The 120,913-nt window shown below is 39.8% G+C and overlaps 8 protein-coding genes, 1 long non-coding RNA gene and 2 pseudogenes across 15 annotated transcripts in view; 10 read left to right on the plus strand and 1 right to left on the minus strand.

Annotated features, from left to right (window-relative positions):
- Nucleotides 1-1,449, plus strand: part of LOC125316716 — a 5,267-nt gene extending 3,818 nt beyond the window's left edge. The window contains exon 2 of the long non-coding RNA XR_007199805.1: nt 1,333-1,449. This is a non-coding gene — a long non-coding RNA (uncharacterized LOC125316716). The remainder of the gene's footprint in view (nt 1-1,332) is intronic.
- Nucleotides 1,450-5,100: 3,651 nt separating this feature from the next.
- On the plus strand, nt 5,101-7,752 carry LOC115729687 (annotated as a pseudogene).
- Nucleotides 7,753-15,323: 7,571 nt separating this feature from the next.
- LOC115730154 lies at nt 15,324-17,410 on the plus strand (annotated as a pseudogene).
- LOC115729238 (oligopeptide transporter 1-like) lies at nt 15,884-42,508 on the plus strand. 6 transcript variants are annotated; one of them, XM_048285825.1, is made up of 10 exons: nt 15,884-15,895; nt 19,860-19,864; nt 34,343-34,447; nt 34,509-34,725; nt 34,872-35,311; nt 35,433-35,530; nt 40,045-40,617; nt 40,864-41,122; nt 41,205-41,387; nt 41,540-42,508. In XM_048285825.1, exons 3-10 carry the CDS (start codon nt 34,433-34,435, stop codon nt 42,161-42,163), a joined length of 2,409 nt encoding a protein of 802 aa, XP_048141782.1. In that variant the 5' UTR covers nt 15,884-15,895; nt 19,860-19,864; nt 34,343-34,432; the 3' UTR covers nt 42,164-42,508. The 6 variants fall into 6 exon arrangements, with proteins under 6 accessions (XP_048141782.1, XP_048141781.1, XP_048141783.1 ...); XM_048285824.1 differs by lacking the exons at nt 34,872-35,311; nt 35,433-35,530 and adding exons at nt 39,290-39,729; nt 39,859-39,956; XM_048285826.1 differs by lacking the exons at nt 15,884-15,895; nt 19,860-19,864; nt 34,343-34,447; ... (1 more) ...; nt 34,872-35,311; nt 35,433-35,530 and adding exons at nt 19,983-20,145; nt 39,290-39,729; nt 39,859-39,956.
- Nucleotides 42,509-43,752: 1,244 nt separating this feature from the next.
- Nucleotides 43,753-46,503, minus strand: LOC115729236. The gene is made up of 4 exons (XM_030659738.2): nt 46,213-46,503; nt 45,551-45,697; nt 45,303-45,377; nt 43,753-44,471 (listed from the first exon to the last, which is right to left on the minus strand). Exons 1-4 carry the CDS (start codon nt 46,489-46,491, stop codon nt 44,403-44,405), a joined length of 570 nt encoding a protein of 189 aa, XP_030515598.1. The 5' UTR covers nt 46,492-46,503; the 3' UTR covers nt 43,753-44,402.
- A 13,046-nt stretch (nt 46,504-59,549) lies between these two features.
- Nucleotides 59,550-62,905, plus strand: LOC115729234 (BTB/POZ domain-containing protein At5g47800). Of its 2 annotated transcripts, none has more exons than XM_030659727.2 (5): nt 59,550-60,341; nt 60,438-60,507; nt 60,769-61,167; nt 61,256-61,996; nt 62,135-62,905. In XM_030659727.2, the coding sequence occupies exons 1-5, from the start codon at nt 60,283-60,285 to the stop codon at nt 62,675-62,677; spliced, it is 1,812 nt and encodes a 603-aa protein (XP_030515587.2). In that variant the 5' UTR covers nt 59,550-60,282; the 3' UTR covers nt 62,678-62,905. The 2 variants fall into 2 exon arrangements, with proteins under 2 accessions (XP_030515587.2, XP_030515588.2); XM_030659728.2 differs by having other exon boundaries at nt 59,551-60,341; nt 60,775-61,167.
- On the plus strand, nt 60,127-66,834 carry LOC115729235 (DNA-directed RNA polymerases IV and V subunit 4-like). The gene is given in 11 exon segments (XM_030659737.2): nt 60,127-60,131; nt 64,001-64,088; nt 64,217-64,288; nt 64,441-64,503; nt 64,649-64,747; nt 65,178-65,289; nt 65,363-65,440; nt 65,555-65,588; nt 65,660-65,692; nt 65,694-65,729; nt 66,380-66,834. Coding segments are annotated over 10 exon segments (684 nt in total). The 5' UTR covers nt 60,127-60,131; nt 64,001-64,006; the 3' UTR covers nt 66,455-66,834.
- A 16,620-nt stretch (nt 66,835-83,454) lies between these two features.
- LOC125316493 (ankyrin repeat-containing protein BDA1-like) lies at nt 83,455-85,881 on the plus strand. The gene is made up of 2 exons (XM_048284846.1): nt 83,455-84,084; nt 85,075-85,881. The coding sequence occupies exons 1-2, from the start codon at nt 83,488-83,490 to the stop codon at nt 85,879-85,881; spliced, it is 1,404 nt and encodes a 467-aa protein (XP_048140803.1). The 5' UTR covers nt 83,455-83,487.
- Nucleotides 85,882-89,900: 4,019 nt separating this feature from the next.
- LOC125316494 (E3 ubiquitin-protein ligase RGLG2-like) lies at nt 89,901-91,335 on the plus strand. Its single transcript, XM_048284847.1, has 4 exons — nt 89,901-89,954; nt 90,445-90,720; nt 90,902-91,127; nt 91,217-91,335. The coding sequence occupies exons 2-4, from the start codon at nt 90,535-90,537 to the stop codon at nt 91,333-91,335; spliced, it is 531 nt and encodes a 176-aa protein (XP_048140804.1). The 5' UTR covers nt 89,901-89,954; nt 90,445-90,534.
- A 3,562-nt stretch (nt 91,336-94,897) lies between these two features.
- On the plus strand, nt 94,898-97,150 carry LOC115733654 (ankyrin repeat-containing protein BDA1-like). The gene is made up of 2 exons (XM_048284848.1): nt 94,898-95,494; nt 96,344-97,150. The coding sequence occupies exons 1-2, from the start codon at nt 94,898-94,900 to the stop codon at nt 97,148-97,150; spliced, it is 1,404 nt and encodes a 467-aa protein (XP_048140805.1).
- A 17,363-nt stretch (nt 97,151-114,513) lies between these two features.
- On the plus strand, nt 114,514-117,836 carry LOC115732286 (ankyrin repeat-containing protein BDA1-like). Its single transcript, XM_048284849.1, has 3 exons — nt 114,514-115,110; nt 116,113-116,870; nt 117,743-117,836. The coding sequence occupies exons 1-3, from the start codon at nt 114,514-114,516 to the stop codon at nt 117,834-117,836; spliced, it is 1,449 nt and encodes a 482-aa protein (XP_048140806.1).
- Nucleotides 117,837-120,913: the final 3,077 nt, after the last annotated feature.

Below are 120,913 nucleotides of genomic sequence, written 5' to 3' on the forward strand. Positions count from 1 at the left end.
TGCATCATGTGAAGCGGGTGAAGAAGAAGTGTCTCGAAGGAGGTACATTCTTGGTTCATGAGCATGTCGGTTTTATGCGGTGTCTCTTATTGTTGCTGGTGTGATTGGTCACTTAATGATAATGGCATTTGAACATCATTGTTTCTTACATCTTTGGAATTGTGTAGTTGCTTAACTGGGTCTTTCTATTGCCTTTTGTTCCTGGTTACCCTATAAAAGTTCAATCAAATCATTGAAATATTGTTTTCCTCATGCGAAGGTCGTTTACCAGAAAAGAGGATTTAGAATCTTCTGACCCCATGCATGTCAATTGTCATCAGATCGAAGAAATTTTATCTGTTTTTAAGCCCCAAAGCTATGAGAAAGCTAATCAAGTAACGGAAAACAGGAATATTGAGAGTATGACAAAAGGTTAGCTAAACCTTAAAAAAGAAACTAGCTCCAATGGTGTCTTCCAATAGAAATTAAGATGTCTTGACGCACTTAGAAAATTAACATAATGAAGAAAATAAATTGAGATATGCATACTAAGTGAATATCCTTAAACTAACTTAATTAAAGAAGGATATATCAAACTCCAAAATCCTACATTCCCCAATTAAAAAAACGTAAATCCAAACTTCAGGAGCCCCACATCATTCTTCCTCCATTAGGAAAAAAAAAACAACCCCAAGTTTAAAAGGGGGGGGTTTAAAAAAAAAAAAAAAAAAAAAAAACTTTAAAAAAAAAAAAAAAAAAAAAAAAAAAAAAAAAAAAAAAATTTAAAAAAAAAAAAAAAAAAAAAAAATTTTCCTTCTTCTTTTTTTTTTTTTTTTTTTTTTTTAATATAAAAAATATTTAAAATTTATTAAAAAAAAAAAAAAAAAAAAATGATCTTTTTGCACATTATGGGTCAATGTCATATTTTATTGAAGCTACAGTGTATCATTGGATTTAGTCTACTTTTGTTTTATTAATCACAATCTAACATATTTATTTTTAAATTCATGTATTTTGAGTTTTATGTTAGCTTTTGTTTCTTTTTAAAAATCCTTTTTGTCACAATTCTCTTTTTCTCATCTTAATAATTACGACCACATCCTACCTTGAAAAGATATGCTTTAGTTTTGTTTATATCTCGAAAGTTAATCGCTAGTTAGACACTAGGCGTGCCTCAACCTTATCAATGAACGGAGACTAAACCCATCCCCATGTGAACTTGCTAGGAAGGATTCGGATAAGACTTGTTCTGGCCAATTTCTGAGTTAAATAGGCTCGGTTCTAGATTCGATTATCTTGGGTTGTTGTTCGGAACAGACGTTTAAAATTCCGGTCATGCGTAATGTTGTGTAGCTGAGTAAGTCATCGAAGCATGTTCACGGGATTGAAGTTTGTGTTCGCTGGTCGTGGAAGGAGTTGAGGAAGGTCTTGAGTGAAATTTACCTGTAAAAAGTTTGTATGTTGATTTTTTCTGTGAGGAAGGTCTTGACTAACGATGACCATGCAAAAGGGAGGTCATGGAGACCACAATGGTGTAGGCGACGGTGTATTTCTTCAGACGCAGCTTTGCCAGAGGACCGAAGTCCTCGATCATTATCTATCTAGCAGTGAAAAAATAATAAAGATCGAATGGCACTGTCACTTGTCTAGCAGTAACAAATGCATATGTTCAAATAACTTTAGTAAAATAGTTGTGCACTTGAATAAACTAAGTGAATTTCAACTTGAATAGTTCTTTGTGAAAACGTACTTGATGTGATGATCACCATTGATCTCATCTCGATTCCCCTGTCTACCCTAAGAATGGTCACTTCCACTAGCCCCAAGTCCACTCGAAACTCGCTCTCTTCATCACTCGGTTCTTCTTCTATTACGTTGACTTGAGAAGGAGCCAACACATCTTCGCCGTCCTCTTTTTTTTCTCCTCATTCTTCATATAGTTGTAATAGGAACACTCGGTAACTTTCATCTTACCAAACGGAACTTCTGAGACATTTTTTTCTGTCTTCTTCTTCTCCTCCCCCTCCTCCTTCGAATAGAAACAGCAAGAACACACTGTAACTTTCATCTTCGCCAAACGGCTCTTCACATTGGTCATCTTTGATTCCGTTGTCATTGTCGTACTCTTCTTCTCTTCCTTCTTCATTACTATGGAGGTTATTCATCACTCCACCTCGTATTCATGAAGTTTTTGGTTGGCAAATTAAGATGTTCTCCCACATTTTTTTGGATTTTTAATCGACTCACAATATATTAGTGGTGACTCCAAACTAAATTGATTGTATGTTTAATTAATTGAGTAAAAAAAACCTCAAAGTTGCGATTGATATATGCTGGAGAGAGTCAGCACTAAATATTTGCTTTAGCAATCCATTAATTTTTCTTTGGTGGTTCATCTATGGAAAAGTTGAGTTTCCACATTGGAAAAGGAAAAGTGCAAAAAATAAAATAAAAATAAAAACAAAAAACGGAAGGAAAGGATCAAATGGAAAAGAATAGAAAAAGGACAACAAATTTGAACAGCCAATAGCAAATGTAGTAAAGTATTAAACATAGGTTGTGACTTTATGTCATAATTTTGATGGATTGATCGATTAAATAACAATTCATAAAACGTTTTTCGAAGATAAAAGAATAATTGCTTCCACTTTTGAGAACATGCTCTCTCCAAATTGGGTGTGGACTAGTGATTAATTTATTCTCTGCCAACGTCACCATAAGAAACAAAGAAGCACTTTTAATGATGCAGGAGCCTAACACGTTACATTGAAGACATGTTTATACCAACATATATTATATGATTATCTTTGCCCATGACCTTTATGTTGTCTTTCGTTAGCTATCAGCTATAATAAATCTTTTATATTGCCAGTAATCAAGATTGAAGAGGCTATTAACTAGTTAAGTATGCAAAGTACTTTTTGTCTCCAAGAATTCTCCTTTTTCTCCATTTTTTTTCCCGACAAAGAACGGAATAAAGACATGATAGTACAAACGTTTTACATGGGATGGCAAATTTAGCACTTTGCTCTTTTTGATCTTCCCAGTAATTATCACAATTTCGACTTTTAGAAAACAAAGTGAGACGCTATTCTTCTTTTCACAAATGGCGTTTTTTCTTCAAATATATATTTATCTTGACTTTTTCAAAAGCTTAACAAACTTATTTGGGAAGCTTGAAACCAGCTCTTATTTGAGTTACCTTACCAAAAAAAAAAAAAAAACACTTATTTGAGTTATACCAACATACATTTGGTTATTTTGAAATTATTAACTGCTACAATAATTTACCCGGATTCATTTTGCATTGCTAAGAGACGTGTTAAGGTCATGAACTCTTATACGAAATTACCAATTCTTATTTGAGTCCACTTACCAGTGTTCTTTTGATTGTTTCAAGGTATCAACTATTCGTATAATTTACAGACATGTTTTTTCTGGGAGCTTGTCAATTATTCATAGATAGCAAACACTTATTAAAATGATCGACGCTTCAAATAATTTATCACTATATTTGTGAAGCTCGTGTAGCCAACTTCAGAACAAAGTCATGGTCTTATTTGAGTCAGTTATCATCATTTATTTAGTTGTTTCGAAATTCCAACTAAAGGTCGGCTTTTGATAGTCATAGGATATGAGACATTTGAGTTTAAATAATTAACTCCTCCTCAAAGTAAGCGAGTAGCTATGTAAACTAACTTCGCATTAGGGTTTTTGCAATACGTAGTTATGATTCACGAAAGCATTCCTAAATCTTTTGGGTTAAATGCTTTGGAGTTCAAAGCAAGTGAACTATTATAGCGGCCATCTGATATACGATTATGGAGAGCTCGACTGCCAATTACATTAAAGAGGAGCAAGTGATGAAGAACCCACCAATTATTCACCAGTTTATACATCAATTGTCAAATTTGGCGTGCACCCACGATTTGAAGTTTCCCGAGCAAATTCGATATTAAACTCGAAATTTTCGTCTGATTAATTGAATGGTAACGAATATAGAACTTGCCTCCATTTATTGAATTGAATCCAAGAACCAATGCGAGGTCTTGAGCTTGAGGATTGTGCTTAGGTTTATACGTCGGCTCGTTTCAAAATAAAGGAGGAAAAAAGTCTCATGCTATTAACTCCTCAACGTATGATTAAGTTCTGCAAATTATCTTTTTTAGTTTGCGATTAGCAATAACAAGTAAGTTGTGACTGATTTTCTATTACCTTGGAAAGATTCGATGGGTTGATGGGATGGAAGCGGCACTTTTATTTATTTTTCCCCTTATTTTTTTTTTCTTTTCAACTTTATTCGCACTTTACTTACATGGAGAAATAAAAAGAGGGAAAAAAAAAGGAAATTGACAGGGGAGAGAGAACTCCCCTTTGAGCAAAATCACCGTTCCTATGAGATCAAGCAAAGAATAATGCTACTTTAGAAACGAGTACGCGTTGTGTTCACTCATTTCACAGGCGTTGCATATACTCCAGCAAATGTAATATAGTATAGCCAGCATATGTCAAACTCATCCTATGCTCATGTCAAGAGGACCTTACGGTCACGCTTTGCCAGGCAATGAGGCTTACGAAGATCATATAGGCTATTTTTAAGCCTCGAAAATCACTTAGATCTGATTAAGTCTCGAAAAAGAAGTTAGTGGCGATTAAGCCCCGAAACAGAATCGATCTATACACAGATACATTGTGTCATGTCTCAATATGTAGGTTGACTACGAGCATTAAATCGAAACCATGGCACAACATGCCGCCATATAATCAATTTAAATAACATTCCTTCCGAAATATTTCCAGACAAGATCCATCTGAGGCTCTAGAGTATTAAATGCTCGATCCAGTTTTTAGAACGAGCAACCCATGAATCATGTCGTGCAATTCTTGCAAAACATAACAAGAAGTGAAAGAGCAAAAATGGGAAAGCGCGATAGGAGCGTAAATTTACAAGCCCGACGATTTCCTTACCGGTGGAAGAATATGTTGGGCCCCACTCACCCCAACCTGTCGTTGGGCCCACCAGTACACTTGTTGACTCCCCTAATTAAATTTTCTTTGACCGGGGCACTATATATGATTTTGCAAGTTCGCTACTTCCATCGACCATCAGCGAGCAAAGCCCCCCTCTGCTCCTACATTTCCCTAGTGACACGATGAGCAGGAGCCTGGACGAAAAAGAAGAAGAAGAGGCTAGGGAGACTCGGCTTCGAGATGCAATAGAAAAGGATGATGTTGCTGAGGTACATAAACTAATTCGGGAGGAGCGAGAGCTCTTAGATCGCGTATCTAAGCACCCCTTCCCAGATACTCCTCTACATCTTGCAGCGGAAGCCGGAAAAACCCACGTAGCCATGGAGATAGCCATCTTGAAGAAGTCATTCACTCGGGAGCTGAATCCGGAGGGTTACAGCCCTATGCACTTGGCTTTGCAACACAAGCATTATCAAACCGTGAGGGCACTGATGACCCTCGACCCCGAGTTGATCCGAGTCCGAGGACGAGGTGGGATCACCCCTTTGCATTTTTTAGCCGGGGAAAAAGGAGACAATGAAAGGGAGAACGTGGAGCTCCTGGCCGAATTCCTAATTGCTTGCAAATCATCCATCGAAAACTTAACGAGCCGATGCGAGATCGCGGTTCATGTTGCAGTCAAGAACCGACAATCTCAAAGCATTTAAAGTTTTGTTTGGATGGCTTAGGCGAGTCAAGTTGACAGAAATCTTGGATTGGAAAGACCAAGATGGTAACACCGTCTTACATATTGTTGTTTTAAAAAAACAGCCTGAGGTATGGTTCTTTGATTTCATGATTGTGCTTGCTTTTGTTATTTTGATCCCTGAATTTGACATAATCTAATCCAATTATGATAATGAAATACCGGGGGTTGAATGTACATGGATTTAGAAACATTGATAGAGAGGAGATTTGAGCTACGCTTTGTGTAAGGGTATATCATATAGTATTATCATTCTACTATTGACATTTGTCGATAAGTTTCTACTTGACGATTGACACTTGATGTTGTACATCATGGTGTTGTAAACTGTAGAAATGTCCATAAATTTGCTTGGTAGGAGTGATCCAGTGGAAAAACAAGAAAACGATCAACAAAAATGATTTATCAAGTGATGTGATATATTATAGGTGAATATTGTGATAATTGAACCGTATCGAAGCCTCCACAATAAAAAAATCTAACACCTATTTTTATAAATCAGTTGAATCTTATCGTAAAGGATTAAGTATACCGGTCTAAGGTAGTCTTTATCTGCATAGGAAAAGAACTCACGTACATAATCTAATCGAATCCTAAGTATTTGAGTTGAATGTGATCAAATCCTAAACTTCTATGAATAGTCATAATCATTAGCACTTTTGCGAATTCGCCTATGTCACAGTTCGCATGCGCACTTCCTTGCTGCCCGTGGTTGCATCCTTAGTGTCATTCAAACTTGAATGGCATGAGCTCACTTGGTGCACCACGGTAAAGCCAGCGACGAAGCAGTGATTGCAATTGAGGGGATCCATGCTTCATTTTGTTCCCCTTGGCCTGTTTTTCAGATCATCAACCTGTTGATCGGGTATACAAATGTCTATGCGAAGAACTTCCAGGGTGAGACGGCTCAGGAAATCTTCGAAGCGAATCCTAGTGGCGATCGACATCTCGCGAAGAATTTCCTCATGGAAAGACCTCTATTAATACCTTTTCGTCGCAACCTCCCTCTAATACAATTTTTAAGCATGGGACCAGGCGTCTCTGAGAAGCTCACACTTTTGTTCGACTTCCACGATGAATCCGCTCGCACCATAATCGTTGGAGTGGCTACCTTAATTGCGACCACCACATACCAAGCCGCGCTCACTCCACCAGGAGGATACTGGGGGGAAACTCTTCAAACCCCCTAGCCAATTCCGCCGTCATCTCCGCCAATTCCAGCAGCATTGCCGTTGACACGCCACATCAGGCCGGAAACGTTATCCTGAGCGGCTCGAAACTACACACGTTCACGGCCCTCAACAGTTTGGTTTTCTTGACCTCTCTCATCACAATCTGGATCACCGCTGTTTCCCTATTGCCCCGCACTCTCCCGGTTTACTTGTTAATTGGATTAGTCGGTCTTTCCTTCTTTGCTACCGCTACAATCGAATTCCCAGAATCCGGCAAAGGCACAGCAATTATCATGGCGACTTATTATCCGATCCTGCTGGTTATCGGGACGGCTGTCCTCTTGCCCTTGCATATGACGTACATCCTGTCAGAATTTCGAATCGATGCCACAAGGAGACGCGTCGGCAAACTCTTAGAACTGGGAGGTCAGAAATAGTCAAGAAGTATTACTCACTTTTATATTTCTACCGTATGTAATATAACCCATGTCTGTCAGTCTCTAGTCTTGAGGTATTCAAGTACTAGACTCTTTCTATTGGTTGCGTGTACTGGACTCATCTATCAATTCCTTAATCCTAGAACAACTTTAATCTTGCTTAAGGCATGGCCGCCGCGATGCTTGCTTCTCTTGGGGACAGTTTTCAAGCTTCCTCATGTCTTTCTTTCGCAGAATCAAGCTGAACCAGGTCCTCATGATGAAGCCGTTCAAGAAGATGACGACTAGTGCATCTCAAGTCTTGCTAGTTCAAGACTTTCCTGGGGAGGAGATGGTTTCCCCGTTGGACTTGCCTGAACTGACCTTGGACTGCATACTGGAGAGGCTCTCACCGGCTGGCGGTGTTGTATGGTTGAAGTTTGTGTTCGCTGGTTGTGGAAGAAGTTGAGAAAGGTCTTGATTGGATTTACCTGTAAAATGTTTGTATTTTGATCTTTTGTAGTAAGATGTATGAGCGTGAGGTCCGAAACACTCTGCATTGCTCATTTCGCAACTACAGGTTGAGTTTGAAGTCGATGTCGATATTCGCTTGAAAAAGTGATCGGGATTGAAACTATTCTTCACTGATACGAACTAAACCTTTTCCTAGAAGCCTCTGGATTCGAATGTTGCATTAATAACGCATGTAGAATCAGTTTCAGAGATGCTCACCATTCGTTCGACGAAATGCATGAGTCAGATTCGTGATTGTTAGCTTGTGTTAGGGATGGTTTGCAAAGCAATCTGTCATGTCTCAGATGGTTTTTGTTTAAAAAAAAATAACTACTCGTGGTGTCTGCTAGTCCATTTCCTGTCAACCGAGATTTTTCTTCACTTATTGATGATCTCAATTTTTTTTTTTTTAGTGCTTTACCGAATACCCCTTTCTATTATTGTTATGTGACTCAATGGTGATTAGCTGTGGTTCATGGCGAGAAATATGGTTTCAAATAACTATTGACACCTAAATTTTGACTAACTTTTTAAATAATTTTGCAAAAAAAAAAAAGGAGTTAAAATTTAATTCCTACAAAAAAATAATTCATCGTTTGTATTTAATTTTTTTTTTTTTTGGTAAGGCAGTTTGTATTTAATTTTTGGTTATCATGCATTACATTTTTTTAAAAAAATTGCACCACCGGCAGGGACTTGAGCTTAAATTGACGAGCGACTGGACTCGACCCCAATTGAAAATTTTCGGCAATAACAGGAAGGGCATGTCGAATTTCTAAGGCAGTTAGGGTCTATTTTGGATTTAAATCAGTCCATTCTTGTTCATTTAACGTATTCGAGGCTTTTAATTTAATGTTAATTCGTCAGACTAAAGCCTAAATTAAGCCCAACAATGCGCGAGATAGCCCACTAGGAGCTCAAAAATTCGGCTAGCCCATTCACAAACCTTTTGTACCGAAAATTTCAGTCAAATTGATACAATTGGACCCTTTTGGGCCCACCAACTCTGTAAACTCGACGACACAGTCCTTCGGTCGAGAATTCAACTTGTCGCTGAGTTCAGGTGTTTGCGAACGGAGTCCCACTAACGTGGTCCGGTCCCGAAGCTCTGTTGTGCCGCCGTAGCTGTGGTGGTTGTGCCCGAGGAGTCCCGGGCGTGCGTTAACCCCCCCCCCCGACATCCAAGCCAGTCCAAGTTTCCACGCCTAATCCGCAAAGCTTGATCGGCAATTTTTTGTGAAGTTCAAATTAGGAAAGTGCAATTTTTGCAAGATAAGGTAAATATTTCCCATCTTAAAACTAAAATATTGTATTTCCTATTCGAGATTATTGAATGTTCCGCATATGTCGCTTGCATCAAAGTGGATATCCTTTAAAAAATACATATTGATTAGAAAAATGTTTTTCCTAATCCACAACTTGCCACACGATCGAAAATAAATAAAAAATAAAAAAAACCATCTTGCCACGTCATCTATGCCATGTCATCTTTGTCACGTCATCTGTGCCATGTCATCTTTTCCCCGTCATCTATGCCATGTCTTCATTCTCGCCATGTCATGTCAGGTTGCATTTTAGTTTAAATTGCATATTAGATTGCATGCCTAGGTTTTAATTAATTTACATGTCACGTAGTTAATTTAATTAAACCATGGTCTCACTTACACATTCATTTAATTTAATTTGCATGTCATCTAGCTTAGTTTTGCATTTAATTCATGACGTTGCATCATTTAGAATAGACTTCATGCATCATATGCACTCACCTAAAAAAATTGAAAATTAAAAAAAAAAAAAACAATTCTTTGTGTGGTGCATGCTCCCTTTATTATATTGATTTTTGGATTTTCAATTAATTGATTGTGCACTCACATGATAAACCTTTATTAGTGACTTAGGTTAAAATCAATTAATGATGCCTTCTCAAATGATTTTTTTTTTCATGAAATAAAATGGTACCGAAAGGGCGTTAGAGTAATCTAGCTTAATCAAGTCTAATCAAATCCCCGGACTCTTAATCCCAACTTCATATAAGTAATTTAGTTTTCCTGCTAATTTACTTATTTAGGTTTATAATCAACTTACCAAAAAACGATTCATGGCGACTCCAATTCATGATAATTATTTTGAATCATAAGTTGCGATTTGGTATGGACATAGGAGAGTCCGAGTTAGGTTAGTTAAATAATTAACCTGATAATCTATTAACCTAGGATTTTCGAATTTTAGGTCGCGACAATTATTGATCCGCATGATGATTTTCCCCTAAATCTCATCAGCCGAATTCCAGTTTTACGTTATCTTCCTGTGCATGTTGGTACTGCTTGGTTCGTATTTGTGAAACGTTTAGTGGTTAATGGCGGTGGAAGTGAGGGTTAACGCAGTGGCCGAAGATGATAGCTCGCTGGGGTTATCCGGTGACACTACTATGGTCGGTTCATGATAAATTCGGACATAATGCTCCAAATTGACGAGTCCAAAAGTCGCTGAAAATAAGCCTGACGTTTCTCATCGTGATTTGAGGATCTCTATGTTACATAAATTTCATGCCACTTTGATATGTTCGCATATAGTTTTGTATGCTGAGTCGAAAGAGGAAATTCATGTTAAAAATGCTATAACATGTTAGGAATTTGTTGGCATCATGGCTGTCAGAGCTGCGTAGTTCCTGAATTCGCTTTCTTCATAGTTAAAAGTGCCATACATTATCAAGATTTGTTGGATTCCTGACTGTAAAAGTTATCCTTGACTGGAATTTGCGGGAACTGCATTGTAATTTGCCGGCAGTGACTTTCGAGCTTCAATTTAACCTCAATTTAATCCTAATTTGAGACTACACTGATCATAAGAGCTTACTTACATACACACGTGAGAAGATATTGCATCAATCCTGAGTTGATTTATTGCAAAATGCTTGTATTTCGGGTCTTGTGTACTCTGTTTCAGTACTGATCCTAAGAGCTTCCAACACACGAAGTTACGATTACCCTCTGCTTTCGTGCTTGATCACCTCCTGTAGGGCTGGCCATCGAAGCTAGCTGCAAAGAAAAATGAGCAGTAACAGCGATGCATGGCGAATCATCCACATTCCTGGCAGGCCGCCGGTTCCTCCTGATCAGCAACACACAGGTTTCTTCTTAAAAGATGACTGACAAATCCTAAGTGTAAGATCTGAACTTTACTTTCGGTGATGTATTTTGCGCTTCGGAATTGACATTTTGTTGTGTTTTTTTTTTAGAAGCAGTGAACATGGTTGGCTTCTCAGTCTCACTGTTTTCCGTTGGACTTTGGGTATTACGTACGTTCTGCACTTCTCAAACTTTGCTGTTTCGTATCCGGTTTGATTTTCCGCTCAAATTTGGGTGTGGATTGTGTGGTTATTGGTTGGGCGTTTGAGTCAAATTGCACCACTGGAGGACCTCCATCATGTGAAGCCGGTGAAGAAGAAGCGTCTCAAAGGAGGTACATTATTGGCTCGTGAGCATATCGGTGTTATGTGGCATCTCTTTCCGTTGCTGGTGTGATTGGCTCACTTAACGAGAATATTTGAAAATCGTTGTTTATTGCATCTCTGAAATTGAGGAACATTTTTCGCTGTGCATGTCATCTTGCAATATTAAGATGAAAATCATTAGTGGCGCTTCACTCATCAGGATTGGAGCTTAACAAGGTCTTTCTATTGCCCTTTGTTCCTCGGTTACCCTTTAAAAGTTCAACAAAGTATTGTCTTCCTCCTGCGAAGGTCGTTTAACGGGAACAATTTCATGCAGCGTATTAAATGTCTGTTGTTTATACTCGCGCATGTAGTTCTTGACCAGACATCAGTCCTATGTATTTACTGCTCTTTAAGTAACAGAAAAGAGGGATTTGAATCTTCTGACCCCATGCATGTCAATTGTCATCAGATCCAAGATATTATATCTGAACTTTTACGGCCCAAAGCAATAAAGAAGCTTTTTCTGCAGTGGAACCACCGTAAGTCATTAACTTGAGAGTAGCAAGTTAATCAGCATTAGATATTCAAAGTCACATTTACACTCACCGATGTAATTCCTGTACAACACACTTTCTCCTAAGCCACACTGTAGAGCGATGAAGCTGTGGTTGGTGGATGGTTTGCTTGTGTTGTGGGGTGAATGAGGGGTGCTCCTTACCTCCTCCAATCTGCATGCATATCCTAAATTTTCTCCTATGTTGTCGGAAATTCTTTTGAGGGACTATTGTGAAAAACAAAATGAATGATTCAGGATGAATGCTTTCTGCTGAAAGTCAAATGCTACCATTGGCTTCTGGTCTTGGAAATTTTTTTTATGAAGATGCTTTTAATTAAGGTTAATGCCACGGAAAATTCCAAGTTGGTATACTCATGACAAATTTATCTCAAACTTTTTTTTACCACAAAAAACCTTAAACTGAAACACTTGTGATAACTTTATTCTAAATTGGTATATCTGTGACAAATTTACTCTATATTATTTTTCATTAAATCTATTCATCAAATTGCTGAATTAGATGGCAGATGACAGTTTATGGATGTGCCAATTTGGGGTTTTTACCATCTATTTGTTATAGGTGTATCAATTTGAGAATTTTCGTAAGATTAATCCAATTTAATGAAGGGTAAATTTATCACAAGTTTACCAATTTGTGATTTTTTGTGGTAAAAAAATTATTTTAAGTTAAATTTGTCACAAATGTATCGGTTTAGAGTTTTTGATGGTCCAAAAAATAGTTTAGTTTGAGGTTTTTGGTGATATTAACCCATTAATTAATCAAGGTACTTTTCAGCTCTATTTGTCTCGCAAAAAAAAAAAAAAGACTTAACATTTTTCTAAAGACAATTGTTTGTATCGCTTATAAAAATGAACCAATCAAAAACATTCTAATCATGTTTAGAAGTAAAATTGCCGCTAGTAATAGAAGAATTCTCTATTGACTAAGTATTTAAAGGAATATAAGAAATCACTTTTAAGAAAATATTTTTCAAATTATTATTTTTCATGAAACAAATAGAGCCTCCATCTCCAAGAATTCTCCTTTTTTTCCCGACAAAGACATGAGAGTACAAACGTTATACATGCGATAGCTAATTTAGCACTTTGCTTTTTTGATCTTCCGAGAGTAGTCATCATGATTTTGACTTTGGGCTTTTGAAAGCACGAATATTTATTTGTACTTCCAGGATTACCGATTGTTTTCATAGTTAACCAATATTAATTTGTATAGTTTGCCCACATGATAAGGTGCTAACTTTTATTCAAAAGTACCAACCTTAATTAAAATGACTTGCCCAATCTGAATAATTTTAGCGTACTAACTACTGTTTGAGTCACTTTTTCACTTTTATTTGATTGTTTTGAAATTACTAGTTTTTGCAATAATTTACCAACAGATTGTTCTACTAATTATCAGATGTAGTTACATCCGATAAAAAAAAAAATCATATGAAGTTGCCAACCGATTGTTCTAATAGTTCGCAACATTTATTTCAGGACTTCTTATTGGGTTAAAGTTACCAATCTTACATGAAATTACCAACTTATTTCAAATTACTGGTTCTCTTAATAACTTACTCACATTTATTTGTGAAGCTTAAATTATAAACGCTTACATGAAATTACCGACTTTAGTTCAATCAGTTATCCATTCATATTTTTTTTGTTTTTCAAAGATCACTGACTATTCCTATAATTTAAGGACTTGTTTTTTTGTATCAATGTGTTAAAACCCCTCATACAAAAGTAGCAACTCTTAGTTGGGTTCACTCACCAAATTTTATTTTCGAAGCTTGAGTTACCAAATTTTATATGAGTTATCCCAACGTACATTTGATTATTTCGAAATTATTAAATGTCCCAATAATTTAGTGTTAAGGTCATCAACTCTTTGAGGAAACTTCATATGATTTTTAGTATGAAAGTATCAACTATACCTATAATTTATAGACATGTTTTGTTAAGGAGCTTATCAGTTAGTTATAGTTACGAAACGCTTTTCCAAAAATAATTGACACTTCATATAATTTATCAATATTCATTTGAAGCTGAAGCTCGAGTAACCAACTCTAGAACAAATTTACAATCTTATTTGAGTCAGTTATGATCATTTATATGGTTGTTTTGAAATTTCAACTAAAGGTCGACTTCTGATAGTCGTGGGTTATGAGAAACTTAAGTTTAAACAACAAACTCCTCCCAAAAGTAAGCTAGTAACAATATAGAAACTTTTGTATAAACTAATTTTGCATTACGGTTTTGCAGTGTATAGTTATAATTGACGAGAGCTACCTAGAAACTTTTGGGTAAACGCTTATAGCAGCCATCTGATATACGATTATGGAAAGCTAAACTGCCAATTTCATTAAAGAGGAGCAAGTGATGAAGAACCCACCAATTATTCACCAATTTATAAATAAATTGTCAAATTTGTCGGGCACCTGTGATTTGAAGAGCTTTATTTCCCGAGCTAATTCAATATTAAACATGAAACTCGAAATCTTCATTTCATTAATCGATATAGTGACGAGTATAGAAACTGCCTCCACCTATTGAATTGAATCTAAGAACCGATGTGAGGTCTTGAGCTTAAGAAGTGTGCTCAGGTTTATAAGTTCACTCGTTTTAAATAAAGGAGGAAGCAAGTGTCGTGCTATTAACTCCCTCAAACGTTTGACTAAGTCCTGCAAATTATCTTTTTTAGTTTGCGATTAGCAATAACAAGTAAGTTGTGAACAATTTTCTTTTATCTTGGAAAGATTCGATGGGTTGATCGGAAGGAATTGGCACTTTTTTTTCCTCCCTTATTTAGTCTTCTTTCAACTTTATTCGCTCTTTAATAACATGGAGAAATAAAAAGTGGAAAAAAACAAAAAGATGGAATTGACTGGGGTGAGAGAACTCCCCTTCGAGCAAAATCACCGTACCTGTGATGTCAAGCAAAGAATAATGCTGCTTTAGAAACAAGTATGCATCGCATTCACTCATTTCACAAGCATTGCATATATTCCAGCAAATGTAATATAGGATAGCCAGCATATGTCGAAGTCATCCTATGCTCATGTCAAGAGAATTTTACGTTCATGCTTCGCCAGGCGTCAAGGCTTACGAAAACCATACCCACTATTGTTAAGTCCCGAAAATCACTTCGGTCTAATTAAGTCTCCAAAAACCCCTTAACCGAGATTAAGCTCAGAAACAGAATCCGTCCGTACACATGTACGTTATGTCATGTCTCACTATGTACGTTGACGACGAGCATCAAATCAAGACCACAATACAACATACCGCTATATACGTCTCGACAAATCAGGTCATGCGGTTCTTCCAAAACATAAAAGTGGCAAAAGTCACTTACCTAGACAAATCGCTCTAAGATATATATATTGGGCCCCACTCACCCCTAACCTGCCATTGGGCCCACCTGGACACTTGTTGACTCCCCTAATTGAACTTTCGCTGACCGTGGCACTACATATGACTTTGCAAGTTCGCCGCACCAACTTCCATCGATCATCAGCGAATTAAAACCCCTCTGCTCCTACATTTCCCTAGTAACACGATGAGCAAGACTCTGGCCGAAAAAGAAGAAGAAGAAAAGGCCAGGGAGTCTCGGCTTCGTCTAGCAATACAAAATGATGATGTTGCTGAGGTACATAACTTAATTGTGGAGGAGCGAGAGCTCTTAGATCGCGTATCTAAGCACCCATTCCCAAATACTCCACTACACATTGCTGCGGCCGCCGGAAAAACCTACGTGGCCATGGAAATGGTCATCTTGAAGCAGTCATTCGCTCGGGAGCTGAATCCGGAGGGTTATAGCCCTATGCACTTGGCTTTGCAACACGAGCATTATCAAATCGCGAGGGCACCGATGACCCTCGACCCCGAGTTTATTCGAGTCCGAGGACGAGGTGGGATCACCCCTTTGCATTTTGTAGCCGGGAAAAAAGGAGACAGTGGAAAGGAGAACATGGAGCTCTTGGAGCTCCTGGCTGAATTCCTATTTGCTTGCAAGTCGTCCATCGAAGACATGACAAGTTGATGCGAGACTGCGGTTCACATTGCCGTCAAGAGCCACAACCTCCAAGCATTCAAGGTTTTGTTTGGATGGCTTAAGCGAGTCTTTTTGATAGAAATCTTGGACTGGAAAGACCAAGATGGTAACACCGTCTTACATATTGCTGTTTTAGAAAAGCAGCCCGAGGTATGATTCTTTGATTTCATGGATGTGCTTGCTTTTATCATTTGGTCCTTGAATTTGACATAATCTAATCCAGGAACAAATGTTAGATAGTGATATACCAGGGGTTGAAAGTGCATGGATGTAGAAACATCGATAGAGAGGAGATTTGAACTACGCTTTGTTTTGTGTAACAGTATATCATATAGTATTATCATTCAGTGGTTGACATTTGTCGATAAGTGTCTACTTGACGATTGACACTTGATGTTGTTCATCATGGTGTTGTAAGCCGTAGAAGTGTCTATAAATTTGCTTGCTAGAAGTGGTCCCGTGGAAAAAAAACAAGAAAATCATTAAAAAAAATGATTTATCAAGTGATATGATATATTATAGGTGATTATTGTGACGATTGGACAGCATTGAAGCCTCCCCAATAAAAAAATCTAACACCCTTTCATAAATCAGTTGTGATCACTAATAATCACTTTGTGAGTGGGAGAATTTAATCCCCAATTAGATTGAATCTTATGCATAAAGAATATAAATATGCCTGTCTAAGACGGTCTTTCTTTTCATAGCAAAGATCTAATGTGAAACATGTAATTGAATCCTAAACCTTTCAGCCGACTTGATCAAATCCCAAACTTTTATGAAAAATCATAGTCAATCCAGTTAGTAGTTTTGTGAATTCACCAATGTCACAACTCACACACCTAGCTATCATTCATATAATTTCAGGTAAGATGAGAAAATCGCACTTTTTGAAAACATGTGGGACTTCATTACATGGGTTGAAATGATTGCCATGGTACATAGGTCGTTGCATCACTAGAATCACCCAAACTTATAGGGCACGAGCTCACTTTGTGCACAAAATTAAAAGCAGAGTGATAAAGCAGTGATTGGAATTGAAGGGATACATACTTCATTTTGGTTTCTTTTGCATTTCTCCCAGATCATCAACCTATTGATTGGGCATGTCAAATTAAAAGCGAGGAACTTCCAGGACGAGACGGCTCTGGAAATCTTCCTAGCGAATCCTACTGGCGATCAAGATCTTGCGAAGAAGTTACGAGCTCCTACTCTCAACCTCTCTTTATCAGAGTTTTTAAGAATACAGCTAACTGGGTACGAGGAGTTCATATTTAACTACGGCCTCCAAGATGAATCCGTTCGCGACATAATCCTTGTAGTGGCTGCCTTAATTACGACTGCCACTTACCAAGCCATGCTCACTCCTCCAGGAGGATACTGGCAGGATCACTCTTCAAATCTCCCGGCCAATTCCACCGTCGTAACTGCCAATTCCAGCAACATCGCCGCTGGAAAACCACATCGAGCTGGAAATATTATTCTGAGCGGCGCATATCTGTACGCGTTCACTACCCTCAACAGTTTTGTTTTCTTGGCCTCCATTGGCACAATCTGTATGATCGCCGTTCCCCTACTGCCCCACGCTACCCCGGTTTACTCGTTAGCGGTTTATGTTGGTTTTGCCTACTTTTCCACCCTTATGATCGAATTCACGAGATTCGATGCGATCGTGGGAATCATCATAACGGCATGTTTTTTTAGCTTGCTGCTGGTCTCGTTGGCGGCCCAGTGGAAGTCGTGGTCAAACCACAACCGGCTCCTATGCGGAATCGATGTGACAGGGAGACGCGTCGGCCATTTCCCAAAACTGAAGCATGGAAAATAGTTTGCAAGTATTCTTCTCGCGTGTGCAATATGATACCTATGTTTCTAGTCCCCAGGTTTGTAAAAGCTAAGACTCTTCTTATTCCTTGCACGTAATGGACTCATCTATTAATTCCTTAATACTGAGAGGCCTTTAAGTCTTTTTCTTATTTTCAAATGGCTTTTTTCCGGTTTCAACTTCGATGCGGTGGAAACTAAAAGCACTGAATTGCAACTCGCACAGACGAAAATCTCTTCAGGTTTTTCAAAAGATATAGACTACATGATCCTATGGAAACATAACAAATTAATACAGTTGAAATCCTTTCTCTAAAGTGAATTCATTATGTAACAGATTATGAGTGACTATTACGCTAACAGGCTATTTTTTTGCCACAAAATATAAATAGTAATTTACCTTGGTACTTTCGAAACTATTGATTGCTTTATCTACTGGGTTAGAAACTTCAATAAGATAGGCCTAACGTATGTGCAGAATTCAAATATTATCGACCCTAGCTACTGGGAATCGAAAAATGTATATTGGCAAGTTTAATGTTTGAAAACGGGTTACAATATATTTTAATGTGTTTAAATATATCTAAAATCATGTTGACGGCAGCGACGTGTTAACTTGTTCAACTAAATGTGTGTACGCATGTCATAAATGGGATGAAAGGCTTAATCAGCGCCACGTTTGCTCTTTGTGTACATAATTAGGTGAGACCCGTTCATGACATGAGCATAATTAAGCTCAAAACCCTGCACCCTTAATTAACTACATGACGTGTAAATAAGTCACGTCGAAAATCGCTAATCATAGGTGTTGCAGTGAATTATGTGTGATCAAGTACACAAATTTCAACACTTTCACAATAGAACTATACATGGTTACAAGACAACTAACACACTATACCAAACCGACATTTACCTCCAAAGTTGTGTTGTTTCGTTGGATTCAGTTTCCTAACTTTTTCTCGATGCAATGAAGCCCCCTTAACTCGCACATTTTTGCAGTCGAACTTCTCCGTTACTATCATCGTTATTGTGCGGTCATCTTAATTTCTATTATTAGAAAAAGAAATACAGAAAAGGAATGCTAACCCTGTTCGTTTCCTGGTAATTTTACTCCTTGTCGGTTCAATTAGAACATAAGTGGCAACGTGGAGTGCCGTCCATCCCAAACATTTCATAGTGAGGGAAGGAACTTGCCAAGAGCAAAAATGGGTCACTAACCCACTATCTTTGTTCTTGGACTTTCGTAAAACCATTCACATTCAATTAACTACATCAGGTTTGACAAAAAAAAAAACATAATAATAACTACATCAGGAAAATAGAAGGTCTGAAAAAGCCAAAGAAAGGTTCATCTAAGAATGGAAACATTGACAGACACTGAAACATAGAATATCACAGAGTTCATGATTGAGATTGTAAAGGGAAATTATTGAACGTATTGAGTCAGTCGACAGTATAACCAATCAAATGGGATAATTATCCAAAAAGTCCTAAACTTATTATACGACAACCAATTAAATCCTATGTGCCAATATAGTCCTCAACATTTTGACAATTTGCCAATTCTATTCTTAACTTTTTAATTGTGTCAATTCAGTCCTAAACCTTTTGACAATTTGTCAATGTAGTCCATTCTACCAATATAGGTTTAGGACTAAATTGGAAGAACTTCAGAAGGTTTACGATTAAATTGATACAATTGTAAGGTTTAGGACAAAATTGGTAAATCATCAAAAAATTTAGGACTTAATTAGCACAATTGACAAATTTAAAACTAAATTGATCACCGTACAATGAGTTTAGGATTTTTGGGATAATTTTCTCCCGTTCAAATTATACCTGTATCCAGGGCCCGACCTCTTCAGAGTAAACACTAGAGATTACATGTGAATCTGTGCCCTTGAAGGGAAGGACAGGGATGGGGATATCCGTGAACACAGGGAAGAAGACAAAGCTTGTGATGCAAAAACTAAAATAACCCCATCAAAGCTAGTGGATTGGTCCTTTCAGGATTTCTTGTCTTATATCTTCTCAAGACTAGTTGACTTCCAAGGGAGGGATCTTTGCACATTCTTCTCAATTCCCCCATTCAACAGCAACTTAGAGAAGTCCCTAAAGAATCAGATCACCAACATTCTCTCCTTGGACTTTGCTCTTGAGTCTGAGAGAGTTGTCCATCATGACCAGCTGTACAGTACAGTCAACTGAAAATGAAAGGAAAACTCAACCCCACGTACCAGTTGAACCCATGCGAAGATGACAAATTTAAAGGCGCCTTAACCCATATTTCTCTTCCTGGCAGTAGCTATAAGAGACTAGGATTTCTATGGCGTGTTAAGCCCTTCTTCAATAGAAAGTGTAAACCAGGATTGTCACTGATCAAGAATGGAGCAACCGGGTGATGACTCTGGAGTTTCACTCTCTCATCAGCCCAAGAAGCTTGAACCTGATAGTCTGAACATCGAAAATTCTGGTGAATGAATCTTTCTTTAGTGAACTTTTGATGTTGGGTTTCGAGATAGAGCAACTTCTTTTGCAATTCAGCTACGAACTTGGTAATTAGTATAATTTTTGCCGCGAGTCGGTCGTGGGAGTTTAAATTTCAGAGAAATTGCCCTTCTTTGAACTCAACTTACTATTTTCTTCTGCATCTGTTGAAACATGACCAAACCTAACATAATGACCTTTAATTACTGAGCAAAAGCATGTCTCAGAACCGGTTTTAACAAGCAGTTTCAAAGGTGAGTGGCATGAGCGTTGAGCAGTATTACATAGACCATCTTTCATTGAAACTTTTATAAATTGGTGCCTAGTTGCTTTCAACATTTATTCACTTGTGGATGATGAATTTTCTGCAGATGAACTAAATGATTCTCCAATCGAGGAAGTGAGGTTGACCGTTTCGATTAGGGATGATCCGACTTTGCCCTGCTTGACATTTCGAACATGGTTTCTCGGAATCACCTCATGCGCAACTCTGGCCTTTTTAAATCAGTTCTTTGGCTTCCGCAATAACTCAATCTCTTTGACATCCGTTTCTGTTCAGATTGTGGTACTTCCTCTGGGAAAATTTATGGCAGCAGTTCTCCCAAATAAAGCGGTTTGTGTCCGGGGAACAAATTGGTCCTTCTCATTGAATCCAGGACCCTTCAACTTGAAGGAACATGTCCTGATAACCATATTTGCCAATGCGGGCTCGAGCGGCGTGTACGCTATTAACATCATCACCATTGTCATGGCCTTTTATCACCGTCATATTCACCCTCTAGCAGCTATGTTGCTGACACTGACTACACAAGTATATTCTTTAGTAATCACTTTTGGCTTCGGGCTTGACAGTCATTAATTGTTCATGTTTTCTTGCTCTGTCTACAAGCTACTGTGATTATTGATCTTACATGACGCAACGAAATGCACGAAAATTTGCAGATGCTTGGATATGGATGGGCAGGGATTTTCCGGAAGTTCCTTGTTGATTCGCCATACATGTGGTGGCCGGCAAACCTGGTTCAGGTCTCTCTCTTCAGGTATGCCTCTAAGACTGCTACTTTATTTTCTTCTTCTTTTACCGTTACTTCTTTCATTTTCAAGAGTCCACTTCCTTTGACCTTTCAGGGCATTACATGAGGAGGAGGTCAGGCCCAAAAGAGGATTGACGAGGCTGCAGTTCTTCCTCGTAGTCCTCGTATCGAGTTTCGCCTACTATGTCGTCCCAAACTATCTGTTTCCATCCATAACTGCCCTATCCTTTGTATGTTGGATATGGAAGCACTCAGTCACAGCGCAGATAATAGGGTCCGGGCATAGTGGTCTTGGTGTTGGCTCCTTTGCCTTGGATTGGGCTACTGTTGCTGCCTGGAATGGATCTCCGTTAGCCTACCCAGGGTTTGCAATTATAAACATAAGCGTCGGTTTCTTCCTCACCCTCTACGTGCTGATCCCTATCGCCTACTGGATCAACGCATTTGAAGCCAAGAAGTTCCCTATTATCTCGCCGCACGTATTTACTGCTGATGGACAATTATATAACATCAGCTTAGTCCTGAACGCAACAAACTTCAAATTCAATCAGCATGGATATGATGATTACAGTAAAGTTCACCTGAGTATCTTCTTCGCCTTTGCTTATGGATTGAGCTTTGCGACCTTGGCAGCTACAGTATCTCATGTCGCTCTCTTCCATGGCAGGTGAATGCTATTTACTCTTGTGCTGATCATGAGTATCATTAGATGGACAGAGAACAACCTCTATTCTTTCTTTTGCAGTAAAACAGAATAGCATTTAGTAATTGAATGATAAAAACCATGAGGATTACAATGTTGGTGGCGCACAACAAAATCGCAGAGCCCCGGGGGATGAATTGTCTCAAAAACAGATTCTAACATTCCATTTACAGGACTATGTGGCAACAAACAAAGGCGACTTTTCGTGATAAGTTCGATGACGTGCATACTAGACTGATGAAGAAGAACTATGATGCTGTCCCACAATGGTGGTTCTATTCGCTGATGCTGATAATGACCGGACTCGCCATGCTTGCTTGTGAAGGATTTGGTAGACAACTTCAACTTCCATACTGGGGAGTCCTCCTAGCGCTCTGTCTAGCTGTATTCTTCCTATTGCCAATTGGAGTAATCACGGCCACCACAAACCAGGTATAGTTGATATGAATTGCTCTCGATCTTCTAACGAAAATCTCCTCTTGTTATTGATGAGACATCTAACTTTCGTGTTCAGCAACCCGGATTGAATGTCATCACGGAGCTGATAATCGGTTTCATATATCCTGGAAGGCCTCTGGCAAATGTGGCATTCAAGACATATGGTTATATAAGCATGGTGCAGGCGATTACTTTTCTCTCAGACTTTAAGTTGGGCCACTACATGAAAATCCCTCCTAAGTCCATGTTCGTTGTTCAGGTAATTTCTGAGTTTCGACATTTGAAATTACAATGTTTCACATTATGCTTAGTACTGTTTTCGGATAATTATGCACATTCAAATAGTAGGAACTAATATCGACTTATTTCTCCGGAATGAAGCTGGCGGGGACCGTAGTTGCATCTTCAGTCTACTTTGGCACGGCCTGGTGGCTCCTCACATCTGTGGATCACATGTGTGACCCGTCCAAATTGCCCAAGGGAAGCCCGTGGACGTGCCCTGGGTACGACGTGTTTTACAATGCCTCCATCATTTGGGGCGTGGTCGGACCACTCAGGATGTTCGGCCGCCTTGGGCTATACAACAAGATGAACTATTTCTTTCTCATCGGGATTCTCGCTCCGGTCCCGGTCTGGATCCTCTCTCGAGTGTTTCCCGAGAAGAAATGGATAAGGCTCATCAACATGCCCATCATCATAAGTGGCGCTGGGAATATGCTACCGGCAACATCTGTGAATTACGTAAGTTGGATAACTGTCGGAGTTTTCTTCAACATATACGTGTACAGGAGGTACAAAAGTTGGTGGGCAAGGCACAACTACATTCTGTCGGCTGGGCTCGACGCCGGCGTCGCCTTCATGGCCGTACTTTGCTATTTCACATTGCAGATTAGGAACATCAATGGGATGAATTGGTGGGGCCTGGAATTGGATGACCACTGCCCTCTCGCTAGTTGTCCTACCGCTCCAGGCATTCAGGCCGATGAAATGTGTACTACTCACAACATGCTCGCGGTCTAGGGATACTTATGCTGTCAAATCTTCCAGTGTAAAAGAAGAAAACGAAATAGATCTTGCAGTATGGATACATCTTTTGGTCTTATTTTTCACTACAACCATAAATTTAATGAACCGATCAGCATCATAAGTTAATGTCCATGGTTCAGACAAATCGAAAAGAGAACAAACACTTGCTTCTGCTGAGACTGTCCTAACATCAATGACCTGAACAATCTACATCATGCCAATCTTGCTATAAATTTTGTCTAGTAACTAAACGTTAGTCTCTCTTGGCAAGAACACAATATCGAGAGGGTCTTTTTGAAGCTACGCAAGGGCAGGAGCAAGCGAAAATTAAGAACAGAATCGCTGCTGCCCATGCTTTGGAGAAGCAGAAGGTGATAGTTTGAGTCGGACACCCCAAAATGCTGAAGCAGAAATGGGAAACATGTCTTTCTTGTTCTTCCCTGGAGGCTTTGTTTTAGGAAGAAATTTCCATTTTGCCTTCTTTTGGTCAAAGGACTTTGAACCGGAAATCTATGAAATGCCTCATCTTTTTTCCGGGCCACACACAAGAAGGATCCTCTCGAGAATATGCAATTTGTAGGCAAAACGTGATTTCTGCTGTTACGTTGGTCCTGCTCTCCTTTTGGTTTTTATTCGCACTTGTGAAAAGTCAAAAGTAACTTTTTCCTTTTCTGGTCAAAATCAAAATTATTATTCCAATTTTAAAATAAATTATGGAAAAAATACTTGAAAATTGTGTTTCAATAATTAAGATTGTCATGGCAAAGTATTAAAAAAGTCTTAAACCTATTGCATTGATACCAATTCAATCTTAAACGTTTTAATTTGACCAATTTAATCTTAAACATTTTTTGCATTGGTACCAATTCGATCTATCCTACCAATTAAAGTAAAAAATCATTAGACTGGATGCCAACCGTTCTACGTGGCATCGCCAAGATTGGCATAGAATTTTTTAATGTATTTTTTAAAAAAATTTCTCTTTCTTCCTTTCTTTTTTTCTTTTCCATTTTTGTTTATTGATGTCTGGCGAGGGTCGGCCACCTCGGGCCACACCAGGGCAAGGTTCGGCCTCCCTAACGCAAGGCGGACCCTCGCCCGCACCAAGGCCCTCGTCTAGGCAAGGTCCGACAAGGCCAATCCCCGCCTAGGTGAGGCCTTGCGAGGGAGGCCTCGTCGATGCTCACTTGTTGCCGATGAGGGTGACCCTCACCCAAGCAAGGCCGGCTCTCACCAATGGCCGGTCTAGTGGCTAGCTAGTCACGGGAAAATAAAAATGGGAAAGAAAAAATGAAAGGAAAAAATCAAAAATTTAAAAATTACATAAAAATGTCTACATCAACATTGGCAGTGTTAGTAGAACGGTTGGCATCAATGTCAATGATTTCCTATCTAAATTGGCCTAATGGACTAAATTAATATCAATTCAAAAGGTTTGGGGCTAAATTGGTCCAATTAAAACATTTAAGACTGAATTGATATCAATACAATAAATTTATAACTTTTTTAATACTTTTTTCAAATTATTAAGAAAGTCAAAACACATGCACCGCTAAGTTAAAATAATAATACAAAAAACAAAAAGTCAAAATTACAATTCCTCCATCTAGATCTGCCCACTCTTTTTCGGTTCCTTTTGGACAAAATCTTCGACTTGCACCACGTGCCTCCCTCTCAACCTTTTTTTTTTTTTTTTCGGGGATAAATTACCAAAAAAGTCTTAAACTTATTACAATTGTGCCCAATTCAATTTTGAACATATTTTTTTTATTCGATTCAATCCTAAATTTTTTACAATTGTGACATTTGAATCCATCTTACGAATTTTGATTAGTCAAGGCCGATGTGAATGTTGACCGGGCAACATAATATTTTGATTTTTTTTTTTTTCTTTTTTTTTCTTTTTTCTTCCTTCCCTCTCCTTCTTTCACCTCTAGCCGGTCCGAGGGGAGGCGAGGCGAGGCTCAACCTCGCGGTCGCTTCCTCGCCTGGGACACTGCGGACCTTAGGAGAGGGAAGGAGATTCATGGACAGCTGATGGCCAATGGGTTCGCCTCCAATGTGTTTGCCATGACTTGGGTTGTGAATATGTATGCGAAGTGTAGGCAGGTTGGGGAAGCGTACAAGAAGTTCGATAGATTGCCGCATAGAGACCTGGTCTCTTGGAATACGATAATTTCTGGTTATGCTCGGAATTGCTGGGCGGCTCCTACGCTTCAGTTGGTTTTGCACATGCCGGAGGAAGGACAGAGGCTTGACTCCATCACCTTGGTCACGATTTTGCCTACTGTTGCTAATGATGAGTCCTTGAGGATCGGCAAGTCGATGCACAATTATGCCGTGAGAGCTGGATTTAAATGTCCGGTGAATGTTTCCACCGCTTTGTTGGACATGTACTCCAGGTTTGGGCTTGCGAGGTGGCGAGGCTCGACCTCGCCATCGCTTTCTCCCAGGCCGTTGGTCGCCGAGGTCCTACAACTAGCTGGAGGTAGAAGAAGGGAGGAGAGAGGAAGAAAAAAGAAAGAAAGATATATTAAAAATATTAAAATATATTAAAATATTATGTTGGGGATCAACTAGCGTTCACATCGGTGCTAGCGGATCGATATTCGTTGGATGGACTGAAATAGCATAATTGTAAAAGGTCTAGGACTAAAATGATAAAAAAAAAATTAGAACCGAATTGCCACAATTGTAATAAATTTACGACTTCTTGTCACGCCCCGACTCTCGAACCCGCGACATCCCTACCCAATCGCCACGAGGTCACGAAGGATAACGTCCCGGGCGCGTTATCGACCTATCAACTATATACGCATGCGGAAACGATTTACTCCCGGACAACATATAAACAAACAGAGATAGCATAGCAGGAGATACATACCAAGGCAGATAATCAAAAGGTAACATATACAGTCACCAGACAGCAGATGAGTCTTAACCCCACCGAGCTACAGAAATATATACAACCCCATACTTCGGGGCAGCTCACTAAGACCTCAAAAGGTTACCGTGTCAATAAGGTTAACTTCTCATCTACTCCAAAAGACTACTCTCATAACTTGGCCTTGGTATCCATAAAGCTCCATCACTTGGAACCTGAAAGTGGTTCCCACAACGGGGTGAGATATAAATCTCAGTGAATCAAACATAAGCTCGATTAGGACACCGATTCACCTGTAACCTCCTAAACACGAGGATTATGAAAATCACGATATAGACATATATCCAGCGATCATATCACATGGCAATAATCACCCACATGCATACTTACCAGCCTTCAGCCACACATAATGCAATGCTTGACTCCACTCAACAACCACATCAGACAACCAACCGAACACGCATCACACTCACAAGTATGCCTTGGACACCACACAAGTCCATTTATTAACGATGATCGCGCTCATGGCGCCACAATGATGAAGATCCACGCGATCGGCGTGATCGACTCTCACAATTAATGCGATCCCGCATTCTTCCGGGCAGACCGGGCCACGTTCCTTTTCCCTCTCGGCAACGGCTACTACAAGCAGTGTATCCAGTGCACCCCGCACGGCACGGCAAGTAGGCATCCCTATACGGGGCTTCGGTCCATCACAAGCTGCGACCGGCATCCGATAATCCCTTAAAACCGTACGTACCATACGGGGCATGAATTACCGTGCTTCTAGCAAGTCATGTGGTCCCATAAATATGGTACGGTGTGTACTATGTGTACAGATTGAACTTGCCAGGAAAACCCATCATCGTTCCTTCATATGACCATACAGCACACTCGACACATCAATCAATTTATTCTCTTTGATTTAGGCCGAATGTTCACACAACGTGCTCAAAGACTCGGCCCAAGGCCATTTTCATGCTAAAATATGTCTTTGATTTTGCACACGGTCATATGCATATGCAGATTACCAAATAGACGTTGCAAAGACACACGGAACAATTAATTCCCAAACAAACACCAATTCACTCAACGAGCATTTAGGGTACTCAAATCAACATTTCAACGAGGCGATCCGCCCAAACAAAGTCATCAATTCAACACGAATAAACCAATTCGATTAGGCCACATAAAGGCTCAATTTCGTGCCAAAGTCATTGATTAGCCAATTCGATTTATAATCGCCAATCGATCGCTCGTCCTTAACCTATCGCTCACTCGCGATCAAATCACAACATACAGTCAAATTCATTTAACAACAATTAGCCACAGACAATTCTAATTTAATCGATTATGGTCATTTACCCTAACCGGGTTTCTAACTAATCCGACCATAATCAAATCTACCTAAATGCCCTACCGACTAGCTAACTAATTCTAGGCGCAATTAGCGCCCTAACTAAGGATTATGGTCAACTCACCAAAAACGGTGGTCGAGGTCGGGTCGGACACGATTTTCAAGGCCGGGGGCCGAAAATCACTATTTACGCCGGGAAACACCGTTCACGCCGGAAACACTGTTCTTTCGGCGGCGGCCTTGTTCGGCGACATCGTTCACGGCCGAAAAACAGGTGACGAGTTCGGCGGTGAAATTGCTGCAAACCGTGGCGGCTCGGCGATTGGAGGTCCGGCGAGCAACGGAAGCTGAAAAACAAAACCGACAGAGGTAAAAACAGGGAAAACCTGGCTGAATTTGGGGGAAAAACGATCTCGCGGGCCGAGGCGAGGCTGCGGAAGGCCGGGGGACTCACCTACAGGTCGAGGACGACCTTCGGGACCAGCTGGGGGCGGTGGACGGCGGCCGGAGGCGGTCGAACAGCAGCGGTGCAGAAACCGGTGCAGAAACAGAGGAAAACGAGCGGAACAGGGGAGGCTGTCCGGGGATCAAATCGAGCTCTACGGGCGGCGATCGGCTTCCGGCGACTTCGTGGGACAACTAGAGGTGGAGGACGATGGTTTGGGGTGGTCGGCGGCCGGTGGGTATGACCGAATCGCGGCAGAGGATGGCGAAATCGAGGCCCGACGAAAATAGAGCAGGAAGGGCTTCGCTTCGCTTTCGGGGCTGATCGGCGGCTTCGCGGCAGTGCGCGGTGGTGGGATGGTGTCCGAAGGTCGAGGGGAAGATGGTGTGGTGGTGGGTGGTGGTCGGAAGGGGCTCGGGACGGCCGGAGCAGCTCGGGTGGCCCGCGAACGCGAAACAGGGCGGGATTTCGCCGGGTCGTTACGGGCTTTCCGGCGGCGAACGGCGGCCGGGATGACGGTGGTGGTGGCGAGGAGTGGTGGATTGAGGAGTAGGGTGGTGGATGAAGGTGGTCGTTTGGCAAAAATCGCCAAGGAAGAGGAGTTGTGCACGGTGGGAGCTGTTCTCGCGCAAAAACAGAGGAGGAAGAGAGAGCAACGGGAGAGAGAGAGAGAGAGAGAGAGAGCGAGAGAGAGAGAGAGAGAGAAAGTCACGTGGGTTTTGACTGGGGTGGCTGAGGATTGACTGAAGGTGGGGTCCACAAGATATTTTAAATATCTTGTCTTATATGCATTATTGGAGGGCAATTCGGTAATTTGACAAATCGGGATTGATCGGATTTTTGGCTCAACCGCTTGGGAATAAAATGTGAATTTCTACAAGCTAGGTTCGGTCGGGGAAAAGTTTAGGCGCGACGAATAAAAATCCTAAGTCGCGATGACCACGATTTCGAGACCCAATCGAAATCGAACGACATTTCGCAACTCGTCCAAAAATCGTCACTTATGTCCTTGCGATCCAAAAATTTGCGCCGACTAAAATTCAATTTCTTCCTTTTTATTGAATTCAGGCAAATTTACAAAGTCGGAATTTCCCGGGCGTCACACTTGTTTAGTAATTTCCTCATTTTTGTTCATGCAACTTTTTAATCAAAAGTCAAAAGAATAATAGAGTCGAGAAGTTGCGGCTGTCAAACCATATATTTAACTCTGACAAAAAGTAAACCATATATTTAACATTGCATACGATAAAATGACACATGGAAGAAGACAAAGCTTGTGATACAAAAATCAGATAATGATGCCTCACAAGACATGAGAAAATCATCAAAAAGTACTAAATCTATTCTTGTTTGACTAATTCGGTCATAAGTATTTTAATTTTGTCAATTGAATCTTATACCTTTATACATTTTATCAATTAAGTCCATCCGGCCAATTTTAACTGAAAATCCCTAACTTGGACACTAGTGTTGACATGGAGATGGTCGGCGCCGACCCCAACAACTTTTATTTATAGATTTTTGAAAAAATTTGAATTTTCTTAAGAAACTTTGAATTTTTTTTATGATCTTTTTCTTTATTTTTTCTTTCTTCCTTTTCCCTTTTTCATCAAGTCTAGAAAGGGTTTTCAATTGACCCTAGCTAGTCACAAGCGAGGGCTAGGTACCCTCGTTGGACATTGCGCAAGGGCTGTGAAGCCCTCACCGATCACATGCTAGGACAGTTGGCAAGGACTTTGCGACTCTAGCAAGATCCGGCAAGGGTTGTGACCCTCGCCCCGAGACCAATGAGGGTTTCGTAGGCGGAGGTCACGGCCCTCACTTGCAGCCGGTGAGGGTCACAAGGCCCTCGCCTGTAATCAAAGGGATTGGCCAGCGATTCTTGCCAACAAAAAATGAAAAAGAAAAGAAATTATAAATTTTTTATTGAAATTGCCCACGTAAGTCTTGGTCGTGTTACATAGGCGATTTTCAAGTAAAATTAACTAGACGGACTTATTTGGCATAGTATCAAAAGGCTTAGAACTGAATTAGCAAAAATATAGTTGGTTTATGATATTTTGGATATTTTTCCCTATAAGAGATCGAATGACTCGTCCGTAAAAGCGCTTGATAGGAGAAGGAATCCATCCCATTATAAACTCTGAGACATCTACTTAGTTGCCCGACGTGGGACTTTTGCCTGCAGGTTGCATGATGTGGGACATTTGCCCGCATCATCCTCCCTCTATTTAGGGCTTTACAACCTCGCAAAACCGCCCTAGGATGCAACCTCGGGCCACCACCAAGGGACCGCAGCCCCGAGGATAAAGTGCCGGAAGATGGATGCCCGAGGAGTGGCTTTGAATCCCTCGTTACTACTCGGACCAACTTGATGTGTGGTGAGAGTGGGTGAGAATGTGGAATGAAATAGACAAAAAGAAACGGGTTTGATGTGTTTGCGAAGAAAGAATTTTGGGACAGAATTGTTCGCCAACAAGACATAAATGATTACTCCACTAGCCAGGTATAAAAATTTGAAAGTTGGCCACCAAGACATAAAGGGTTACTGTTGTGTGTGCGTAGCAGAAGCCTAATATCTTCACGTGGAGAGAACGCCAAGAGGGAGCTCAAATCCTAGCCCATCAATATATCCAGTTGTACCCACCTTCATTTAAAAGCTTAAGCCAATGAGTTATGGGTTAACTAGATTATATTAACTACTTAACACCATACCAACACAACTCACATGTACATCTAGCAATGTCACACCCCGACTCTCGAGTTCACGACATCCCTACCAATTCGCCACAGGTCATAGATGATAGCGTCCCGGGTAGGCTATCGACCTACGTACTTAAAACGCATGCGGAACGTGCTATACTCCCAAATAATTACAAACAGCGGGGATAGTATATTAGGAAAGCTTAACAATCGTTCATTCAAAAGACTTCTTCATACTTTAACCAAAAGTAGATGAACTCTAACCCTACAAAGCTACAGTAGTCACAAACAACCCCACACTTCGGGGCGGCTCTCGAGAATCTCAAAATAAAGGTACTAAAGTTAAACCTTAATATACTTCAAAAGACTAATCCATGAGCCAAATCTTGGCATCCATGGGGTTCCATCACTCGAGACCCGAAAATGTTAGCCCACGACGGGGTGAGAAATAAATCTCGGCGAAGTCAACGCCTAAGCCTGGCTAGGATGTTGATTCACTCAGAATTCCTAATAAACAATCGTATCATCCAAGAGCAGATATTTCCAACCACATGCAAACTTACCGGTCTTCAGCCACGCATAATGCAATGCTTGACTCCAATCAACAATCACGATGACGAGATAACTAGCAAGGCATCACATCAACTTACACACATGGGACACCACACGAAGTCCAATTATTAACAGATGAGGCCACATGGCCCTAAGGCACACTAAACGGTTGGTGCCTAGCACACTAGACAGTTGGTGCTCTACCGGCGAGACCGTGCATCGTCCCATTACTTCGGCGACGGCGATCGCTATGCCAGTGTAATTCCGATCGACACGGCACGACATAGCAGGCATTCCAAAAGGAGCGTCGGTCCATCACAAGCCGCGACCGGCATCCGCTCAATCCGACGACACGGAAAGGCGTGCGTCTAACTAGTCGTGTAATTCCGGTCGACACGGCACGATCATGTCGGGAACAACCATTAAGTGACCACTCAATCGCATCCGACAACAATCAATCAAATTCTTATCTTTAGACTTAGTCGGATGCTCATGCATTCATGATCAAAGACTCGGCACCATGCCGTTTTCATGCTAAAAATATGCGGTTTGCTTTCACTCGGTTCGCATGGATGCACAAATTGTCCACCAGACTTTGCATATGAAAACATGGGACCGACACCCACAATTTTCATTCGGAACATCCAACACGCAAAACTAAGCATCCAGACACGCAATCGGGACAATCAGCCGATATCTTCAATATTCTGACGATAAAAGTCAATCCAAATTTATAATTCAACTATCGAAATTCCAAACCAACCACCAATCAAGCGTCCACTCGGCTCTGTCCTATCGCTCGCTCGCGATCACACACCGGCAATCATTGCCCAAACAATCAGTCCGATCTACTACCAAATAACCGCAGACATCTTAACCAGCAAACTAACTTAATTAATCGTGGTCATTTAACTTAAACCCAGTCTCTATTTAACCGACCACGGTTAGGCTACCTAAACACCTTATTAGGCTAATTACTATAATTACACTAACTAATTATCGCTAATTACACTAACTGAGCGCAATTAGCGCCCTAATCGGGGTTTAGAGGTCGACTCACTACAACGGCGGTTGATGTCGGGTCGGGCACGAACTTCGAGGCCATTGTCGAAAAATACTGTTCACCGCCGGAATTACTGTTCACGATCGGCCGGCGCACTGTTCACGCGCGGTACTGTTCACGGCCGGCGAGGCACTATTCACGAGGTACTGTTCACCGAACACTATTCACCGGTACTGTTCACCCCGCACTGTTCACTGCACTGTTCACCGAACAGTAATTTCGGTGAAACGGCTCGGATCTGAGTCGGATAGGCGTCGAGGACCCGGGCTCGCGACTGAGAAGGTTGAGGGTGGCGTAGGGACGCAACTGAGGTGCCGGATTTGGGGGTTTCGGCGGCTCACGGTGGCGAAGCGTCACGCCGGAGGGCAAGCGGCTCCGGTTAGCTCGCGGCCGGCGACAAGGTGAGCTCGGGACGACGCGGCTGAGGCGGAAAGTAGGAGGTCGCGGGTCAGCAGGGCTTCGGGTCCACAGATCTGGGGGTCGTGAGGTCTCGCGGACGAGTTAGCCTCGCGGGCGACGACTGGCGCAGGTCGGCTCGGGACAGAGGTCGGGGTCGACGGGCCTGGTCGCTGATGGCGCGCGGAGGACCGATGACTGGTGGAGGAGCTGGTGGACGGTGGTGGTGACGGGATGGCGTGGGGGTTGGGCAAGGTGAGGGCGGAGGGGCTGGTCTCGTGAGTTGCAGGGGGAAGAAGAAGAAGAAGAAGATGAACAGGAGGGGTGGGGGGGGGGGGACTGTCGTGTGGCAGAGGAGAAAAGAGAGAGAGAGAGAGAGAGGGAGAAAGCACGTGGGGGAGGGGGCCGGCAAAGAGAGAAAGAGAGGAGAGAGAGTGAGATGATGTGAGGGGGTTTGGTGGTGATGGGACATCACTTGTCTCGTCACCCTTTAAGATTTTTGTCCTATTTGTATAAATACCTGCAGGCCTTTTTGAATAACAGGTAATATAGGACTGGTTGGATATTTGGCTCAATCGATGGAAAGTAATTTTAATCTTTTCACAGATTGGCTTTGTCGGAAATAGGCTCAGACGCGATGGTTAAAAATCCTAAATCACGGCGACCGAGATTTCAGGACCTAAACGAAATCGAACGGCAAAGCGGGACTCGTCCAAAATCCGTCACTTAATTCCTTATGATCTAAATTTTGCACCGGCTAAAATCCAATAATAATCCTTTTTATTGAACTTGATCTCTGCACGGAGGGTCTAATTTCCAGGGCGTCACAAGCAATCTCTCTCTCACGTGTGAGCTTCGGTGTTAGGTTTGCTCCCCTTAATCCAAGTCTCTTCTCGCCAAGACTCGCGTTACCAAACTAACTGTCCATAGTCTCTTCTCGCCGATTTCACCCGGACTAATTGTCCGTAAGTCCAATACCTTCATTTGGAGAGAGGCCAAGAGGGAGTCCAAATTTGAGCCCGGCAACATATTCAACCGAACCTATCTTCATTCAAAAGCTTAAGCCAATGAGTTATATGTCAACTAAGATACATTAACGGCTTAACACCATACCAATTATTCGACGTGAGACTTCTCTAATACAACTCAAACGTGTATCCTAATAGTTATGCCTCCAACCAAGAATAAAGAACTTGAAGGTTCACCACCAACGAATTGAAAAAAAATAAAATTGAAAGCCACTTAATTGAGAGAAATTCTCATATATCATCAAGTCAAAAATCCCCTCCATAAAGGTCATCTCTTATTTATATAGGGACGGACTCTATGCTAGAAAATATTAAACAAGGAAACATAAAATTAGGAAACCTTAAACAGGGAAATATCAAATTAGGAAACGTTGAAATAGGAATTACTAAGACGGAAATCGAGTTGAATTAGGAAACTTACTCCAAATAGGACATTAACTTGAAATAGGAAGCGCTTGATTGCCTTTCTTTATTAGACCTCACCTTCTGCTGCCGCATCAAATGACCCCATCAAAACCAGTGGTGGTGGCCGTTCAGATTCTTTGCCTTTTTATCATCTCATAAATTGACTTCCAAAAGAGGAATCTGCAGATTCTGTTCGATTCTATCCCTGGACTGAACTCTTGAGTCAAGAGTGATCCGTCATGACCAGCTGTATAGTAGAGACTACTGAAAATGAAGTCATGAATCAACCCGACATATCAGTTGAATCCATGCGAAGTTGACAACCCTAAACGTACCTTAACCCGTGTTTCTCTTGCCGGCAGATGCTATAAGAGACTATCATTTCCATGGTGTGTTAAGCCCTTCTTCTTAGAAAGTGAAAAACAAGATTGTCGCCGATCAAGAATGGAGCAACAGGATGACGACTCTGGAATTTCACTCTCTCATCAGCCCAAGAAGCTTGACCCTGACAGTCAGAACATCGAAAATTCTGGTGAATGAATGTTTCTTTAGTGAACTTCTGATGTTGGGTTTCTGACATCGAAAATATCACATAACCCATCTTCCATTGGAACTTCTATAACCATTGCCAAGTTGCTTTCGACACTTATTCACTAGTGGATGATGAATTATCTGCAGATGAAGTGAATGATTCTCCAATCGAGGAAGTGAGATTGACTGTTTCGATTGAGGACAATCCGACCTTGCCCTGCTTGACATTCCGAACATGGGTTCTGGGAATAACCGCGTGCGCAACTCTGGCTTTTTTAAATCAGTTCTTCTCCTACCGCCAAAACTCGCTCAGTTTGTCATCGACTTCTGCTCAGATTGTGGTACTTCCTCTGGGAAAAATTATGGCAGCAGTTCTACCGAAGAAAGCAGTTCGCGTCCCAGGAACAAAATGGTCGTTCTCGTTGAATCCAGGACCCTTCAACTTGAAAGAACATGTCCTGATAACCATATTTGCGAACTCGGGCTCGGGCGGCGTGTACGCCGTCAACATCATTACCATTGTCATGGCCTTCTATCGCCGTCATATTCATCCTCTAGCTGCTATATTGCTGACACTGACTACACAGGTATATTCGATAGTAATCACTGTTGGCCTGGGGTTTGACAATCATTAATATTGATGTCTTCTTGCTACTGTCTGTGATTATCCACCTTCTATGATAAAACAAAATGTACCAAAAATTGCAGATGCTTGGATATGGATGGGCAGGGATTTTCCGGAAGTTCCTTGTTGATTCGCCATACATGTGGTGGCCAGCGAACCTGGTCCAGGTCTCTCTCTTCAGGTATGCCTCTAAGACTGCTACTTCATTTTCTTCTTTCTTTAAGGTAACTTCTTTAGTTGTCAGGAGTCCATCTCTTTTGCAATTTCAGGGCATTGCATGAGGAAGAGGTCAGGCCCAAAAGAGGATTGACGAGGCTGCAGTTCTTCCTTGTAGTCCTCGTATCAAGTTTCGCCTACTATGTCGTTCCAAACTATCTGTTTCCATCCATAACTGCCCTATCCCTTGTATGTTGGATATGGAAGCACTCAGTCACAGCACAACAAATCGGGTCTGGACGTAGAGGTCTTGGTATTGGCTCCTTTGCCCTGGACTGGGCTACTGTTGCTGCCTTCAATGGATCTCCTTTGGCCTACCCGGGGTTTGCAATTATAAACATAAGCATCGGTTTCTTTCTCGTCCTCTATGTGTTGATCCCGATTGCCTACTGGACAAACGCGTTTGAAGCCAAGCGGTTCCCTATTATCTCATCGAGCGTGTTTGATGCTAGCGGACTCAAATACGACGTCGAATTAGTCCTGAACAAGACAAACTTCAAATTCAATCAGCAAGGATATGATGATTACAGTAAAATTCACCTGAGTATCTTCTTTGCTTTTACTTATGGATTGAGCTTTGCGACCTTGGCAGCTACGGTATCTCATGTCGCTCTCTTCCATGGCAGGTGAATGCTATTTGCTCTTGTGCTGATCATGAGTATCATTAGATGGATAGAGAGAACTACATCTATTCTTTCTTTTGAACACCAGCAAAATATATCAAGACATCCCACAAAACTTTTGCAGTAAAACAGAATAACATTTAGTAATTGAATGATAAAAACCATGAGGATTACAAAGTTTGTGGCGCACAACAAAATCGCAGAGCCCCGGAGGATGAATTGTCTCAAAAACGGATTCTAACATTCCATTTACAGGGCTATGTGGCAACAAACAAAGGCGACGTTTCAGGATAAGTTCGATGACGTGCATACTAGACTGATGAAGAAGAACTATGATGCTGTCCCACAATGGTGGTTCTACTCACTGATGCTGATAATGATCGGACTCGCCTTGGTTGCTTGTGAAGGATTTGGCAGACAGCTTCAACTTCCATACTGGGGAGTCATCCTTGCCTTCAGTATAGCTCTCTTCTTCACGTTGCCAATTGGAGTAATCACGGCCACCACAAACCAGGTATAGTCGATATGAATCACACCCGGTCTTCTAATGAAAATCTCCTCTTGTTATTGATGAGACATTTGACTTTCGTGTTCAGCAACCCGGATTGAATGTCATCACGGAGCTGATAATCGGTTACATATATCCTGGAAGGCCTCTGGCAAACGTGGCATTCAAGACATATGGTTATATAAGCATGGTGCAGGCGATTACTTTTCTCTCAGACTTTAAGTTGGGCCATTACATGAAAATCCCACCAAAGTCTATGTTCATTGTTCAGGTAATGTCTGAGTTTCGATATTTACCATTGCCATGTCTCATATTATGCTTAGTACTATTTTCGGATAATCTTACAGATACAAATCGTAGGAACTAACATTGACTTATTTTTCCCAAATAAAGCTGGTGGGAACGGTAGTTGCATCTTTAGTTTACTTTGGTACGGCCTGGTGGCTCCTCACATCTGTGGATTACATCTGTGACCTGTCCAAATTGCCTGTGGGAAGCCCGTGGACTTGCCCCGGGTATGACGTTTTTTACTCTGCCTCCATCATTTGGGGAGTGGTCGGACCACTCAGGATGTTCGGCCGCCTTGGGCTATATGCCAAGATGAACTATTTCTTTCTCATCGGAATTCTTGCTCCGGTCCCGCTCTGGATCCTCTCTCGAATGTTTCCCGAGAAGAAATGGATAAGGCTCATCAACATTCCCATCATCATAAATGGGGCAGGGAATATGCTACCAGCAGGGTCAGTGAACTACATAAGTTGGATCATCGTCGGAGTTTTCTTCAACATATTTGTTTACAGGAGGTACAAAAGTTGGTGGGCGAGGCACAACTACATTTTGTCTGCTGGGCTCGATGCTGGCGTCGCCTTCATGGCCATACTTTGCTATTTCTCGTTGCAGATTAGGGACATTAATGGGGAGAGTTGGTGGGGCCTGGAATTGGATGATCACTGCCCTCTCGCTCATTGTCCAACCGCTCCGGGCATTCAGGTTGGAGATTGCCCCGCCTTTGGTTGATCGGAAGACATCCTGAGTTCTTTGCCGATATGCAATGTCAAGGGGAATAAAATCTGTAAAATTCACTACATGCTCACTTTCTAGGGGTACTTTTACTGCCAAATCTTCAAGTAGAAAAGAAGAAAACGAAACAGATCTTGCAGTGTGGATATATCTTTTGGCCTTATTTTTCACTACAACCATTACTTTGATGTACCAATCATCATCATAAGGTAATAAATATGGTGAAGAGAATGAGACTATAGAAGCCGAACCAACACACATGCTTCATGCCAATCTTGCTCTAATATTTTGCTAGTCATTGAACTTAATAGTTAGAGATCTGCAAGAGTGACCATCAAATGCAAATAACTGAGTAAAGCTCACACGTGTGTGTGCCAGGTAATTCAACCTCGCGCGAGTTCTATCACAGCTCAGAGTACAGACTGGAGAATTACATGTGAATGTGTGCCTTGAAGGGAAGGATAGGGATGGGGAAACTAATGAATCCATGGAAGAAGACAAAGCATGTGATGCAAAACTTCACAAGTGAAACAACCCCATCACAACTTGTGGATATGGCCGTTCAGACATTTTGTCTTTTTAACACCACATGACTTGCTTACATCCAAAGAGGGAATCTTTTACAGGTTCTTCTCAATTCCATCCAACAGCAACTTGAGAAGTCCCGAAAGAATCAAACACCAACCTTCTCTCCTTGCACTGTACCTTCGTCTCGTACTCTGTGTCAAAGAGTGATCCGTCATGAGCAGCCGTAATGTAGTAGAAAGAGACAAATGAAAATGACAGCATAACTCAACCAGATATGGCAGTTGAATCCATGCGGAGATGACAAGTTTAAACGTACCTTAACCAATATTCTTAATGCCAGCAGATGCTATAAGAGACTGTCATTTTAATGGCGTGATAAGCCCTGGTTCTTTAGAAAGTGAAAAACAAAATTTACACTGACCAAGAATGGAGCAGCCGGGTGACGACCATGAAGTTTCACTCTCTTCTCAGCCCAAGAAGCTTGAATCCGATGGTCTCACCCTCGAAAATTATGGTGAATGAATCTTTCTTAAGTGAAATTTTGAACTCCTTTTCATTGTATGATGTTTGTGTTGAATTATGTTCCTGGATTTTTATTTGCACTCTGCTGAAAAAAATGGTGTCTGATCTGCATATGATTACCACAGCGAGTTTCAGCCACAATACCAAATGAAGTAGAACTTCATATTCAACTGTGAACTTGGATATTATTATAATTTTCCCAGCAAGATAGTCATGGAAGTTTGGATTTTTGAGAAAGTACCCTGGTTAGGACTCTACTTACTAGTTGCTTCTGAATCTATTGAAACACGATCAAGCCTCTGAGTCAGTGTGCATGTTAACACAATGGCCTTTGGATGATTGAGCAAAAGCACGTCTCAGAACCGGTTGTAACAAGCAGTTTCAAATGTGATGGGGTTCATCCGTTCAGTTTGATCAATGGCATGATCAATAATATACTACCCATCTTTCATTGGAACTTTCATAAACTATTGCTTAGTTGCTTTCCACAATCACTCACTAGAGGATGGTGAATTGTCTGCAGATGAAGTGAATGATTCTCCAATTGAGGAAGTGAGACTGACTGTTTCGATTAAGGACAATCCGACCTTGCCCTGTTTGACATTTCGAACATGGGTTCTGGGAATCACCGCATGCGCAACTCTGGCTTTTCTAAATCAGTTCTTCGGCTACCGCCAAAATGCGCTCTCTTTGACGTCAGTTTCTGCTCAGATTGTGGTACTTCCTCTGGGAAAATTTATGGCGGCAGTTCTCCCGAAGAAAGCAGTTCACGTCCCAGGAACACAATGGTCGTTCTCATTGAATCCAGGACCCTTCAACTTGAAGGAACATGTCCTGATAACAATATTTGCCAACGCAGGCTCGTACGGAGTGTATGCCATGAACATCATCACCATAGTCATGGCCTTTTATCACCGTCAAATACATCCCCTAGCAGCTATGTTGCTTACACTAACAACACAGGTATATTCATTAGTAATCACTATTGGCCTGGGGTTTGACAATCATTTAGTCTTCATGTTTTCATGCCCTGTCTACGCATTACTGTGATTGTGGACTCTCCCTGATGGAAGAAACGCATAAAAATTGCAGATGCTTGGATACGGATGGGCGGGGATTTTCCGGAAGTTCCTTGTTGATTCGCCATACATGTGGTGGCCAGCAAACTTGGTTCAGGTATCTCTCTTCAGGTATGCCTCTGGGACTGCTACTTCATTTCCTTCTTTCGTTTCCGTTACTTCATTCCTTGTCATGAGTCCACTTTAATTGGACTTTCAGGGCACTGCACGAGGAGGAGGTCAGGCCCAAAAGAGGATTGACGAGGCTGCAGTTCTTCCTCGTAGTCCTCATATCGAGTTTTGCGTACTATGTTGTTCCAAACTATATGTTTCCATCCATAACTGCCCTATCCTTTGTATGTTGGATATGGAAGCACTCAGTCACAGCGCAACAAATTGGGTCTGGACGTCATGGTCTTGGTATTGGCTCCTTTGCCCTGGATTGGGCTACTGTTGCTTCCTTCAATGGATCTCCTTTAGCCACCCCCGGGTTTGCAATTATAAACATAAGCATCGGTTTCTTCCTCGTGATTTATGTGCTAATCCCGATTGCATACTGGACCAATGCATTTGAAGCCAAGCGGTTCCCCATTATCTCGTCACACGTGTTTGATGCCAACGGAGGCAAATACAACGTCGGATTAGTCCTGAATGAGACGAACTTCCAGTTCAATCAGCAGGGATATGATGACTACAGTAAAATTCACCTGAGTATATTCTTCGCTTTTGCTTATGGATTGAGCTTTGCAACTTTGGCAGCTACGGTATCTCATGTTGCTCTCTTCCATGGCAGGTAAATGCTTTTTGTGCTTTGTACTTATCAATGAATAATCGCTACATGGGCAGGGAACTGCCTCTAATCTTTCTTTAGTTCACCTGCAAATGTATCAGGAAATCCTACAAACTTTTGCAGTAAAACAGATTAACATTCAGTAAATGAATGATGAAACCATGTGGGTAACAAAGTTTGTGGCACACAAAGTTGCAGGGCCGGAAGGATGAATCATCTCAAAAATGGATTCTAACATTCCATTTACAGGAATATTTGGCAACAAACAAAGGCAGCTTTTCAAGATAAGTTCGATGATGTCCATACCAGACTGATGAAGAAGAACTATGATGCTGTCCCACAATGGTGGTTCTACTCACTGATGCTGATAATGATCGGACTCGCCATGCTTGCTTGTGAAGGATTTGGCGGACAGCTTCAACTTCCATACTGGGGAGTCCTCCTAGCAATCGGTATAGCTCTCTTCTTCACATTGCCAATTGGAGTAATCACGGCCACCACAAACCAGGTACAGTCAATATAAATTTTTCCTGATCGTCTATGGAAAATCTCCTCTCGCTATCGATGAGACATCTAACTTTTGTGTTCAGCAACCCGGATTGAATGTCATCACGGAGCTGATAATCGGTTACATATATCCTGGAAAGCCTCTGGCGAATGTGGCATTCAAGACATATGGTTATATAAGCATGGTGCAGGCGATAACTTTTCTCTCAGACTTTAAGTTGGGCCATTACATGAAAATCCCACCAAAGTCCATGTTCCTTGTTCAGGTAATTTCCGATTTTCAATATCTAATTTTACCATGTCTCATCTTAATTTTAGTACTGTTGTAGAATAATTATACATTTTTTTTTTGGTCGGAAAATAATTATAGACATTCAAATAGTGGGAAATAACAGTGACTTATTTATCCTGAATGAAGCTGGTGTCAACAGTAGTTGCATCTTCAGTCTACTTTGGCACAGCCTGGTGGCTCCTCACATCAGTGGAAAACATCTGTGATCCAGCCAACTTGCCTGTGGGAAGCCCGTGGACGTGCCCTGGGGATGACGTATTTTACAATGCTTCCATCATTTGGGGTGTGGTCGGACCACTCAGGATGTTCAGCAGCCTAGGAGTATATGCAAAGATGAACTATTTCTTTCTCATCGGAATTCTCGCTCCAGTCCCAGTCTGGATCCTCTCTCGAATGTTTCCCGAGAAGAAATGGATAAGGCTCATCAACATGCCTATCATCATAAGTGGCGCGGGGAGTATTCTACCGGGATCGACGGTGAACTACATGTGTTGGATAACTGTCGGAGTTTTCTTCAACATATATGTGTATAGGAGGTACAAAAGTTGGTGGGCAAGGCACAACTACATATTGTCTGCAGGGCTCGATGCCGGTGTCGCCTTCATGGCCATTCTTTGCTATTACACATTGCAGATTAGGGACATTAATGGGGTGAGGTGGTGGGGACTGGCTTTGGATGATCACTGCCCTCTCGCTAGTTGTCCTACCGCTCCGGGCATTAAGGTTGGAGATTGCCCTGTTTTTCATTGATCGAAGGACATCTTAAGTTCTTCCCAGATATGCAATGTCAAGGAAAAACAGATCTGTACTACTCACTACTTGCTCACTTTATAGCGATAGATGTAGTGTCATATCTAAAAGTGGAAAAGAAGAAAACGAAGTAGAACTTGTAGCGAGGATAGAGCTTTCGCCATTAGTTTTACTACAGCCATTAATTTAATGAACCAATCAGCATTGTAATAACAAGTTAACAACCATGGTGAAAAGAAGACACATGCTTCTGCTGACATTATCATAATATCAGTGAGCTACATCGTAGAACCTTTACACCTTGCCAATCTTGCAGTAATCTTAGCTGCTAATTCAACATTGGTCGGTTTTGACAGACTTCCCTTTCTAATTTTGAATCTTCATTCAGTTAAAATGCTGTTCTGATCATTTAAATGGAGCGAAACCGTGCTAAACGAGAGTTGTGTATTTATGCACTATATTTAATGACTGGATTTGCGAATGGGATGCAGACAAATATGGAGAGGCCTAATGTTCCTAGATCTTCGCATTCTAAATCGTTAGATCGTTGCAACTTGCAATTAAAAGTCTTAACTGTGTAATGTACTTTATTTGCATTGACTCATTTCTCAACAAAAACTTTGGGTTACAGTTTAGCCCATATGGCAATTTTTTTCCAACAGAAAAAAACATCGTCCCAGGTCGGTATCATGCATATGTTGGTGTTCAAAGGCTAACTTTGTCTTAGATGCCTGAGAATGAACCTTTTCTCTATTGGCACTCGAGAGAGAATCAGCTTTTAAGTGTGTAAAGTAGTACATCATTTGGCAACTGACTGCAGTCCTGTACTATAAGGCCAACTAATCTTCATGCTGTTTTCTTCATTGGCCGGCAAATATCTTATGTGTCTAGTGCATGTAATAAGTGTGACAGTGATTCTTTAATAAGGTTGTTCTTTAGAAATAAGAATCTCAACGTACAACTTATAGTAAATATGGACCAACTGAAACTGTGTTGATATCAATATTGAATTGAGCCTTCAGAGCAGACAAGAGTTCTACATGATTTTGAACTCCTTGAAATCCAATTCTTCCCTCTTTCTATTGTGGATCCAACAATTGTGTAGGAATTCACCAACTGGAACTACTTTATAGAAATCCTTTAGCAAGATGTGGTAGAGAAGGAACAAGTAATTGACAAAAGAACAGCGAGTAGAGGAAGAAGATGTATTCAAGTATGATGGGTATGCAAAACTGACCAGTGACGATGCCAAGAAAATGGGAGCAAGGGGAAGGGAAAGAAAGAGTAGAATTTTTTGGAAAATAGCGGTTCTGCAGTAGGTGGCACCGGAATATGCAGTCAGACCCGAAGTGGTCCTAACGTTAAGCGTTGGATCACAAGAAAAAGGATATCAAAAGGGTTTTTTTGTAGATGTGGAAAGGCAGGAGTTAACGAAAATTAAGCACAGAATTGCTGCTGCTCGTGCTTTCGACAAACAGAAGACTTGATGCAAACAATTGCAACATGGCTAGAATTTGAGTCATCCAAGATATTAACAGCAGTTCGTTCCAGCCACTAAATGTGACATGTTTCCTCAAAAAAGTACGGAACCAGAAAAAGTTGAAAAAAACATCCTTTTTTTATTTTTCGAGCAATTGAGATAAATTATTTAATTAACCCAACTAACTGTACAATAAAGCAGATGAAGAGAACAACAGCACAACAGACCATATCCCAAGTTCATTGTGATTTTCCATAGAAAATCTTAACGTTTTAACTCAGACAAGAGCTATCTAGCTCCAGCGCGAATGTAGAACTGTGTGATGATTGTGTTATGAAATTGATATCAGTACATGTTGGTAATTACTTGTGAATAAGGATTAGTTGAAATTAGCTGGTGGACTTGTGGAAAATCACCAGGGCTCCTTTCCTGATCCTAAGGAAACTTATTCATAGACATTCTCCAGCCTTTTTTATTACGTCTTTGATTGAATAACATCTTTATTCTCAAAGCTCCTCAACAATGCATAATTTCATTGCAAGCACGACTTGATTAGTCGACAAAGCATATTACTCACTGCCAGCATTAGTTGAACCAAAAAGTATTTGAATCATATCTAATGCTTGCATCTCGGAGAAGATTACTTAGAAAATAACTCCTGCGAGTTTTGATGATTTTCATGTTCATGATAAACTTCCAACATTGATCAAAGAGTTCAGGGCATTAAAGGATGACATCTGAAAATATGCAGGCCCAAAATCAAAGTGGTCCAGAAAAGGTCCTTGTCAGGGGTCTAAAGCCACCAAATGCATTTGGTCCTGCCCAGTGCTGTAAGAAAAAACAAGATGAACAGGCTATTGTCAGTTCTCCTGTATGTGATGGCATTATGGAGAGGGAGAATATGAGCTAACGAAACTACTCACCCTAATCAAGAATATATGAAGCATCCAATCATTGAAAAAACGAGTTCTTGCATATGAGTTTCTTCATTGTGTCTGTTCCTTTCTCTTTCACCTAACCGAAAGTCTCTCAAGAATATCTTTATGGGCAAGGGTTTCTGTTCCCCATACTGGCCCGAACCGTCCCTGTCCGACTATGCGAGCCACATTTAAAAGACAGGCCAAACCAAGATCCATCCAAATCTGCCTTGTGATGATCGGGTTTAGCTACAAGGTAGGCAAATCATGTTGATAAGTGGTGCTTCTTGGATCCGAGAATGACTCGACTCGTTGCTTTGAATGCCTCGCTTACCCATCCTTGGTTCTAGACTTGGACTTTAATGGTCGTATTAGGACAATCCAACAAACTGGTCATTTCAATTACTTATGATATTGGCTGAAGAAAATGCCAGCGAGGGGTGTTGGATTGATGATAAGTATGTGAATTCCATTAATTACCATCTCTTCACTTCTTGAAGTGCAGACGTGTTACTAATCCAGCATTATTTGTGAATTCTTTCCAACACCAAGGACAAGTACCTAATAACTTTCTTGAAACTCTATCATTGCTTCAGAGAAAAGGGTGGTCCAAGCATGAGTCCTAATTCGTTCTATATTAAAGACAGAGCGGATCAGATTCTGCAAAACAATGAGAGAGAGAGAGAGAGAGAGAGAGAGAGAGAGAGAGAGAGAGAATTAGAGAGAATTTAAACATGATTACCGCCAACAGCTCTCTGCGATTGTCATTTCGCCTGCGCAGCCTTACGGCCTTCTGCTCTAATTCGAGGATGTGATTCTGGCCAATTAGTGGCATCAACACATTCAGAATCTCATTAGGAGAAGTATTTTGAACAAAATTCTAGTCTACCACACAAAGTTTGGAGCGAGTACTAGTGATCCGGCCTTGTCGACTGAGATGACGACAACTGTTATATGACTAAATTGATTCTACATGTAGGGAGCTTTTACCTGAACTTTCTCGAAAGTACGAGCAGCAGCGATTCTGTTCTTGATTTTGTTGAGCTCTCGTCTTTGAGCATATTCCAAAGAGCCCTTTTTGAATCTTTTCCTTCTGGGCCATTTGTTTTCACTTTCGGTTGCATCTTCATGAAGGATCTGCATAGATAGGTCATATTCAGTGCCATACTAAAATCTTGGGAATGAGACACAAAGTTTTCCTTTCAAGACACAAAGCATTCGCATGAAACAATGAAAAGCATTCGCATGAAACAATGAAAACCATTCTCTTGAACAACAAAGTAAAGACATATGAAGATATCACTATGAAACTGTATTCTCTTTGTATCGAGCAGTCACTAGCGATGTGTTTGGAACAGATGACCCTGTCCAAATTCAATCTCATCAAAGCATGTCTAGCTATTTCAAACTCGACCCGTGTGTACACTTCAAAACAAATGCGTATCTTGCTCGATTGGATTCATGGTTTAGTGTAATTTACAAGCATCAAAAGCTAGGACTCCTCTTTCATTTGCCTAAAGAAAAAAATCTCACTCAAAATGGATCATGTCAAATTGATCATTTTGACTCAAATCCTAGTTCACAGTGCACATTCTCTTTGCTGCAAGTTCATTCAGGATGATTTATCAGGGGTTAGAAACCGGAGTTATTACCTCCCTTTTCTCGACAGCACCGTCTACAGCAATTTCATTCTTCATTTTGTTTGGTTCGAGCTGCCCAGCATATTTCAGAGAACCCTTCTCCCACCTTCTTGTGACACCTTTCTTTGCACTTTCAGGTACATTGTGTTCCTCTAGGATTTGCATGAAAAGGTCAAATTCAATGCAGGCATTATTGTCATCCAGGGGATGATGATCAACAGTGGGATCATATGAACCCAAGTAGTGGTTCCCGGAAAGTTCAAATTCACGGAGAAAGTTCAGTGAATCCATTATCTTATTTGCAAGGCTAAAATGCTCATAAAATTCACTCGAGCTGTGTTTCACTTGCTGCTTAATACCGAAGAAGGATGAAAGCTTTTGTATGACCCCACCGTACACTATCACACTTGTTGCATGCATTAGGCGCATTACTCATGACGGCTGCTAAATCAACAAACGAAATGGCATGGAGAATGGTCGTACCAGTCCTTGAGAGCACCTTTTCTTTTTGGGTTTTTCTAGAGGTGCCAAAATTCGTTTTGGAATTAAGAAAATGTAATTTCGACTCCTTTGTGAAACAAAGAGAATCATTCTCGGGCAGGTCACGCTAAGTTTGCCATCAAGACATCAACGCATACATTAACTTGTCGGGAAAATGGCATAAATAGTCATTGAACTTTGATCAAATGTGCAATGTGGCTATTGAACTTTTAATTTGCGCAATACAGTCCTTGAACTTTAGCCAAATGTGCAATGTGATCTCTGAACTTTTAATTTGTCTAATGTAACTCCTGAACTTTTAATACATGTTCAATTTAATCCCTAATATAGTCATTCCATTTCAAATTAGGGACAACATATAATTCATGGATTATATTGACATTTACAAAAAACAAAAAATAAAAAAATTCAGGAACTACATCGAACAAATTAAAAGTTCATGGACCATATTGCATATTAGACTAAAATTCAGGGACCACATTGATTAAATTAAAAATTTAGAAATCATATTACACATTTAACCAAAGTTCATAGACTATTTATATTATTATCCCAACATATCATTAGTCACTGCTCTCTTCGAACTAAGGATGGCAATGGGACGAGGTGGGTGTGGGGATATTCTATCCCCACCTGCCCCCACTATTATTAGAGAGGCCCAGCTCGGGCCATATTTATGTACTCGATCCCCGACCCTAGTGCTAGTGGTTATGCTGGTTTCTCCGACCCACTTGCCTCCTCTACAATATTTTTCACGCTTAACAATTTGAGTGTTAGTTTCTTCAACAGACATTCTTTCACTCTTGTAACAATCTTCGGAACAAATTGCAAGCTGAATGAATGTTTTATAGACAAAAAATTGTGGATTTGGAATAGTTAGGTCTATTAGCATAATGTTTAGTTTTGAAAATTTTCATGATAAATTGATGAGAAAATGGAATAAATTATTAGAAGTACTTTTGTTTATATACACAACTAATATAAAGGAACTGAATTGGCATACATAGGCCCTTGGCGAGGTTGAGCCTTGCCGACATTGCGCGAGGTGAGTCTTGCCAGCGGCGGGTGAGGCTCGCACTTGCTAGTGGCCGGCGGGGTCAACCTCTCCGGCCATCGCCTCTAGCCAGTTGCCAAGGTCCGGCAATCGGCTGGAGGAAGAAGAGTGAAGGGAAGAAAAGACAAAAAATAATCAAAAAAATATTAGAACATTATGACGGACAGCTGATCAAAATTAGTCGGATGGATTGAATTGGAATAATTGCAAAAATTTTAGGACTAAATCTGGAAAAAAAAAACTTGAGGACTGAATTACCACAATTGCAATAGGTTTCTAGGACCTTTCCGGCAATTTTCTTTTATGTATATGTAACTCAAGATAATCAACTAAAGTATTTTTGAACAAGTTTCTGCATAATAAGGTAATCGTGAACCCTTGACCAATGTATCGAATCTAACTAGGGTTCGCGGTGGTGGAGGACAATTGCAGGTTTTATTCATCCCATTTGGGCTGAGTTAGCATGGATATTCGGTGAGGTCGGTAAAATTGATATCCCTACTCCAAGCCCAAACCACATTATTTTAAACAGGCCGGAGCATATGATAAGAAAATTTAAGTATTTCATTCCTATTTCAATATCTACTTGTTTTCAACGTACGCAGCGGCTATTGTGAAAACACTTGCAAAGAACTTTAGTTGAACTTTTGTGTACAGGGATTTATGAACACTTTCATTAGTGTTAGAAAAAAATATTAGTCTACGTAGTTTCATTAATAGTTCGAGTAAGTTTAAGCTCAACTCGAGCTAATTAGACTAAATTTTTGCCTGTAAAACAAGTCAAATCACACTCAATAGCTCGACAAATTAAGATCCATCGAGCCTCTAGCTATGCATAATCAAGCCGACTCGACTTCAAGTATTAAGTTGTGTACACTGGACTTGATCACACTCGTACGACTAGAACTCGATTGGGATGTGGACCCGATTATTTTCTAGAAAAGTTTGTCATCCTTTGATTATATATGGTTGAAATCTTCTGGTATCTTGTCAAATTCCTGATGAAAGTACTTTATAGTCCACATATGAAAGTACTATAGTCTACATAACTCCCAATTAATACACAATCATGATCAACATTTCATGCTAGGCTTTGTGTGGTTATGGCAATGGTAACTCTTTTATAGAATAAGTGCACTGGAACTCCTAAAACTTATCATGAAAATATAAATGAGTCCTAAAACTTTCAAAAAGTGCAATCAAATCTTAAAACTTATCAAGAAAGTATAACCGAGCCCTAAAACTTTCAATAGGAGCAATCAAGTCCTAAAACTTGTCATAAAAGTGTAATAAAGTTCCAAAATTTTCAAAAAGTGCAATCAACGAAAGAATTTGAAAATTTTGAAAAGTCATAGAATTTTATTATACTTTTTGAAAGTTTTGGGACTTCATTGCATTTTCTGATAAATTTTAGAACTTAATTGTATTTTTTTAAAAGTTTTAATACACAATCGCATTTTCGTGACAAGTTTTAAGACTTTTAGCACAATTGTCCCTTCTTTTATTGGTGATGTGACAAGTGTGAGGTTGAAAACTCAGTCTGCAAGTGAAGTGAGTGATGATTTCCATTGGAAGCTAAAGTTTCCATTTGGTCCAAAGATTCCTTGGAAAGTGGGGTGAACAATGTACAGGAGAAAGAATATTTTGCTTTCATATGCATAGACATGATCTGGGATCCATTCAGCTTGCTTCCTAATGGGACTGGGTAACAAATTGGGTACTGAGGCTGACCAAGGCGGTGGTACCAACTAGGCCTGACTGCCCCATAAACGGAAGAGACAGCTTCTCTTTTGGACTATCTTAGACCAGTTGGCCCATGCCATAGAGTAGAGATTGACTATGCGCAGTTGCAAAAGGCTAGGGTTACTTTCAAGAATGATTTTTTTTCTGGAATCGTGTAAAATGTTATGTGTGTAGGGGATTTTCCATTGCTAGTCCCATAAACAAAACCCTACCAACACATTCTCTCTCTCTCCAACCAACCACAACATCCCCACCTCAGCCACTTGGCCACAACCAACTTCAAGCTTCATCACGGCAGCGTCGACCCCATCATCGTCGTTGGACCACGCGCCGCCTAACTTGACGATCTCCCTTGATCTAGACGAAGACTCTCGCCGATTGAGGGTGGCATCTGTCGATCGACGATGTTCATGACACACGGAGCACTTGAACGCTCACGTGGCCACTCACGCATGTGCGTAGAGAGAGAGAGGAGAGGAGGGGAGGGGAGGGGAGGGGAGGGGAATCGGGAGTATTTTGAGGTGTGGTTCATGCTCCCCATTGATAAGAATTTTCTGCTGGATGTTGCATTAGTTTAAGACTAAACCAAGATAAACCTCTGTGTCTTGATTTCTATTTTTCACATTTATTCTCTATTTTATTGTGATTGTGCATATAATCCCAGCAGTGGTCTGGACTTTTTTTTCTTCATACCGTTTAGAAGGCCCCAAAGCTCCTTTTTAGTGATCTGGAATCCTAGCACTCCTTGTCTTCTACAGGCTAATAACTTTATGTTGCCCTAGCAGCCATGCCCCCATATTGGCATATGCTATAATTACTTCCATGAAACATCTATTCGATCTCTCGATAGCTGCAATAATGCCCTTTTTCTTTCTAACCAGAAGTCTGCACGACACGATATCTTGCTGGAGTTGCTTTTGAGGACTTCATGCTCGCATCGAAGTGTGTTGTGGTCTAAAGAGAAGCGCTAACTTGCTCTAGCTTCAATCATGCCCACTAGTGAGCAAATGGTGCCAAATCAATCAAAACCAAGAAAAGAGAGAGAGAGAGAGAGAGAGAGAGAGAGAGAGAGAGAGAGAGAGAGAAGAAGAAGAAGAAGAAGAAGAAGAAGAAGAATAAAAAAGATCCCGCCCTATGAAAAAGGAGAGGCTAAGTGCAGCAAGATTAGTTGCTCTCTCGACAATTGCAACTAAATCATTCTGACTGAAATTGTGGAGGGATAATTGTATAGAAACTCCTACACCTATTTTATGACGGCCACTTTAATTTTAAACTTTTTAATTATGTTAATGTAATTTTAATTTTTTGATGATTTACTAATTTATTCTTAAACTTTTCAATTGTGTCAATATAATCTTAAACCTTTTTAAAAACTTACCTATTTAGTCTTAAACTTTTTAATAATTTGTTAATTCAATTCTTTTTTCCAGCATAGGTCTAGGACTAACATAGCAAAACTTCAACACATTTAGGACTAAATCGGCAAAACTTTTAAAGGCTTGGGACTAAATTGACACGAGTGGAAGGTTTTATGACTAAATTGGCAAATCGTTAAAATAATTAAAACTATATTGGCAGAATTGAAAGGTTTATGACTAAATTGACAAATTGTTAAAAGATTTAGGACTATATTGATACAATCAAAAGGTTTAGGACAAAATTAGTCACTGTACAATAGTTTTAGGACAATTTTTCCAATTGTAGAAGGTCATTGAACAAATGTTCGAAGTTCATCGGACAAATTAAACTCTTAGATCCGTCGACTCTAATTTCACAAAAATCCTACCACAATAAAGATTGCGGATGAATAAAGCGTACATTCAACAATTTTGCAAACGTAATTCGTGGTATCGAGAGCATGGACTCTTATCGGTTTGACCAAAACAATGTCGTTCTATGTTTAGCCTCGGGGACTTATCCAACCCACATGATGCCTCCCTTCTTTTCCCCTATAAACAACTATATAACAAAGTTAGTTGATAAAGAATGTTGATGCGCACAAAAGGGGGCAACCGCTAACCGACTATCCCTTTTAATAAGCGACATCTAGATATCGACATCGGCTTATTTATTTAAATTATCCACATGCAACGACCACGGCATGATTTGCCCTGAATTACTCGAACTCTTGATCAAATCGAATAAAGAAATTTATGGATACTTACATAATTTTGGGGTGATCAGGTAGTACTCATTAGTCATGTCTTGGGCGCAAAATCCAACATTGATTAGGAATCTCACGCAGCATACGAACGAAGAGGCCAGGCGATGCTATGTTTATTAGACTGGTCCATTAGGGACCATTTCACTAAATTATAGTTTGGACATCTGCTTTATCGGATGGTCCGCATTTGGACCATGAAATTTATAGTGATGTATAGTTGTTGTCTTTATTAGCTCCCAGCTAGTAAAATGTACTTTGGTTGTTTGAACTTGTAAACCCTAATGTTATAAAAGCGTGCAAGAGTCTACACGAAAATTACGGAGAGTTGTGATATTTCTGTGCACCCAATTTCTTTGAAGTTACGATTAAGAGGCATTTAATGTCCGTCTATTCTTATTAAGCGCCTCTTCCATGTTCAATCGAAGATAAGCGGGTCACGTCAAGATTAGGGGCTTTGCATCCTAAGGAGGTCCGGCGATTAAGAATAAAACCCGTAGACTAATTTCACAACTTCTCAAAGCGCAAAACCCTAGTTTCCATCTAGTTGAATATGGAAAAAGTACCAAAAAAGTCATAAACTTATTGTATTAGTACCAATTCAGTTCTAAACCTTTTAACTGGACCAATTTAGTCATAATCACATTGGTATTGATTCAGTCTATTCGGCCAATTTAGGCCGGAAATCACCGATCAAAACGTCGGTCGTGTCGATCGTTTTACATGACATGACTAGCGCTAAAGTGGACATTTTTTTCATAATTCTTTAATAAATTGTGTTTTTTTCTTTTCACTTTTCTTTTTGCATATGGCAGGCGAGGCTCGACGAGGCTAGGCTTGGCGAGGCCACCCCGACCTAGGCAAGGGTTGGCCTCGTCAACCATGGCCTATGGTTGGTGGTAGGCAAGCTACCGGAAAAACATAAAAGATAGAGAAGAAAAAAGAAAGGAAAAAATCAAAAAGAAAAAAAAAAATTCACGTCAGTAATTTTCTATCTAAATTTACCGGATGGATTGAATTGGTAGCAATGTAAAAATTTTATAACTAAATTTATCTAATTAAAAAGCTTATAATTGAACTGTTATCAATGCGATATGCTTAGAATTTGTTTAGCACTTTTCCTGTTGAATATGTAGCAACTTTGGCCTGTCTTTTCTTGACTTTAATTTCCACTTAGGATGCTATTATTATTACTAGTAATCAACATGTTGTAGGGTTTTTTTTTTTTTTTTTTCCGCTAAAAACCTGTCACTTGGCAACAATGAGGATACATGATATGCAATTAAAGCATGAAGTGGCAGTTCTCGAAACTTTTCTAAGGCACATGGCCGGCATTCGTACAACAGATGGCAATATTAACATGCAATTTCTAAGAATTAAAGGTTCCTCTGCATTAAAAGGTGAGGCATGACGTTGATCAGTGCAATTCATCATGATAGTCATCATCATTCTCCTAATCACATCACTTTATACGAAATGGGGCCAATTTGATAGGAAAAAAGAAAGAAAGAAAAGAGGATACAGATTTTAGCTTTTGAGTGGGGAATAAAGTCCATAAGCAGTAAATGAAAGTCGACCCTTCTTTGGTTACGAGGTACCCATTGAAATTCCCTTATAAAATCTGTGTGTATCACGTGATATCAAATGATTGTCGAATTAATGTTAACCTTGGACGAACCTAACATGAATTTTTTGCATGACATAAGATCATGCTATTCCCTCTCCGACCAAAACATCAAAATAGGTTCGTCTTTACGGATGAGATATTCAGCCATGGACAAAAGATGAAGACATGAGCATCTACTAGCCATTAGACAAATCCCTTAGCACATCAAGACATGAAGGTCTCGAAATATCTAAAGATGGAGATCTCTAGGATATGGATATATCATCATTAAAATCAACCTTGAGCCAGCATCCACATCTGTCAATTCAAATATACTAAGGAAAAAGTAAGAAATATCCCTTTAGAACATGAAAAACAATTATGTGACTGTCCTTAATCCCCCACATGAGGTATATGAATAAGTGATTATCTAATAAGGAGCAACGAATATCCGTCTTTTTTTAGATGGGACAAGACTGTCTATTTGGATATATTACGCCCGACAATATTAATATTAGGCTCATTGAAACTTCCTATTAAAAATTAAACATTTTAGCATCTCCTCTCACTTGCGAATTAGATTGGTATCATTTAGAGAATGCATGTAGAACTGAAGAATCGAGGACAACACACGAAACAAATGGAGGGCAGCCTTGATTATAACGATTGGTTGAGCTGAGGGTCAACTGGAGGTGACGGGACATTTGAGGTGGCGCACATTGAATCGAAAGCTCTCTTTAAACCTATCGAGAGATCAATTGCATTAAGAGTTTACATCTTTGATGGTGTAACCTAACCGTATATTTTTGCGTACTTTTACTTTTAAGAGATTAAATTTTCGATTCAACTAAACATATACGATCAGTATAGTGAACTACGACATGTATCCATAGATTGTGTTGTAGGTCGGCTATAGAGTCCAAAGCGTGATATATTTGTGATATCAAGTATTTTGTGATGTATTTATATTGATTTTGCTCCGATATATGCCGGATAAACATTATATATATGAAACATTTTTTGCTTTTAGGTGAATGACTCCTCTCTCTCTCTCTCTCTCTCTCTCTCTCTCTCTCTCTCTCTCTCTCTCTCTCTCTCTCTCTCGAGAAGAACACCATGCTTGTGTCGGCCGACCCTTAAGCCATTAGTATGCGGTAGTTAACGTCGTCAACCGTTGGCACTAGCGATCGTTTGGTGAAAAATTGATAGCTCACATCATAATATTACTTTTACGATCGCCAAAAAACTGTTATCCTAGCAAAGCCCTTCAAAAATATCAACTTTTAGATGGGACGAGACTAACTATTTGGATATATTAGGCCCAACAAGATTAATATTAGGCTCATGAAAACTTCATATTAAAATACAAACATTTTAACACATCCTCTCACTGGCAAACTGGATTTATATCATTTAGAGAATGCATGGACTACTGAAGAATTGAGGACAACACACGAAACAAACGGAGGGCAACCTTGATTGTAATGATTGGTTGAGCTGAGGGTCAATGGAGGTGATGGTGGTTGGCAAGGCCCGGCAAGGTTAGCCCTAGCCCAAGCAAGGTCGGCGAGGCCAGCCCTGGCCTAAGAAGAAATTAAAGAAGGAAGAAGGGAAAAAGGGAGAAAAAAAATTAAAGAGAATTTATCAAAAATTAAGTAAAGAAGGACGAAGAAAAAGAAGAGAAAAAAAAATTAAGAAAGTAATTACAATAATAAAATAATTAAAAATAAAGATTAAATTTTATTAGAAAAATAAAAAATAATTAAAAATCAAATTATTTTTTTTTTTAGGAAAATCAATTCCTTGACAAATGACGGAAATCGTTTTTTAATCCATTTTTAACTCTTAGCCAAAGATTGAAAAATATGGTCATTTTTCTGAAAATAACTTTTCGAAAAATATTTTCGGAAGACATCACATTTTTTGCTAAATAAATGGAGCCTAAGAGTTTTCATCTTTAATGGTGCAACCTAACCGCCATATTTTTGCCTACTTTTACTTTTAAGTGATTGAATTTTCAGTTCAACTAAACATATACGATTGTATAGTGAACTACGGCATTTACCCCTAGATTGTGTTGGTAGGTCGGCTATAGAGTCCAAAGTGTGACATACTTGTGATATTAAGTATTTTGTGATGTATTTATATTGAATTTGCTCCAATATATGACGGATAAATATTGTATATGAAACGTTTTCGCTTACAGGTGAATGACCTCGATCTCTCTTTTATTCTCTCAATCCCAAAAAATATTGTATTAGGAAAACTCGACACCATCCTCCCATCAGTAGACTCTCAAGCGATTAGTATGAGGCAGTCGAGGTCGTCAACCGTTGGCATTGGCGATCGCTTGGTGAAAAGCAATCATGATCCACGAACACTAAACACGTAGTTGGACAGAATGTCTACACTCGACGCCATACCCGGCTACGACCCAATAAAATACAGTAACACATACGAGAAATCCTATTCGAGTCTTTCCATGTTTTATTATCACGTTCACGTTCACGTTCAGTTCGGTTTATCTTAACGACAAAACACGGATTGTTACTCCCAGGGGCCCTGCTCTTTTCCTACATGTGGATCCCGAGACGATCGCATCGAATCACCAAAGCAATTATGCTTCATCAATACTTAGCGCACGCACGGGCACATTACAACCTGCTCCGATGCTACAACCAAGCACACGACGACACCGGACCGAATCCTTTGTCTGCGTCCGGCCTCCGAAACCACCAACAAAGCAAAGCGATTCCATTAAAATCCAAGCCAAGAAGGCCAGGCCCTCAAGAGAAAGAAAGCGAGAGAGGGAGAGGACCGAAGTCCCATCAAAGTCAAGGAGATGATAACTTCTCAGACAGCTGAACCGACCGACGGTACACACACGCGACACGTGGCCGACATGCAAATCAAAGAACGAAACCCTTTTCCCCCAGATGGGGCCATTGAGAAGAAGAATATACTCCGTGGTTAGTGGGGGGATGCATGATGATGATCACGAAGATGGAAGAACAGAAACGTTTTGACGCAGTACAGGGATCGATCCTAGGATGGGTTTTGCAAGATTTGCTTACGAAGTGATCTAATGAAACACTTAGAACGAATCCGAAACATCACTCTGTGAACCGGTTTTGTATGCTAACGTTTGGCGTAGTTTCAGAGTGTTTTTTCTGGTGGATGGGTCCCGTTTGGAGCCCACTGTTTCACGAGAAGCGCTTAAGCAGGAGAGAAGGGTCAGTCCACTTGCAGTTGCATGCTTTTTTGGTGAATTCAATCATGGAGTGCCCCCAGTGTTTTCTCAATATGTGGGGGAGAGGGAGAGAGAGATAGGAGTTGCTTTTTTGCTTTCTTCTGCTACCTGTTTAATTATTACATCTCTCTCTCTCTCTCTTCCTGGTTCAGTCTCGGTTTTATGCATTGACATGTGTTGACTAATCCTAACGAACCACCTCTTCTCTTTTTCTTGATAAAAAGAAGAAAATCTCCTCCCAATTTTCTTAGTGAAACATCAAAGGAAACCACCCATCTTTCTGTTTCTCAGATAATTGCTTCACATCCTCCAAACTTCTGTGTCTTTGTTCTTGCACAACCGTTCAGCTCTTCTAGAGATGACTAGCTTGCATGAAGAAGAAGAAAAAATCATCTCTTTTGCCTCGCTGCTGACATAGGTCTTCTTGATGTTCCTTGGATTCATGTCCAAACTGGAGCCTGCAAATAGAACACAGGCATCGATCTTCTGGAGTCACTCTAGAAGGTGGAAAGCTGAATCTGTCGAAGTTTTACAGCTGTCTAGTTAGTCCTTTGTGATCTAGCGGGATCAAAGGAATACCCAGGTATGTTTTCTCATACCTCTTTCAAGTAATCCTCATGAATCCCGCCGGAAGCTTACTTGCTGGTTTTGTGATTCAGTAATTAGTGTTATCCACATGAACATTATCTTGGAAAATCTGCTTATCTGTGAAAAGATGGATGTGCTTAGAGAAATTCTCCTGTTGGGTCATTAATTAGGAAAGTCCAAATAGGATGTGGACAAGAGACAACTATTTCTGGCTTTTCCTCAATGACATTAAGCAACAAATAGAACTTTTTTCTAGGGCGCACACTTCAGCAGTGTCTTTCCCAACTCTTAAAAGAGAATTTAACTCAACAGGCTAGATGACACATAGAGAAGATCAAGATTTTCCCAGAAATGAGAGCCTGAGAATCTGCAGTTTTTGCACCTGAAAAGGTGACTGAAGCAAAAACCCAATTTTTCTGATTCTTCACATAAGCATTGGTCCTGACCTGAGGCTGAGGGTGAAGTATAAAGCTAACTTTCTGAAAGGTGGGTTCTGAGGTTTCTGCAATTTTTTTATGCCTTCATTGGTTTAACCATTTGAAAGAAGAACCTCAAGGGCTTTTGTTTTTTCCTTTTTAGTTTTGTGTTACATGGCAAGTACTTGCTGTGAATGAGCCTAGCCTACATGTGCATTGTCACTCAGCAGCTTTCTTTTATCTCCATTACTCTCTTTTCTGGAAAAAAGAGAAAAAGAAAGAGAAAACTTGGCCCTAGCCAAGATTTTAGAAGATCATAGGAGATAAAGGCAATCCCAAGAGATATAATTGTACTATAGGACCACCAGCACACAACACACAGTTGGCGGTGGGGGCAATTCTTATTGACTTTTTTGGGATTGAAAGACATGTCTGTGTCCTGACAGAGGTTTGAGCAACATATATATCATGCAATTTTAGCACTCATCAAACATGGCATGTACAGCTAGTTTCAGATAGCTAAAAGCACATAAAATAATTGTTAAGAAAGAAGAGTCTCAGTTAAGAGAAGCCTTACCTTCTGATGTCTGAATCCAACATCAAGATACTGCAGAGAAACTTCAAAGGGTGTTTGTTATAAGGTACATTAGTTGCTTTTATTGTATGCATCCGCATTACATATGAGTGGCTAGAAATTGCAAAATTAGTTGCTCAGCATTCTTAAATTAAATTCCTATTGTGACTGGCCCAAAAAATGTTGTTATTAGTGCGTCATATAACATAGTAGAAGCGGAGCAGCTAAGTGGTTTTGGATTTTGAGTCAGGCTCAATATTTCTCAAATTTTGGAAAGAAATTCTATAAATCAAGATTCAGCATTGTTAGCACCAGATAGCTACAATGCATCTGCTTCGCCAATTCGAATATTTATTGGTGATACACACAGATCTTGTTTAAAAAGAAGGAAACAAATGCCAAAAATATGCTGGAATGTTTATGCCCTTTTCATGACTACTCTTGGCAGAGTTTGTTTCAAACCTGAATTAATAGATTTTTCTTTCCTGCTAGACATGTTATTAAAGAAGGATTTAAAACCGATTCCCATTCTTAGCCTGCATATATATGATGAAAAATGGGCTAGTTTATATCCATGGAATAAAATATTTATCGGCTTGTTTTAATATTACCTTAGCTTTTTCCGAAATGTATTAGCTTTGGCTCTTTGGGAACCCAACTACAATGCAAATTACACAGAAAAAAGTTGAAGCATCAGTATATCGAATTACGATATATTTCTCGAGATTCAAAACAATAACATTTTTCAGCAAATAAGGAAACTAAAATCTGATGCTGCAAAACTAGATAAAACTTGAACCGTTACATATGACTTCCTAAATTGCTCTCCATAATTCTTACCTCTTTAAATTTAGCGAAAGCAGTACTGCCTTCTCCAGTTGGGTCAGATTCTATCGTTTCCAAAATCAGATTTGCCATTACTCCACAATAATTGAGGTACCAATATTGTTCATGAGTGAAAGGTTGGTCGATGCTGATGCTGTAATGTATTACTAATGTTTACGAAATTAACAATAAATGATGCAATAAAGGTGGTATTTATATGGTCAAGAGCCAGATAGCTACCTATTCAGTCCATACACGCAAGTGCCGACCTCATCTTTTTCAAAATCAGAAGTCTCCCCATTTCAAGTGTTCTTTTGCTACAACTGTCAGGATTCGGCTAAAAATGGTTGAAAGTCCCAAGATTTTTCTTGAATGGAATCCCATTTCTCATCGTCGTACTTTAACAGACCAGTTGGTTTATTAAAGTTTTCTGTCACTGTCCGCAAACAGCAGAGACAAATCTGCATGACTTTAGGCAGAGTGTTGTCCTGGGAGTTGGAGCATATTTCATTTCTTGGGTATTTCTTCAGGAAAATGTTTATGGGGTTCATGTCTATAGGGAATTTTACCTATAAATGAGCCGATTTCTATTGGAAGAATTGATGAAAAGGTGAAGCTGCTTGGATTCTGTTCTGTTCTTTGTTTTATTGTTCTCCTCCTTTCTGAGTTCCCAATCGAATTTGAACTGCATTCATTCTGCTTTTTCTGAATGAGGATTTGTGATCTTTCCTTCTCTTTCTCTTCCTTTCTCTTTTTCAATTTGTTCCTCAATGGTTCAATAGCAGATAGTTTTTGGGTTTAGGTGTTTCTCTTCCATTTTGTGGTTCAATAATGTTGGCCATCCCTTTCTGCCATTTGCTTTTCGGTTTTTACTCGATCGACCTCAGTCTCTATTGATGTCTATCTTTCAATATTGAATTCGAAATTTCTCATGATCCTCAATTTGTGTTTGGATTTGTGGATCAGTTTCTTCACTGGAATCTGCCGGTACTGACTGAAATTTGTGCTTCAACTAATTGATGTATTGGCTTTATGAGGAATAGAATTTGGGTATCTCAAATCATCCTTTTTTGAATTTTTTTTTTTTTTATTTTGGGCATACAGAATCATGCGGTGGCTTTGCTTTTGATGACTTCCTTCTTACATTTGTGCAGGAAGCTCCGTTTGTTGTTGATCCATTTTTAGCTACACTTTGCTTGGAAGCTCTTCCGAAGTTTCTTGATTGGTCACCTTAAAATGGATAGACCATATCTTTCTGAATTCTCTGTAATTCAAAGCACACTCGCTGAAAGGTGAGGCTATCGGGACTCAGAATCTGGTCATGAGCCCTGGAATTTGGATAACAAGAAGAAGGAACCACAAAGATGAAGTATATGAAACTTGGGACAAGGCCAGACACGTTTTACACAGAAGAAGCAACAAGGTACAGAGAGTGAACAAAGATGGAGATCCCTTTTTTTTTATGCAAATACTGATGATGCTTGTGATTGACATCTTAGTTTTGGACAAACATTTGCAGAACGGTGACTTCAGATGCACCGACAGACCTAATTTTACGAATCAACAACATCAATTATCATCTCCACAAGGTACAGGTTCAGAAAGCCCTACTCAACCTAAATATTGGGACAACTCAATCCTGCTGATATTAGTTTGAATTGTGGAGAGGAAATACATCTACGTGTGTGTAAATCAAATAGCAGATGATAAAACTTCTTGAAATTCTGAAATACAATCTCATCTTCAGATAGGAAAAGGACTAGATTGAAAGCTCATGAGCGTACAAAACTTTTTATGTTACTTGAATTGTTTATGTTGATTTATTTCAGCTCTGTTAACATAGTCTTTAGTCGCAGTTCTCTCTGCTACCGAAATGCGGTCTCTTACAACAGCTTTGCCCGACCGATGATGGTGAAACCACCATAGATCTCCATGACATTCCCGGAGGAGAAGAGGCTTTTGAGTTGTGCGCTAAATATTGCTACGGAATTACCATCAACTTCAGCGCATATAACTTTCTACCTGCATTTTGCGCTGCCAAGTTCCTCCGCATGACTGAAGCAGTGGAAAAGGGAAATTTCGTGCTGAAGCTCGAGGCTTTCTTCCATTCGTGCATTCTTGAGGGGTGGAAGGACTCCATCATCACGCTTCAGACTACAAACAAACTACCTGAATGGTCTGAATCTCTCGGAATTACTAGGGTGTGCATTGACTCAATTGTGCAGAAAATTCTCACCCCTCCGCCAAAGGTTAAGGCATTTCTTGTTTTCCAACTTTTGCTTCATTTATACAGATTTTCAGTGACTAAATGTGGCAAAAATTGCTACATATATGCAGGTCACATGGTCTTATACTTATACAAGACCAGGATATGACAAGAAAAATCGCCAGTCAGTACCTCGTGATTGGTGGACAGAAGATATTTCTGATCTAGACATAGATCTCTTCTGTTTTATTATCATTGCTGTACGATCAACGAATATGCTTCCTTCACAGCTTATTGGTGAAGCTTTGCATGTCTATGCCTCTCGCTGGCTACCAGACCCGACTAAGACTAGGACTATCGGAAGTACCGCATCACAACCAGAAGAAATCACGGTGAAGAACCAGCGGATCCTAGAGGCTATCGTAAGCATGATCCCAGCGGAACGGGGTTCTCTTTCAATTAATTTCCTGCTAAGGCTGCTGAGTCTTGCAAACTGTCTAGGATCATCTCCATTAACTAAGACTGAACTCGTCCGGAGGTCCAGTCAACAGTTGGATGAGGCGAAAGTGGGTGATCTGCTGTTTCCTTCTTATTCCACATCAGACCAACACTTTTACGACATGGAATTGGTACGGTCCGTGTTGGAAAGTTTTTGGGTACTGTGGAGAAGACAACCTCCCGGATCTTCAGAGAAGGGCGAGTCTACGAGATCAGTTAGGAAGGTTGGGAAGCTCATTGATTCTTATCTTCAAGTGATTTCCAAGGACGTCAAAATGCCCGTGTCCAAGGTAGTATCTCTTGCCGAATGCTTGCCCGATATTGCCAGGCCACTGCATGATGACCTCTACAAAGCTATTAACATCTACCTGAAGGTAATAAATTTGAAGCATTGACACATGGATAGAAACATCGGCAGAATAGAGTAGATGTTCTTATCTTGACTTTCAAGGTACTCGTCTGTTTATTGGATGGCTTAACAATCGGCTTCATGCTACTTCATGTGCTAGCAGGAGCATCCTGATTTGTCCAAGACCGACAAGAAGTTCCTCTGTCGGATTTTAGATTGCCAGAAGCTGTCTCCAGATGTACGAGCGCATGCCGTGAAGAACGAGCGCCTGCCCTTACGTACTGTGGTTCAAGTCCTCTTCTTCGACCAAGAGAAATCCACCAGGGGAGCAACCACACCTCATAGCTTGGCTTCACACAACACCACAACTAGGGGAAAGGAGACACACGCTGCAAGAGAAGATCAAGGCAAGCCAAAGCTAAGCCCGGAAGTTCGACTTCCAAGAGCAGATGACCCGACAATCTCCGTAGCTGAAGCCAGCACGAAAGATCATCCTAGGACAATGCAACCGGACATGAAGCTACCGAAAGAACTGGAGAGGAAGTTGGCGATGAGGGAGATAGAGGAAGGGGTGGAGTCATCAGAGAAGGCAAAGGATGTCGCCACAGAGGAAAGATCGCGAAGCAGAAGCATGTTGGACCCCCATAAGATCGGGAAAAGAACCGGTAAATCGGATTGTGGCCATAATAAAGGGCGAGAGAGATAGCAAATCGGCTGATGGTCATTTTCATATATCAGAAAGAAGCATTTCAGGATCTGTAACTTTTCCTATGCCCATCAAATAGTTTGGTTCTGAGTGATGATTTACAATGTAATCTGCAATTTGTGAGTAGACATAGCTTCTATAAGATGAGAACCTCCATAAACCAAAGAAGAAATTCTTCAGGAACTAATCCTAAACCATTCATTACCAATATACCAGCAACATACACTGTTAGATGTACCTCTCATACTCCTTTCCTCTAAAGACATTATTTTTTTTTTTTTTTTGTCAGACTTCTTACTGATGATGTTTGATGTGGACCTAGAGTCAAGTAAATAAGATCTACGCAGAAACCTCGTAAATCAATTCAGTTTTGAACTGTAAAAAATACGTTGTTTAAGGTTAATTTTATTGTAAAACCATACTTTCCGTAAATTATAAAACTCTTGTCATGAAGTAATCCTTTTTTTTTCTGGCAGGTCATAAAGTAATCCTTTACACACTTAAAAATTCTAACAATTGGTATCTTACTTCACTTGGGTACCACAAAATTAGAGAGAAAATCTGACAGGTGGTATCTTTTTTATTTTTTAAGGACCCACCCAACGATTTATAAAGTGCTTTAAATTAGGGGTGATTGGTTTTCGATCAAAGTTGATCCCACCCCGGAGCAGGGAACTGGACCCGAGGTGCTTGGAATTGGACCGGACCAGACCCGTCCGGTTTCCAACCTAGTGAAACCTATATATTCATATTTTAAATAGTAATTAAGAGGTTAAATAGTTTGTTTAAAGATTTTTTAAGAATTAAATCATAAAATAAAAAATAATCAGTCCGATTCGAACAGTTTGAGTGGGTGGACAGTTCTATTTGGAAATTGAGAACGGAACCGATGCTTTCAATTTATGGAATCGGAATTCGGATCGACATCTCTGTTGAACCGGCTAGTTCGATCTGATCAAGGCAATTTCCAACCCTGTCAATTATTTTTGCTCACTTTACTTTTTTTTATTTTTCTGCTACTTTTTTGTTTTTTGGTCTTTTTTTTCTACTTATTTTTTTTGGTCCTTTTTTTTTTTTTTTTTCTAGTTCTACTTCACATACCTAAAGAAAAAGCTCTCGCTCTTCACTTTCAAGACTCAAAATTCTGTAAAACCCAGCTGAGCAAAGACGAATTCGAGCTCTGATTCTGCTTCCCTCAGGTTCGTTCGGCTCGTGCACTATCCCTTCACTCCTTCAGTCTACTAATTCCGATTCACCCATTTCAGGATTCAACGTGATCGTGCTATAAATTCCGTTGATTTCTCGTGCCGGGAGTTGCAGAAGCTGGTTATGGCGGAGAAGGGAGGAAAAGGGTTTTCGCTGCCCAGTAAAGCGGTCAAGTCCTCTCTCAAATCCGCCACTCCTAACGGAGGTAAAAGTAATGTGACCCATTCTTGCCCGGTGTCTTGCCCAATCACATTTTGTTTTTGTAGCGATCAGCCTCTTGCTGTTCTTAGTTTTTGCTAAGAATTCCATCGTTTGTGTGTTTTTAACGTGTAGCATCTGCGAAAGGCAAGGACGATAGCTCTGCGAAGTCCAAGAAGGGAAGGAAGGTTCAGTTTAATTCCGAAGGTTTGCATCTTTTTATTTCGTTTAGCTTTTGGGAGTTTTATTCTTCATCATGCTTGTAAATTGGAAGTGGTTGGAGATGTGGTTTCTGTGACTTTCCGTGATGGGCCCCATTTTCTTGCAATGATGTTTCTTGGTGGTGCTACTTTGCATAGGTCTGGAGGATGGAATTTTTAGCTTCTCATCTGGTGGCAAAGGGGACGGTTTGTTGAATAAATGTCCGGCTTCGAATCATCACTTTCAGGCTATTTCAGTGGATTTATTGTTTGGCAGCTCCATGTGATTTCAGTTGTTTGCGATGTGTTATTTACTACTTATTGCATGCTGATTATTTTTGTCCTGGCAATCTGTGTATTTTCTTAGTAAATTTGGGCAAAGGAGGGAAAGGAGATAAGACTGGCAATGCTGCAAAAAGTTCTGCTCCCAAAGAACCGGTTCCTCTAGAGCTCAGAGTTGAGCAAGGTACGTGTTTAGCCATACCCCACCTTTTTTCTCAATGGCGCTGATTGAATTTCTTACTTATGGGTTACTTCAACCTCTTACTGTTGGGCATACCTTCACTGTGGAGCTTCACTTGAATTGGTTTGTTTTAGGTCTGAAAATCCACAATGAAATGAGATCAACAGTAGACCTAAAAAAAATTTTATTTGAAATAGTTAGGTTCAAGCAAGACAGTCTTGGCAAAAAGGCATTCTAGTTAATACAGTGTAGAGACGGATGCCTCACAAATGACCTCTACCTCTATGAGTTAATGAACATACCTAATCATTGGCTTATGATTGTATGCTTACTTGTGAACAATACTTTATGTTTTCGCCAATTTTTTGGTTTGGTTTAGACTATTACCATGTTGGGTATTCTCCCTGATCTTGTGATATTATTGAATTTATAGAACTTCCAAAACATGCCAAATGTCTGATGGACTGTGAAGCTACTGAAATCTTACAAGGAATCCAGGAGCAAATGGTCATATTGTCTGAGGATCCAACGATCAAAATTCCTGTGTAAGGAGTACATTCTTATGGGCATTCTTTTGATCCTCCTCTTTCAAGATACCTGAGTGAAATGCTGTTTCAGATCCTTTGACCGTGGATTGCAGTATGCCAAAAATGGAATTCACTATGCAGATCCGGCATCAGTGAGAAGAGCTCTAGAGTATCCTTGTTCTTTTAAGTTTCTTTAGAGTGCTTTAATTATGTGATTATTTCTTCTCCTAATGGGGTCCCATGCAATTGATTAAATGTTGTTAACCATTAACTCAACTTGAAGGCCTCTTACACAATATGGTGTCACTGAGGGCGAGGTACTAATCTCAACTTTTTGGGTGCCATTTCTTAAGAAGAGGCAGTGCCATTAATCTCAGATTTGGTGCAGATATGTGTCATTGGGAATGTCTGTCCAGAAACCTCCGGATGAAGTTTTTGCTCTTGTTCCATCCTTGAAGGTACTCTATGACCATGCTTTAAGATCTTTAGCTTGCCATGGACAATTTTCGATGTGGATGGTAACCTTCATTAGTAGAGATAATTTGAGCACCCCTGTTCAAAGCCCTTTTCATCCGCTGAAAGGCTTTTCTTTTGTATACTCCATCAGTGGAAAATTTGGCTTGTGTTGGATAATTGTGAGAATCAAGCATGGTGAAACATGCTAATATCATTTTGAACTGAAGAATTGAATGCAACTTCCGAGATTTGAGTCAACATTTCATGTTTTGGATTCATAGGGTTCTTTTCACAACAGAGCTTTTGATTTGGATTCACCAGTTAAAAGAACTTTAGATGTTATCCAGCTAGAGTTATTGGATTTTTCGCTTTTTGTTTACAACTCATGTAGGGGTAATACGTGTATAATATTCCTGCATGCTAAAAACTAGAGACATCGTAAAAGTCTCTGTATATGTCATTCTATCTCCTTATGGCCATGTTTGCTATTCGGCTTTGCAAGCCTTGTTTAAGTGTTTAGAAAAGGAAACTCGTCCAGACAACTACTCTACCATTTCAAACTGATTCTGGATGTATGATCCTTCCAGTTGCCTCCTTGTGATCATTACCACTACCTTGTCTTAGACAGGTTTTGACCCCAAGCTTTGTGCAGGCTAAGAAAAGCAAGCTTGCTGAGCCTCTCAAAGATGTTCTGGCTGAACTAGTTAAGCTCAAAAAGGCAATGTGACAACATGACAGCCCTGCAGAGATCTGCACTCTGCAGTAAGATACCGCAGTTGCTGATTGACTGACATGGCTTCTTCTCCCTTCTTGCTTTTCCTTGATGCTGATTACCGCCTGGTCTTTAATGTTGACTGCAGGTTTTTTTGGTTTATAACGTTTACTGTTTTGCTGCTCTCGGAACTCAGGGTAGAGTAGTTTGGTGGGTTAGATTGTTTGTACAGCTTCACCTAGCAGAACAAGAAGCAGTATCCTCAGGACTTTCCTGCATCATTTTGTCACTTGTCTGATTCATTTATTTACTTGAATTTAGAGATGCAAGGTTTGCCCGTGGAACAGTGTTGCTGATAATTTAGAAGTGTATTGTGCATGTGTTGACTCCCTGAACATGATAATGGCCTTTTTATGATATTCATGACAATCATCTCCGGTACTAGCCTCGTCTTCTCATTGTTTTGAGCCTGTGAAGTTGGTACCATAAGCATTTCATTCTCCACCATCTTGATGGAGGAGTTTACCAAGTGAGGTTTGTGCAGTTCATTTCCTACCGGTTGGCGCTCTCTCTGTCTCCCCACCTGAACATAAAAGTCCATCCTTTTACTATCATTTTCCAATCATGGGTCTTTTATGACTAAAGGTTGAGTTTTAATAGTCTTAGCACATTAGATATTCAAATCTAAATATCTAGTTGCTAACTTAGTTTCCATTACGGTTCTGTTCTTTTGTCCAAAAAAGCATGTGCGTATGATGCACAATATTATTCCCAAGACTTTTGGATTCTGAGCTTTGAGATTAATAGCAAGTGAATAATTCTGGCAGCCGTGTGACTTATGATTCTGGAAAGCTCAACTGCTGATTACGTTAACGAGGAACATGCGATGAAGACCCCGCTGATGACTCAATTTCGATTTAGTCTCCTTTGATCGTAACAGGAATTAGGCGTAGAAACAGGGCTTTTGGACATGTCAATTGAGGACTTCAAAGGTTTTTGGTTTGGTCACTTGATGACTTAATTGTTTATTTGAGAAAAGGTTCCAATTAGATGTCTGACTTTGTGGACGGTGAAATTTAATCATTTTCAGTTGTTGCCGTCGTTGCACACCAGGGTGGCTGGAGTTGTGGTGAAATTTAATCATTCTCCGCTGGAAGGCTTTTCTTTTTATACTCCTTAAGTTGCGATTTAGTAAAATTTGAAAGTGCTTGAACTAGGTTAGTTAATTTGGTTAACTTGTTAATTTTTTTTTGTCGAAGATTAACTTGTTAACTCATTAGCCTAGAAACCTAATTTTTAGGTCGCAACACACCATCATCAATCCAAGTCACCATTGCTCTTATTTGGTAATCCCCTTCTCTCCTCTCTCAGATTTGGAGATTTCCTCGTTTAGTGTTTCTACTCCTTTAGTGGGGGCGTTCAGGGTTTCTCCTCTTCTCCTATTCGCCTGACTTCGCATGATGCTAAATAGGGGGAAATGAGTTTCCTTTTCTGTCCCACTCGTACACTAAAAAAAAAAAATAAAAAAAAGAGCCGAACTGAATCAAACCGAATCAATCAAACCGAATCAAACAAGATTTTCAGTTCGGTTCATCTGCAGTTCAAGGCGAGAATGGTTCAATTCGAATGCAAATCCTAATGGTTTGGTTCGCAATCGAACGGAACTATTGACACCCTTACACCAAACATCGAACTCCTCTTTGAAATCGAATGCAGAGTTGAAGTCTTTGGCAAAGTTCATTACATAGCTGAAGGATAATAAAAAGGAAAAGAAAAAGATAACTAGAAAGCGAATGACTAAATTGGCCAGCTCGAACTTAAATCTGACCATTTCCAGCTGCCAAATTATAAAAAAGATAACCTACTTGCCTGGAAAGCGGATGACTAAATTGGCCACTTCGACTGCAAATCTGATCTTCGTCATCTGGTCAACTATCTTCTTTGATTCAGTCTTGCTAACGGTGGCAGCGATTTCTAGGCAATCAATATTGCCACGATCAAGTTAGTGTGGATTCATCAAGAACATAAAGTGTCTTTGCCTGTTCGATGGCTGCCAATACCAACACTTGTTGCTGCTTAATTTAAGCGAAGAGCTCATTAAGCTCATTTTTTACTGTGGTTTTTGCAAGGAAATACTGGTCACGTTGTTCTGTAGGTTTTTTGCCATTGAATAGCGCTACACTCCTCAGGTGAGTGCATTGCGATTTTTTTTAGTTGGTTTTTTTGCTGGGCTCTCATTCTTTTTTGCCTTCAGGGAGGAACGACGTGACCAGTATCTTCTTGCAAAAACCGCGGCCGGAAATGAGCTCATCGCTTTAATTAAGCGATAACAAGTGTTGGTATTGACAACCATCGCAACGGGGCAAACACACTCACATTCTCGATGAATCCACGCTTTCTTGATCGCGGCAATGTTGACGACCTGGAAATTGCTGCCACTGTTAGCAAGACTGAATCGAAGAAGATAGTTGACCAGCTGACGAAGATCAGATTTACAGCCGAAGAGGCCAATTTAGTCATCCTCAGTTGATAAAACTCTTGACTCCGCTCCGCAGAAGCGTATGACCTGGTGGAATTCATGATCGCTGGTGCAACAGCACTTGACAATTCGAACCCATAAGAAGGTGCCTGCTTCCTCACAGGAGACGGCGATGCGTTTGTCATTCTCCAAATGAATTCTTGTTCGTACTTCTTCGGTGTTGTCCTCATCGTCCTCCTCTTCGCCTACGTGGTCTGCTTCTTCTCCTTGCCTGAGAACATCAACCTTGTCATCGCCATAACTGGCTCGCGCATTCCACCTCCGCCGCCGTCCCCCATTAATGCGGCCCTTGCTTGAGGCCGTCCACATCTGCAGAAGGAAAAAGGAAAAGAAAAAGGAAAAAAAAAAAACTAACAAAAAGATTCGAGAACGTGATTGGCACGATGCTCAAGTGTAGTGGCACATCACATGCGCATGCCCGAAGGCCCCAGCCATAACTGAAGTTGGAATCATCTTCCTGGTCACCTCGGGCGCTTCCGCCTCCGCCGCCTTCCTCAATAAGGTCGCCCGAAGCCCGCGAGAGCAGCCCTCTAATTATAAATGGATTATTCTTGCTAGTTTTCTCCGTAGATATATGTACCGATTTAAATTATAACAGAGTACATGCTTATGGTAGTAGAGACAACGAGTCTATATTAGATCATATAAAGTTTGTTCAATACTACAATTTGTTTAGTACTACAATGCACTTAAAAAATCTTTATCATTCGATGCTGAAAGCTGGACTTTGAAGTAGCTTTCATCACATTAATATGAAACTGGGGAGAATTGACGTTCTCCATCATCTTTGAAAACGCCATCCATAAAGATGGTCCATGTGTAATCCGTTCGTACGACAATGCTCATATGGGACAAAAGACATATCCGGGACTGGGATATTATGGCTGTAGGATAGAATACATTTAGATTATGTTAGATAAATTATGATATTCTAAGGACTTATAATAGTCTGAATATTATTCTAATTGATTGTAATTGATTCTGTAATATTTGGTTTCTGTCATAGAGTGTCTCACTAGTAAAGAGACCACCATAAGAATTGTTCTCCCTTTCTTGTAGAACACCTCCGACATCATCTCTTCTTCACAATGTCTTCTCCATTGAGCAACGCTGCGCTCCTCCGTCAAAGATACAATACCTGCATAACCGCGGAGCAGGATCGGCAGAAATATCGATCTAGAGCAAATTTCAGGTGAGTGTAAGGAACAACGCGACGAGTATCTCCTTACACGAGATATGGTCCTAAATGAACTCATCGAGATCACCAATCTGATCAAGTATGGTCAAGTATTGCTGCCGTCTTCGCTGGAGCAAGCGAGGACATTGGCAGCGTTGATGAATCCACACTTCCTCGATCGCGGCAATCTGGATTGCTTGAAAGTCGAACCGCTCGTTAGCAAGTGTACCGCCAAGAAGATAATTTCCTATCTGGAATCGGTCGGATTTAGGTTCGACAAGGCCAATTTAGTCGTCTGCTTTCCTGGCCAGCGGGTATTTTTTTTCTTTTTATTCTCTTTTTTATTATCCTTGAGCAATGTAATGAACTTTGGCAACGGCAACGGTCGAATTTAGGTTCGAGCCGGCCCTTTCCTGGCCAGCAGTCATCTTTTTCTTTTGTGCCTTTTTTATTATCCTTCAGCTATGTAATGAACTTTGCAATGCAGAGACTTTTAACTCTGCGTTTAGTTTCAAAGACAAGTTTGATGTTTGGTGACGTCGTGGCAACCGTCGTCGGAGCCAACCACACCTCTGGTCGCTTCTGCTCTCGATAATCCCGACATCTTTCTCTCAGCATTCGTCTCGCTCTCGGATCTAACTCTAAGATCGCAATCTCTTCGATGATGGAGCCATCTCGGGCCAAATCGAACTTCCTCAGGAACATCCTTGTGCGGGCGCTCCTCTTCTACGTCGTTCTCATCGTCCTCCGCTTCGCCTATGTTGCTGCTTCTTCTCCTTGCCTGAGAACATCAACCTCGTCATCGCCATCGCCATCGCCATTGCCGGCTTCCTCAACATGGTCGCCCGAGGCCGGCGAGGGCAGCCCTCGCTTGAGGTGGTCGATCTCTGTTGATGAGACGAAGGGAAAAAGAAGAAAAAGAAAAGGAAAGGAAAGAATTGATAAAAAAAATTTGGAAAATATGGCTTCGGCCATACTATCCCCAGCACCAGTTACCAGAGAGTGACATAATGAGCAATATAAATATGTCCATGTTTATCCGGTCAAAAGAATGGAGAATCGACCACGTTAAAGTGTAGTGGGCAAATATACAGCACCTGACCTTTTCCATATGGCGCTCTGATACAGTCGATCTTCTTTGTTTTGATCTTAGACTTGTCTCATTGGCTTACTCTAAGTTGGAATCAACTTACCCTTTGGCTCGGGCCGCTTCCACCTCCGCCTCCGCCGCCGTCCTCAACGAGGTCGCTTGAGGTGGTTGACCTTGTCGAGTTGGCGATGGGCGAAGGAAAAAAAAAAGTAAAATAGAAAAAGATATAAAATTGAAAAGTATGACTTCAACCATACTACCCCCAACACTTACGAGGTCCGTCACTCTCTAGTTTAAAGCTGCGTTCGCTTCACTGAAAATAATTTTTCCAAAAAACATTTTTCTGACGAGTCAAAGAAAATATTTTTAGTCAATTAAAAAACTCCTTCAAAACCGTGGCAAATGTGGTTTCCTCTTCCAAAGAGGAAAATATTTTCCCTCCACTCATCCACATCCATTTTCTTTTTTAATTATTCTTCATCATTTTTTATTTCTTTGTTTTAATTTATGAATTTTCTGTTCTTTTATAATATTTTTATTTTTTATTTTCTTTTTCCCTCCGCCAATCGCCGGCCACGGGCAAGGGGAGGTGAGGCCTCTCTCGGTGCCGTTGAGGCGATCCTCGCCCTTGCTTGAGACCGGCGAGGCTTGCTTGGCTCGGCTCGCCGGAATATGGCCAGCTCGTGCCTCTTCAGCTTGTGGCGACGCTCGACCTTGCCTATGGCCGGCAGCCGTCAGCCGTCGGAAAATACTTTTCAGTTCATTTCCAAGTTTCAACTTAACATCGAAAAATATTATCATTTTCTTGAAAAGTAACTAACATCACATATTTTGTGAAAACGTAAATCTATGCTATACCAATGAGGTGAAGTAAGTCGGGTCTGGGTTTGCTGTTCGCTTGCTGAGGTCCTCCTTGACCTTCATGTTGGACGACATGATAGTCGGTAGAACCATTAATATCACATTGACCAGGTAACAGATGCAACTCTCATTTCAGAGTACATTTGATTAGAGGAGTTGAATGAAAATCATTTTTGTAGTCTTCCTGTTCCTAGCAAAAAACCACAAATACAAAATGTGATTAAATCCTAAACCTTTTAGTTGACGTGATTAAATCCTAACTTTTACGAAAAATCATAGTTATTTGGGTCATCAATTTTGTGAATTCCCTTATGTTACAACTCATATTGGCAAGTTCTAGCTATCACGTTAAATAATTTCCAGGTGAAAGGACTAAATCGCGATTGCTCTTGGAAAATCACATCGCGCCGGAAACATTATCCTGAGCGGATTGCCACAATGTGGCCCACATTGTATTTTTGTACTTTTAACTATTCTTATCGTGGCTGCACCTGATCGATGTTTCTTGCAAGAACCATACTCATTTTTATTAGTTGCATTTATCCATTAATTCCTTCGCCACTGAAGAAGAACTTTAATCTTGCTTGAATTCGGGACTTTGAATAGCCTTTTTTCCAAATTCAACTTTATGAAATGGAGCGGTGGAAATTTAAAGCCCTGAGTCGCAACTCGTACACTACAAAATAAGCAAGGTTGCAACCTAATGATATCTAAAAGAAATACTGAGAATATAAGAAAAGCACATCTAAACGTAAAAGAACAACTACATCTTATGACATCTTCCAATCAAAGATAACATATCTTAACACATTTAATTAAATTAAAATAACATGAACGAATGTCCTAAATTTTATTGAAGAAGGGAATATCGAATTTTAAAATCCTAAATTCATCAACAACAAAAAATGTAAATCCAAACTTGAGGTGCCACGCATCATTCTCATGTCATCTAATAAAGAAAAAACTCAGCCTCGAGTTTTTAGAATGTCGGGTTATGTGATAAAGAATACGTGTTACAATCCTCTTTGGAATTTGGAACCATATCTGCAAAATCAATCAATTTCTTGCATCAAGAAAATATTCCAACCAAGCTTCAAGATCGATCTATCGATTGATAGTTTAAGTTTCTTGGTGTATTAAATCTATTTTCAATTACCCGTTGTTCTTTCCCTTTACCATCGCTTCAAATGTCTCCAACCGACTCTCATATGTATCTAAATCAGGAAAATTGTAAAAAAAAAATGTATTAAAATTTGTGTACTTTTGCTAATTCAATCTTAAACCTTTTAAATTTGCCGATTCAATCCTAAATATTTTCACGTTTTTGCTGATTCTTTCCTATTGGTTGGAAATCGATGACATGGATGCTAGTCACCCTACATGGCACCGCTGGCCTGACGTGGATAATTTGTAGTGTTTTTTTTAATGATTTGTTTCTAACTTATTATTTAATATTTTTTCTTTCCTCTTTTATTTATGGGTGCAAAGGCTGACGATCCCGCCGATAGGGGTCGCCGGCGAGCCCCACCGGACACCGGGCAAGGGTCGGGAAGCCCTCGCTGGCGGCAAGGTTGACCTCACCCCATGACATCAAGGTCAAGCCTCACCGGCCACAATTAAAAAAAATAAAATAAAAGTAAAAAAGAGATAAATCATAAAAATTAAAAAAATTGTCAAAGTCAATGTCGGTGGCACCACATAGAACAGTGACAAATCACGTCAACGATTTTCGGCCAAAATTAATCAATTTGACTGACTTCATAAATTGTCAAAAGGTTAATGATCAAATTGACAAAACTAAAGGGCTTAGGAACTTAATTGGCATAATTTCACTAGGTATAGAACATTATGGGAATTTCCCCTAATATGTAAGAGGGCAGAAATTTACTATGGGGTAAATTAATAGTTTCGCCTTTTGTTTGTACATAATGCATCTTTCACTGTTCTTGGCAACCCTATCTTTTGTAACTTTTGTACTAAATGATATTTAGGCTCCGTTTGTTTCGCAAAAATGAGTAATTTGAAAAATAATTCTCAAAATATTCATATGTATTATTTGAAATAATTAATCAATGAAAAATATTATCATTACCAACAACATTTTGTATCTACACAATTGCGTCGACAATAAGTATGTTTTTCAATTATTAATTTTTGTAAGCTTTATAAGCAATAATGTTTCAAAAAAAATTCTTCAAGTCATTTATTTTCTACGAAATGAACGGAGCCTTAGTAAAATCTTAGTAAAACTAGGTACGTTATATTTAACTTTTAATTTTTCCTCCTCAATTAAAGATGAGAAGCAGAATGTTCCTCTATAAGTCTGGAAATTAGTCTTCTTCTTCCCGCGTTATTTGTCAACGGCATGCTTGTCAAAGATTATGAATGACAGGTACAATGACATATTGCCTCCGTCGTCATGGCGACTATTGACCCTGCCAAACTTCGATTAGAAAAACAAGAAATATGTGACTTCTTCAAATCAAAATTGGTGGGCGATCGCCAACTCTTTCTTCAGTAATGAGCACACTATGAGATTTTCATCCGTTGCTACGACTTTACCTTTTGGTTGTGCCTGCCTAAGTTCGGCATCTCCAATGCCAGCGCCATCCAAAATAAAAAGGTTGAAAGAGATCTCACAGTGAAAGCAAAATCTTCACCAAATTCCCTCAATCTCCTTCGAAACTGGATGCCACTAGGAGACTCATTGGCGATGGGATAATTGTCCAAAAAGTCCTGAATCTATTATACGGCGGCCAATTAAGTCATACATCTTTCATTATGCTAATTTAATCCTAAACTTTTTGATTTTTTCAATATATTCTTAAATATTTTTGACCATCTGTCAACGTGGTCCTTCTGTAATTATCCAAATAATAGGTTCATGACTAAATTGATAAAGCTTCAAAAGGTTTTAGAATAAATTGACACAATTGAAAGGTTTAGGACTAAATTGAAAATCGTCAAATGTTTTATGGCCAAGTCGGCAAAATTGAAAGATCCGAAACTGAATTAGTCGCCGTACGGTAGGTTGAGGACTTTTGAGACAATTATTCCCGTCAGCAACTTCCTAGGATGAAAGGATCGGAAATAATTCACAAGTATAGTATACTTTTACTATTCATGTGCGTGCATATAGTCTACCGTTTGCCAAAAAGTGAAAATAGGCTCTTTATATTAGTGGGATGTACTGGACTCATCTATTAATTGCTTTTATCCCTAAAAACTTCTAATCTTGCTTGAAGTCGGGCTTTCGATTGGCTTTTTTTTCTAATTCAACTTCATAAAATGACATAGTGCCAAAGAATGCTCGAAGCTTGCATCCACAAAACGCACAGAGAGTAAGCTCTCGATTTTCTGTATTTCTAGAAAAAGGCAAACTAGAGCATAACAAGTAAACACGGTGGCTGTCCTTTCTCTAGAAATTGCTACTCAACAAGGCAACAGGGAAAAGATATACTGAAAATATAATGGAAGCCCAGTAAACCTTAAAAAACAACTATATCATGTGTTTTCTTCCAATCAAAGATGAGACAACCTAGCACATTTTTAAAAACAACTAGATCCTATAAATAGCAGAATTTCAACTCGAAATAACTCGAAATAACGTTTTACTTTTTCTGTTGTAAAAATCATAAGCTAAAATCTGCTTGAACGGAACTATCTCAATATTTACAAAGATAAAAAAAAAAGGGTAATAAAGAAAAAAAAGATTGCATATTTTTTTCATTTAGGAAATATGTTGAAATTAATATATATCAAAAAATATGGCCAATAGTATAAGTACAAAAACTTGTGAATAGTACTCGAGAACTTATTCAAGTTTGTTATAGAAAGTTGAGAGACTAAATTTAAACAAATTGAAAGCTGATAGACTAGATTGAATATTTAAAAGAATTTTAAAAATTATATCAAACATATCAAAATCACGTTACACATTGGATCAAAATTTCAGAGGAAAAATGTAAAAAAAAAAAAAAGGCCTGAAGTGCTTTTATTTTCTCAAATAAGAGTCTGAAATTAACCTTGTTTAAAAAAAAAAAAAAGGCCTCAAGTTCCCTGATTGTCTCAAATAACGGCCTAAAATAGATATTGTTTCAAATAAAAGCCTAAAGTAACCATAGAATCTCAAAAAAGGGCTCGAGCTCACCAGTTGGTAGGGGCATTTTCATAATTTAATTCTTTTTTAAAAAAAATTTTCCTTATTGCCGTTTCGAAAAATTAAAAAAAAACTAAAAGTTAAAAAAGAAATGACAGAAACCCAACTCTCCCGCTTGGGACCGCCACCCCAACGTCGGTGAAGCGGAGGCGATGGCTATCGGGGTCGCCGGCGCCTCGACGAGCTCGCCGACCGGAGGCGAGGGTTGGGCGGCCCTCGCTAGAGCAGGGAGAGGGCTGCGACCCTCTCCCGGATCTAAGCGAGGGTTGCCGGCTCTTGCCCAAGTATGGGGGGTGGGCTACGGCCCTTTGTTGGACCGGGGTGACGGTCGCTACTAAGGTGCCAGCAACCTAGTCGGCCATTCTTGCCGCCCCATCAATAATGGGGCGACAACCACAGGTGGGAGGTACCCCTCCCACCTGCATATGCTTTTGTTTTTTCTTTTTCACTTTGAATTTTTTATTTTAAATTTAATTTAATTAAAAATTAGGTTAAATTTGCAAATTGACAAAAAAAGCCCTTGATCGCCCGAAGTATTTAGTCGGTCGGTCGCCTAGCCGGCGAGGTCAACCCCTTATCTAAAACAGTCATGACCACTTCATATCCTTATTTGAGACAATGGGAGCACTTCATGTCCTTATTTGAGAAATTAAGAGCACTTGAGGCTCTTATTTGAAATTTTGCCAATTTAGGAATTATTGGCATCGTTTTAGCAAAAAGGAAATTCAAATTCTTTGAATTCTTGCTCTTGAGGCACAGCAACTATCTTATGAAAGGAAAATATTAAAGCGTCAATCTTCTTTTGAGTGTTGCTACCAAGGATAATAAGAAACTTGGTTTTTGGCACCTTAGCTCGATCATCAATCCACAAAAATCTCAGCCTTAATAGATTTGGCATTTTATGCTTATGATACGGGCCGAGGTTTTCGTGCCCCAGCCGGTCCGGTCGACCCTCAACTCTAGGCCTGTGACAATTACCTGCTCTTTTCTGCTCAACTTGCACTTGATCCCACAAAAAAACATAGCATCTCCCTTCAATTAACCATCAATAAATCTAGGAACCCCCCTCTCTCTCTCTCTCTCTCTCTCTCTCTCTCTCTCTCTCTCTCTCTCGTGCTTAGCTTGTGGAAGACAATATACTATGAGAATCATCTTGGAGTTCTTCACCATTAACCCTCAATTGGTTAATAATGGTTTGCACACCATCAAAGTACGACGAGATAAATTCAGAGTCGTTCATGCGTAAAGACTCAAAATCACCACGAAGTGTTTGAAGTTGAACTCGCTTCACGCGATCATCGCCCTTGTAGGATTTTTGCAAAATATCCCACGCTACTTTTGCGGTCTCCGCTCACGATATTTTTTCAAACATCGTCTCCTCCACCGCTTGAAAGATGGCTGTTGACACCTGAATTTTAATTAGTTTTTCTTTTGAAAAAATCTTTAAAAATCCATAAAAATTCATAAAATCACAAAATCAATTTTGGAAGCCTTGGCCAAGCTTAAGGATCCATTTTTGAACAAAAAATATTTTTGCTACCCTTATGATCGAATTCACGAGATCTGATGCGGTCGTGGGAATCGTCGTAACGGCATGTGTTTGCAAGTATTCTTCTCGCGTGTGCAATATGATACCTATGTTTCTAGTCCCCAGGTTTGTAAAAGCTAAGACTCTTCTTACTACTGCCATGTAATGGACTCATCTATTAATTCCTTAATACTGAGAGGCCTTTAAGTCTTCTTCGTATTTTCGAATGGCTTTTTTCCCGATTCAACTTCGATGCAGTGGAGATGAAAAGCACTGAATTGCAACTCGCACGGACAAAAATCTCTTTAGGTTTTTCAGAAGGTAGCAAACATGATCCTTATGAAACATAACAAACTAATACAGTTGCAACCCTTTTCTCCAGAGGAAATTGATTATATAATAATCTTTGGGTGATTGTTACCCAACGATCTCCTTTTCGTCACTAAAAAATGGAGAGTAATAAATTAAAAATTATTACGGTCCACTCTTTTAAGAATTTGTGGTTTACAATATAATGTTATTCTCACAGTCACCTAAAAACTGTTACGCTAATAAAGTCCTTCTCTAAAATATTATGACTGTGAAAAGTAGAGGGAGTGAAAAATCTTCTTATTCTCTTTTCCTATTTCTATATTGTTAAAGATCTCTTCCATTTCACTCCCTCCACTTTTCTCTTCCATCTATTTATTTCTATTGTACTACGTAGTTGTCCTTCTCAAATCCTTTTCCGTCCAAAGGTACCAGTTGTGTTCCTTCCATCTAGTTATTTCTATTGTACTATGCACTTTAAGGGTTAGTGTCATATTTCATTGAAGCTACAGTGTATCGTTAGATTTAGTCTACTTTTATTTTATTCATCGCAATCTAACATGCTTATTTGTAAATTCGTATATATAAAATTTCTTTTTTTTAATTTCTTCATTAAAAATTCTTTTTTGTATTGATTCTCTTTTTCTCATCATAATAATTTCGATTACATCCTACCTTGAAGCGATATGCATCAATTTATTTATAAACTTACCGACTTATGATGAAGTAATGCCATTTCTTCTCTTAGATATATTCTATATCATATAAAGTTAATCGCTAGTTAGATGCTAAGCGCGTCTCAACTTGATTGATCGGCGGGCACCAAACCTGTCCCAATGTGAACTTGCTTGGAATGAGACAGGTAAGACTTGTTCGAACCGATTTTCGAGTTAAATGGGCTCGGTTGCTCACCTCTAAATTTGATTAGATAAATTGAAAACAAGGGGACCTAACTAGAAAAGCGATGAAAGGGGTTGAAAAGTAAAACTCAACCTACTTTTTATGCGGGGATTACATTGGGGTTTTTATATTTGTTTTGAGTGGGGAGTTTAAAATGTGCACTACTAATTAAGAATCGGACTGCAAATAAAGAACTTTGGTTTTAGCTTTTTTCAGAAGCGAATTAGTTATAATCTATGCAACTTTAGCAGAGATGCGAAGATCAATCGTATAAGCTCATTGAGAAAAAGCTTCTAAAAGGACATCATTAGTCAGCCTGAAGATATGTGGACTGGCATTACAATTATGTTACTTAACAACATACTTAACAACTAGCCTTCACGATCTTCCTCCAGGCACAGGCAGAATTACTGTTGGGTGTTGCAGACCACGATCATTTGATTTGCTTGATTTAAGATGATGCCATCCCTGTGACGTAGTGGGATTAATTCGTAGGCCAGTCAATCTGGACTCAATCGAGACAGATTTCTAAAGTACATGATGTTTATGGAGAAAATGAAAAGGAGAAAGGCTCGATTGACAACAAATTCCGAAAGCATGCGACGTCTACTCAAAAAATCAAAAGTGTAAGGGCTTGGCTAACCCAAAACCAAAGTTCGGTGGCCATATTGGACTTTTTCCCCCAATAATATCCACGCGTAAGAAAATTACTGTTCCAATTTGGACCCAGGCGCGCTAACATCTGAATTTTTGTCAACAATTCAAAGTCTTATTTTCAATAACAAAGCACGATATATAATTAAGGACACACTCTCATCCCTCAATACGGATCTAACACCGTAAATATTCGATGGCCAATCACCACTAGATTCGGTGATTAGCATAGCCGAGATTTCCCTCTCTATTTGCAATGACTTGCGGTGCGCGTCTAGGTTCAATGTCCTAATTACCATCGCCATGCAGAATCACCAATATTAAAATGTTGAAAAAACACGGATCAAATACGTGTAAGGAACTACTAAATATATATCTAAATCTAGTTTGAGAGAGTAAAACCCTCAAATTTGACCTAAATCTAAATCGAAGGGGGAGAGGGGACTAATCTTGGAAGCATTGTAGAGCCACATCATGAGCATCCTCCTCGGTAACTGCTGGCTGAACGAATGACCGAACTAGTCTCCACGTACATTCAAGATCACCTGCATAAATTTCTTAATAAAAAGGCCGGTCCAGATTGTGCAGCCCAATTTGGCCAACTCCCCATTTTTTTTTATTGATTTGGGCCTGGTTTGATGATATTGCGGACGTCTGGTTTTAAATCGCTGCTTCGCTCTCTCGATCACTAAACTGAGTTGCTTGTCATGTGTTCGTCGAAATGCCTGAGTGAAACTCGTGTGCAAATCTGAGGAGTGTTATCATGCTTAGCATCTGGATTGGTTGTTGTTCGGTACAGACGTTTAAAACTCCCGTCATGTGTAATGTTGTTTAACTGAGTATGTCATCGAAGCATGTTCCTGGGATTGAAGTTTGTTTCTGCTGGTTGTCGAAGAAGTTGAGAGAGGTCTTGAGTGAATTTACCTGTAAAATGTTTTTGTGATGATTTTTTTTGTAGTAAGATGGATGAGCGTGAGGGCCCAAAACATTCTGCATTGCTTATTTCGCAACTTAAGGTTGAATTTGAAGTCGATTTCGATATTCGCTTGAAAAAGTGATCGGGATTGAAAACTATTTTTCACTGATAGGAATTAAACCTTTTCTAGAAGCCTCTGGATTAACGTGTTGCATTATAGAGTCATTTTCCTAGATGCTCACCACTTGTTCGACGAAATGCATAAGTCAGATTCGTGATTGTTAGCTTGTGTTATGGATGGTTTGCAAAGCAATCCGTTATGTCTCAGATGGTTTTGTTCAAAAAAACTAACTAATTGTGGTGTCTGCTAGTCCATTTCCTGTCAACTGAGATTTTCCTTCACTTATTGATGGTCTGATTTTATTGTCTCTGAGTACTTTACTGACCGCCCCTTTCTGCTATCTTATGCATTCTATGTGACTCAATGGTGATTAGCAGAGGTTCCCGGTGAAAAATATGATTTCAAATCACTGACGCACATGATGATTTTCCGATAAATTTCGCTAGCCGAATTCCAGTTTTACGTTATCTTCCTATGCATATTGGTACTGTTTGATTCGTATTTGTGAAACCTTTAGTGGTTAGTGGTGGTGGAAGTGAGGGTTAATGGCAGTGGCCGAAGATGATAGTTCGCTGGGGTTATCCGGTGACACAGGAACGTGCTATGGTCGGTTCACTATAAATATTAATTCGGACATAATGTTCCACATTGATGGGCCCAAAAGTTGCTGAAAATAAGCCTGACTTTTCTCGTCGTGATTTGAGGATCTCTGTGTGACACAAACTTCATGCAAATATGATGCCACTTTGATATGTTTGCATATACTTTTGTATGCTGAGTCGAAAGACGAAATTCATGTTAATAATGCTGTACTTGTTAGGAATTTGTTGGGATCATGGCTGTCAGAGCGGCGTATGTCATGAATTCGCTTGTTTCATAGTTTAAAGTGCCATACATGATCAAGATCTGTTGGATACCTGACAGTAAACGTTACCATTGACTGAAATTTGCAGGAACTCCATTGGAATTTGATGGCTGTGACCCTCAAGCTTCAATTTAACCTCAATTTGATCCTAATTTGAGACTATACTCATCATAAGAGCTTACACACACGTGAGAAGATATTGCATCATTGCTGATTTGATTTTTGCCAAATGCTTGTATTTCGGGTCTCGTGTACTCTGTTTCAGTACTGATCGAAACTCGTAAGAGCTTACAACACGACGTTACGACTACCCTCTGCTTTCGTGCTTGATCACCTCCTGTTGGGCTGGCAATCGAAGCTAGCAGGCCACCGGTTCCTCCTGATCAGCAACTCACATGTTTCTTCTTAAAAAGACAACTGACAAATCCTAAGGGAAATATCTGAACTGACTTTTGCTGATGTATTTTGCGTTTTGGAATTGCCGTTTTGTTGTGCTTTTCTTTGGCAAGCAGTGAACATGGTCGCCGCTCAGATTGAGCAGCCGAAGCTCACGAACACAATCATAAGGTCAATCTCAATGTTCTCCATCGGACTTCATGTATTAAGCTCGTTCTGCACTTTTCAGACTTTGCTGGTTTGTATCTGGTTTGATTTTCCGCTCGAATTTGGGAGTCCTATTTTCTTGGCCTTGAAGTGAAGCAAGCATATGATGGCATATTTATTTCACATCAAAAATATGGGAATGATATTTTGGAGCGATTGAAAATGGAATCGCTCAAACCAATTCATACTCTCGTAGTAGAACGGTTGATGCTACGGAATGAAGGCACAGGTGAACTGATAAATCCCATTTATTTCAAAAGCACTATTGGGAGTTTCATATATTTGGCTTCTACTAGGCCGGATATTGCCCATGGAGTGAGAATTATTAGCAGGTTTATGGTAAAACCCTATCAATCACATTTGCATGCAGTAAAAAGAATTTTACGCTATGTTGATGGAACTTGTGACCACGAAATTCTACATTCTTGTACTGAAGATTTCAGTTTATCGGGGTACACAGACAATGATTGGTACCGAGAATCGGAAGAGTACTTTTTGATATGCTTTTTTCCTCGGATCAGGAGTGATTTCTTGGTCCTCGAAAAAACAGCAGGTTGTTGCACTCTTCACAGCCAAAGCAAAATACATTACGTTAGCTTCAGCAGCTTATCAGGCGATATGGCTTCATAAGATGCTGAATGAACTAATGCATGAACAAAAAGGTCCCCAAAAGCCATTGAATTTTTCATGGAAAGATATGCATGTTTTCTGATGCCTTGGATAGTGTTTTGGCTTTTTGTTACTTTTATTGTGAGAAGGCTACGGATGGTTCAAGAGCATTAATTGTGTGGATTTTTTGTTGCTTTATGATTGTAAGAAGGTATGGGCGATTGTTCAGCACTGTAATCAAGCCATAGAACTCCAAGTGAGCTTCGAGTTGTAGTACGTAGTACGAGTATTTTGCATTCCGATGAAGAATTTCTCTCTCCGATTTGTATTTGTTTCCTTGTTTTAAATTTCCGAAGTCACAATTAACGTTTTGGTTCCAACAGTTTTGAGCAGATACCATCTTTGCGAGCTGGTTGGGTGGGACATCCTCCGCTGCTAGTCAGTACTACCCACAACTTGCAAGTAGCGGCTGAGAAATGGCACCCAACAATTAATTAAAAAAAGGGGGGGGTGGGGGAAGGAGAAATCAGACCACAATTAATTACGAAACTTCGCATGTAAGTTCTCTAAAGAGAAAAATCCCCCGACCGATTGAATCATGAACAATGACTGCGTTGACTATGGCCCTATTTATGACTTCGCATGTCCGCCACTCCTGCTTCCATCCATCATCAACGAGCCAAAGCCCCTCTTCTCCTACATTTCCCTTCTCAAACAATGAGCCTTCAAGAAGCAATAGCAGCTGATAGTGTTAATGAGCTCTACAGCTTAATTGAGCAGGACGAAAACATCTTAGATCATGGATCCCAGGGCCCCTTCCCAAATACTCCACTACACGTCGCCGCTGAGCAGGGGAAAACTAAAGTGGCCATGGAGATAGCCACCTTGAAGCCGCCGCTCGCTCGAAAGCTGAATCGAGGGGGTTACAGCCCCATGCACTTGGCTTCGCAAAAGAAGCATTATCGCACCGTGAGGGCACTGATGACCCTCGACCCTGAATTGGTTCGAGTCCGAGGAAGAGGCGGGATCACCCCTTTGCATTTTGTAGCCGGGGAAAGAGGAGACAATGGGTGGGACAACGTGGAGCTCCTGGAACTCCTGGCCGAGTTTCTATCTGCTTGCAAATCATCCATTGAAGACTTGACGAACCAATGCGAGACTGCGGTTCACGTCGCCGTTAGGACGGGCAACAGCGAAGCATTCAAGGTTTTGTTTGGATGGCTTAAGCGAGTCCATCTGACGCGAATCTTGGACTGGAAAGACCAAAACGGTGACACTGTCTTACACATTGCTGCAGCCGAAAAGCAACCTGAGGTATAGTTCATTAGTTTTTCAGTTATTCGCGCTTTTGTTTTTGGATCCTTCAATTCAAGACAATCTTATTCTGGAACAATGTTTTGGTTGGAGGACACAGAGAAAAAGGAAGGAAAGAAAAGTAGTGCTGTAGAGAGATCCACCCTGTTCTAAGTCGAGAAAAAAGTTATGATCAAAATTGTTTCCCTTAGAATTCCTATAAAACTCAGTTTTTAGTGAGCTCTAAATCTTTCTATGTTGGATTATTTCGGATAAATAATTTCTTTTCGACTCTTGACATCACAATCGCTTCCACATAACACAACAATAACTTAGTTTATTCTTTTCTATTCTTTCATTTTTGCCTATTGATTAGCAAAATCTCTTTCCTTCTTTTGATATCAGTCCGTCCGAACATACTGTACGAGATAGAAGCTAGTCAAATGGATGCTAACAAAGGACAATCCCACAAAAGCCATAAAATAATCAGTTTGTTGAAGGGAGAATTGCTCCATGATCAGTTGAATACTATGCATAGAGTATATATATACAGCTGTCTAAAGGTAGACTTTCTCTTCAAGTAAAACACCGTAAATACAAAATGTAATCTTTTAGTTAATGTGATTAAGTCTTAAACTTTTTTATAAAAAGTTATGGTCATTTGAGTCATCACTTCGGTGGATTCGCCTATGTTATTTACTACTCTCGCATGATCATTTCTCAGCTATCACCTAAATCATTTCAAGTGAAAGGACTAAATTGCACTTTTTGAAATTGACTTAGGACTTCATTAAATCGGGTAGAATGATTGTATTCAATAAGTAAGGTTAAATAAACCTCTTACCTCTGTACATCGGCTGTTGCATCACTACACTAGCATCATCAAACTCCAATAGACGTATGGCCATGAACTCATTTTGTGTACGATAGTAAAGCTTGTGACAAAGCAGTGATTGAAATTGAAGGGAACCGTGTACTTTAATTTCTTTTCCTTTGCAATTTTTTTTCCAGATCATCAAGCTGTTGATTGGGTACACCGCTGTAAAAGCGAAGAACTTCCGGGGTAAGACCGCTCTGGACATCTTCCAAGAGAATCCTAGCGGCGATCAAGATCTAGCGAATAGGTCATGCCGTCTAGGACGTCGGGCAATTACTCCTACCCTCTCTCTATCACAGTTTTTTAGCAAGGAACTAACTTCCTTTGAGAAGTGCGCAAATTTTTTCAGAATCCCAGATGAATCCGCTCGCAACATAATCCTCATAGTGTCTTCCTTAATCGCGGCTGCCACTTACCAAGCTGCTCTCACTCCTTCAGGAGGATACTTGCAGGATTCCTCTTCAAATTCCATGGCCAATTCCACTGTCGTTACCGCCAATTCCAGCCGCATGGCTACCGGAAGAACACATGGAGCCAGAGATAGTATCCAGAGAGGTTCGAGACTCTATGGGTACACGATGCTCAATAGCCTGGCCTTTTTCGCCTCCATCGCCACAATTTGGGCTACCACTTTTACTGTAGAGGCCAACCCTCTGTTTCACATCCCTATACCCCTTCTCTGCCTTGCTTACTCTATTTCTCTTACTGTCCAAAATCCGCAAGACCGTGAGGTGGTACGAATTTACCTAGCTGTACTTGCTGTGTTCTGTTTGATCGCCGTGTTTTGTGTCCCTGTGCTCTGGAGGGTAGCGTACACAAGGGTTCGGCGACAAATCGATGCCACAAGGGGATGCGTCGCAACTTTCGACGATCGAAAGATTCAACATACTTGGCAGGCATTACTTATTTTCATAATTCTTGTCACGCTAGCCTATTTTTAGTTGCATGTAATGGACTGCTGTATTAATTCCTTGGTCACCGAAGGCCTTTAATCATGCCTGAATTCGATGCTTTCCGAATAGCCTTTTTCTTAATCCAGCTTGTGAAAACGAAAAGCACCGAGCCGCAACTTGCGCCAAAACGCGAAGAGTGGAATCTCTAGATGTCCTGTATTTCTGCAAAAGACGCAAACTGAGTGACCTGCCAAAACACAACAACTAAGCACAGTTGCAACCTTTTTCCTAAAAAATTACAAATCAAAAGTAGAAATACTGAGAATATAACAAAACCCTAGATAAACGTAAAAGAACTACTGGATCTTATTATGTCACCCAATCAAAGACAAGATATCTTAACGCATTTAAAATGTTAAAACAATAGAAACAGAAAATTCAAATATTCTATACCAAAAGAATGCCCTAAATTTTATTAAATAAGAAAAATATCGAACTTCAAAAGCCTATCTTCATCAAATAAAAGATGTAAATCCAAACTTGAGGTGCCCCCACATCGTTCTCACATCATTGGAAAAAAAAAACCTCAACCTCGAGTTTTTGATTTTAGAATGTCGGGTTATTTGATAAAGCATATGTTTTAAAATCCTCTTGGAATTTGGAACCATATCTCTAAAATCAATCAATTTCTTGCTTTAAGAAAAGATCCCCACCAAACTTCAAGATCGATCTATCAATTGATTCTTTAAATAGCGATGATGCTAAAGTGCGTAAAAATGAAAGAGATCGAGTTTCCTCTATCAAAAATCCGTACCTTCCCAAACGAATGTTGTATTGGCTACTATATGGAGGCTTCCTATCTCCATCTTTTCGCATTATTAGCTCCTTTTGTAATGCTAGGGATGCCCCCTATACTGTTGTACTTCATATGTTTTAGGGTAAATTTCAAATAAGGAGCCGAAGAGGAGTTGTTTTCTCAAAAGAGGACCCAAAATGGATATTATCTCAAATAAAAACCTGAAGTAGTTAACTAAGTCTCAAAGAAGGATTTGGAGAGGGGTCACTTAATCGCGACCGCCACTTACCAAGCCACCCTCGGTCCTCCGAGAGAATATTGGCGGGACTCCTCTGCAAATCTCCCGGCGAATTCAACCGTAGTTACCGCCAATAATTCCGGCAGCATTGCCATTGGGAGGCCTCGTTAAGCCAGAAACATGATCCCGAACAGTTGGGAGCTATTCGGGTTCACCGTCCTCAACAACACCACTTTTTTACGCCTCCATCGGCACAATCTGGGTCACCGCTCTTTCACTAATTCCCGACACTTTGATGGTTCACTTCTCTATATCATTTCTCAGCCTTGCCTACATTTTTTCCCTTGCGATCGATTACCCGCAATCCAACCCGGCCGAAGGAATTTTCCTAAGGTCATTTTGTTACGCCTCGGTGATAGTCGTGTTTTGTCTCCCCTTGTTCGTGGCTATATCTTATGGTGTCTTCCAATCAAAGATGAGACACCCTAACACAAATAAAAACAACTAGATCCTGTAAATAGCAGGAATATTAGCTCAATGTAACTCTCAAGAAGGTTTTACTTTTTCTTTTACGTTCATAAGCTAAAATATGCTTAAATGGAACTATCGCAATATTAATAAAGATTAAAAAAAAAGGGGTGATAAAGTAGTAAAAAGAATACATAATTGTTTTCATCTATGAAATAGGTTGAGATGAAAATATATTCACACATATGAACAATAAGGTGAAAAACTCACGAATAGTAGTGGAGGGCTGATTTGAGTTTGTTATGAAAAGTTGAGGAACTAAATTGAACAAATTGAAAGTTGATGGACTAGATTAAATATATAGAAATAGTTAAAAGATTGTGTTGAACATATCAAAAGTTCAAAATCACGTTACATGCTGTGCCAAAATTTATGGATTATTAGCATCGTTTTCTGAAAGGAAAATACTAAAGGGTCAATCTTCTTTTGGGTGTTGTTAATGAGGATAATATGAAACTAGCCTGTTGACACACCAGCTCCATCATCAGATCCACGAAAATCGCCGCCTTAATAGCTTTGGCCTTTTATGTTTATATGCTCTTTTCTGCTCAATTTGCACTTGATTCCACAAAAGAAAAACACAGCATCTCCCTACAATCCACAAGCTAAGAAGAGATTTGCTTGACGATACTTGATATACGTGCAATGGAAGAGATGATCTACATCTGCAATAACATCTTTCAGGTTCAAACATCAATTTAAAACTGCAAAACCTTGCAACGAATTTATATAACTCTCTCAGACAGCAACAATGGCCACAATTCTTGGCGGCAATCTACATGACATGCTCTACCATGTCGACCATTCGCGTATTCGTAATGATCGTCATGTGCAAATTAATCGAAATCTGAAATCTACCAACGATGGTAAATTTTCAAATTTTCCAATGACTAGATCATATAGATTCGCACGAAAATTACGTATGGCCATGCACAATGCACAACTCTGCTGCTTCCAGTTTTTGCTTGTGAATGTTATGTCATCAACCGATGTTAGTATAGGTAAAGTCATTCTCTATGCATATCAATAGAGCGTGAACAACCCTCAGCATAGAGTGTACGTGGTGCGGAAATATACTATCTAGCTATTCAGTAGTTTTTGCCTTTTCTTTGGCATACGGAATGCACCTTTGATTGTTCTCAGCAATCCTATCTTTTGAAACTTTATTTACTAAAAAATATTTTACTCAAAATATTTACTTGCATCGTTTGACCTAATTAGCCAATAAAAATTTGTTAATTACTGCCAACAATTTCTATCTGAATATTTTCATGAACAATGAAAATATTTCTTTTTTGTACGTATTTTCGCAAGCGATATAAGCGATTAATTCTAGAAGAATGTTGTCCAAATTATTGATCTCGTGACCTGTCTTTCTTGCCCGGTTGCATCTTGGAATCAGGCATAGTGTCATAGACTCCGGCAACCTCTTGAGTAGAATTTTCTTCTTACCTTGTTATTTCTCTTGCAACATGTTTGTCAAAGATAATAAATGATGAGTACGGTGACGTCCTGCCTCCACCGTCATAGCGACGACCCGATTAAAAATGAAGGAAAAGTCCGCTATTACGCACCCCAAAGAATGACATTTTCCACGTGGCGAGATATCATAAGCGAATCGAAAGATTCGGAACTGGTCTTGTTTTTCCGCTTTTTTTTCGGCGACTGGGAAGGGATTTTGTTAGATTGAAAAAAAAAATCATTTTTTTTATATGATTACCGTCAAGATTGTTGCGTATAATTAAGGGTGAGAGAGTTGCAGAAGGAAACAGAGCAAACTTGTAGTGTATAATCTTAAACAAAGTGAAAAAAAAATTAAACCGCCAATGAAATCCATTGGCCTTGTCTAGTGAGAGAGAAGGCACTGCTTTGAATTCGTCTTCCTCATTTTGAAACAGCAGCTCTGAGGAACAACCTGCGGGAGGGAGGTGATCTCTGCATGGTTGGAGAACTGAGGTTGGATTTTTCGATTTGCTTTCCCCCTCATCGTTTTATGCAATCAAGGCTCACCACGTTCTGATTTATGGATTGAATTTAGTTTTCGAAATTTCTCTTTTTGCCTGCTTCCCGTCAATCTTTTGGTCAACTAGTAGAACATCTAATGATTGTCTGCCAAGAGGGTTCGCTGTTTTTTTCTCAATCTCGTTGTTTCCTGGGAAGTTTACAGGGAAGCTGTTGTGAAGTACAGAGCTTTTCAAGAGTCAAGCCTCTGACTTTTATTGGGTGCCTTCACCAGTTTTTCTCAAGAAATGGGTTTTTAATAATAGTATGAGCACAGCTTTTAGGTGGGGCGTTGTCGTCGACCGTAATTTCCGTGAAGAACTGATCAGCTCAATGGGCGCTCCGCATCAGTTTTGAAGCTTCAACCCCTTCGTTTTTGCCTTAATTTTCTTTGTTGGTGATGGCGTTGACTTTATATTTGATCGAGAGTTCAAACACTCCTACATCCCTATGTAGTCTGGATGAAAACCTCTTCTTTCCTGCAGAGCATTTGTTCTGAGGCCTTGTGATTGTGAGAGCCTCTTCTTTCTTTGCTTTTTGTTTTCACCTGCCATGGAGGTAAACAAAATCTGTTTGTGTTGTCTATGATGTCCAGAGAGTTATGATATGATCTCTGGTTTTAGTTTGTCTCTCTCAGATTGTATCTGTTGCTGAATTAGCTGGATCATGAATCCTCTGCGTGTTTCTGTGAAAGGATCGCAATTTTCAGGGAAAAGAGTGACAGAATTTGGTTGCATTTAGCATTTGTTTCCTCTGTTTTTCACATGTTGCTCGAGTCACTGTGCTACTGGTAGAAGTGGATGAAAGCGATTTCGCAGCTTATGTAGAATACCCTTCAGGTCATGCACAATCCACCGTAATTTTTTAAAGTGGTGTGGTTAGGAAACTGTACAATGAAATGCCTTGTTTGATAGTATCTGCATATGTTTTGTCTGTGGTTTTTTATCAAGCCAATGAGTTCATAGTATTACATGTTGCGACAATGTTCTATTTATTTAATTCTGTGTACTTGACATGCTTACAATTACGATGGTATTGTTGGTTACAGAGCACTTTCTGGTAGCAGATTAGTGGTGTGAGGCTTGTAATCTTCGGTGAAAACGAGGCTATTGGCAACTGAGAAAGGCGGGACGTGAATATGGGGAATAAAGAATCGAGAAGTAACAGCGGCTACTACTATGATTCGCGCAGTTATGACTCCCGATCATTTCGAAGCTCATCCAATCGCTCTTCATTTTCTGAGAATTACCATGATCATGAAAGAAAAGGCACGGTACAGTCAAAATACTCCAAAATCGGTGATGATTACAGCTCGCTGGAACAGGTATCTCAACTCTATGTTCTACCTTTCATGCTTATTTACATTTCGCAAATTAAAGAACACTAGTTTCAGGCTTAATTCATTGAATAAATGTGGAAATACTTTGCATTTGTAGTCTGAGCTATTCCAAAAATATAAAGCACTAGGTTCAAGCTTAATTCACTGAGTAAATGTGGAAATGCAGGTCACAAATGCTCTTGCTCAAGCTGGCCTCGAGTCTTCCAATCTTATTGTGGGTATCGATTTCACAAAAAGCAATGAATGGACAGGTGCGCGATCATTCAACCGCAAGAGCCTACATCACCTTGAGCATACCCCTAATCCGTATGAACAGGCAATATCTATAATTGGGAGGACGCTCTCCAGTTTCAATGAAGACAATCTCATTCCTTGTTTCGGTTTTGGCGATGGTCAGTACTCGCGGATGTTGTTACTAGAGGTAACACTAACTGAAAGAGTTGCTAATTACTGGATGGTTGGAATTCCATTGGTTTTGCAGCTACGACGCATGATCAGGAAGTCTTTAGCTTTTATGCCGACAATAGACCATGTGAGGGCTTTGAGGAAGTTCTTTCCCGTTACAGAGATCTTGTTCTGGATGTACACTTGTCTGGTTAGTGTTCGACTGGATATACAGTGTATGCTCATACGGGCACTTTTGAAAATCATGCTCTAATAGGTAAGTGTCGATCCACGTGTATGCTAGATTACTCTAACGCCCTTTTGGTACCATTTTATTTCATGAAAAATCATTTGAGAAGGCAATATTAATTAATTTTAACCTAAGTCACTAACAAAGGTTATCATGCGGGTACGCAATCAATTAATGAACATCCGGAAGTAAATATAATCAAGAGAGCAAGTGCCACACCAAATTATTTTTTTTTATTTTCGATTTTTATATGAATGCACGAAAGACTATACTATATATGATGCAATGTCGTGATGCAAATGCAAGACTAAGCTAAATGACGTGCAAAAGATGACATGCAAAGGAAAATTAACTTCGTGACGTATGAATTAATTAAAATTTTAAATATGCAATTTTAAACTGATGTATAAAGATATGCTTATAGTTTAATTAAATTGATTACGTGATGTTGGAATGAATTTAGTTAACCTAAGTATACAATTCTACATGCTATGCAAACTAACATACGACCTATATGACATGGTATGAGATGACACAACAAAGATGAATGGCATGGCATGGATGACGTGGCAAGGATGAATGAATTTTTTATTTTATTTTTGGATGAATTTACTCCTCAAAATAGAACTATGTGGAAACAATTTTTATCTTGTATATTTTAGAGTTTAAATTGACCTAAACCCTAATATATTAAAGATAAATTATTTTTAACATGAGATTCTATTTAAACATGCAATTTCTATCCTAAAATAAAATCTAACCTAATTATTTTACTAAAAATATTAGATATGCAATTATCTACATGATGCTATTGTTAAAAGATACGCAATTTTTAAATATGGAAAATGGATCAATGCAATTTTTTAGCATTTTCTAGATTACATCATGCGACGGATATATTTTAAAAAATATGACAATCAAGCAAAATAAAGAAAGTAAATATGCCAATCAATATCAATCAAGAAAGTGGATATAACAATCAATTTTTGAAAAGATTTCCTAAATATTTGAATCCACTTTTTAATTTGTAATCTTACGATTAACGATTGAACTCAAATCCTTGCCTAATCGAGTATTCCATCAATAATCCTGAGATATGCTGAAATATGCAAATATATTCAAGATAGGCAATAAAAATATTTAAAATCATAATTTTACCTATCTTGCGGATATCTTTTCCAATTCAAATTGGATCGAATTGCTTGAGATCGCTTACGAATTGGACCGGCGGAGCTCACATGCACACGGATGATCACGGCGGAGGGACTTTCGATGGGACACTTTGGCAAGTACAACAACACGTGCAGATTTAATAACTTAAACCAGAGCCAAGCCAATAACTAAGTTAGTGGACTCCTTGAATGTGGTCCCAAGTCAGAGGACTCCACCGAGAATTAAATAAACAATCAAGTAGATGACAAACGCTTGGGCATGATGAAGATGTCGTCTTCGCTCCCAATGAACGAAAGTAAACCTACATGAAAATAAAGTATCGATGCCACAAGGACTTGAACGTCTCTGATGGGTTTTACTTGAAGACGACACGTCCACAACCGGGTGAGACTGAATGAGAACCTGCAACAAAAAGAAAGTGGGAAGCTTTCTGGTTCTGGAATTGATAGAACTTAATAACAATAAAAATCTAATGGAGTCAAACAGATTTTTAGAGAAAAAACTTCCCTTTTGATGTCTAAGACTTGAGTCGTTCAACACTTGAATACCTCAACTTATGTAAGTGAATGTCTCTCCATCCCCAAGGTGGAATCTTCTCCAAGTCTTCTTTGAACATTCCTCAAAGCAAAGAAAAGAAAGAAACTTTTCTCTTCTCTTTTGAAAGCTCCTTTTTTTTAATGTGAATTTTCTGTCATGTATTCCTATGTGCGCTCCTTTCTTCCCTACAAGTTTTCTTCATGATTGGTGGGTAAACATGAGAAAACAATAAAGAATTCAAAGTAGAGGCATGAATCCGTAGTGTTTCATAAGATAACGATGGTGAATATCCGAAGGCAAGGATCTTGTCTGGAATTTGTCCACTGATTACGGTGTCTTCGGGAGCACCATGTAAGTACTTTCATTGAGATTGCTAGACTTTTTGCAGGGACTTGCCAAGAAACCTTCGTTGGAAATTACCTAGACGCCTGGATCTTCGTGGATGGTTGTTCAAAGTTCTTGACCCTATTGGTGAAGCGGTGGTCAAAAAGAAAGCCTCAGTCTTCTCGGTCTCTCTCACCTTTTTCACGCTTTCCCCACCTCCTGTCTTTTTCTATGGCCGTGAGCATGTGTTGTGGCCGTCAAAATTCTCTCTAGCCGTGAATGACAATTGTGTGGCCTCCATTTTGCGAACCCTAGGCATGCTTATTTATAGAGACAGATTTAGGGTTACAAATTACCAAATTATTGCCCAAGTTTTCTTTTAATAAATCAAATTTCCTACTTGGCACTTTTATTTACAATTTTCGGCTCCCTATTGATAGTTATGGACTTTGCCCCAATTTGGTGCTCTTGTGGGCTCAATCCAAATAATTCATTTGATTCAATTAAGCCCAAAATCTCGAAATAAGTTCATCCACTGCCGATCCAATCAAATGCAAAATGTAATGCAATGAATGCTAAAAATAAATATGAAAGATGATTTTGTTATTTTTATTTAGAACTAAAATCAGTTCTAATTTTTTATGCAAAAATGACTAAAAAGGATTAATCAAAATTTAGGCATCAGCATCCGAATGAACAAATGCATGAACAAAAAGTTCCCCAAGAGCCATCGAATTTTTCATGGAAAGATACGCATGTTTTCTGATGGCTTGGATAGTGTTTTGGCCTTTTTTTGACTTTTATTGTGTGAAGGCTAGGGATGGTTCAAGAGCAATAATTGTGTGGATTTTTTGTTGCTTTTCATGTAAAGATACGCATGTTTTCTGATGGCTTGAATAGTGTTTTGGCCTTTTTTTAACTTTTATTGTGTGAAGGCTGGGGATGGTTCAAGAGCAATAATTGTGTGGATTTTTTGTTGCTTTATGATTGTAAGAAGGTATGGGCGATTGTTCAGCACTGTAATCAAGCCATAGAACTCCAAGTGAGCTTCGAGTTGTAGTACGTAGTACGAGTATTTTGCATTCCAATGAAGAATTTCTCTCTCCGATTTGTATTTGTTTCCTTGTTTTAAATTTCCAAAGTCACAATTATTATTTTGGTTCCAACAGTTTTGAGCAGATACCATCTTTGCGAGCTGGTTGGGTGGGGACATCCTCCGCTGCTACTCAGTACTCCCCACAACTTGCAAGTAGTGGCTGAGAAATGGCACCCAACAATTAATTAAAAAAAAAAGAGGGAAAATTCAGACCACAATTAATTACGAAACTTCACATGTAAGTTCTCTAAAGAGAAAAATTCCCCGACCGATTGAATCATGAACAATGACTGCGTTGACTATGGCCCTATTTATGACTTCGCATGTCCGCCACTCCGGCTTCCATCTATCATCAACGAGCCAAGGCCCCTCTTCTCCTACATTTCCCACCTCAAACAATGAGCCTTCAAGAAGCAATAGCTGCTGATAGTGTTAATGAGCTCTACAGCTTAATTGAGCGGGACGAAAACATCTTAGACAATGGATCCCAGGGCCCCTTCCCAAATACTCCACTACACGTTGCCGCAGAGCAGGGGAAAACTAAAGTGGCCATGGAGATAGCCACCTTGAAGCCGCCGTTCGCTCGGAAGCTGAATCGAGGGGGTTACAGCCCCATGCACTTGGCTTTGCAAAAGAAGCATTATCGCACTGTGAGTGCACTGATGACCCTCGACCCTGAATTGGTTCGAGTCCGAGGAAGAGGCGGGATCACCCCTTTGCATTTTGTAGCCGGGGAAAAAGGAGACAATGGGTGGGACAGTGTGGAGCTCCTGGAACTCCTGGCCGAATTCTTGTCTGCTTGCAAATCGTCCATCGAAGACTTGACGAACCAATGCGAGACTGCGGTTCATGTTGCCACTAGGACCGGCAACAACGAAGCATTCAAGGTTTTGTTTGGATGGCTTAAGCGAGTCCATCTCACACGAATCTTGGAATGGAAAGACCAAAACGGTGACACCGTCTTACACATTGCTGCATCCGAAAAGCAGCCCGAGGTATAGTTTATCGGTTTTTTGGTTCTTCGCGCTTTTGTTTTCAGATCCTTCAATACTCAGTTTTTAGTGATCTCTAAATCTTTCTATGTTGGATGATTTCGGATAAATAATTTCCTTTCGACTCTTGACATCACAATCGCTTCCACAGGACACAACAATAACTTAGTTATTCTTTTCTATTCTTTTATTTTTGCCTATTGATTAGCAAAATCTCTTTCCTTCTTTCGATATCTGTCCATCCGAACATATTGTACGAGATAGAAGCTAGTCAAATGGATGCTAACAAAGGAAAATCCGACTAAAACCAAAAAATAATCACTTTGTTGAAGGGAGAGTTGCTCCATGATCAGTTAAATACTATTTATAGAGTATATATATACACCTGTCTAAGGTAGTCTTTCTCTTCATAGTAAAACACCATAAATACAAAATGTAATCAAATCCTAAACCTTTTAGTTGACGTGATTAAGCCTTAAACTTTTTATAAAAAGTTATGGTCATTTTGGTCATCACTTCAGTGGATTCGCCTATGTTAGTTACTACTCACATGATCATTTCCCAGCTATAACCTAAACCATTTCAAGTGAAAGGATTAAATCGCACTTTTTGAAATAGACTCAGGACTTCATTAAATCGGGTAGAATGATTGTATTCAATAAGTAAGGTTAAATAAACCTCTTCCCTCTGTACATCGGCCGTTGCATCACTACGCTAGCATCATCAAACTCCAATAGACATATGGCCATGAGCTCATTTTGTGTACGATAGTAAAGCTTGTGACAAAGCAGGGACTGAAATTGAAGGGAACCGTGTACTTTAATTTCTTTCCCTTTGCAATATTTTTTCCAGATCATCAAGCTGTTGATTGGGTACACGGCTGTAAAAGCGAAGAACTTCCGGGGCAAGACCGCTCTGGACATCTTCCAAGAGAATCCTAGCGGCGATCAAGATCTAGCGAATAGGTCACGCCGTCTAGGACGTCGGGCAATTACTCCTACCCTCTCTCTATCACAGTTTTTTAGCAAGGAACTAACTTCCTTTGAGAAGTGCGCAAATTTTTTCAGAATCCCAGATGAATCCGCCCGCAACATAATCCTCATAGTGTCTTCCTTAATCGCGGCTGCCACTTACCAAGCTGCTCTCACTCCTCCAGGAGGATACTTGCAGGATTCCTCTTCAAATCCCACAGCAAATTCCACTGTCATTAACGCCAATTCCAGCAGCATGGCTACCGGGAAAACACATGGAGCCAGAGATAGTATCCGGACAGGTTCAAGACTCTATGGGTACGCGATGCTCAATAGCCTGGCCTTTTTCACCTCCATCGCCACAATCTGGGCTACCACTTTTACTGTAGAGGCCAACGCTCTGTTTCACATCCCTATACCCCTTCTCTGCCTTGCTTACTCTGTTTCTCGTATTGTCCAAATTCCGCAAGACCGTGAGGTGGAAGCAATTTACCTACTTGTACTTGCTGTGTTCTGTTTGATCGCCGTGTTTTGTGTCCCCGTGCTCTGGAGGGTAGCGTACACAAGAGTTCGGCGACGAATCGATGCCACAAGGGGATGCGTCGCAACTTTCGACGATCGAAAGATTCAACGTACTTGGCAAGCATTACTTATTTTCATAATTCTTGTCACGCTAGTTGCTGTTTAGTTGCATGTAATGGACTGCTATATTAATTCCTTGGTCACCGAAGACCTTTAATCATGCTTGAATTCGATGCTTTCCGAATAGCCTTTTTCTTAATCCAGCTTGTGAAAACGAAAAGCACCGAGCCGCAACTCGCAAAGACGGACGCCAGAAGTGCGTACGCACCAAAACGCGAAGAGCGGAATCTCTCGATTTCCTGCATTTCTGCAAAAGACGCAAACTGAGTGACCTGACAAAACACAACAACTAAGCACAGTTGCAACCCTTTTCCAAAAATTTACAAATCAAAAGTAGAAATACTGAGAAAGACAAGACATCTTAACGCATTTAAAATGTTAAAACAATAGAAACAGATAATTCAAATATTCTATACCAAATGAATGCCCTAAATTTTATAAAATAAAAAATATCGAGATTCAAAATCCTATCTTCATCAAATGAAAGATGTAAATCCAAACTTGAGGTGCCCCCACATCGTTCTCACATCATTGAAAAAAAAAAAAACCTCAACCTCGAGTTTTTGATTTTAGAATGTCGGGTTATTTGATAAAGCATATGTTTTAAAATCCTCTTGGAATTTGGAACCATATCTTTAAAATCAATCAATTTCTTGCTTTAAGAAAAGATCCCCACCAAACTTCAAGATCGATCTATCAATTGATTCTTTAAATAGCCATGATGCTAAAGTGCGTAAAAATGTAAGAGATCGAGTTTCCTCTACCAAAAATTCATACCTTCCTAGATGAATGTTGTATTGGCTACTATATGGAGACTTCTTATCTCCATCTTTTCGAATTATTAGCTCCTTTTGTAATGCTAGGGATGCCCCTATACTGTTGTACTTCATCTGTTTTAGGGTAAATTTCAAATATGGAGCTGAAGAGGAGTTGTTTTCTCAAAAGAAAATCCAAAATGGATGTTATCTCAAATAAGAACCTGAAGTGGTTAACTAAGTCTGAAAGAATTACTTGGAGAGGGGTCACTTAATTGCGACCACCACTTACCAAGCCACCCTCAGTCCTCCGAGAGTATATTGGCAAGACTCCTTTGCTAATCTCCTGGCGAATTCAACTGTAGTTACCGCCAATAATTCCAGCAACATTGCCATTGGGAGACCTCGTTAAGCCAGAAACATGATCCTGAACATTTGGGAGCTATTCGGGTTCACCATCCTCAACAACACCACTTTTTTACGCCTCCATCGGCACAATCTGGGTCACCGCTCTTTCACTAATTCCCGACACTTTGATGGTTCACTTCTCTATATCATTTCTCAGCCTTGCCTACATTTTTTTCCCTTGCGATCGATTACCTGCAATCCAACCCGGCCGAAGGAATTTTCCTAAGGTCATTTTGTTACTCCTCGGTGATAGTCGTGTTTTGTCTCCCCTTGTTCGTGGCTATATCATATGGTATCTTCCAATCAAAGATGAGATACCCTAGCACATATAAAAACAACTAGATCCTGTAAATAGCAGGAATATTAGCTCAATATAACTCTCAATAAGGTTTTACTTTTTCTTTTATGTTCATAAGCTAAAATATGCTTAAATGGAACTATCACAATATTAATAAAGATAAAAAAAGGGTAATAAAGTAGTAAAAAGAATACATAATTGTTTTCATCTATGAAATAGGTTGAGATGAAAATATATTCACACATATGAACAACAAAGTGAAAAACTTGTGAATAGTAGTGGGGGGCAGATTTGAGTTTGTTATGAAAAGTTAAGGAACTAAATTGAACAAATTGAAAGTTGATGGACTAGATTGAATATTTAGAAATAGTTAAAAGATTGTATTGAACATATCAAAAGTTCAAAATCACGTTACACGCTGCGCCAAAATTTATGAATTATTAGCATCGTTTTCTAAAAGGAAAATACTGAAGGGCCAATCTTCTTTTGGGTGTTGTTAATGAGGATAATATGAAACTAGCCTGTTGACACACCAGCTCCATCATCAGATCCACGAAAATCGCCGCCTTAATAGCTTTGGCCTTTTATGTTTACATGCTCTTTTCTGCTCAATTTGCACTTGATTCGACAAAGAAAAACACAGCATCTCCCTACAATCCGCGAGCTAAGAAGAGATTTGCTTGACGATACTTGATATACGTGCAATGGAAGAGATGATCTACATCTGCAATAACATTTTTCAGGTTCAAACATTAATTTAAAACTGAAAACCTTGCAGCGAATTTATGTAACTCTCTCAGACAGCAACAATGGCCACAATTCTTGGCGGCAATCTACATGACATGCTCTAGCATGTCGACCATTCGCGTATCGTAATGATCGTCACGTGCAAATTAATCGAAATCCGAAATCTACCAATGATGGTAAATTTTCAAATTTTCCAATGACTACACCATATAGATTGGCATGAAAATTACGGGTGGCCATGCACAATGCACAACTCTGCTGCTTCCAGTTTTTGCTTGTGAATGTTATGTCATCAACCGATTTTAGTATAGGTAGAGTCATTCTCTATGCATATCAATAGAGCGTGAACGACCGTCAGCATAGTGTGTACGTGGTGCGGAAATATACTATCCGGCTATTCAGTAGTTTTTGCCTTTTCTTTGGCATACGTAATGCACCTTTGATTGTTCTTAGCAATCCTATCTTTTGAAACTTTAAAATTCCATTTATTTCGCGAAAAATAAATAATCTAGAAAAGATTTTCCTCAAAATATTTACTTGCATCGTTTGACCTAATTAGCCAATAAAAATTTGTTAATTATTGCCAACAATTTCTATCTAAATATTTTCATGAACAATGAAAATATTTCTTTTTTGCACGTATTTTCATAAGCGATATAAGCGATTAATTCTAGAAGATTGTTGTCCAAATTATTGATCTCGTGACCTGTCTTTCTTGCCCGGTTGCATCTTGGAATCAGGCATAGTGTCATAGACTCCGGCAACCTCTTGAGTAGAATTTTCTTCTTACCTTGTTATTTCTCTTGCAGCATGTTTGTCAAAGATAATAAATGATGAGTACGGTGACGTCCTGCCTCCACCGTCATAGTGACGACCCGATTAAAAATGAAGGAAAAGTCCGCTATTACGCACCCCAAAGAATGACTTTTCCACGTGGCGAGATATCATAAGCGAATCGAAAGATTCGGAATTGGTCCTGTTTTTCCGCTTATTTTTCGGCGACTGAGAAGGGATTTTGTTAGATTGAAAAAAAAAATCATTTTTTTATATGATTACCGTCAAGATTGTTGCGTATAATTAAGGGTGAGAGAGTTGCAGAAGGAAACAAAGCAAACTTGTAGGGTACAATCTTAAACAAAGTAAAAAAATTAAACCGCTAATGAACTCCATTGGCCTTGTCTAGTGAGAGAGAAGGCTCTGCTTTGAATTCGTCTTCCTCATTTTGAAACAGCAGCTCTGAGGAACAACCTGCGGGACGGAGGTGACCTCTGCATGCTTGGAGAACTACCAATAATTTATGGACCCAAAATATATTATGTATGAGCATCACAATAGCTGTTCATGGGCTTCAGCTCAAACTACCAATAACATATGGACCCAAAATATATAAGTAGTAGAGGAGCAAGACTCTCGTACCTTCCTGTCGATGGAGAGAATGAACCGTACCCCAACACTGGTTCTATACCTAAGAGCTATCCTCTCCCAATTAAGATTTGGGAGTTCAATAATGTTCTAGGGATTCGATGCCCATATGCTCTGGCTTTGTTTTGTAATATTCTGTGTTTTGCTTCGCTTCAATTTGTTTTGCATGACGATGGAGAGACGATTTTGACACTTTTATAGTTCCCGTTGATAATGTTGTTGTTTAGCCTCGAGAGCAAGGAGTTTAAGTTTCTGAATTTCCTTTTCAAAATTGGAGGATTTTGAGCTTGAAGAAGAATACGAGGCTGAGCATGTTTTCCATGACGAGGGAGACTCTCCTGTTGATATGGATTTAGATGAGGAAAATTGTCAAAAAAAATCTAAATCTTTTGCATTTTCATCAATTCATTCTTAAACCTTTTAACTTTGTCTATTTAGTTATAAGATTTTTCATTTTATGTCAATTCAGTCCTATTGGCTGGAAATCACTAATGTGGATGCCGATAATCCTACGTGGCACCCCTAGTGTTGACATGGATACTTTTTAATAATTTTACAAAAAAAATTGAATTCTTCTTAATCATTTTTCTTTCTATTTTTATTATTATTTTTGGGTTTAGAGGCCGGTAGCCCTTGCCCATGGAGGGGCGAGGGTTGCCCGCCCCCGCCCGCCTATAAAACCATGGCGAGGCCATCAATGACCAGATCTGGCTACAACAAGGGCCAAGCAAGGGCCGTGATCCCCTTGCTGTGGCCCGCAAGGGCTTCCCAACCCTTGCCCAATGTCCAGCGGGGCTCGCTGACTCATGCCTAGGGGCCGACGATACCTACCGGCAGGGGCGTCGGCCTCCGCACCTAGAAATAAAAGAGCAAAAAAATATATAAAATAATAAATGAGAAAAAATCATTTAAAAAACTACAAATTGTCCATGTCAAGCTGGTGATGCCACATAGGATGGTTGGCATCCACATCAGCAATTTCCGACCAATAGAAATGAATCAACAAAAAATGAAAATGTTTAAGACTAAATCGGCAAACTTAAAAGGTATAAAATTGAATTGGCACAAGTGCAAAGTGTTTAAGACTTTTTTGTGACAATTGTCCTGATTTAGATTCATATGAGAGTCGGTTGGAGACATTTGAAGCGATAGTAAAGGGAAAGAACAACGGGTAATCGAAAATAGATTTATTACACAAGGGAACTTAAACAATCAATCGATAGATCGGTCTTGAAGTTTGGTTGGAATATTTTCTTGATGCGAGAAATTGATTGCTTTTGCAGATGTGGTTCCAAATTCCAAAGAGGATTGTAGCACGTATTCTTTATCACATAACCCGACATTCGAAAAACTCGAGGCTGAGTTTTTTTTCTATTAGATGGCATGAGAATGATGTGTGGCACCTCAAGTTTGGATTTACATTTTTTTTGTTGTTGATGAATTCAGGATTTTAAAATTCGATATTCCCTTCTTCAATAAAATTTAGGACATTCGTTCATGTTATTTTGATCTAATTAAATGTGTTAAGATATGTTACCTTTGATATGAAGATGTCATAAGATGTAGCTGTTCTTTTACGTTTTAGATAGGCTATTCAAAGTCCCCGCATTCAAGCAAGATTAAAGTTCTTCTTCAGTGGCGAAGGAATTAATGGATAAATGCAGCTAATAAAAATGAGTTTGGTTCTCTTCTTGCGAGCCTTAAGACAAGAAACATAGATCAGATGCAGCCCCGATAACAATAGTTAAAAGTACATAAATAAAATGTGAGCCACATTGAGGCAATCGAGGCGAAAAAAGCCATGCTATTGCAGATCGTGTACACAACTAGAGCCAATCCGCTCAGGATGATGTTTCCGGCGCGATGTGGTTTTGCAAGAGCAATCGCGATTTAGTCCTTTCACCTAGAAATTATTTAACGTGCTAGCTAGAACTTGCGAATATGAGTCGTAACATAAGGGAATTCACAAAAGCAATGACCCAAATGACTATGATGTTTCACAAAAGTTAGGACTTAATCACATCAAATAGAAGGTTTAGGATTTAATCATATTTTGTATTTGTGGTTTTTTGCTATGAACATAAAGACTACATTAGACAGGTATGGAGTAATTTTCCCATCCAGAAAGTGATTATATTATGGTTGGGTCGGATCGTCCTTGTTAGGATCCATTTCACTAACTTCCATCTCGCACGACATTGTTGTAGTTGTTGTTGTCGTTTTTTTTTTTCTTTTGGGGGCAGCTGCTTGAGAAGTACTCTAGTAGCCCGACTGCAATAACCGAGCCGAGCAAGTCTTGCTGGTCTCGAGCAAGGGCGAGGATCGCCTCACCGGCATGGAGTGAGGCCTCGCATTCCCTAGCCCGTGGCCGGCGACATGCAGAGAAAAACAGAAAAGAAAAAATGAAAAATATTATAAAAGAACATAAAATTCGTGAATTAAAACAAAGAAATAAAAAAAATGATGAAGAATAATTAAAAAAGAAAAGGGATGTGAAGGAGTGGAGGGAAAATATTTTCCTCTTTGAAAGAGGAAACCACATCTACCACAGTTTTGAATGAGCTCTTTTAATAGACTAAAAATATTTTCTTTGATTAACTTATTTTCCGTGAAATAAATGTCGGAAAATAAAAATAAAAAGGTTTTTCCAAAAAAATATTTGCAGCGAAGAGAACGGAGCTTTAAACTAGAGAGTGACATCCCTTGTAAGTGTTGGGGATAGTATGGTTCAAATCATATTTTCAATTTTTTTATGAACTTTTTTTCTTTTCCATTTTTCCCCTTTGCCGGACCACCTCAAGCGAGGGCTGTCCTTGGGCGACCTCGTTGAGGACGGCGGTGGCCGGGCCAACGGGGCAGATGATTCCAACTTCAAGTAAGCCTATTAGAAAAGTTCAAGATTAAAACAAAATTAAAAAAAAATCGAAAAGTGCATCAAAGCGCCATGTGGAAAGGTCATGTACTATATTGCCCACTACTCGTTAACGTGGTCGATTCTCCATTATTTTGACCGGACAAATATGGACATATTTATATTGCTCATTATGTCACTCTCTGGTCATTAATGAGAGAGTGACATTCCTAATAACTGGAGCTGGGGATAGTATGGTCGGAGCCATATTTTCCAACTTTTTTTTTTATCAATTCTTTCCTTTTTTTTTTTTCTTCTTTTTCCCTTCGCCCCATCGCCCACCTCGACAGAGGTCGACCATCTCAGGCGAGGGCTGTCCTCGCCTGCCTCGGGCTACCTTGTTGAGGAAGCCGGCGATGGCAATGGCAATGGCGATGACGAGGATGATGTTCTCATGCAAGGAGAAGAAACAGACAACGTAGGCGCAGCGGAGGACGATGAGAACGACACAGAAGAGGAGCGCCCCCACAAGGATGTTCCTGAGGAAGCTCGATTTGGCCTAAGATGGCTCCATCACCGGAGAGATTGCGATCTTAGAGCAGCCATCTTAGAGCTAGATCTGAGAGAGAGAGAGATGTGGAGATTATCGAGAGCAGAAGCGAGCGGAGGTGTGGTTGGTTTGGCTCCGACGACGGTTGCCACATCGTCACCAAGCATCAAACTGCTCTTTGAAATCAAACAGCAGAGTCAAAGACTTTGCATTGCAAAGCTCATTACATAGCTGGATGGTAACAAAAGGGAAAAAGATAACTGCTGGCCAGGAAAGGGCGGCTCGAACCAAAATTCGACCGTTGCCAAAGTTCATTACATTGCTCAAGGATAATAAAAAAGAAAATAAAAAAAAATACCTACTGGCCAGGAAAGCGGACGACTAAATTGACCTTGTCGAACCCAAATCCGACCGATTCCAGATAGGAAATTATCTTCTTGGCGGTACACTTGCTAACGTACGCTTCGATTTTCAAGCAATCCATATTGCCGCGATCAAGTAAGTGTGGATTCATCAACGCTGCCAACGTCTTCGCCTGCTCCAGCGAAGACAGCAGCAATACTTGACCATCCTTGATTAGATCGATGATCTCGATGAGTTCATCTAGGAATATATCTCGTGTGAGGAGATACTCGTCACGTTGGTCCTTACTGAAGACCCAAAAAGAAAAAGAAAAAAATTGAGAGCCCGGAAAATAAAAAGAACAAAAAAGGAAAATTTGCGATAGAGTCACCTGATATTTGCCCTAGATCGATATTTCTGCCAATCCTGCTCCGCGGTTATGTAGGTATTGTATCTTTGACAGAGAAGCGCAGCGCTGCTCAATGGAGAAGACATTGCGAAGAAGAGATATGTCAGTGGTGTTCTACAAGAAAGAGAGAACAATTCTTATGGTGGTCTCTTTATGTGTGAGACACTCAACCAAATATTACAGAATCAATTACAATCGATTAGAATGATATCCAGACTATTATACGTCCTTAGAATATCATAATTTATCTAACATAATCTAAATATATCCAACATAATATCCTACTATCATAATATACGTAATATTATCGAAATTTATCTAGCAGAATATAAAAGCAATAAAATTTATCTAACGGAACAAGTCCTCAGAATATCATTGGATTGCTTCAGTCTCGGGTATGTCTTGCGTCCCATATGAGCATTGTTCAGATTACACATGGACCGTCTTTATACACGGCGTTTTCAAAGATGATGGAGAACATCAGTTCTCCCCAGTTCCATATTAATGTGATGAAAGCAACTTCAAAGTCCAGCTTTCCCCATCGAATGATAGAGATTTTTAAGTACATTGTAGTACTGAACAAACTTTATATGATCTGATATAGACTCCTTGTCTCTACTACCATAAGCATGTACTCTGTTATAATTTAAAATGGTACATCATCTACAGAGAAAGCTATCAAGAATAATTCATTATAAATGGAGAATCATATTTACAATCGCTCGTATGCTCTCGTGTTTCTCATGCCTAGATTATACCTAAGCTCAATATATTTACAAACAAAATAACTCACTCAGATATTAAAACTCACAGCTCAAATCAATGGTGTTCAAGTCCAGGCAAAGCTCGACGTACGGCTTCTTCTCGAAAACATTACGTACGTTTTCTCCTCATACGACTTCTGCTCTTCGCTATGCGGCAATTTAGAACAAGAGAGGAGGGGGCCTACAAGTCTTCTTTTTCTTCTATGTCAGGAGGCTACTGCGGGGGGGGTAGAAATAGGGTTAATACCACGAAAAACGTACACATGATAAATTTATCTCAAATTATTTTTTTGACCACTAAAAATCACAAACTGATATACATGTAACAAATTTACCCCAAACTAATATGTTTTATCATAAAAAATCACAAACCGATGCACATGTGACAAATTCACCATTCGTTAAATTAGGTTAATACCATAAAAAATTTCAAATTGATATACCTATAACGAGCAAAGGGTAAAAATCCTAAAGTGATAGATCTATGAACTGCCATATGCCATCTAACTCGGCAATTTAATGGTTAATTTAACGAAAATTAACAGAAGATAAATTTGTTATAAATATACCAATTTAGGGTAAATTTATCTTATGTATATCAGTTTGAGGTTTTTTGTAGTCAAAAAAATAGTTTGAGATAAATTTATCATAGGGATACCAGTTTAGGATTTTCTGTGGTACTAACCCATAGAAATAAAAGCCAAAAAACCCTAATCTAAGTCATTTGTTTCTTTCCTCGCAAAAGACTTCTCTACCCCGAATGATGAATACATATGTCTATAACATGTGCCTCTTATTTTGTCCTGTAGTGTCCGGTATTCCCCTTCTGCTGAACACTGAACACGTCTTTCACTGTACGAGATTTAAAGAACTTATTTCTTGATCGGTCAAATGTTACGTATTTAACAAATGGGTATATATCGCATTCAAACTCGAGTTATAAATTTAACATATCCAATACTAACTCCACAAAAATATTTGTGATTCGCGACGACCGACAAACGGAGGGCGGGGGCAGCGATTGGTAAGGGACGGTGATTGGTGGGCAATGGCAGGGGACGGTAGGCGGATGTCGGCGGGGGACGGTGGTTGGCGACGACCGACAAACGAAGGGTGATAGAGAGAGTGCGATAAGGACTTAAGAAAAAAACAAAAGGCTTTGATGGATTATTTCTCATTTCTGTTTCTAGAATAAAGAAGTTACAATTTTTAGTTTCTCATTTATCTTTCAAATCTATTTCTCAAACAAAAAAATTGTTTTAGAAATAGAAAAAATATAATCATGCCAAAGATTTAGAACTTTTTTGACAATTTTTGTAGTCTAAATCCATATCAACAGGAGAGGGGCTTTTCCCCAAAATCATCTCTCAATAAGGTTTTACTTTTTCTGTTGTAAAAATCACAAGCTAAAATCTGCTTGAATGGAACTATCGCAATATTTATAAAGATAAAAAAGGTAATAAAGAAAAAAAAGATTGCATATTTTTTTCATTTAGCAAATAGGTTGAAATGAATATATATATAAAATATGGACAACAGTATAATTATAAAAACTTGTGAATAGTATTGGAGAACTTATTCGAGTTTGTTATAGAAAGTTGAGAGACTATATTTAAACAAATTGAAAACTGATAGACTAGATTGACTATTTAAAATTATTTTAAAGATCATATTAAACATATCAAAATTTAGGAGGAAAATTTTTTTTAAAAAAAAGGGTTCGAAATACCTTTATTTTCTCAAATAAGAGCCTGAAGTTGCCCTTGTTTCAAAGAAGGGCTCAAAGTGCCCTCATTGTCTCAAATAAGGGTCTAAAAAGGATATTGCTTTAAATAAGGGTCTAAAGTGGTTATATAGTCTTAAAAATGAGCTTGAGCTCACTGGTTGGTAGGTACATTTCCGTAATTTAATTGTTTTTTTAATTTTTTATTTGTTTTTTTCCTTTTTTATGTTTCTAAAAAATAAAAAAAAAACTAAAAGTAAAAAAAAAAAATGATAGAAACCAAGCGGGAGGGTAGCCCTCCCGCTTGCGACTATCGCCCCAACGCTAGTGGAGCAACGGCGATGGCTACCAGGGTCACCAACACCTCGATAACCTCGCCAACTAGAGTCGAGAGCGGGGAGAGGGTCGTCGGCCCTCACCCAAGTCTAGGGGGAGGGTCACGGCCCTCTGCCGGACCGGGGTGATGATCGCCGCCAAGATGCCGGTGACCTAGCCGGCCATCGCTACTGCCCCACCGGCAATGGGGCGGCCACGGGCGAGAGGCGGCCCCTCCGACTTGGATACACTTTTATTTTTTTTTCTTTTAGTTTTTTATTTTTAATTTAATTTAATTAAAAACTCAGTTAAAATTGTAAATTGACCAAAAAAAAAAAAAAAAGCCCTTGATCGACCGAAGTATTAGGTCGGTTGGCCGGCCGGCAAATCGGGCCCTTATCTAAAAATGCCATGATCACTTCAGGTCCTTATTTGAGACAATGAGGGAACCGATGTCCTTCTTTGAAACAAAATCAACTTGAGGCCTTTATTTGAAAAATTAAGAGCACTTGGGGCCTTTATATGGAATTTTCCCAATTTAGGAATTATTAGCATCGTTTTTGCAAAAAGGAATTTCAAATTATTTGACTTCTTGCTCTTTAGGCGCATCAACTATCTTATGAAAGGAAACTATTAAAGCGTCAATCTTCTTTTGGGTGTTGTTACCAAGGATAATAAGAAAGTTTGATTTTGGCACCTCAGCTCGATCATCAATCCACGAAAATCACGGCCTTAATAGATTTGTCATTTTATGTTTATGACACGGGCTGAGGTTTTCGTACCCCAACCGGTTGGGTCGACCCTCATCTCTAGGCCCATGACAATTACCTGCTCTTTTCTGCTTAACTTGCACTTGATCCCACAAAAAACAGAGCATCTCCCTTCATCCTTAACGACAAGAGATCCAAGCATTTCCTCTAGCGAGCCAATCCCATGCGTTCAGTAAGGTTTAGAATGCTGTCGATGATTGTTCTCCACGGCCATCAATTTATCACATGAATCCCAGGAAGATATGTAATTCCATTCACCTTAGGAATCTGATCATGCAATGATTTTTTTTATTTTAAATAATTTTTGTAAAAACCAAAAAATGCTTAAAAAATTATTTGAAATATTAGAATAATATGAAAAAATGTCCAAGTTAGTGCCAGCCTTGCCACGTAGGACAGTCGACGTTCACATCAGCGATTTTTAGTCAAAATTGGCCGGATTAACTCAATTGGCATAAATGCAAAAAGTTTAGGACTTAATTAATATTAATACAATAAGTTTAGGACTCTTTTGACACTTCTCCCCACATGGAAACCAGACTTATACTCCAAATTAGACAAGAACCACCACCAACTGTACTAAATTCTAGCTACGGTCTCACAGTATGGAGTCTGTTGCGCGGAACAAGCGATCGAACGATAAAATAGACAGAACAAGAAAATAAATCGGACACCGGATGTACGTGGTTCGGTCGTAGAGACCTATGCCCATGGGGAGAGCAGCAACGAATTCCACTATAGAACGAGCGATACACGGAGATTACGGACCACACTCGAGTCACTCAAACACTTACAGTGTTTCCCAAGCCCCAATTACATCCAAGAACGCACACAGTGTTTAGCCTCCAATTCCTAACGAAATAATCTCTCAATCTCGCAAAGGAATTAAAACAAATCTAACCTCAAGATTTAATCGGTCTCGACACTTGAATTCTTGATGTAATTCCACGAACAAGACGAAGTCCCAATGTCAAGCACTCGCTTGGAAACGGCGCTTCAAGAACTTCACGGCAGCACTAGCCCAAGTCTTCGTAAAAAAAAAAAACGTCCACTGATATATACTCTACATATATATATGCATGAGGAAACCAACCTGACTTGAACTAGGAAACGTTGAAGTCAACTCAAACCCATACATGGATATTCACGCCTTTTGATTCACTGGATATCATTCAGATTCTCTTCTTCTTCTTCTTTTTCTTTTTTGGACGACTCTAATAGCTCAAAGGGATAAACATCCGTGGATAACAAAACAGATTTTGTTCAAATCTTGATCGCTTCTTCAACGTAGAAATAATCTGTTATATTTCATGATCAAGATAAATTTATATTCGAAATTCGAATTTTTGCTTCGGGCTCAAACTCGAGACATATTTTAACAATCTCCACCTTGGCTCGACGTTTGAGCCAAGTCACAATCGCTTCGCTAAAATCTGAACACCATTGCTACTACTCTCCCACCGCCCCAATGGGCTCAACCGCCACAGATATTATCCAAGTCCAAGTCGCGCTTGAATTTCGCCATAACCATGGACCTCATTAGAATACCAACCGAACATGCATCTTTAATTGCTCTACAAGGACATTCTGATACGAGCTCCTTAACCACGGATAAAACAAAACCACTATTGCATCTATATCCGTCGGAAGATCGAATACGTACCTTGTCAATATCAGCGATTACTGCAACCATTGGCTCTACGGGCTCCACATCGCTACAAGCACCATTTGTGTCGATTCTTGCGCTAGTATTCGCTACCTCGGGAGTTTCTGGTTGCAACTCCACCTCAAGCTGAACACTGCCCGGATCTGTATTAACATTGCCACAAACACTCCTAGCTTGAAGTCCTGGAGACTCGTCAAAGGTAACTTTTCTGCTGCGAACAGGTAAATTTATATTTGGGCACCACAACCGATAACCCCACTCACCTCGTGCATAGCCATGGAATATGCACCTTGCCCTCACATCGAGCTTACCATCACTTACTCGATAATAACAAGGGCAATCAAACATTCTAAAAGTAGAATAATCAGCAACGTTACCTGACCACACTTCTTCGGGAGTCCGAAATCCGATCGCTGTCGATGGAGATCCGTTCACCGGGTAGCTCACCATATTAAGCGCATCCGCTAGAATTCTTCTAGCCATACCAGTACTAGAGATTATTTTATGGGCCATCCCTAGTAATGTTCTGCTCATCAATTCTGTAAACTGTTGTGGTCTACTAGCACTAGTGCGGTGTTTCACTATGCCCTTTGTCATGCAGAATTTATTTACCAGCTTCAAGCGGGACTCCATGCTACTGTCAGTACGCACATGCATGATCGACTTACCGGTCTCCGTCTCGATCAAAGCTCTTGACTGCATATTCCCGACAACAACATCAAACTTGTGCACCGGCACAGACACCCGAGTCTTCCTCGAGCGGTAGTTAGTCTCTCGAACGGATGTCGACGTCTCCGGAGCGAAACCCGTCCATGTCTCACCTTGAAGTTCATACAAGCCACCATGCTTGATTCCTTTCATTATCACCGGGGCACCTCGAACAATCTTCAGAACTCCATCATGTGAAGAATACCCGCATCCAACTGAATCTAGGGCACCCAAGGAAATTAAGTTCTTTTTCAATTCTGGAACGTATCTTACTCCAGTCAATGTCCTCACAATACCATCATGCATCCCGATTTTAACATCACCAACACCCACAACATCGCATTCAGCATTGTTCCCCAACTGCGCTTTACTACTATCCGTGCACCGATAAGTAGCAAACCAGTTCCTATTTAGTGTAGCATGAAAAGAACAACCAGAATCCATAATCCATCCGTCAAATGACAAATGCTCGGTGACGGACAAGACCCTATCGACACCATCAAAATCATCAGCTACAGCTGCAACATCATCTGTAGATTCAACTCTAATTCCTTTACCCGTTTCATTTTTCAGCTTTAAGCAATTCCTTCTAAGATGCCCTCTCTTGCTACAATTTCAACAGACAAGACCGCCGGTCCTAGATCGATTGCGTCTATTTGAGTTCATACTACTTCTACTACCACGAGTATCGGTTCTTCCTCTATTTTCACCTACTAAAGCGGTAGATACATACATATTCGCCAGATTCTCTTCTACGGATGTCCTCACTTAGAATCAAATCTCGAATATCATCAAACGTCAAACTTGTTGACCCGGAGGAATTACTAACAGCGATAACTGTAGTATTCCAACTATCGGGTAATGAGGATAATAGAATCAAAGCACATACCTCATCTTCAAAGTCAATATCAATCGAACTCAATTGACTAACGATCACATTGAATTCATTGATATGATTAGCAAAGTGAGCGCACCTTCACTCATCTTCAAATTAAACGACGTCGCATCGGATAGACCTTGTTGATCGCAGAGGGCTTCTCGTACATATCCGACGGGGCTTTCATCAAACCTGCGGTGGTCTTCTCTTTGATGATATTAAACGCGACGTTACGAGCCAACGTCAATCGAATAACACCTAGCGTTCGTCTATCCAGCAATTCCCAATCGGCTTGTTTCATCGTATCTGGTTTCTCCCCGGACAGGGGCAAGTGCGGCTTCATCTGATATAGATAGTCTTCAATCTGCATCTTCCAGAAACCAAAGTCCTTCCCCTCAAATCTGTCGATTTTCACTTTTACTTCTTCCGTCGCCATCGATTCGCCTCAATTTGATAAACCTGGCTCTGATACCAATTGTTGCGCGGAACAAGCGATCGAACGATAAAATAGACAGAACAAGAAAATAAATCGGACACCGGATGTACGTGGTTCGGTCGTAGAGACCTACGTCCACGGGGAGAGCAGCAACGAATTCCACTATAGAACGAGCGATACACGGAGATTACAGACCACACTCGAGTCACTCAAACACTCACAGTGTTTCCCAAGCCCCAATTACATCCAAGAACGCACACAGTGTTTAGCCTCCAATTCCTAACGAAATAATCTCTCAATCTCGCAAAGGAATTAAAACAAATCTAACCTCAAGATTTAATCGGTCTCGACACTTGAATTCTTGATGTAATTCCACGAACAAGACGAAGTCCCAATGTCAAGCACTCGCTTGGAAACGGCGCTTCAAGAACTTCACGGCAGCACTAGCCCAAGTCTTCGTAAAAAAAAAAACGTCCACTGATATATACTCTACATATATATATGCATGAGGAAACCAACCTGACTTGAACTAGGAAACGTTGAAGTCAACTCAAACCCATACATGGATATTCACGCCTTTTGATTCACTGGATATCATTCAGATTCTCTTCTTCTTCTTCTTTTTCTTTTTTGGACGACTCTAATAGCTCAAAGGGATAAACATCCGTGGATAACAAAACAGATTTTGTTCAAATCTTGATCGCTTCTTCAACGTAGAAATAATCTGTTATATTTCATGATCAAGATAAATTTATATTCGAAATTCGAATTTTTGCTTCGGGCTCAAACTCGAGACATATTTTAACAGAGTCTTCGCCGCAAGAAGACACCGAATTCCAATTTGCTCGCCCCTACTCGTGCCCCACCTCACCTTAAAAAGCCAGAAAACAGAAAAAGCAAAAGAGAAAAGAGAGCATTGTGAGGTATGAAAAGCCTGTTTTCACTCCTCAAAAGCCAATCTCTCATAAAGTCAGTGTTCAAGTGGCAGGAGTTATTCGGCTTTCAAAGAAACCTTTCGAGGCTAAATGAATAAAATCTTGACCTTACCACCCACCACACTAGTGCTCCTCACACACAGTCAGGGGATTATCACGTAGATGGCGGACGAAATTTAGCTCAGATGCCATTCCACGAGGAATTCGAAAACGAAATCAATGTAGAAAGTACCTCGGAGTGGAGAGGAGAGTGGCCAATCTCGATCGAAGTCGAGATCGAGCTGCTGAAAAGGAAGAGTGAGTAACTAAGAGAGAGAGAGTCGGCAAGGCATCTGATAAAAGTTAGAAAGTACGGACACTCTCCCGAGGTCAACGTATCGTGTCCGACACTCTCCGACATGCGACCAACAATGTGATCGGTACTCCGGACACGCTAACGACACGCGAGTCCAACATTCTGACACGTAAGATGTCAATTTTAAGCATTTTCATTAAGTTAGGGGTGAAAATGTAAATTTATTAAAAATATATATACTTGGTCATATACCCAGCTAACCCAATAAAACCTAATCGTGAATCCCTAAAAAAAGAATAAGAAGAAACTCACCATTGATATTTTTATAAGTACGTGTCGTGTTGTGCGTCGCGTGTCGGTGTTGATGCTACTTATGATAAAAGAGTAAAAGGATTACTTGGGTTAGCAGTAAACCGGTTTGCAAGGCCGGTTTTTTCGGTAAAATCCCTCGACTCGGGATATAGAATCGGCCAATCTTTTTATCCGGAAATTGAACCGATTCCTGTGTGAACCGACTTGCCACCGCTAAGGCTGGCTTGGGCTAGTTCCCGGATTGAACTGATTCGATCGTTCACACCTAATAGCATTCGTCTGATTTATGATTATTGAAAACTCTATTGCCAATAGCATTAAAGAGGAACAAGTGATGAAGAACCCACAAATGACTCACCAGGTAGTAGATATGGATTTTCTGACCAAAAGAAAAGTGGATATTGAGTTAATCTTCTCGACAATGGGGATAAGTTTGGGCATTTAGTCAATTGAAGAGTTAAATTTTTTATTAAGGAGCTCTAATCTGATTATCGAGTTTGCTGTTAGTGGAATTCGGGCAATGAAGACTCCACAATTTTAAGCAGATACCATCTTTGCGATTTATCAAGACGGCCTCGGCTGCTACTCAGTCCTCCCCACAACTTCCAAGCAGTTGCCTCAACGACAAAAAAACAAAAGGAAAAATCCGACTACAATATTAATTGCGAAACTTCGCATGTAAGTTCTCTGAAGAGAAAGATTCCCCGACCAATTGACTACGTTGACTATGGCCCTATTTTTGACTTCGCATGCTCGCCACTCCTCCTTCCATCCATCATCAAACGAGCAAAGCCCCTCTTCTCCTGCAATTTCCCTCCTCAAAACAATGAGCCTTCAAGAAGCAACAGCAGCTGATAGTGTCAATGAGCTATATAGCTTAATTGAGGAGGACGAAAATCTCTTAGATCATGGATCCCAGGGCCCCTTCCCAAATACTCCACTGCACGTTGCCGCGGAGCAGGGGAAAACTAAAGTAGCCATGGAGATAGCCACCTTGAAGCCGCCATTCGCTCGAAAGCTGAATCGAGGGGGTTACAGTCCCATGCACTTGGCTTTGCAAAAGAAGCATTATCGCACTGTGAGGGCACTGATGACCCTTGATCCTGAATTGGTTCGAGTCCGAGGAAGAGGCGGGATCACCCCTTTGCATTTTGTAGCTGGGGAAAAAGGAGACAATGGGTGGGATAGCGTGGAGCTCCTCGAACTCCTGGCCGAATTCCTATCTGCTTGCAAATCGTCCATCGAAGACTTGACGAACCAATGCGAGACTGCAGTTCACGTCGCTGTCAGGACGGGCAACAGCGAAGCATTCAAGGTTTTGTTTGGATGGCTTAAGCGAGTCCATCTAACGCGAATCTTGGATTGGAAAGACCAAAACGGTGACACCGTCTTACACATTGCTGCATCCGAAAAGCAGCCCAAGGTATAGTTTATCGGTTTTTTGGATATTCACGCTTTTGTTTTTGGATCCTTCAATTCAAGACAATCTTATCCAGGAACAATGTTTTGGTTGGAGGATACTGAGAAAAAGGAAGGAAAGAAAGTAGTGCTGTAGAGAGATCCACCCTGTTCTAAGTTGAGAAAAAAAGTTATGATCAAAATTGTTTCCCTTAGAACTCCTATAAAACTCAGTTTTTAGTGAGCTCTAAATCTTTCTATGTTGGATGATTTCGGATAAATAATTTCCTTTCGACTCTTGACATCACAATCGCTTCCACAGAACACAACAATAGCTTAGTTTATTCTTTTCTATTCTTTCATTTTTGCCTATTGATTAGCAAAATCTCTTTCCTTCTTTCCATATCAGTCCATCCGAACATATTGTACGAGATAGAAGCTAGCCAAATGGATGCTAACAAAGGACAATCCGACAAAAACCATAAAATAATCACTTTGTTGAAGGGAGAGTTGCTCCATGATCAGTTGAATACTATGCATAGAGTATATATATGCACCTGTCTAAGGTAGTCTTTCTCTTCATAGTAAAACACCGTAAATACAAAATGTAATCAAATCCTAAACTTTTTAGTTGACGTGATTAAGTCCTAAACTTTTTTTATAAAAAGTTATGGTCATTTCGGTCATCACTTCAACGGATTCGCCTATGTTATTTACTACTCGCATGATCACTTCCTAGCTATCACCTAAACCATTTCAAGTGAAAGGACTAAATCGCACTTTTTGAAATAGACTTAGGACTTCATTAAATCGGGTGGAATGATTGTATTCAATAAGTATGGTTAAATAAACCTCTTCCCTCTGTACATCGGCCGTTGCATCACTACACTAGCATCATCAAACTCCAATAGACATATGGCCATGAGCTCATTTTGTGTACGATAGTAAAGCTTGTGACAAAGCAGCGATTGAAATTGAAGGGAACCGTGTACTTTAATTTCTTTTCCTTTGCAATTTTTTTTTCCAGATCATCAAGCTGTTGATTGGGTACACGGCTGTAAAAGCGAAGAACTTCCAAGGTAAGACGGCTCTGGACATCTTCCAAGAGAATCCTAGCGGGGACCAAGATCTAGCGAAAAGGTCACGCCGTCTAGGACGTCGGGCAATTACTCCTACCCTCTCTCTATCACAGTTTTTTAGCAAGGAACTAACTTACTTTGAGAAGTGCGCAAATTGCTTCAGAATCCCAGATGAATCCGCTCGCAACATAATCCTTGTAGTGTCTACCTTAATCGCGGCTGCCACTTACCAAGCCGCTCTCACTCCTCCAGGAGGATACTGGCAGGATTCCTCTTCAAATGCCACCACCAATTCCACTGTCGTTATCACCAATTCCAGCAGCATTGATTCCGGAAAAAAACATCAAGCCGGAGATATTATCCTGAAAGGTTGGGGATTCACTGTGTACACGATCCACAATAGCATGGCCTTCTTCGCCTCCATCACCACAATCTGGGCTACCACTTTTACTGTAGAGGCCAACCCTTTGCTTCACATCCCAATACCCCTTCTCTGCGTTGCTTACTATTGGTCTCTTGGTATCCAAATTCCGCAAGACTGTGAGGCGGCAGACTTTTACCTACTTGGACTTTTTGGGTTCTGTTTGATCGCCGTGTTTGGTGCTCCCGTGCTCTGGAAGATAAAGTACGAAAGAGCTCGACGACGAATCGATGCCACAAGGGGATGCGTCGCAACTTTTGACGATCGAAGGATTCAATGTGCTTGGCAAGCATTCCTTATTGTCATAATTCTTGTCATGCTAGCTTTTTTAAATTAAGGTTTGCAAGAAACGCTCTTCATGTAATGAACTGCTACATTAATTCCTTGGTCACCAAAGACCTTATAATCATGCTTGAATTCGAAACTTTCGAATAGCCTTTTTCTTAATTCCAGCTTTACAAAATGAAGCACTGAAAACGAAAAGCTTTCCGAGTCGCAACTCGCAAAGACTAACGCTAGAAGTTTATACGCCCAAAATGCGAACATAGAGTGGAATCTCTTGATTTTCTGTATTGTCGCAAACTGAGTGATCTGATAAAAGACAACAAACATGCACAGTTGCAACCCTTTTTCCTGAAAAACACAACTCAAAAGTAGAAACACTGAGAATATAACCAAATCCTAGCTAAACGTAGAAGAACTACTAGATCTTTTTATTAATTATTATTGATGTTTATCGAGGATAACATGAATTTGGCTTGCCGCCACATTAGCTCGATCATCAATCCAAGGAAATGCAGGCGAGGAAACGCTTGATGATTTCCCTGAGGAAGTCAAATTACCATGTCACTTTTTAAACCAATTTTATCAATCAATCAATCTCGACATATTGAACGAATGATAATGAAAATCCCGAATGACATGAATGAATCGAGAAACCTCCCGCACCAATCAGGTTTAACATTCCGAATCGATGACAGCACCGCCAAGGCAGAGGAAACAAAAGAATTCAACTTTCTCACTCTTTCCTTGACTAACATTCAATGCCATCACCAATCACGAATAAAACAAACCAGCAGTGGAATTCCAGAAATCACACCTTCAAACATCACAGGAAGTTGAAACAGCATCCTGACCTTCTACAATGTTTGCTCAAGCATTGCTGTTGGGAGACCTCATCAAGCCGGAAACATGATCCTGAAGGGTTGGGAGCTATTCGGGTTCACTGTCCTCAACAACACTGCTTTTTAGGCCTCCATCGGCACAATCTGGGCCACCGCTCTTTCACTAATGTCTGCTTTGGACATGCGGTTCTCATGATTTTGATCTTCCGAGGGCCGCCCATATAGCCCTCATAAAATGCATCTTGCAAGTCTAAGGAGGACCCAACACATATAAACCATCCCAAAACCTTCTCCCTAAGCAATGTGGGACAAAGAGCCATGCACACCCCCTCTCTTTGGGGATGTTACAACAGGAATTTTCCTAGGGTCATTTTATTACTCCTCGGTGATCATCGTGTCTTGTCTCCCCTTGTTTGTGGCTATATCGTGTGGTATTTTCCAATCAAAGATGAGATACCATAACACATATAAAAATGTGAATAGTAGGAGTATTAGGTCAATATAAATCTCAATAAGGTTTTGCTTTTTCTTTTGTGTTCATAAGCTTAAATATGCTTAAATGGAACTATCGCAATATCAATAAATATTAAAAAAAAGGTAATAAAGTATATAAAAGAAATACATAATTGTTTTCATCTAGGAAATAGGTTGAAATGAAAATATATTCATACATATGAGCAATATAGCAAAAAACTTGTGAATAGTCGTGGAGGACTGATTTGAGTTTGTTATGAAAAGTTGAGAACTAAATTGAACAAATTAAAAATTGATGGACTAGATTGAATATTTAGAAATAGTTAAAAGATTGTATTGAACATTTCAAAAGTTCAAAATCACGTTACATACTGGGCCAAAATTTATGGGTTGTTAGCATCGTTTTCTCATAAAGGAATTCAAAAACTTTGACTTTTTGCTCTTGAGGCTCAGCAACTATCTTTATCAAAGGAAAATACTAAAGTGTCAATCTCTTTTGGGTGTTGTTATTGAGGATAATAGGAAACTAGCCAGTTGACACATCAGCTCGATCATCAAATCCACGAAAATCGCCGCCTTAATAGCTTTGGCCTTTTATGTTTACCTGCTCTTTTCTGCTCAACTTGCACTTGCTTCCACAAAAAACAGAGCATCTCCCTACAATCTGCAAGCTAAGAAGAGATTTGCTTGATGATACTTGATGTACGTTCAATGGAAGAGATGATCTACATCTGCAATAACATCTTTCAGGTTCAAACATCAATTTAAAAGTGGAAACCTTACAGTTAATTCATGCAGCTCTCTCAAACAGCGGCGATGACTATAATTCTTCGCAGCAATCTAGATGACACACTCCACCATGTCGACCATCCGCGTATCGTAATGATCGACATGTACAAATTACCCTTCATCCGACGAAATCTGAAATCTACTGACGATGGTAAATTTTCAAATTTTCCAATGACTACACCATATAGATTCGCACGAAAACTACGTATGGCCATGCACAACTCTGCTGCTTCAAGTTTTTGCTTCTGAATGTTATGACATCAACTGATTTTAATGTGGGTAGAACCATTCTCTATGCATATCAATAGAGCGTGGACGACCCTGAGCAATGTGTGTACGTAGGGTGGAAATATACTATCCAGCTACTCAATAGTTTTTCCTTTTCTTTGGTACACATAATGCATTTTTTTTAATTGTTCTTAGCAATTCTATTTGTTCAAACTTTAAGGCTCCATTTGTTTTGCAAAAAACGAATGACTTAAAAAATATTTTTCTCAAAATATTTACTTGCATCGTTTGACCTAAAAAGCCAAAAAAAAAATTGTTAATTACTGTCAATAATTTATATCTAATTATTTTCATGAACAATGAAAATATTTTTTTATATGTATTTTCGTAAACGATATAAGCGATTAATTCTCAAAAAAATATTGTCCTAATTATTGATCACGCGGCTTGTCTTTCTTGCCTGATCGCATCTTGGAATCAGGCATATGGCATCACAGACTACGGCAACCTCTTGACTCGAATTTTCTTCTTCCCTTGATATTTCTCTTGCAGCATGTTTGTCAAAGATAATAAATGATGAGTACGGTGACGTCCTGCCTCCATCGTCATAGCGACGACCCGATTAAAAATGAAGGAAAAGTCCACTATTAAGATAAAAGAGTGGCTAATCTCAATCGAAGTCGAGATCGAGCCGCTGAAAAGGAAGAGTGAGTAACTGAGAGAGAGAGTCGGCAAGGCATCTGACAAAAGTTAGAAAGTACCGACACTCTCCCGGGATCAACGTATCGTGTCCGACACCCTCTGACATACGACCAACATGTGGTCGGCACTCCAAACACTCTAACGATACGCGAGTCCAACATTCCGACACGCCATTTCGACACGTAAGATGTCAATTTTAAGCATTTTCATTAAGTTAGGGGTGAAAATGTGCTATCCCCAACATTAATATACTTAGCTAGCCCAATAAAACCTAATCGTGAATCCCTAACGAAAGAAGAATAAAAAGGAATTCACCGTTGATATTTTTATAAGTACGTGTCGTGTTGCGCGTCGTGTGTCGGTGTCAATGCTACTTAAGATAAAAGAGTAAAAAGATTACTTGGGATTAGCAGTAAACCGGTCTGCAAGGCCGGTTTTTTCGATAAAATCCGTCTGCTCAAGATATAGAATCGGCCAACCTTTTTATCCGGAAATTGAACCAATTCCCGTGTGAACCGACTTGCCACTGCTAAGGCTGGCTTGGGCTGGCTCTCGGATTGAACCGATTTGATCGCTCACTCCTAATGGCATTCGTCTGATTTATGATTATGGAAAACTCTATTGCCAATATCATTAAAGAGGAACGAGTGATGAAGAACCCACAAATGACTCACCAGGTTGTAGATATGGCTTTTCTGACCAAAAGAAAAGTAGTTATTGAGTTAATCTTCTCGACATTGGGGATAAGTTTGGGCAAAGTTTTATTAAGGAGCTCTAATCAGATTATCGAGTTTGCTGTTAGGGGAATTCGAGCAATGAAGACTCCACAATTTTAAGCAGATACCATCTTTGCGATTTATCATGACAGCCTCGGCTGCTACTCAGTCCTCCCCACAACTTCCAAGTAGTTGCCCCAACGACAAAAAAACAAAAGGAAAAATCCGACTACAATATTAATTGCGAAACTTCGCATGTAAGTTCTCTGAAGAGAAAGATCCCCCGACCAATTGA

Source organism: Rhodamnia argentea, chromosome 9 (assembly GCF_020921035.1).
Source record: "Rhodamnia argentea isolate NSW1041297 chromosome 9, ASM2092103v1, whole genome shotgun sequence".
NCBI lineage: Eukaryota > Viridiplantae > Streptophyta > Magnoliopsida > Myrtales > Myrtaceae > Rhodamnia > Rhodamnia argentea.

Coding starts and splice junctions, on each gene's coding strand:
- LOC115729238 (XM_048285825.1), top strand. Junction 35,312..35,432: donor TGCTGACACTGACTACACAG/GTATATTCGATA, acceptor CAAAAATTGCAG/ATGCTTGGATATGGATGGGC. Junction 41,123..41,204: donor TCACGGCCACCACAAACCAG/GTACAGTCAATA, acceptor TTTTGTGTTCAG/CAACCCGGATTGAATGTCAT.
- LOC115729236 (XM_030659738.2), bottom strand. CDS start 46,491: ATGGATTCACTGAACTTTCTCCGTGAATTTGAACTTTCCGGGAACCAC. Junction 45,698..46,212: donor GTGCTGTCGAGAAAAGGGAG/GTAATAACTCCG, acceptor CTATCTATGCAG/ATCCTTCATGAAGATGCAAC. Junction 44,472..45,302: donor ATCGCAGAGAGCTGTTGGCG/GTAATCATGTTT, acceptor TTTTTCTTACAG/CACTGGGCAGGACCAAATGC.
- LOC115729234 (XM_030659727.2), top strand. CDS start 60,283: ATGAAGTATATGAAACTTGGGACAAGGCCAGACACGTTTTACACAGAA. Junction 60,508..60,768: donor TCAATTATCATCTCCACAAG/GTACAGGTTCAG, acceptor CATAGTCTTTAG/TCGCAGTTCTCTCTGCTACC. Junction 61,997..62,134: donor CTATTAACATCTACCTGAAG/GTAATAAATTTG, acceptor ATGTGCTAGCAG/GAGCATCCTGATTTGTCCAA.
- LOC125316493 (XM_048284846.1), top strand. CDS start 83,488: ATGAGCCTTCAAGAAGCAATAGCAGCTGATAGTGTTAATGAGCTCTAC. Junction 84,085..85,074: donor CAGCCGAAAAGCAACCTGAG/GTATAGTTCATT, acceptor TTTTTTTTCCAG/ATCATCAAGCTGTTGATTGG.
- LOC125316494 (XM_048284847.1), top strand. CDS start 90,535: ATGGGGAATAAAGAATCGAGAAGTAACAGCGGCTACTACTATGATTCG. Junction 90,721..90,901: donor ATTACAGCTCGCTGGAACAG/GTATCTCAACTC, acceptor GTGGAAATGCAG/GTCACAAATGCTCTTGCTCA. Junction 91,128..91,216: donor TTGTTTCGGTTTTGGCGATG/GTCAGTACTCGC, acceptor TTGGTTTTGCAG/CTACGACGCATGATCAGGAA.
- LOC115733654 (XM_048284848.1), top strand. CDS start 94,898: ATGAGCCTTCAAGAAGCAATAGCTGCTGATAGTGTTAATGAGCTCTAC. Junction 95,495..96,343: donor CATCCGAAAAGCAGCCCGAG/GTATAGTTTATC, acceptor TATTTTTTCCAG/ATCATCAAGCTGTTGATTGG.
- LOC115732286 (XM_048284849.1), top strand. CDS start 114,514: ATGAGCCTTCAAGAAGCAACAGCAGCTGATAGTGTCAATGAGCTATAT. Junction 115,111..116,112: donor CATCCGAAAAGCAGCCCAAG/GTATAGTTTATC, acceptor TTTTTTTTCCAG/ATCATCAAGCTGTTGATTGG. Junction 116,871..117,742: donor CGAAGGATTCAATGTGCTTG/GCAAGCATTCCT, acceptor TGTTTGCTCAAG/CATTGCTGTTGGGAGACCTC.